The 138877-nt window shown below is 46.9% G+C and overlaps 6 protein-coding genes across 16 annotated transcripts in view; 2 read left to right on the top strand and 4 right to left on the bottom strand.

The window, feature by feature from the left end:
- BCL2L1 (BCL2 like 1) overlaps nucleotides 1-8684 on the bottom strand; it is a 50394-nt gene extending 41710 nt beyond the window's left edge. Inside the window, exons 1-2 of one of the 6 annotated variants that reach the window (XM_059406741.1) lie at nucleotides 8584-8684; nucleotides 6352-7045 (exon numbers count right to left, since the gene is read on the bottom strand). In XM_059406741.1, coding sequence (XP_059262724.1) covers nucleotides 6352-6915 — 564 coding nt within the window. In that variant the 5' untranslated portion in view covers nucleotides 6916-7045; nucleotides 8584-8684. The other 5 variants (XM_059406743.1, XM_059406740.1, XM_059406742.1 and 2 more) reach the window with 5 other exon arrangements.
- A 12826-nt stretch (nucleotides 8685-21510) lies between these two features.
- Nucleotides 21511-77519, top strand: TPX2 (TPX2 microtubule nucleation factor). Of its 5 annotated transcripts, none has more exons than XM_059406746.1 (17): nucleotides 21511-21592; nucleotides 38452-38628; nucleotides 40740-40862; nucleotides 43744-43867; nucleotides 50620-50748; nucleotides 51628-51756; nucleotides 54187-54308; nucleotides 55397-55548; nucleotides 56616-56784; nucleotides 58943-59084; nucleotides 60189-60405; nucleotides 69289-69384; nucleotides 70410-70586; nucleotides 70977-71123; nucleotides 73385-73496; nucleotides 74179-74366; nucleotides 76153-77519. In XM_059406746.1, the coding sequence occupies exons 2-17, from the start codon at nucleotides 38523-38525 to the stop codon at nucleotides 76261-76263; spliced, it is 2244 nt and encodes a 747-aa protein (XP_059262729.1). In that variant the 5' UTR covers nucleotides 21511-21592; nucleotides 38452-38522; the 3' UTR covers nucleotides 76264-77519. The 5 variants fall into 5 exon arrangements, with proteins under 5 accessions (XP_059262729.1, XP_059262730.1, XP_059262728.1 ...); XM_059406747.1 differs by having other exon boundaries at nucleotides 21518-21597; XM_059406745.1 differs by lacking the exon at nucleotides 21511-21592 and adding an exon at nucleotides 21604-21850.
- Nucleotides 77520-91890: 14371 nt separating this feature from the next.
- On the top strand, nucleotides 91891-104215 carry MYLK2 (myosin light chain kinase 2). The gene is made up of 13 exons (XM_059407950.1): nucleotides 91891-91942; nucleotides 92399-92476; nucleotides 92585-92912; nucleotides 94071-94372; nucleotides 95937-96042; nucleotides 96627-96720; nucleotides 98409-98518; nucleotides 98603-98744; nucleotides 100945-101015; nucleotides 101139-101267; nucleotides 101819-101971; nucleotides 102150-102282; nucleotides 103262-104215. Exons 1-13 carry the CDS (start codon nucleotides 91891-91893, stop codon nucleotides 103340-103342), a joined length of 1779 nt encoding a protein of 592 aa, XP_059263933.1. The 3' UTR covers nucleotides 103343-104215.
- Nucleotides 104216-113266: 9051 nt separating this feature from the next.
- On the bottom strand, nucleotides 113267-114683 carry FOXS1 (forkhead box S1). Its single transcript, XM_059406752.1, has one exon. It carries the CDS (start codon nucleotides 114522-114524, stop codon nucleotides 113529-113531), a length of 996 nt encoding a protein of 331 aa, XP_059262735.1. The 5' UTR covers nucleotides 114525-114683; the 3' UTR covers nucleotides 113267-113528.
- A 142-nt stretch (nucleotides 114684-114825) lies between these two features.
- On the bottom strand, nucleotides 114826-125621 carry LOC132021820 (interferon regulatory factor 4-like). Its single transcript, XM_059406750.1, is given in 9 exon segments — nucleotides 114826-117487; nucleotides 117717-117835; nucleotides 118409-118608; nucleotides 118610-118778; nucleotides 119669-119734; nucleotides 119854-119965; nucleotides 120909-121003; nucleotides 121282-121471; nucleotides 125359-125621. Coding segments are annotated over 9 exon segments (1218 nt in total). The 5' UTR covers nucleotides 125533-125621; the 3' UTR covers nucleotides 114826-117394.
- Nucleotides 125622-128053: 2432 nt separating this feature from the next.
- Nucleotides 128054-137372, bottom strand: DUSP15 (dual specificity phosphatase 15). 2 transcript variants are annotated; one of them, XM_059406753.1, is made up of 7 exons: nucleotides 137217-137372; nucleotides 136433-136466; nucleotides 134775-134857; nucleotides 131704-131753; nucleotides 130742-130816; nucleotides 129394-129565; nucleotides 128054-128642 (listed from the first exon to the last, which is right to left on the bottom strand). In XM_059406753.1, the coding sequence occupies exons 1-7, from the start codon at nucleotides 137235-137237 to the stop codon at nucleotides 128364-128366; spliced, it is 714 nt and encodes a 237-aa protein (XP_059262736.1). In that variant the 5' UTR covers nucleotides 137238-137372; the 3' UTR covers nucleotides 128054-128363. The 2 variants fall into 2 exon arrangements, with proteins under 2 accessions (XP_059262736.1, XP_059262737.1); XM_059406754.1 differs by lacking the exon at nucleotides 129394-129565 and having other exon boundaries at nucleotides 128059-128642; nucleotides 137217-137370.
- Nucleotides 137373-138877: the final 1505 nt, after the last annotated feature.

Consider the following 138877-nt stretch of genomic DNA (forward strand, 5'->3'; position numbering starts at 1 on the left):
TGTTCTGAAAGCCTTAAGACATGGATTAACTCACTGAGTCTTCAGAACAAGGCACTATTATGATGGTCATTTACAAGTTAAAAGACTTGCCCAAGGTCACACAGCAGAAAAGTGATCAAGTGCAGATCCGAAAATTCAAGTCCTGCATCTTCCCCCTGATGTGTGACCTTGGCAAGCCATTTCACCTTTCCCAGCCTGCCTTCCCTCCTGCTCACCTCCCTGGATGGCTGTAGGCATCAAAAAGGCATGATGGATATGAAAGCGCTTTCTGAGCTGTAAAGTACTACATAAATGTGGTTTATTATTATTGAAGGGTCCCTCAGAAACCACCCTACGTTTACACTGGGATTATTTAATTTTTGTAGTTAAAGTATAGCTGTTGATAGAAAAGAGACATTCTTAAATGTAACTAATGTGAAACTGGGCCTTAATGGAGGAACTGGCCTGGGGGTGAAGCGAGTCGGCTAAGGCAAGACAGCGAGTCTGAGCAGACTGACAGCAGAACAGGAATCCCAAAGCTTGTACCACTATGACATAGGAACACCAAGAGCTCCTGTCATGACGAACACTGCTAGGACCTGTCTGCCTTGAGGATGTGTTGGAGGGGCACGCAGTCCAAAAAAGAGAATGGATGTTGAATGGGTTTCTGATACGAGTTCTGTGATGAAGATGGTAAGAATTATGATACCAACATACGCCAGGCTCTACACATCACAGGCATGCCTCATTAGGTCTTTGCCATGACCTGATGAAGCAAGTATTATTTGCCCCAAGGTCACACAGCTTGATGTGGGTGAGCTAGGACCTAGGCCTGACAAGCTGCAGTTACTCAGACTGAACTACTGCTAGAATGGAGGACCATTCAGGATACCAAATTCAAAGATAATTATCCCTAAAGAACATTTAGCTTATTTAGACTTGATTTCATGACCTCTAGGTGGTTAAAAAATGTGGCTTCCATCAATACACCTTGTGTAAGCCTGGCTGTATTCTCTAGTCACTTCTTACTACTTCCACCTCAGCCTCCTGGTTAAACCACTCTTCTTTCTCACCTGGCAGGTGCACCAGCCTTGTCACTGGTTCCTCCTGGCTGCAGCCCTTGCAGAATTCAGATCACTTCACCCCTGCTGTAAACTCTCTCCAGGCCTCTCTCTCATTCATCCACAGCCAAGTCATCAGCATGGTCTATAACACCCGGCGCAATCTGGCCTTTGGCCACCTCTCCCCTCTCAGTCCCAACCACTTTTCCTCTTGCACATTCTTCAGGCCTTGGCTCAAACACTATCTTTCAGTGATACCGATCTCTGAAAACTGCAGTTCCACCTCCCTTGCAAGGCATGACCCTAACCCATTTTATTGTCTTCAGAGTGCTTACTATCACCTGATGTTTTATATATGTGATACATGCTTATTGTCTATTTCTCCCCACTGGACTGTGAGCTTCACAAGGACGGAATCTTAATTTTATTTAAGGCAATAGTACCCCTAATACCTAGGACAGCCTGGACATAGGAACTCAAAAAATATCGTCTGACTCAATGACTGAATGATCAGGTCAGTGAAAATTCCCATTACTGTTATTCTGGTTTGATAACTGTCTGTTTCTTCAGAAATTTGGTGGGCATTTCTTTCATTAGGTACCTGCTATGCCCAAGACCTCTGCTCTGTGCTGAGGAAGCAAGTGTGGACAAATGCGGACTCCACCTTCAGGAAATTCCTAAAATCTGGTAGAGATTTAATAGTGTGAAAAATGTCTTCTTTACACTAAGTTCATGCTACCAACGTTACTTTCACTTATCCAAGTTCTGTTGGGTACTCTACCAATAAAAAAGGCACAGCCCCTCTTCCTCCAGATATTTGGTGATCATAATCTCTCGAGTCTTCTCTTCCCCAGGCTGAACAAAAAGTCCCAGTGGATTGTCTGACTCAGGTAGCCAACTGGGAATGGGGAAGAAAGACTGGGACAGAACAGAAGCTGCTCCAGGAGCAGAGTGACTCCTTCAACAAGAAAGGAGGCATCCCTAGGGAGGACTCTCTGGAATTAGGTTGGGCGTGGGGGTAGGGACAGGGCCCTGCTAATTAAGACAGTAGTAGACTATACTTCTGTCAAAGAGCAGCTCATTGAGAATTACTCCTAAATCCATCCATGCCGAACCCAGACAAGACCACGGTTGCTGAATGAAAGCCCCATGATGGAAGGCTGAGGACGTTGGAAAATGCTGAAGCCCACTGGCCTCAAGACAGATACTTGCTGGGGAAAGGACAGCTGACAACCACTGCTTCCTGCAGCCCAAACAAATCTGGTGACTGCCCACACAAAAGTCAAGAAAACCCTCTGGGTTCTGTTGGGACCCCCTGAAAAAACACCTGGGTAATTTTCTACCAGAAGCTGAAGGGCTCTATGGGGCCACTGGGGAAATTAGTCCCAGGACGTTTGGAAAAACCTGTGATGGTGACAGAGTTCCAAGAGCAACCTCAAATGTACATGCAGAAGAACTGAGTGTTTTGAGGTGGAGTCCCTCACACATTTCTACCTCACTTTGGGACCTGAATGAGATTACTAAAAATTTCCACGTTTGGGGTTTCTAATGGGGTTTCCCCAAGATAACCGCAGAATTGCCAACAGCTGCTGAGATCTACAAAGGTCACTGAGGTGCTTCAGCTGACATATACCCATGACAAAGAAGCCAGAATAGGCAAGAAGAAACCTACAGGATCTAGAAGACCACAGAACCAGGCAGCCTGGGAAAGGCCAAATTATGTTTCCTCTCTCCACACAACAGTTCATTGCTCTCGACAATGGTTTTCCATCAAGCTAAGGGGTTTCCCAGGGGCTGCGATCCCAAAATGCCTTGCCACCTGGGTCCTCACCCTAAAATTGTCCACATTCCCATTGGAAAGCCCCCAAAACACTCTGTCCCTACAGAGAAGATCGTATCACATTTCATTCTAGATGAGTATCTCAGGAGTTGGCTTTGTTTCTTGAGAGACTCTGGGGCCAAAGTTCAGTTTTCTGAGGCAGATGGTCCACTCATTAAAACAAGTGCTTCCACCCTACAATTAAGGCCCAGGAAGGGCTTTTGTTCTAGATTCTTTATTAGAGTCAAGCTCTGGCAGGTGGCTGTCATTATTCTATTTTACAGGTAGGAGAGATGGATGGACGAGACACAAACAGGTTCAGCATCTTGCTAGGTGACTCCAGGCAGGCAGTGGTGTGGCCACATGTGGAATTCCAGTCCTTGGAGCTCACCCACAATCAAGAAGATATAACCAAAGCAGGCCACCTCGCCCCCAACACACACACACATGATTCTTATCTACTGGCCGGGCCTGAGAGGGTTTAACAACGAAAGAACTGACAAGAAGGTCACTCTGACTGGGCAAAAACCCTGATGCCTTTACCAACGCCAGAATCTGAGGCTACTACACACATACCTTGGGGAACCTGCTACTACCAACAAAGGAACTGTTCTACCTGTGGCTTCCTGAATCATGTCAGGATCACAGACCAGAGCGAGCTCCTCCATGGGCATGTCTGTGTGGCCCAACAGCATTTCTGCCCTTCTGTGCCAGGATATCTGGGTCACTTTACCACTCCTATGACAACCTGATGTGGATGGAAAAGACTTTAGGCTTCAGACTCAGGCCGACCTCGGTGTAAATTCCCACTCAAGTCACTTAACTGGCTGACGGCTACCTGGAGCCAGTCACCCGGAGCTTCACATATAAACTGGGAAGAAACGCACCTACCTTGAAAAGTTACTGTGTGGGATATATGAAACAGCACATCATTTCCATGAGGGAAGGTATCATGTGAGGCTTACTGCCAGCGCCTAGCACAGGGCCTGCCTCAGAGTAGATGCTCAGAAAATTTTGGTTGCGTGAGTAAAAGACCAACACAATGCCTCATACATGGGATGTACTCCATAAACGCTTATTTCCTTCCCCTTTTCTGCAGGGATGCTAAATTTAAAGCATTATCGCAGGGTAGTAATGGCCCACAAGTCCTACACTCGTGGATCTGCCACAGCCTCCAAGAGGGTTTTGAGATGCCACTCCAGGAGCCAGTCAGTGCAGCTCAAACAGGATGGTATTTGACAGGGACGTGTGTGGGTAGCTTCTATCCAAAGGATCTCTACTCTAATATTCTTTACCTCCTGGCCTCAAGGAGCAGGTGTGCCCCAAAATGGTGCTGATATAACTGGCTTCTGTACACATCCCCTCTGTTCACCAAGAGGAAGTAACATATGGTATATTGTCTAACGGGCTCTGAAAATTCTTGAGCAAAGATACAGAAGATGGAATTTCAATCCAGGGGTGATCTAATGAACTTGCCCAGTGTTGCTGTGTCTAAATTCTTTCTGTATATAATACTGGGCGACTGGCAATTCTCTGATCCAGGCAGCCCTCTGCAGGGGCTGCTGGACAGAACAGGCACCTTTACCAGACTGCCTTTTGTTAATACCTGGCAATAACCCACCTGGTATTAGCACCCCTACCCAAGGACAATAGTCAGGCAAGGTGGGCACAAGGCCCACATCTCTACTGGGAGATGCCTCAGAGGCTGGGTCTGAAGTGCTGGAATCCTGTCCCTCCTGTAATCAGCTGAACAAATATTTGCCCCCAAAGAGAATCAAAGCAGGAGGGAATAGGCGAGGTCATCACACAAACCAACAGGAACTATTTAATCATTTATCCCCCCAGGGAGTTCATTTACAGAACGGCTTTCAAGTCCGGTCAGCCTTAGCTCGAGAGCTCTCCACCTTTACCTCCCCCAACCCCACCCCAGTCATCTGACCTCCACTGACTTGACCCCTTTGTATTTTACAAGAACTGGCAGCAGGAATAGTTAATGGAGTTGCAAAGAAATGGGAAAAAAGACAGGGGGAAGGGCCAACTAGGCGGTGTCTGGCTCGGAGGTAAACTGAAGTGCCACGCCCTAGGCCCGCCTATGGATAATTTGCATTCTTGACATTCCTGAGTCCGTGGTGCAAGGACCCTTCCATCTTGGCTCCTTCAACAGATGACTTATTTTGCCCAGTCTGCTCAATTTTCTGGGTGTGCTGAGGGGACCGAATACGTCTCATAAACCCTGCATCTCCTCTAGGCAGGGAGATCAGCAAGGCAATTAGGACTGAGTTCATTGTAGAAGAGCAAAAACTGTCTACAATGACCACTGGTAAAGAACTCTCATCACTATCTGCTCCTAAGTTGGTGATGGGCGAGAGAATTCTCTCTCCCTGGGAAAGGAATGGGGGCGCGGCGTGACTCCTGCGTCTGGAACCAATAACAACTACTACAGAAACTTGCTGTTTCTGTAGTCAGTTGCTCGCATTAGCTCCCAGATTTACAATGTTCTGCAAGGCAAAGAGGGCTTGCCACCTTTTTTTTGCGGGGGGGGGGGGGGTGAGGCTCAGGGTAAACCGGCCTGTCCAAGGTCACACAGCTGGTTGGATGACAGGGCTGGCACTCACACCTCTATCGCTTGTTTCTGAAGTCTGTTGCTGAATCTCCATATTCCAAAGAGCCCAACAGACCAGGTTCTTGCTTTGCCAGCCAACAGTGCTCCCTGAAGAGGCCCTAGGGCCCTGGCCAGAAAGCAACAGGCAGAACAGCTGGAGCTCCCCAACCGACCCCAGGCAGTGAGGTGCAAAGTCCCCAGGCTTAATGCGTGACACAGCAAGAGCTCCACAAACAGGCCAACTGTGCAGAAAATTGCACCTTTAGAGCAAACGAACAGGGGGGTGCAGCACAAACACAACTGGCCCACTGGCACAGCTTACACTGCCCTAAAATCTGACAACCCTCAGCCATCCAAGCCAGAGGGAACTTCTGCCTGGCCGTACCCTGTTCTGAGATGAGAGGAACATGTATGCAAACTCTGAAATAAAGGGAACTTGATTTGTGGGAGGGAAGCCCACGACAAGACTGACATCCCCGGGGGAGTAAGAATGGAGGGGCTCAGAGGCATTACACTCATCAGCCCTTTCTGTGGTGAGCCATTTTGTCAGGGTGAGGGGGAGCCCTGGAATAACTTTCCACTTGCAAAGATTTGGGCCCAAATGAACACACAGGCTGTGTTTTCCTCGAGTGAGAAACTGGAACACAAGTATGAAAGAGTAGGGTCATGAGGGTGACCAGAATGAAAGATGCCTGGTCCTTCAAGAACTAGGTCATCTGTGTTTGAGAACAGTTAACCTCTTGTGGTGCAATGAGGCTGGTCACATCTCCTTAACAAACAGTCTCCAATAACCACCCAGCACAACAGAAAGAGATATGGGGGAGAGGCTGTTTGACATCTCCCGGATGGGAGGCCAAGAGAAAGGTACACACAAGGGGCGTGGTCCTTACCCAGCCGCCGTTCTCCTGGATCCAAGGCTCTAGGTGGTCGTTCAGGTAAGTGGCCATCCAAGTTGCGATCCGACTCACCAATGCCTGCATCTCCTTGTCTACGCTCTCCACACACAGAGCCCCACCGAAGGAGAAAAAGGCCACAATGCGACCCCAGTTCACCCCATCCCGGAAGAGTTCGTTCACCACCTGCTCAAAGCTCTGATACGCTGTCCCTGGGGTGATGTGAAGCTGAGATGTCAGGTCGCTGAATGCCCGCCGGTACCTCAGTTCAAACTCATCCCCAGCCTCCCTCAGCGCTTGCTTTACCGCTGCCATGGGGATCACCTCCCGGGCATCCAAGCTGCTGCTGTGGCCAGTGGCTCCATTCACCGCAGGGCTGTCCGCCAAGTGCCAGGATGGGTTGCCATTGATGGCACTGGGGGTCTCCATCTCTGATTCAGTCCCTTCTGGGGCCTCAGTTCTGTTCTCTTCTGCATCACTAAACTGACTCCAGCTGTATCCTTTCTGGGAAAGCTTGTAGGAGAGAAAGTCAACCACCAGCTCCCGGTTGCTCTGAGACATCTTTATAATAGGGATGGGCTCCACCAGTCCATTGTCCAAAACACCTGCTCACTCACTGAGTCTGGTCTCTGCTTAGTGCTTCTCTTCTGAGATCCGAAGCCAAGATAGGGTTCTGATGGGAGAGAAAGAGCTTCAGGGGAAAAAAAAAATTAATATGCGTGCCCTTTACCCTACAATATCCTATTCCCCTTTCAGATACCAGAACTGGTTTCTTTGTAGCTCTTAGGAAGGTCTGGGTCTAGCTTCCAAAAGACTTCAATGAAGTCAAATTGAAAGCACCCGTGGGCTGTTTCTGAATCACTATACCGGCTTTTTTTTTTTTTCACCCCAACCACCCCCTTTTCTCCGAAATGCTTTCCTCAGAAAGTCACCCCCACGGGTAATCTGCCCCTCCACCCCCACCTCCGCACCACCTACATTCAAATCCGTCTCAGGCAGCCGCAGGCAGGTGCAACCCCCGGAAGATCTTTTGTAACATAGGTCGGGAGAAGAGGTGGCAGCCGGGATGCCGGCAAGTCAGCCGGCCTCACGGCGGCTGGCAAAAAAAAAAAGGAGCTCCGGCTGGAAGGATCATGCGACCCGCCAGGCTGGGAGCCCAGAAGGCGACACAGGAATTACGAAGCTCAGGAACCGGCCCCCTCGCTTGCTTCCTCCTCCATCGCCTGGATCGAGGGCGGCCACTCGGCAGCGGCCTCCAGCCACCCGGGAGCCCAGCCCCCTCGCTCTTGCACGCCCCTTGGCTCTCCGCCTCCTGCTGGGAGCCAGAAGAACTCTCCCGGAGGTGGCTGGTTGTGGGGTTTAGGTTTTTTTTTGTTGTTGTTTCTATTTAAGTACCAGCTCAGGGTAAGGCTTCCGAAACCCTGAAGGGACTTCTCAATGGGGCTCAAGGTTTCGAGAAGGGACAGAGGGAGGGGGAAACTGCCTCGGATCTGCGGTCTGACTTCGGAAAGGCCATCCCGGGGCCTTTCCGGGAGGCTGACGGCCGGGGACCCCCCAGAAACACCGCTGATTTTCTTTGACTTCCCCAACGGCCCTGGACGTGGCGGTGGTGGGGGGGGATTGCCGGGTCCTCCATTCCCCGCACGGACACAATGGCCGCCGGCGCCCTGCACAAAGACGGGGTGAGGGTGAGGCGCCGGGCCTCTCCTCGGGTCAGGGAGAGGGACTGAGGCCTGTTCGAGCCTCCCCCCCACCCCGCCACCCACAACAGCTGAGACCACGTTTTCCTGAGGACAGGCCCAAGGCGGCTTCCTGGCGCCCCCGGGAGGGCTTGGGGGCCAGGGGCGGCACCTCTCCGGAGCCCGGAGCGGGTGGGCTGCGGCCTGGCGGCTTCTCCCGCGCGCTAGGCCGGGTACCCGCCGGGCCACCGCCCCGTTGCCAGGCAACCGCTCTCCCTCAGGGGCGCCCCCTAGTCCTTTCAGGGAGGAGGGGTCTCGCCCCCGGCGGCCCGCCCCGGCGTGGCCAATCAGCGAGCCCAGTCGGCATAGAAGCGGGACGGCGAGGGCTCCCATTGGGCGTAGCGCCTGCCACGCACAGGGGAGGCGGCGCTCTCACCTGCGAGCCCCGCGAGCCGTGGGGGGCCACATCCCCCCTTCATCGGCCAGGTCGTTTCCAGACGCGAGGGCTCTTCGTGGCCAAGTTCCGCGCCACGGACCCGGGCCGGCCTACCTGGCTGACGGCTCGCGCTGTCTCTTCCGAACGAGCCGGCCTCAGTTTCCCCTGAAGAGACCGGGGGAACTTGCAAGCTCAGTCACTTCCGGTGCCGCGGCAGCGCGCGCGAGCCCGAGACGCAAAGGGAGTGCGCGCCTTGAGGACTGGCGTCAAGACCTAGGAGAGAGCGCCCCCTTGCGGCAGATCTGGGGACTCTGGAGACGCAAAAAAAAAAAAGCAACGTTTATATTCATTTTCCCATGAGTTCGTTCATTTAATCAGTCAACTTCATCCATCTGTGAGTTTATATATCTAAAAAGCGTCGCGTTGTAGCTAAGAATCTTGTGTCTTGGATGCCAACTCTGTCAGTTGGTCAAGTTCCTCAACGGCTTGGTGCCTCAATTTTCCTTAACCAATCTCCCTCATTCAGTTATTGCGAGGACTGAAAGAGTTGTTATTTATGAAATTTGTAGCACAGTGTGTGGTCCATACTTTATGTTGCATAAATCTATCCCACAAATATTTATTATTTGGGTTGCTAAAGATAGAAACAAGACAAGACATGGCCCCTGCTTTTATGGAGACAAACCCTTGAGCTGGAGAAAGACAGTAAACAACTAAGAAGATACACAAGGTAATTTCAAATAATGGCTAGTGCTATGAAAGGAGTGAGTCAGGGTATTGTCATAAAGAGAGTGAAGGGAGGTACTTCTTTAGACTGGGTGATCAGGGATGTAAACCTGCCCTGCCTGCCCAGCAAGGTGGGGGGGCATTTATTCAACAAATTGTATATGTAGGATGGCCAGGGATGGCCTCTTTGAAGAGATGACACAGAATCCAAGACGGGAAATAAAAGAAAATGCTGACCCATGGTAAGAATCTAGAGAACAGCAACTTAGGAAGAAGGAACAGTTTATGCAGAATATCCCGAGGCGGGAAGATCTTGGCATTTTCCAGAAACTGAAGGAGAAGCAAGTTGACTGGAAGGTAGTGAGGGAGAGGAAATGTGGCATGGGAGGAGGTTAGAAAGTCAACTATGGAAGTGAGTTAGACTTGATCCTAAACACTGAGGGGTGTTTTATGTTCATTTAATTGATTAAAAATAGGTATACACAAACACCGAAAATTACAAATATGTAAAGAGCACAGAATGAAAAAGTTAAATCTTCCTCCCACCCCTGCTTTCCCTACAGCATTCATCACTTTCTTCTGAGGTCTTCAGAGATGGCTGGTGTATTCACAGGCTAATTACGTGGACAGATTTTTTTTATACAAATGATAGCTTGCTGAAAACACTTCTACATCTTGCTTATTTGACTGAGCTCCACATTTTCGGTCTGCCTCAGTTTTTAAAATTAACACACAGCTTATAAAGACATGCCATATAATTTCCTTGCCTAATATTTTATTTGTGAACACTTAGGTGGTTTCCATTTCTTATTACACGTAATGCTATAACTTGTCCATTTGTTATTTTGCATACATGGGAGTTTATCTGTTAGGTAAATTCCTGGAAGTAGAATACCAATAAATGAGTATATGAACTTGATTTTGTTTTGTTTTAATGGATATTGGCAAAGTACTCTCCCTAGCAATAGTTCCACTTTGCCTTCCCATCAGAAAAGTATGAGAGTGCTTCTTTCCTTACATCCTGAACTGCATGTGTTATCAAACCTTATTTTCCTTGCCAATCAGATGGATAAAAACCAAGAGGCACTTTTATTTTTCATTTCTTTTTATTAAGAGAGAAGTCAAGCAATTTTTTGAATTTATGAGACTTTTAGTGGGAGTGGGGCTCTCGTTCTTTATCAGGCTCCCCGCCAAGCAGGAGCTGGACACAGGGCTGGATCCCAGGATGCAGGGCTCGATCTCAGGAGGCTGTGATCATGACCTAAGCCAAAAGGCAGACACATTTAATGACTGAGCCACCCAGGTGCTCCTGGGGAGGGAGGCCGGTTCTAGTTCTGGTGAATTCTCTGTTCACTTCATTTGCCCTTTTTTCAGTTCTTCTTTCCATTGAGCTTTTGCTTGTTGATTTATAGGAATTTTTATCTTTTTCTAAACCTAAGATGTAAATATTTTTCCAGTTTATCATTTATTACTATGAACAAACTTTTATTTTATTTTTTTAATTTCTTTTTTTTTTTAAGATTTTATTTATTTGTCAGAGAGAGAGAGGGAGAGAGAGTGAGCACAGGCAGACAGAATGGCAGGCAGAGGCAGAGGGAGAAGCAGGCTCCCTGCCAAGCAAGGAGCCTGACGCGGAACTCGATCCCAGAACACTGGGATCATGACCTGAGCTGAAGGCAGCTGCCCAACCAACCGAGCCACCCAGGCATCCCCAAACTTTTATTTTTAATATATCTGAATTTATCAGTCTTTTCCTTTGTGGTTTCCAGGTTCTATGTCATTCTTATGAAAACCAACTCAATATTAGAAAACAAATTCTCTATTTTCTTCTGGTTTTTACAGGACTTCATATTTTACACTTCAATTTTGTGCCATCATAAGGTCACTTTGGTGTAAGGCAGGAATCTACAATTTTTTCCCAAATAACCACCCAGTTATCCTAATATTATCTTTTCCCAACTCCCGTTTGAAATGTCTCTATTATCATAATCTTCATTCCCAAGTGTATTGGGACCGATTTCTGAACTTTCTATTATGTTCCAAGGAAGAGATTAAAAAAAAAAAAATTTTTATTTATCTATTTGACAGAGAGTGAGAGAGCACAAGCAGGGGGAGCAGCCGAGGAAGAAGGAGATGCAGGCTCCCCACTGAGCAGGGAGCCTGATGTGGGGCTCCATCCCAGGACCCTAGGATTATAACGTAAGCCAAAGGCAGATGCTTAGCCAACTGAGCCACGCAGGCACCCCCCACCAATGGAAGAGTTTTAAACCAGGGCAGGATGTGATGATTTGTGTGAATCTGTGAAACCTCTGGCGTCAAAATTATTTCAATGTGAAAATTATCATTATGGAAGTCTATGATGTGCTCTGGGGGCCCAGCAGAGGGTAGATCATCCCTGCCCAAAGACATAAGCTTTATTGAACTGGTCCTTAAAAGGAGAATAGAATTTTGCCTGGAAGAGAAGGGAGGTAAGGGGCATTTTAGGTGGAGGGTGCTGCCTGAGCAAAGGCATGGGGGTCTAACGTGAGAGTCCATGGTGTTTCCTAGAAATAAATTGGGAAGACTGAGAGGAGAGAAGTGGTAGTGGAGACTGAATGTGTACCTGCATGTGCCTGACATTGCATGGACACCAAAGAAGCCAGCCAGGTGTCTTGAACAGAAAGGACGTGAAGAGATTTGTATTTTGGAGAGATGGAAAGAGTCTTGGGAAGGGAACTTTGCAATATTTACCAAAAGCCTTAAACAATGGTCTGGAAAGATCATTGAGAAATGATCTTTGATTCCATGCATCCAAAGATTTATCCTCAGAGATGTCTGTGCAAGGTTATTTATAACACAGGAAAGAAAATTAAAAATTAAGAAGGTCAATAAATAGGGTGACGGTTTACATGGGCTAAATTCTCACATTAAAATTGTAATTGAGGGGCGCCTGGGTGGCTCAGTGGGTTAAGCCGCTGCCTTCGGCTCAGGTCATGATCTCAGGGTCCTGGGATCGAGTCCCGCGTTGGGCTCTCTGCTCAGCAGGGAGCCTGCTTCCTTCTCTCTCTCTCTCTGCCTGCCTCTCAGTGTACTTGTAATTTCTCTCTGTCAAATAAATAAATAAAATCTTTAAAAAAAAATAAAAAAAAATAAAATTGTAATTGAGTAATATTTAATGAAGTGGAAAGATGCTCCAAGCATAACACTTTAAAAAAACAACAAATTGCAAAACTATACTGAGAATTACGATTTATAAAGAATGCACATCACACACAAAATATAGTAGAAGGAATTCTACCAGAATGCAAAAAGGTAGTTATTGTTGGGTAGTCAAATTATGGGTGATTTTCTTTTCTTTTTTGTACTTTTCTATGTTATCTAACATGACTATATTGTTTTAATTGGAAAACACTTTTTTAGATTATTTTAAAAAACACTGTATTTATCTATTTTAAAGAGAGAGCAAAGTAGGGGAGAGGGTCAGAGGGAGAGGGAGAAGCAGGCTCCCTGCTCATCAGGGAGCCCAGTATGGGGCTTGAACCCAGGACCATGGGATTATAACCTGAGCCAAATGCAGATGCTTAACCAACTGAACCACCCAGGCACCCCAGAAAACACTGTTTTAAAAATACATTTGCTGAGATTAGATGATGAGGAAATGCTTGTGGTGTAATGTTAAGTGAAAATAAAAGTATACAAAATTAGTTGTGCGACACAGTCTCAGCTCTAAATACCATGCATAGGAAAAAGGCCAGGAAATCAATATGATAAAGACAAAAGAAAGTGGAGAAAATCCTTGCATAGATGTTAAAGAGAAACAGAAACAGAGTTGTCAGTAAATCTGTAAAGATGCTCAACCTCATTAGCTATCAAGGAAAATGACAACTGAAACCTCAGTAAAATGCCACTTCACACCCACCAGACTGGGAAAAATGGGAAAATCTGATAAAGCCAAGAGTGGTTCAAGAATATGGAATAACTTTGGGAAAAAAATGTATTGTTATCTAGAAAAATTGATGATGCCCATAACCTATGACCCAGCAATTCTATTCTTTGATATATGCTCTCCAATAACTCTTACACATGTGCAAATGCACATATAAGAATGTTTATAGCAGCAGGGGGGCCTGACTGACTCAGTTGGAGGAGCATGCAACTCATGATCTTAGAGTAGTGAGTTCTAGCCCCACATTGGGTGTGTAGAGATTACTACTAAAAAATAAATAAATAAATAGGGGCACCTGGTGGTTCAGTGGGTTAAGCCTCTGCTTTCAGTTCAGGTCATGATCTCGGGGTCCTGGGATCGAGTCCTGCATCGGGCTCTCTTCTCAGAGGGGAGCTAAGCAGAGAGCCCCTCTCTCTCTGCCTGCCTCTCTGCCTACTTGTGATCTCTCTCTCTGCATTAAATAAATATAAAAAACCTTAATAAATAAATAAACAAATGTAAATAAACTTAAAATAAGATTTTTTTTTATTTGTCAGAGAAAGAGAGAGCACAAGTTGTGGGGAGCAGCAGGTGGAGGGAGAAGCAGGCTCCCTGCTAAGCAAGAAGCCCTGATGCGAGACTCAATCCCAGAACCCCAGGATCATGACCTGAGCTATAGGCGACACTGAACCAACTGAGCCATCCAGGCATCCCTATAGCAGCATTCCTTGTAGTAACAAAAATTTGGAAACTACTCCTGGATCCATGATAGCAAAACGTTTAAACAAACAGTAGTATATTTATACATAGTAATATGATACAGTGAGAAAAACGTGCATTTAGTTACACACATCATGAAAGAATCTTAGAAACATGTTGCATGAAAATATTGTAAGAGAATAATAACGTATGATTCCGTTTATATATAGTTTGAAAACAGAAAAAAACTAATCTACATACTGTGTAGGGTTTGTGGTAGCCAGCCTTATCCAAGATGGCCCCCAAAGATCGCTCCCTCCTGATATTCACACCCTGCCAATATACCAGAGTTGTCCTTATGTTACTGATGGCAAAGTTGCAGCAGTGATGGTATGCCACTTCCAAGACTAGGTTATCTCTTTCTCTGTCTCATTACTCTTTCTGGGGGTAGCCAGCTGCACTGTTATGAGCAGCCCTACAGAAAGACCCATTTGTGGTGAGGAACTGAAACCTGCGGACAGTCATGTGAAGATCCCCCTGGCCCAGCCAACCCTCCAGACGATTATAGCCAACAGCTTTACTACATCCCCATCTGCGACCCAGAGCCAGAACCACTGTTATTAACCGCTGAATTTCTGACTCTCAGAAGCTGTATAAAATAATATATATTTGTAACTTTAAACTGCTAAGTTTGGGGGTAATCTGTTTTGCCACAATGGATAACCAATACAGAGATATATACCTATGTGGTAAAATTATAAAGAAATGTAAAGAATAATAAATAAAAAATTCAAGATAGCCTTGGCTATCTTGTAACAGGAGTGCGTTCAGGATGAACTGGGGAACCAGGTAAAATTGAGAGTTTGAAAGACACTGCAAATGTTCTTATTAAATTGAATTGTACGTATGTATACAGAATTTGCTGCCTCATTCTTTATACAACCATAGGTTCTACATACATATATTTGTATTTGTACCTACTCAATATCTAATAAAATAAATTTTTAAACGTCTGGATGGAAATATACTAAGATGTTAATAATAGTGAAGATGTTGCTTCCCAAGTCTATGTAATAGTTATTTTTTTGTTTCTTGTTATTTCCTATATTTTAAGTAATACGAATATATTATATGTAAATAATAAGAAAGTACTACTTTCAAAGTGAGAAATTAAAAATATATAAACACACACATAAAAATTAAAAATGCCTAAATGGGGGCACCTGGGTGGCTCAGTGGGTTAAAGCCTCTGCCTTTGGCGTGGGTCATGATCCTGCTTGCTCTGTCCAGTGAATAAATAAAATACTTTAAAAAATACCTAAATGTGTGCAAGTATGAATATAGATGTATGAGGGCTTGTATTTTTATGAAAAGATCTCTGAAAGATACACACTCATTTTTAAATTTTTTTTTGTTTTTTTATAAACATATAATGTATTATTAGCCCCAGGGGTACAGGTCTGTGAATCGCCAGGTTACAAACTCATTTTTAAGACTAATTTTTTTAACACTAACTTTTTTTAACTGAGGGAGAGGGATTGGCAATGGGGTGTGGTAGGAGGTATAGGGATTTTTCACTTTTTTAAAAGATTTTATTTATTTATTTGACAGAGAGAGAAAGGTCACAAGTAGGCAGAGAGGCAGGCAGAGAGAGGGGGGAACAGGCTCCCAGCTGAGCAGAGAGCCCGATGTGGGGCCCAATCCCAGGACCTCAAGATCATGACCTGAGCTGAAGACAGAGGTTCAACCCACTGAGCCATTCAGGCACCCGGGCTTTTTCACTTTTTACTTTATATATGTTCATGAACCCAGATGGACCTGGCTGCAAATCTTAACTCTGCTATGTGACCTTGGGCAGTTCATGTCACTTCTCTTGAGCCTCAGGTTTTTTCATCTGGAAATTGGAAATAATTGCACCTACCTAGCAAGGGTGTTGCAAAGATTAAGTCAAGTCATGAATGTATAGCACCTAACATACCCTCCATTCTGTCATCAGCATGTATTATTTTTGTAACTTTAAAACATTCCAAATATTGAAGTACCTGGTTGATGTACTAAGCCAGTGCCCACTGCAAATGCAGAGGATGGGATTTCCAGAGATTCTCTTTCCTACTCCCTAAAGACAAAGGCCCCATTTGGGCCTGGCTAGCACTGATTTTACATGAGCTTGTTGAAAAGAAATCCCTGCATCAGCAGTCACTCTCCAACCCCCCATCCAGCTCCTAGCAAACATTAATCTACTTTCTGTCTCTATGGATTTGCCTCTTCCAGAAATTTCTTAAGTGGAATCATACAATATTTGTCATTCCTAGTCTGGCTCCTTTTATTTGTATCATGTTTCAGATTCATCTATGTTATAGTATGTAGTGATACTTAATTCACTTTATTAAAATATACTACTTCATTGCATGGATTTATCACCTTTTAAGGACCCATTCATCAGATGGTGGACATTCAGGTTGTGTCCTATGGCCTTTTGTTCTTAATCACAGTTTGCTAAGGTCTGTGTAAACCTTCCCCCAAAAGAATTCCACATAAGCCATGAAGAAAGAGACGAGGAAACAGATTTCCCTTTGCTTGACTGGGTGGGAACTATGGAAGGCAGAATGGTGTCCCCTTCTCAAGGGATCCTTTGATGGCTGTCTCCAATGGCTCATACTTGCACCTTCTCCAGGGGAGAATTCTTGGGTGATTGCAACCACCCAACCTAAAGATGTCTGAGAGTTAGTTGCCATCCAGAGCCAATGGGTGGTTGCTGTCCATTCTCCATGAAGTAGGAAGCCTCCACTGAACTGGAAGGCAAGTACAGATTTTTGGCTGGTGACTACTGGTTTAGATGGTAGAGGGATTGACAGACACAGAGTGAAGGAGCAGATTTGGAAGGGGCAAGGGTAGGAGCTGGTTCTTTCTTTCTCTCTCACTTTAAAAAAATGAGAGTTTGAAGAGCCAGAATAATTTTCTGATCTGCTGGCTCCTTCTCCTTTCTCCTTTGCAGGTTTCTCTCCCCTATCACACTTCCATTATAAAAAAAAAAAATAATAATAATAAATTCAAATCTCACAAATAATACATGGCTACCTTCTTTTCTAAAACAAAGATAAAACTCACATTATCTATCATTTCTGTCCACAATCCAGTTTAGTTCCTCTCCTCTGAAGTTCCCACACTTGTCAGTTTGTTGTAAATTCTTCCATACCTTTTGTCATATGTGTATATATATATATACATCTATCTATCTATCTGTTTAGGAGAGGCAATGTAGGGCAGTGGTTAAGGGTTTGGCCTCTGGAGCTGGACTTCCTATGTTCAAGTTCTGGCTCTGTCACATACAAACTGTGTGACCTTTGAGAAGTTGTCTACCCTCTCTGAGCCATAATTTCCTGAATCTATAAAGTGGAAATGATATTACCTCAAAGAGTTATTAGGATAAAATAAGTTATTATATGCAAAGCACTTCAAACAGTGCCTGGCATATGGTAAGTGCCAGATAAAGTGCTAGCTGACATTATTCATACACACCCACAGGAAAAGTGGGGTGTTGTTTTGCATATTTTTCAAAACCATAATGCCTTCCTGGGTGCCTGGCTGGCTTAATCTGTGAAGCATGAAACTCCTTTTTTTAAAAAATTTTATTTATTTGACAGGCAGAGATCACAAGTAGGCAGAGAGGCAGGCAGAGAGAGAGAGAGAGGGAAGCAGGCTCCCTGCTGAGCAGAGAGCCCGATATGGGACTCGATCCCAGGACCCCGAGATCACGACCTGAGCCAAAGGCAGTGGCTTAACCCACTGAGCCACACAGGCGTCCAGAGCATGCAACTCTTGATCACGGTGTTTTAAGTTCAAGCTCCGCATTGGGGATAGAGTTTACTTAAATTAAATTAAATTAAACTAAGTAAATAAAAACCATAATGGTTTCATAATGAATTTATATCAATCAGCGATTTGTTTTCTAACTAAAAACATGTCTCAAAGATACTGCCCCATCAGTCCAGATCAGTTGAACTTTTTTGAACTGAATTGATGTTTAATGTTCCATTCTTTAGACAGTTTATTAAAATACCCTCCTACTTATGGATATTTAGGTGGTTTCCAATGTCTCACAACTACAATGCAACAGCCTACTGATTGATTTCCCTTTTTCCATCCCTGTTCTCCTTCCCTCTGCTTTCAGCACAGCAGCCAGAATTTTCCCATTAATAGCAGAGAGCTAATCAATGCTCAACACCCTCCCAGGCCTTCTGCACCTCATTGAGAGTAAAAATCAAAGTCCTCACAATGGCCCAGTTGGTCTTCCAGAATATTTCCTGTATTCTTCTCCTTGTAGTTGATTCAGCCCCTGACTTGCTAGCTATTTCTAAAACATGTCTGCTATGCTCCTACCTTTACATTTGCTGCTCCCTCTGGACACTCTTCCCTCAGCTATCTATATGGCTCACTCATTACCTTCTGGAGGTCTTTGTCCAAATGTCCCTGAACTACCCTACTTAAAATTACAAACCCTCTTCCCACGGATAAGGCCAAAACCGTGATGGCTAAAATTGTGGAAAGAGTGGACCAGATGTGTCGGTTTTTCCTTTCAGCCCTAAAAGGCTGCTTTGGTGATTGCAGACTGCGCAGTCATCCATTCATGAAGAATGGGAACTTGAGCTTCAGCCTAGAATGTGATCAATGCAGAAGGAATGACAGGAGATGAATCCCTTGGGTCAGGCTTACCCATTGGAACGACTTGGGAAGTTCTTGCACATATCCTGGCCAGCAGGCACTGCCTCATTCACTCCCTTACCCACTGGGCACCTTCTGCCTTGTGGGCCCTGGGCATGGCACAGCTCTGATGCCCCTGTTTTCTTAATGTAAAGCAAACTAGCTTTACCTCCATCCCCACCCAGGCCTGGCTACCTGGTGGCCCTACAGGTCCCTAGTGTTTGGGTGATGTGTCTGCTGAAATTAAGCGGCCACAGTATAGGCAGTCCCTGGCCTTCCTTTGTCTCTGGGCAGCCCCTGCCTTCCTCCTCTCCTTGCCATCCTCGAGGCTTGGAGACCCAGTGACTTTGCATATATCACCTCCTAATACACTACATTTATTTACCTTGTTTAGAGTCTGTCTTCTCCCATAGAACACCAGGTTCCCAAGAACAGAGATTTTGTCTGTCTTTTCACAATTCTATCCCCGCATTTAGTACAGTGACTGACACATAGTAGGTGCTCAATTCATGCTGTGGTGACTGTGTCTTTGTGCCTCTATGTGAAAGTAGATGGGTGTGCCTCTTGGAACTAAACCTAGAAATAGAAGTCCTAGGTCACAGAGCATATGTGTTTGACATTTTAATAGATGTTGCTAATTTGCCCTCTAAAGTAGGCAAACCCATTTGTTCTCCTACCCTACAAATCCTTGATATCATTAAAATTTTAATTTGGGGCAATCTGGTGGGTGAACATGGTACCTTCTTGTTTAAATTTAATATAAATTGAATTTAAATTTCAGTATTACTAGTTGAGGCCAATGACCTTTGCATGCCTTTTTAAATTTTTTTTTTTTTTTTGAAGATCTAATTGGCTTTATTAAGGGATTCCTGAATGGGGCAGTATCCCGTCTAGCAAGTAGAAGGGAGTTCCCATTTGCATTATCTTTAATGGCCAATTTTGCTTCTTCTTCTAAGAACTAACTATTTTCCCCATTTCTTCCCCCCCCCCCCAGTTTTTGTCCTTTTCTTACTGATTTATTGACTTTTTTTTGTTTATTTATATATTGGGTTCTAATTCTTTGCTATATGTGTTGGAAATATTAAAAATTTCCTATCCCAACATTATAAACATAGTCTTTTAAAATTTCAAAAATTTTGATTTTTTTCCCCTATCTTTAAGTTTTTTTTTTTTTTAATATTTTATTTGTCAGAGATAATACACACAAGCAGGGAGAGCAGCAGGCAGAGGGAGAAGCAGGCTTCCTCTGAGCAAGAAGCCTTATGTGGGACTCCATCCCAGGACTCTAGGATCATGACCTGAGCCCAAAGGCAGGCACTTAATTGACTGAGCCACCCAGGCATCCCCTACCTTCAGGGTTTTAATTCAACTGAATTTTGTTTTTGTAAATGGTATGGGATAAATATCTAATATATTTTCCCCCAATGAAAAGCAAATGTCTTACCTTCATTTTTTGTTTGTTTCCATCTTATTTGAAATTCTAGTCAGCATTTACTAAATTCAGATACACATGGGTCTGTTTTGGGACTCTTAAACTTTTCTACCAGTCTTTCTTTGTTGTTTAAAAAAAAAATTCCTATGGCAATATCCTGGTTAAAAAAAACTTTGCGGAAAACTTCACAAACATATATGAACATATGTGTGTGTATATGTGTGTGTGTGTGTGTGTGTGTGTGTGTGTGTGATGAACCTGTCATTCAGTTTCAACTTATCAATTTGTGGCTAATCTTACTTCATCAATATTCCCCACCTACATTCCTCCCTGCACTTTCCCGATTATTCTGAAGCAAATTCTAGAGTCATTTTATCCCCACCATTTATATATGTATCTCTAAAAATAGGAAGGAGTATTAAAACAAAAACAAAACTACTCTTGCTGTTTATGTTTTGAAGAAATGAGATGTGTTGTTGTAGAGTTTTCCTGTCTGGATTTTGCTGATTGTATCCCCATGGGATCACTTAACTATACTTTAAAAATTACGATAATTTAAAAATATGTTAATGCCCATGAGAGCTGGTATGGCAATCACCCACCTCCCCCATTACTTTTCAAAATTCAGATGCCACATCTTGTGCTTTCCTCTTCTATATAAATTTTAGAATCAGTTTGGCAAGTTCCATGACAAAACCTATTGCGAATTTCATTGGAATTGCCTTGAGCTCTTCATATGGAAAATCAACCGCTTTACAATATTGGATCTCCCCATTCTTTAATAAAGTATATAATCTCCTTTACTTGTTTTTGTAGTTATATAACCAAGTTTCACAGTTTTTAATTTTCAGATAAAGATCTTAGGCTTATTTTCTACAAGGCAATCTTTTCTGCCTTGTAGCTGCTATTATTTTCTGACTGATTATTGATGATGTATAGGACCAGACATCCTTAATTCAAATTCCACCGCCTCCATTTTACTGATTTTAGACAATTCACTCAACTTCTCTGATCTTTTGTTTTTCTTTTTAAAGTAGGATGATAAAGAAAGGGACGTAAATGGAATTGAAAGGGAAGGAGCACCCAATTATAAACCGCGGCTTTATATCAGGGCATGGGCTCAATAAAGACTTGGAGAGACTCCTTCACAGTTGGGAGAGAAGCTGAGGGCGAGTCTATGCTGTATACAGGGGAGTCTATATTAAAACGAATGGAATTCTTATGAACATTTCAAGGCACCATGCACTACTATAGGAAGAATCATAAATTTTCTTTCATGAAAGTATTTCGGAGGTCCAGTCGCGCGCCGCTCTGTTACCTGAAGCGACTTCTTATCTCTTCAGTTGGTACCACCTCTCCCGAATAATCTGGAGTCGAGGGTTCTGGGCTTTGTAGTAATTTCCTCATTAGATTTGTTCCAAATGGTTCACGCAGCTGCATGAGACTACATTTCCCAGGAGCCTCCCGGGCCGGTTGTTTGCTAGTCCCTCATCCTGTCTTCCGGCGTCCTTGTGATCCTCTGGGCCAATCGGGAGGCTAAGGATTGCCGGTTCCCGCACTCTGATTGGTGCATTCGACTAGAGAGCCTGGGTTCAAATTTTCAACGGTACTGAATGAAGTCCCGCGTCGGATCTTCCGGACGCTCGGTTGTCAGAGCTGAGGTGAGGTGAGCTTTGGAGAGAAACGGGGACCAGCTGGGGTGCGGCCTGCCGTTTCCCTGATTTTCGAAAGGCTGGAGGCCGCCAAACCCGGAGCGCCTCCAAGCGCCTCTTGCCCCGGGCTTCAGAGGCGGTCGAATTGTGTGGGCGCCGCCCTGGCCAGGCGGGAAGGTAGTCGGGCTTCGGACGACCCTTCTCTTGGTGGCACAGGATTTTCCAGCGAAGTGTGTCCCGACCGAGACTAGCGGGCTGCATCTGGAGGTAGAGGCCGTGGCCGGCCCTGGGAAATACGGGGAAGTAGCGGTTGTGGGAGGCTGTAAGCTAGTAATGGTAACGACCATTGTTACCACGCACAAATGAAATAAGCTTTCACTTGGATTACGCACTCTGCGTGCGTTTTCTCACTTAATTGTCCCACGAAGCCAATGAAGCAGGTCCTATTCTTAGTCCCACTTTTTAGAGGAGGAAACTGAGGCCCACAATCCAGATTTCAAGAAATGGATGAAACCGTAGCCCCGCCCTCAAGAAGGGTGGCTTTGGTGGAGGAAAACAGATGTGGTCACAAGACGACTACATTTAAAAACTATTGTGTAAGAATAGGAAGGTAATTGCGGGAATTTCGTTCCAATTGGAGTTGTCTTTTTGTTTGGGATTTAAAATTCATCCTGTTTTATCTAGATCTGCAACGAATAACTAGGTATCACTGCCTTTCTAATTTCCTGTCCTAGAACATTTGTAGACTGAAGAGGAAAGGACAAGGGTGAACCAGACTATAATATGGTAGGACTGTTCTGCCCCCTTTCCCTTGATGTGTGGTGTCTTTGTCTCGCATACAGTTTTCCCATAGTTAAATCCGAAGGGCTTGCCCCAATCAGCCCTACTTAGAACCAGACAGCATTGAGGGCTCTGCTGATTTTGCTCGGAAGTCATTTATGTACTCCTAGGTTCATTCAGCTTTACCTTCTCTTGACATCCTAAGGCCTTTCTTATCTTATCCTTATTTCATCAGGATTTGAATTATTGACTGCTATAATAAGGATATTCTTGGGTTGTGGTCTCAATGTATCCTACCCCCTGTCAAGCCACCCCTATATCACCCTTGGTGGTTTTGGAGTATCACTGTTAGGTGTGTTAGCTCAGTATTAAGTTGCCACTCTCAGGATAAAAATTTCTGTGGCTCCCAGTGCACTTAGCTAATTAATTGATTTTTGAGGGTGTACTGTGTGCTCAGATTGATGTTAGATACTCTGGATATTCAGATGTATGATGTTCTCATGGGTTTTCTGGTATGCTTGAGGACAGAAGACTGATTCAAATTCACAAGTGACTATCTGAACAAGAAATGACAGCATTGGAGTACTGTAGTGTTATGTATTGTAGGTGCCGGCAAGGTAGAGGTGAGGGCGATCAGTGAGGCTTAAGACAGGCAAGGATGTCTTTGTGAAGCAGATGGGACCCCAACTGGCTCTTGATAAGCAGAGTTTGGTTAGATAAGAACTAGAACAGTCTTGGGCGCCTGGGTGGTTCAGTGGGTTAAGCCGCTGCCTTCGGCTCAAGTCATGATCTCAGAGTCCTGGGATCGAGTCCCGCATCGGGCTCTCTGCTCTGCGGGGAGCCTGCTTCCTCCTCTCTCTGCCTGCCTCTCCATCTACTTGTGATTTCTCTCTGTCAAATAAATAAATAAAATCTTTAAAAAAAAAAAAAAGAACTAGAACAGTCTTGGTGCAGAGAAATTGCCCACTTACTATCTGCTGAATTGGATAGGCAGGAGGGCATTATCTAAATTGACTACAAAATTGCAGGTATGAAAAACTGGATGTATTCAACTAGGTTGATAAATTTGTTTAGACTTTTGGGGCGCCTAGGTGACTCAGTCAGTTAAGGGTCTGCCTTCGGCTCAGGTTGTGATCCCAGGGTTCTGGGATCCTGTCCCACATCAGGCTCCGTGCTCATCAGGCTCATCAGGCTCCCTCTCCCTATGCTGCTTCCACTCTCTCACTCTCTCTGTCAAATAAATGAATGCAATCTTTAAAAAGCAACTTTATAACTTTTAATAAAATAGGGTGGTTTTGGCCAGCCTTATGCTTATGTCTGTATATTCCAAGCTTAATAAAATAAACTTATCCTACATTTGCAATTAGGCTTCTCCACGAGACAGGATTATGTGAGAAAGTCCTTCATTTTTTGTTTAGGTGCCAGATGTTCAAAGTTCTTCCATATTACTTACGTATTTTTTTCTTCAGCCTTACCTGGGTCTCTTCCCTCATTCTTTTTGAATTGCTGGGGAAGGAAAGAAAAAGGAGAGCTCTAAATGCCCTTTGGCAAACTGAATTGTCTTTGCAATGAGTAAAGTTAGGAAATAGAATTGACTACTAGGAGACTGAACAGCCCAAACAATTCTATGAATAGGTCTGTATTTGAGACAGATCTAGAGATCAGCGGTTGGAGGTACTTGGTGCAAAAAGAATGGATAGCTGGAGGGGGGTTTCTGGTTATGTTCATTTGCATAGAGAGATTTGATTGGGAGGAAATTACTGATTAGTGGGAAAGGAGCTTACTTTGGAAATGTTTAAAAAATACTATTAAAAAAGATAATAAAAGTTTTTTTTCTTTCCATATTACAAGTGTGCCTACTATCGGTCCTGATGTTTGAATAACACAGAAGTGTACACTATTACCCTTGGTGTCAGTGTTCCTAAATTGCGAATTTGGAAAGTTAGTTTTAAAAGTGTGAGTATATAATATTAAAGACACCACGAGACAGCAATGTATACTCAAAACGTAAGCTGAAACAACAATTAACTTTAGGGTAGATTTATACTATTCATTTATTTATTTAAGATTTTATCCATTTATTTGACACAGAGAGAGAGAGACACACACATACAGAGAAAAAGACACAGCGAGAGAGGTAATACAAGCAGAGGGAGTGGGAGAGAGAAAAGCAGGCTTCCCCAGGCAGGGAGCCTGAAGCTTGATCTCAGGACTCTGGGATCATGACCTGAGCTGAAGGCAGACGCTTAACCACTGAGCCACCCAGGTGCCCCAGATTTATGCTATTTAGACCTTAGCTCCTAGAGGCACTGTTTGGTTTTGAGAGGGGTAATCTTTGGTGTTTTATAGCCTTTTCCTAGTCTCTGTTAACCATTTTTACTACAGAGAACATGAACCCGTTCTATCACTTTTCTGTTTCTTCTAGGTTCTTTTTTAAAAAATTAATTAATTTTTATTTTTTAAAGAATTTTTTTAAGGTTTTATTTATTCATTTAACAGAGAGGGAGAATACAAACAGGGAGACCAGCAAACAGAGTGGGAGGGAGAAGCAAGCTCTCTGCTGAACCAGGAGCTGCATGTAGGACTTGATCCCAGGACCCTGGGATAACCACTTGAGCCAAAGGCAGCCGCTTAACAAACTGAGCCACCGAGCGTGCTATCCAGGTTCTTGATAAAAAGTACTTGTTAGACTTCAGCATTTCACAACGCAGAGTACTAACCACTATACGATCACGGCCAGACTTCAGCATTTCAGAAGAGATGTGAAAAGTATATTGCAACTCTGAATCAAGCCCGTAGGCAGGTGGACTGACGGATTAAACCACAGGTAAGGTGGTGTTCAAAGTGAGTTACATTAAAAAGGGATAAGAGGAACATTAATAATTACAATCAAAAGTGTTTAATATATCTTCAAAAGTAACATACTTTGGAAGAAAATTTATTTAATATGAAAAAGCAAAAGAAAGAACTATCCCTCACTATCGTACTTCTCAGATAAACTATTGCTAACATTTTGATAGATTTCTTTCCAAATTTTTCTGTGCCCATATTTGGTTTTAAAAAGTCCTACACTAGGGGCGCCTGGGTGGCTCAGTGGGTTAAGCCGCTGCCTTCGGCTCAGGTCATGATCTCAGAGTCCTGGGATCGAGTCCCGCATCGGGCTCTCAGCTCAGCGGAGAGCCTGCTTCCCTCTCTCTCTCTCTGCCTGCCTCTCCATCTACTTGTGATTTCTCTCTGTCAAATAAATAAATAAAATCTTTAAAATAAATAAATAAATAAATAAATAAAAAGTCCTACACTAAAAATTTTCATTATATTTTTCAATATAATAATTAGGTTATGAGCATTTTTTCATTTCGTTAAAATTTGCTACAACATTTTAAGATTTTTTTTGTCAGAGCGAGAGAATGAGAGAGCGTACACAAGCAGGGGGAGCAGCAGGCAGAGGGAGAAGCAGACTCTCTGCTGAGCAAGGAGCTCGGATGCAGGACTCTATCCCAAGACCCTGGGATCATGACCTGAGCGGAAGGCAGATGCTTAACCAGCTGAGCCACCCAAGCATCCCTCTACAACATAATTTTAATAGCTATGTGGTATTCCATTATATGGTTCTGCCACAGTATTTTATGCAGTGAAATCATTGGTCAAAGATTGCATATTTATTTATTTATTTATTTAACAGACAGAGATCACAAGTAGGCAGAGAGGTAGGCAGAGAGAGAGGAGGAAGCAGACTCTCTGCTCAGCCTGATGAGGGGCTCCATCCCAGGACCCTAGGATCATGACCTGAGCTGAAGGCAGAGGCTTTAACCCAGTGAGTCACCCAGGTGCCCCGAATGCATATATATATTTTTAAGATTGAATTTATTTATTTAACATAAATAGATTATGTCAAAATGTCAAAATTTATTTGACAGATAGATCACAAGTAGGCAGAGAGGCAGGCAGAGAGAGGAAGGGAAGCAGGCTCCCTGCTGAGCAGAGAGCCCGATGTGGGGCTCGATACCAGGACCCTGGGACCACGACCTGAGCCGAAGGCAGAGGCTTTAACCCACTGAGCCACCCAGGTGCCCCCTGAATGCATATTTTTAAGACACGGGTACATAACACCAAATTGCCTCATAAGAAAATAATGCTGATTTACATACCCACTTAATAGTGTATATTTTACACAGGCATAAATTTATATTTTAAAAGTATGTGATACAGTCACATGGTACAAAACTCAAAATAGTATAAAAAGTTTTATAGTTAAAAATCTTACAGCCTTGTCACTGACACTTGCTGGCATCCCGTAAGCAATTGCTTTCTGAGATTCTTGGGTACCTGTGTATCTACATCCCAAGAGGGATACCTTTTGTGTTTTTCTTTTTGGTTTGTTTTTTAAAGATTTTATTTATTTATTTGAGATGGTGAGAGAGGGAACACAGTATGGGGAGTGGGAGAGGGAGAAGCAGGTTTCCTGCTGATCAGGGAACCTGATGCGGGGGTCAATCCTAGGACCTGGGCATCACGACCTGAGCCGAAGGCAGACGCTTAACAACTGAGCCACCCAGGTGCCCTGCAAGAAGGATACCTTTTGAAGGATGTAAAAATCTCCTTAAGACTGTGTGATTGAGATTTCACTAGGAATGTATGCAGCCCCACTATCAACCCTTAAAAACTCTTTGGCTTCTTACTATTGAAACAGCAGAACACTTTGATATTCTGCAGAGATTTCCTAATATTCTTCAAAGATTTCCTTTTAGTATTCTACTTTGTGTCCTTATTTGGCTTGAAGGTAAATGGCATCATTGATTTTTATCCAGGTTTTATTAGTTGTTTAAGAGTAGGTTAGGGTTTGTAGAATTGTACAGATAAGTTAAATAAAGCAGAACTGAGTTCGTAAGCCATAACTCAAAAGTTCGGGAGAGAAATGATAAAAAGTATATGTGCTTGAGGTTTCTGGACAGTGATGAATTACAACAAGTGTCCATGTGTCCTGTGCTGACTTCTCAGTGCTTGGACAGTGAAGGATTGTCATTGGATTTTAAATTGACCCAATTTTGGAAGCTTCATGCATCTGTTTCTGTAAACAGATCCAATTTCAACATAGAAGTTAGCAAACATAAATGTGGAAACACAAAGTCCATTAACTTCCTTTAGACTTAGTTTGTGGCTTTGATTAACAGTTGAAATTGCATGCTGGATTATGTTGCCATTTACTGACTCCTGCTAATCCCTTATGTACAAAAAAAATGTAGGTGTTTTTTCGCTGCGTAAGATGAAAATAACTCTATTTAACTTGTGGTACGGTAACAGGATCTCTTATCCCTTGTGAAAGTAGGAGAGGGTGTGCCTGGGAAAATGGCACCATTTGGGATGGGACCATTTAACTAATAGACTTCTAATGAAGTCTTGACTTACTTTTACTCTATTATATTACCAGTTGTTTAACTCATGATTTTTCTCACAGTAGAAATAGGTACAGTGCAGCTCACAAAGTGGATAGGGAAGTGCTTGAGAGCATTTGTCACACCAAAGTCTTTGTTTTGTTTAGGAGCTGCTAGCTGCTATGTCAACCTTGCTTAGAATGCACCCTTTTGCAGATTTCCCCCACTTCCTCTGAATCTGCATCTTTTGATTTATAGAGGTTGTCAAGTCTAGTTATTTTGGGTTTGAGAGTGAAGAGGAATAGGACGTGATGGAGGTTAATTTCTAATGAATGTGGAAACAAGTTGCATTGCTTCTTTTGCAATCTTTCTCAATTATGTGCTTCTCCCACATTTGTTTCCCATTTCCATTTATCTCTTTCCTTAGAAAAAGTCAGTATGCATCCTTAGCTTGTAGAACTCTGCAGGATTGTCTGTATCTTTTTGTTGCTGTGTTCTTTGTGCATATCTTTTCTCCTTTTTAAAAAAATTTTTGACAAGTATAGTTGACACACAATGCTACATTAGTTTCAGTTTACAACAGTGATTCAACATCTCTGTAGCTTATGCTATGCTCACCACTGTCTATTTTTCTTTTTTTAAGATTTTTAAATTTATTTCTTTGACAGAGATCACAAGTAGGCAGAGAGGCAGGCAGAAATAGAGGGGGAAGCAGGCTCCCTGTTGAGCAGAGAGCCTGATGTGGGACCCTGGGACCATGACCTGAGCTGAAGGCAGAGGCTTAACCCACTGAGCCACCCAGGTGCCCCCACTGTCTGTATTTTTAAGCATCACTTCCACCAGCTCCCCTTCTCTGGACTTCCACAGTGATCTTGTTTTTTTTTCCCCTTTTTAGCAAAGATCACCCTGTATCACAATTGTCTGTAGTCTCCACTCAAATATGAATTTAAGATTTTATTTATTCATTTGAGAGACAAAGATCACAAGTAGGCAGAGAGGCAGGCAGAGAGAGAGGAAGGGAAGCAAGCTTCCCACCAAGCAGAGAGCTCGACTCGGGGCCGGATCCCAGGACCCTGAGATCATGACCTGAGTGGAAGGCGAGGCTTTAACCTACTGAGCCACCCAGGCGCCCCTCAAATATGAGTTTCTTAAGGGAAGAGATTATATATATCCTTTTATTTATTTATTTTTAAAAAATGATATTTATTTGACAGACAGCAAGTGAGGGGACACAAGCAAGGGGAGTGGGAGAGGGAGAAGCAAACCACTCTGAGCAGGGAGCCTGATGTGGGGCTTAATCCTGGGATGCTGGGATCATGACCTGAACTGAAGGTAGATGCTTAATGACTGAGTGACCCAGGAGCCCCTATATGTATTCTTTTAGTCTTTGTTCTCTGGAAACAAAAATGAGCTGTATGATACGATGATGGCTTTTAATAGGCAGTTCTAAAAGGAACCTAAGTAGTTCATAATATGGGAGAGCCTTTTTCCTCAGTTCTGTTGTAGGATTATTGGTCTGAAAGAGCTATTTCTTCACTCAGAATATTTCTAGTTTTGCAGGAGTCTAGAGCTGTGGTGGATTTAGATAATTTTGAAATGTGAAACTGGTTCTCTTGCTTGGCAGTCTTATTTGTTTGGGGGAATGTGGTTGACGCATGTGCCTTTTTTCTTTCCTTTTTTTTTTCAGTGAGACCTGTTGACAGAAATTCAATCTTGATTAAGGGGTGCAGGAAGGTATCCAGTTCCCATCATGCCTGGGGCTCTCTCATTTAAACAGTTGGCCCAGGCCCTGGGCTGTTCCTTTTCCCACCAGGCCTTGTGCTTTTTTAATTTTTGAAGGTTTCACATCTTAATTTTATTATTTGTGGGAGAAGCAGCTTGGTGAAACTGGCATAACCCAGTAGTTACTTTTGGTTTTGTTCATGTACTTGTGCTGTCACCTTTTATTGAAGAGTCAGACTTCTCAGTATATATACATTTTGTTTACTTGTTCCCTTTTTAGTAGGGTTGGTAGGGATGATCTCCTGAGTTGCTCATACTAGACCAAAAGATAGCTTAAAAGAAGCTTTTTAGGGGCACCTGGGTGGCTCAGTGGGTTAAAGCCTCTGCCTTCAGCTCAGGTCATGATCTCCGGGTCCTGGGCTCTGCTCAGTGGGGAGCCTGCTTCCCCCCCCAACCCCCGCCTGCCTCTCTGCCTACTTGTGATCTTTGTCTCAAATGAATAAATAAAATCTTTAAAAAAAAAAAAAAAAAGCTTTTTAAAAAAGAAGTAATGTTAGAAAAATAGTATTTTGGTTTTAAAGTTTTAGCTAAATAAAGATTAGGCATATTTAAGTTTGCGCCCCTTGCCTTTTGACCCCCATCAATCAAATGCACTCTTAGACCTCAAAAGATATCCCTCCATCTGATTAAATACCCTCCTCTTTGTCTCTTTTACTCTAGAATATCCACTGATAGGTTCAGACTAACTTCCATCTTATGCAAAGGAAAAACTTTATATGCAAGAATACAAACTAAGAAAAAGAGAAATTAAGGGGTGGTGTTTTACTAAGGGGATGATTCAGCTCAGAGCTTTCCCAGTGTATTTAGAATAGGATTCTTAATTTACCAGTATTCTTTTGTGAACAGTTTTTCAGGAATACTTATAGTTATATGTAAAGCAGAGTTAATATTTGCATTTGTCTGACAGATTAGTATGATTCGGTTACATACTTCATCTTTGAAGTAATGTTTTAGGAAAAATCTGTTCATTATAGCAACTCTAGATTTTTGGAATCTCACAGATCTGGTCTTAAAACTCAACACAGCTACATACTAGTTGGTAATCTTGGAGTAGGTTAATTACTGTGAACCTGTTTCCTTATTTGTAAAATGGTGATGATGATATCTACCTTGTATATTGTTGAAGTTTCAATGAGATGATTTATATCCAGTGCCTGGCACAGTGCTTGGCCTATAGTAAACAGTATTTGGAAGTTATTATCTACAAATGGTTTCATCCCTTGTTCCTTAACATTTCCTATTGAGCTACATAAATATCTATCTTTTAAATAAATATGAGAGTAAATAAATAAAAACAAACAAATAGATACATAAAAATACATACACACAAAGAGTTGTGCCTGACTGGCTCAGTTGATAGAGCACATGGCTCCTGATCTTGGGGTTGTGAATTTGAGCCACATGTTGGGCACAGAGATTATCTAAAGAAAAAAATCAGTAAATATGAGAGGTAGTAGATCTGAGTTCAAAGGCTGGCTCTGCTACTTCATAGCTGTGTGGCCATGAATAAGTAAGTAGTAAGTCTCTCCTTGCCTCAGTTTTCTTACCTGTAAAATGAAGATAATAATAGTACTTAAACTTCACAGGATTATTGGAGGATTTAGTTAGTTAATACATGTAAAACGCTGTGGAAACAGTGTCTGGCATGCCATAAGTACTCAATAATTAATAACTTATTATTTTTAACCTTTTTTGAAGTTTATATACTTTTTATTAAGTCAATACCCAGGAGCATATTTTTTTTTTTTTAAGATTTTTTATTTATTCATTTGACAGACAGAGATCACAAGTAGGCAGAGAGGCGAGCAGAGAGAGAGAGGAGGAATCAGGCTCCCTGCAGAGCAGAGAGCTCGATTTGGGGCTCGATCCCAGAATCCTGGGATCATGACCTGAGCTGAAGGCAGAGGCTTTAACCCACTGAGCCACCCAGGCGCCCCATCTAGGAGCATTTTGTTTTTATACAGAGACAATTAAAAAAAGAAAGGATGGATAACATTTGGATAAGTGAAGTTAGTAGCCAATTTATAGACCACATAAATGGGAAACGTTATTTCCAAAAATCAAGAGGTTTAGCAATTATTGCTGGATTACCAAAAGTACTTAATTAATAAAAAATTCCAGAAAGCCCAGTGACTTATGGACTGTATACATCAATTTAGGGGGAAATAAATACTGCTTAACTAGTTCTTTAAACTGAAAAGGTATATACATTTATAAAACATTCAAAGAGTATAAAAGTTCATATAGTGAAAAATCTTCCTCTGACCCAGAACTCCTAGCTCTCTTCTCAGACCCAAATACTGTTAACACTTTTATGTCTCCTTACACAATAGTCTTATGTGTGAACAAAGGTATATATGAGTCCCTCTGCTTCTTTTTAACATGAATAAGAGTATGCACTTTAATGTTTTGCTTTTCTTAATAGCTCTTGGAGCTCACTGTGTACACATATCATCACATATGCAAAGTTACCTAATATTAAAGTTACTTATTAGGGGCGCCTGGGTGGCTCAGTGGGTTAAAGCCTCTGCCTTCGGCTTGGGTCATGGTCCCGGGGTCCTGGGATGGAGCCCTTTGTCGGGCTCTCTGCTTGGCGGGAACCCTGCTTCCTACTCTCTCTCTGCCTGCTTCCCTGCCTACTTGTGATCCCTGTCTGTCAAATAAATAAATAAAATCGTTAAAAAAAAGATAAAGTTACTTAATATTTTATTATATGATTGTGCCTTAATTTATTCAACCAATCTTCTATTGGTGGAACTTTGGTTTTTAGTTTTTTGGCTTTTATGAACAATACTATAGTATGTTTACATTTGGCAAGCTCTGTCAAAAAGAAAAATACAGTTGTCCTCCAAAGAGCGTAGCTGTTTAGCTCCATAATTAAAAAAAGAAAGAAGAATGTGAGGGTTAAATTTGAATACTTTCCAGGTAGTTTTCAGTAGCATGCTTTGGTGGAAGTCATGATTTTTAGGAAGCTAATTAGGGTTGTTGCATATTACATTCCTGCCTCTTCCCTCCCCCAACTTTGGTAGTCTTCATTACATTCCTGCCTGGGAAGGGTTCCCAGTGACCTGGGTTAGGCATTAAGATCATGGGAATCCAAGATTTTCCCATGTCTTCCAGCATGTTTGTTCACAAGAACAGGAAAACTTACTCCTTGCAGCAGGGGAATTTTAACCACTGTCAGTCACTGGGGAATCTTTCAGTGAGGGTCCTTTGAATACAAATGTGGTCAAGGAGAGGAGAGGTATCAGGTCTAAAGGCAGTGATGATACTGTAAGAACAGTAATGTATTTTATAGCACTCGAAATGCTTTCTCGTTTGTTTATGGGAAGTAGGTAGGTAGAAAGGTGGAGTGACTTGCCTTTGTCGTATGTATCTAGAAAATGCCAGAGACAGGTCTAGAATTCCGGACTTCTATGTTAGTTGGGATTGTTTTGGGCTATAAATGACAGAAAATGTGACTATAATGACTTATACAAAAAGTATTATTGTCTGGAGGTTAGGTGGTTGCTGATATTTGATCAGTGGTCAGGTCAGTGGCTCAGCAATGTCAGGTCCAGTGTTATTTACTTGGCCATCCACTTGTTTTCATGAGCTGCTATATCTCTAGCCATTGCATTTGCAAGAAGAAAGGTGAAGGAAGAGGGCAGGAACAAGGCTGTGGTTGTATGAGCAAAGTAAGTTTTCCTGCGAATCCCTCAGCAAATTCCTGCTTTGTTCTCATTGGCCAGAACTGTCCATGGCCATTCCAAGCCTGGAAGGTAGTGATCAAGGTGGTGACTTTCATTATAATGGTAGGTACTTCCTACTATTTAGATGATGCTCAAAGAAAAATATTTAATCATAGCTTAAGCTATATTAATTTCTAATTCTCTTTATACTTATAGCTTATGCAGTGTAATTTAAGTATTTTTAAAAGTTGAATGAAAGTTTATTTTTTGTTTTATTTATATTTTTTAAAAACATTTTTAAAAAAGATTTTATTTATTTATTTATTTGACAGAGACAGTGAGAGAGATCACAAGCAGGGGGAGCAGCAGAGAGAGAGGAAGAAGCAGGCTCTCCACTGAGCAGGGGGCCTGATATGGGGCTTGATCCCATGACCTTGGGATTATGACCTAAGCCAAAGGCAGATGCTTAGCCAACTGAGCCACCCAGGCACCCCTAAAACCTTTTTTTAAAGATTTTATCCCCCTCCCCTCCAGCAACACTCAGTTTGTTTCCTATGATTAAGGGTCTCTTGGGGCGCCTGGGTGGCTCAGTGGGTTAAGCTGCTGCGTTCGGCTCAGGTCATGATCTCAGGGTCCTGGGATTGAGTCCCACATCGGGCTCTCTGCTCAGCAGGGAGCCTGCTTCCCTTCCTCTCTCTCTGCCTGCCTCTCTGCCTACTTGTGATCTCTCTCTCTCTCTCTCTCTGTCAAATAAATAAATAAATAAATCTTTAAAAAAAAAAAGGGGGTTTCTTATGGTTTGTCTCCCTCTCTGGTTTCATCTTGTTTTATTTTTTCCTCTCTTCCCCTATGATCCTCTGTTGTTGTTGTTGCTGTTGTTATTTTTCCAAAGATTTTATTTATTTGACATAGAGAGACATCACAAGCAGGCAGAGCAGCAGGCAGAGGGAGAGGGGGAAGCAGGCTCCCTACTGAGCAGAGAGCCCAACATGGGACTTGATCCCAGGACCCTGAGATAATGACCTGAGCCAAAGGCAGAGGCTTTAACCCACTGATCCACCCACTCTGTTTTGTTTCTTAAATTCCACTTATTAGTGAAATCATATGATAATTATCTTTCTCTGATTGACTTATTTTGTTTAGCATGATGTAATTTAAATATTACATACCATCTTATTTATTGGGTGTGCCAGGACCTTAGCTCCTATCTAGATTTAAGTTCCTTTGTATCTGAGACTATATCTACTTTGTATGAGACAGAGTCTTATCCTTGGGTATTAGTGAGAAAGGAGCTCCAGTATCGTCAAGCCCGTATCTTCAGGCCCCTGGTGAGTGTATAGTAAGAGTGGACTGCTAAAAATAGCTTATTGAGTTAAATTGAACAATGAAAGTAGAAATAGGGGAAAGTGAAAAATTTAGAATGAGAATAATAAGGACTCTCTATTCAGGGCAAAAGACAATGGAGAGGGACGCCTGGGTGGCTCAGTTGGTTAAGCAGCTGCCTTCGGCTCAGGTCATGATCCCAGCGTCCTGGGATCGAGTCCCATAACGGGCTCCTTGCTCCGCAGGGAGCCTGCTTCTCCGTCTGACTCTGCCTTCCACTCTGTCTGCCTGTGCTCGCTCTCGCTCGCTCTCTCTGACAAATAAATAAAATCTTTAAAAAAAAAAAAAAGACAATGGAGAATGGATCTACTAGGAAATACATTACTATTATGCAGTTAAAGGCCTTATGTTAATATGCTTCTCTAATTCACAGGGTGAGAGGGCAGAATCAAATGTGGAAAGAACATTGTAAAGGAGTTAGGAGCCTCTGTTCTAGATCTACTTCTGCCATTATAAAACTGTGTGATATTGGGCAAGTCATTTCTCTCTTCAGCTTCCTCTTGTAGGATGGGAATAATAATTGCTGTTTTACAGGATTGTTGAAAGTATTAGAAATAATATGAATTTAGTACTTCATGGCACCTGGTACATATAATAAGTACCATTGGTAACTGTTTTTACCATGATTGTTAGTATTTCTGTCATGTGACCTTGAAAGAGCCTTTTTTGCTTTAATCCTTATCTATAAACTGCAAAAGTTAGGTGTTGTTTAAGATTCCTCCCAATTCCAAAATAATCGTATTTCTACCTAAGTACCTCAACTGGGGCATTGTTATAAAGGTGTCCGTGGAGTTCTGACTGCAATGAGTTAATAGGAGAGACCATGGGAAGATGAAGTTCTCTGGTATATAGATTGATATCATTAAGTAAACCAAGTATTTAGTAGAACAAATATTTCTGAGGCACTGAAGTACCTTCTGAATTGCCCCAGTCCACTGAGAGAAGCTAATGAAATATTGGCCAAACCACTGAGCAGTGAAGTTGGGTGTAACTAAGCTCACAATTTATCTCAGAGAATAGGGATGGTGGTATAATATAAAGAAAATGAGCACTGAGAGTTATTAGTGCCCAGAACTGGTGATGGTTTGGGGAACTGGCATACCTCTCTGGTAATACAAATAACTATTGCTCTTTAGAGGAACATTTCCACATAAATGAAGCCATTACATATTTTTTTTTTAAGGTTTTACTTGTTTATTTGAGAGAGAGAACAAGCTGGTGGGGGGTAGGTAAAGGATCTGAGGGAGAGGGAGAAACAGACTCCCTGCTGAGCAGGGAGCCTGATACAGGGCTCCATCCCAGGACCCTGGGACCATGACCTGAGCCTAAGACAAGACACTCAACTGACTGAGCCACCCAGGCACCCCAGATAGTCTTCTAGTAGTGTCTTTAAAGCGAAAATATTGGGAAATACCTAAAAATATGGGATAAGTAAATTACGGCACAGTCATCAATTGATAAAATACCCGTATGTATTGACATGAAAAACATTAAAAATATGTGAAGCAGATTCATATATATGTGTGTATATGTATAGAAAGAGAATGAGAGAGAGAGATAGGTTGAAATAGTGTGGCATTGTAGATTATTATTTTAATAAAAGGTGTTTTTGTGATCTAATTTCTTTAATGAGCATGCATTTTTATAATAAAATAAAAGCTTAAAGAAGATACTTAATAAATGTATATTCAAGGGGCACCTGGGTGGCTCAGTGGGTTAAAGCCTCTGCCTTTGGCTCGGGTCATGGTCTCAGGGTCCTGGGGTCGAGCCCCACGTCGGGGTCCTGGGGTTGAGCCCCACGTCGGCCTCTCTGCTTGACGGGGAGCCTGCTTCCTCCTTCTCTTTCTCTCTGCCTGCCTCTCTGCCTGCTTGTGATCTCTGTCAAATAAATAAAATCTTAAAAAAAAGTTTATAAATATAAATTCAAGTGATTACTGGTATCTACTTCTCTTCCAAGATACAGAATACTTTAAGTACATGTTGTTCCCTGGATGAAGACAAATGGCTCACTGAGTTTCATAGGGAAATTATTTGCCAATGAGTGTGCCCTTCAGGCTGTTTTTCACACTACTTTCAGATATTTTCTTAACCACAGAGGGCTAGAGTGGGGATTGACTTTAAACCCACACAGGTTTCTACAGGGCAGTGTAGAACTTTGTATATAGGAGTATGGATGGGACCCATCTTTGATCCTTTGATCTAATCGGCATGTGCCTTTTTTTTTTTTTTTTTTTAAAGATTTTATTTTTAGCAGTCTCTACACCCAATGTAGGGCGTGAACCTATAACCCCGAGATCAAGAGTCACATTCTCTACCTACTTAGACAGCCAGGCATCTCCTTTTATGTATTTCTTAAAGTTTTTCTTTTCATGCTCAGGAATAGTATTTTTATGAATATATTTCTAAGGAAAGAAAGCCTGTAGTTGGCAAAATGTATTGAGCTCTTACTATATATAAGATCCTGTTCTAAGTACCTTGATGGATGAGGTATATACAAGTGAGTAAAATCCATCCTTGTTCTCAGGAACTTACAGTCTTCTATGAGAGGCATTTGTATAGTTAACTAACATAAAATTGGATGGTAAACAAAGCACTATGGTTTTGGAGAGGCAACAGTTCGTATGATAGGTGAAGCGTGGGAAAGTTTGTAGAGAATTAAATTGAACTTTGAATGATGAGTAAGATTTTATCATTTATTTATTTAATATTTTTATGTATTTATGACAGAGATAGTGAGAGAAGGAACACAAGCAGGGGGAGCTAGATGGGGAGAAACAGGCTCCCTGTTGAGCAGGGGAGCCTGATATGGGGCTTAATCCCAGGACCCTGGGATCATGACCTGAGCCGAAGGCAGATGCTTACCGGCTGAGCTTCCCAGGTGCCCCGATGAGTAAGATTTTAGTTGGTAGGTATAAAATTTAATGGCGTGTTTTAGAAATTTAATTATTCAGGACAGAAATTGGATTATTCAGGGCTGAGAGAGAGAAAGAGAGTAAATTGAATATTGGAGAGGCTAGAAGTGAGAAAATGGTAGATTGAGGGAAAATAAAATAATTAATGTAAAACACCCAATATGGTGCTTGCCTGGCATGTTGTAGGTACTCATCAAACTTTGCCTCTTTCTAATTCCAACATATTTATCTCAAGGGGTGTCTTCAAGTTCCCAAAAAAGAAAAGTTGTCTTTGGGGTGCCTGACTGACCCCGTCAGTAGAGAATGCGACTTTTCGTCTTGGGATTTGAGCCTCACGTTGGGTGTAGACATTGCTAAAAAAACAAAACAAAAAAAACAACAAAAAAAACTTTAAAAAAGAAGAAAAAGAGGAGCGCCTGGGTGGCTCAGTGGGTTAAAACCTCTGCCTTCAGCTCAGGTGGTGATCCCAGGGTCCTGGGATCAAGCCCCACATCGGGCTTTCTGCTGAGCAGGGAGCCTGCTTCCCGACTCTCTCTGCCTGTCTCTCTGCCTACTTGTGATCTCTGTCAAATAAATAAATAAAATCTTTAAAAAAAAAAAGAAAAGAAAAAGAAGTTAACTTTTATTTATTTGCTTGTTTATTTATTTATTTGACAGAGATCACAAGTAGGCAGAGAGGCAGGCAGAGAGAGAGGGGTCAGGAAGCAAGCTCCCTGCTGAGCAGAGAGCCCAACAAGGGGCTGGATCTGAGGTCCCTGAGACCATGACCTGAGCCAAAGGCAGAGGCTTAACCCACTGAGCCACTCAGGTGCCCCAGAAGTTAACTTTTAGTTTGGTTTGCAAAGTTAGGCAACTTGTCCAGATCATTTTCAGAATTGCACATGTAGTAGTAAAGGCAAAGTACCTGCTGGGGAATCAGTGCCTTAGATTAATGTACAACTGAGTTTCTGAACCATTTCTTTCATTAGAAGGTGATCTGTTGAAAGAAGTGACACAAGTACTGGGGAAAATCTGCTCTTCGGTGCCAAGACAGGGGACAATGTCACAAGTTAAAACTTCCTATTCCTATGACGCTCCCACGGACTTCATCAATTTTACCTCTTTGAATGATGAGGAAGATACCCAAAACATAGATTCTTGGTTTGGTAAGTGTTGACTTTCTCTGGCCATTCTAAGGGTTAGTGGCTTGCTTTGTTCTGAGTACCTTTCAAAAATTAGAAGGAATTGCAAGAAAATAACTAAAATATAAATTCTTGTTTACACCAAGATACTTTATCATCCATGATATATGATAGAAATAATTGAAATGCCCAGTATTTTGGAAATGGACTGTCAGTACAAATTAATGTAATTTTGCAGTTAAGAATGTTAAGTGTTTAATCTTTAGGGATATATGGGAAAATCCAGATGAAACAAAGTTCAGTGAAACTCTAGCATTCAAAACATTCTGTCGCAATGGCAGCCACATAAAAACTTGCTCTACTATCATTGGGCACAGAATATAATATTATAGCTAGGATATTGACATTTATAGAATCTACCTATCTTACTCAGATTTCCTTAATTTCACTTGTATTCATATTCATTTATGTAGTAAGTTCTATGCAATTTTTTTTTTTAAGATTTTATTTATTTATTTATTTGACAGAGAGAGATCACAAGTAGGCAGAGAGGCCACAAGTAGGCAGAGAGGCAGGCAGAGAGAGAGGGGGAAGCAGGCTCCCTGCTGAGCAGAGAGCCTGATGCGGGACTCGATCCCAGGACCCTGAGATCATGACCTGAGCTGAAGGCAGCGGCTTAATCCACTGAGCCACCCAGGCGCCCCAGTTCTATGCAATTTTTAATCATCTGTGTAGGTTTGTGTATCTACTGCCACTGTCAAGATATTGAACAGTTCTAACCGATCTAATATCACAAGGATTCTTGTGTTACTTTTTTGCAACTGCAGTTACCGCCCTCTTACTTCGCTTTACCAATTCTTTTTTGGCTGGGGGGATTATGCTACTTAGAACCCAATCCCCAAGCAGATGGGATCACTTGATGTTGGATAATGTGATTTGACACAAACTCTGACACCAGTCCAACAATAAATAAAGATAAGGTTATATTTTCATATTACCCTGTAATAATATGGTGAGATAACTGATATGTCAGGTTAGTAGTTCCTAGAATCTCTTCGTTTTTCTCTTTCTCATGTCTTTATCCTCCATATTAAAAGAAAATCAGTATGTAATGGGAGAAAAAAATGATTCTCTTGCAGCTGCACTTATTACGTATAATGCAGTATCCAAATGTGATGGCACATACCATTCTTTTTAATAGTATGCCGGGGGGATCCTGAGAGGAGGAATCTGTTGAAAGTGGTGTTGAGGAAGGGTGGAGAAGAGGGCCAGCTACCCTATAGGGGTGTTCTCTGTGTCTCTCTGCTTTACTGAAACCCCAAGGAGAAGTCTGGGTTGTCTATTCCTTTATCTAAGTTTCTTTAAAAAAAAAAAAAAAAAGGAAATATTAGTACAAGACACTATCAAATATAATGTAGAAGAAAAATTAACCCTACTATTCTTTCAAAACCACTTTAGTTCTAATATATTATTTTCTAATTCTCTTCCAAATAATCGTATCTCTTTACATATTTGCAGTCAGGGTATGCATGCTCGGTGTTATTTGCTGGGCATCACCACATTCCTGAAGCTTCTGTCTGTTGATAGGCTTTTGGTAGAAGAGACGTTTCACTGCTTTGGGTTAACTTTTGGGCACAGCAGAACCTAAGATAAAATTCCTGAGAGAGCCTAGGTCTGTTCCATCCTTACACACCCACCTCTTGCCACTGTGGGTGAGGAACCTCAACTCAAATAGACCATAGTACTTCCCTTGTAAGCCCTGCAGATCTTAATAGCTACAGTTTTCTTTGAGAGGAACACGATGTATTAGGCCGGTTCATGCTTGTATGGTCCAAATGTGTATCAAGTAAAAGTAAGTAGCTATTCACAATGCAGAGTCTGCACTTCTTTTCTATGATACATTGTTCAATGTTGCCAGTGTTTTAGTGGTAGTTTTGATAGTTTTTACAGTCTCTATCTCTGACGTATAATGTGTATTCATTTCTTTTTGATCACTAGAGCTTTGTACTTGCCAAATGAATTACAAGTATACCAGTAGAAGGGTTTAGGCCCCATTTTAAAAAAATGTGCAGGGTACTGATTTATTTTACTTCCTTGCTGATTGTTTAAATGATGACACTCTTACCTTTTCACAGAGGAGAAGGCCAATTTGGAGAATAAGTTTCCTGGAAAGAATGGCATAGCAGGGCTTTTTCAGGGCAAAACCCCTCTGAGGAAGCCTAATCCTCAGCAAGCTATTGTCACGCCTTTGAGACCAGGTAAGAAAGATCATCTTAGAAAAAAGGTGCTTGGTAGAATGGTGAAACACTGTATTAAGAGCCAGAGGGATCTGGGGAATTACCTAAATGTTGTATCCTTTGGTTTATTATTGGTGAAGTGGGCTAATTCATTTCATGGTGAATGTGACACTAATGATGCACTATACTGTTTTGTTTTTTTTTTTTAATCTCTTAGAACTTAAGCTAACATTGACTTTTACTGCCAGATATATAACTCTTTTCTTTTTATGACAAGATTTAACCTAACCTGAGTCTGACTGGGAACAAAACAGCAGGAGAGAAGAACGTACTGTTTGCCATTGTACAAGGATTCTTTGAGTCATGCATCTGATTTTAAAAGATAATTGACATTTAGACTGGTGGTTACTAAGTCTGCAGAATATTGTCTGTTTGATCAGAACAAAAGAAGCATTTTTTAAAAGAACAAAAGCATTTTTAAAGAGATCATAAATACTTAAAAATTATTCTTTTTTTTGAAGTAATAGCTATATTTAGATATAATTCACCTGTACAAATTACCTAAAGTTACATTTCCGTGAGTTTTTTTTTCTTTTTAAGATTTTTTTTTTTTTTTTTTTTAATTTATTTGACAGAGATCACAAGTAGGCAGAGAGGCAGGCAGAAAGAGAGAGAGGAGGAAGCAGGCTATCCGCGGAGTGGACAGCCCGATGCGGGGCTTGATCCCAGGACCCTGGGATCATGACCTGAGCCGAAGGCAGAGGCTTTAACCCACGAGCCACCCAGGCTCCCCTACAAATTCAATTTCTTTTTTTTTTTTTTTTTAAAGATTTTATTTATTTGTCAGAGAGAGAGAGGGAGAGAGAGCGAGCACAGACATACAGAATGGCAGGCAGAGGCAGAGGGAGAAGCAGGCTCCCCGCCGAGCAAGGAGCCCAATGTGGGACTCGATCCCAGGACGCTGGAATCATGACCCGAGCCAAAGGCAGCCGCTCAATCAACTGAGCCACCCAGGCGTCCCCAAATTCAATTTCTTTAACAGATATAGGTTATCTCTTCTTGAGTGAGTGTTGGTAGTTTGTGTTTCTACTAGTTCCAAATTACTTGTTATTTAGAAGTATGTTTTTAAATTTCCAAATATATGGAGGGGGGATTGGTTCTAGAAATTGTCTCTGTTACTGATTTCTTGAGGGATTTAATTCCATTGTGGTTAATGAACATTACTTGTGTGACTTGAATCCTTTTAAGTGTTTTGTTTCATGGCCCAGAATATGGTCTGTCTTGGTAAATATTCTGTATGCACTTCAAAAGAATGTGTATTCTGCTGTCATTGAGTGGAGAGTTACATCAATGTCAATTTGGATCAAGCTGGTTGATAGTATTGCTCAAATCTTCTATTTCCTTATTGATCTTCTATCTAACTGTACTGTTATTGAAAATAGAGATAATGAAATCTTCAACTATACTGTTGAATTGTCTATTTCTCCCTTTAATTTTTTCAGTTTTTCCTTTATGTATCTGGGGCTTTGTTATTTTGTATATATATGTTTGCTATTGTTATTTCCTCCTGATGAGTTGACTGCAACATATTTTTGTTAATGAAGTTTTATTGAATACAGCCTTACACAATTGCTCATATGAGTTAGATTCTTACTGATTTTTTCTGTCAATTTGTTCCATAAATTAGAGGGAGAGATTGAAATTTCAGGCTATACTCATGGTTTTTTCTATTTCTTCTTCTATTTTTTGCTTTGTGTGTTTTGAAGGTCTCTTATTCAGTACATAAATATTTAGGTTGTTTTGGCATCTTGAGGAATTGATCATTTTATCATTTTGAAATGGTCATCTTTATCTCTGGTGATATTTTTTGCTCTGAAATCTGCATTGATGTTATATCCATTCCAGCTTTCTTTTGATTAGTGCTAGCATGATGTATCTCTATATTTTAAGTGCATTTTTATAGGCAACATATATTTATTTTTTAAAATTTTATTTTTAAGTAATCTCTGCACCTAATATGGAGCTTGAATTTATAACCCTGAGATCAAGAATCATATGTCTACTGACTGAGCCAGCCAGGTGCCCTATAAAAATTTTATATCAAATTTTTTACATTAATTTTAAAAAATTTAATAATCTCTGCTTTTAAATGGGGTAAGTGCCTCTATTGTAGCCTTGATATAATGCACTATCATTTTTTTGTTTGTTTGTTTCTTTTTCTCCCTTCCAGAAAAAAATTTCTTTAGAGAATGAGCCAAATGATTGTTTTCTGGAATAAATAATGCATGAAGTGTGTTTTCATAGCCTAACTTTTCTTCCATTTATTTGGTTAGGGTTTTTTCTTTTGTCAAGGCTCAGTTCATAAGCTATACCAGCAAATGCTATTTCTTCCCCTTTACTTGACTGTTCTTTTTCCTTATTATTTTTTTTTCTCTCCTTATTCTTATAGTACGTTTTTGTTTCTATTCCATTATGGCCATGGTAACATAAGAATATTTTATGATAAAGTAACTCCTTCCCCTTCATGCCCTTATCTCCCCTTTCTCAGATGCTATATCTTTTAACTTTCAGTGTTTTTAATTTCTGTAGGGGAGAAAAGCTGATGGGTATACCCATAATGCCAGATAATCTGATTGTATCAGCATTTAAAGACAGAGCTGCTTTTTTCTGAGTTGGTGACTTGGGCTGGCAGATAGGCCTTAGATCCTACATTTCTGCTTCAATCAAAGTAGATTTTATAAATTGGACTTCCGTATAAGATGTCACCGGAACTAATGGTTCCACTACTTAGAAGGGATACACACACACACACACACACACAAATAGATATGTATGTATCTACATGTCTCTCCAACGTTTTCCTTGGGATTCTGAGTACTGACTAGTTTTTGCTCTCCCACAGTTGACAATACTTATTACAAAGAGGCAGAAAAAGAAAATCTGGCGGAACAGTCCATTCCATCAAATGCTTGTTCTTTGGAAGTCAAGGGAACCACCTCAAAATATACTCCAGTGCAGCCTCAGAGGTAAGACTGTTTCAGGACTCAAAGTGGTGGTTATATTAATGATGTTCAAAGAATAATTATTGTCAGAATACCTACTATTCTAGACTATACTACCTACTATAATACCTACTATACTAGACTCTTTATATTACCTCATTTAATCTTCATAATGTTTATGAGTTGTAGATAAGTATCCTTAATTTATTGATAAACAAGTTAGAGGTACTAAGTTGCTTGAAGTTTGTATCAGAGCCAGAATTCAGACTGATCAGTTCATTTCCAGAGCCCTTGCTGTTTGCACCATCAATATGGATTGTAATTTACTTGTGTAAATTGTGTAAATATGGCAGATTTTTTTCCCGATTATAGGTTGTAAGTACATTTCATAAGGGCAAACATTATGTATTATTACTGTCCCTGACAGTGTCTGGCAGGAGCAGAAGGTGAATAAATACTTGAATGAATGAAAGGATGGGTGGATGGGTTAAGCTGCAGTCTTGACACTAGTGATCTAAAAACATTTCATGTCTTTGAATGTTGTATTTGTATCAGTATCCTTTTTTTTTTTTTTTTTTTAAAGAGAGGGAGTGAGTGTGGGGTGGGGGACAGAGAGAGAATCTTAAGCAGGCTCCAAGCCCAGCATGGAGACCGATGCGGAGCTCAGTCTCCCAACCCTCAGATCTGACCTGACCTGAAATCAGGAGTTGGATGCCCAACCACCTGAACCACCCAGACACCCCTATTGCTTTATACCTTGATGTTACCTAGAATATCCTCAAGGAAGAGGAATGGCAAATGATATTATTTATATATAGATAATATGTATGGTTGCTCAGAAGTGATGAAGTTACAGTTTGCAAAGCTTCATGTTGTAATAAGGATATTGCCTTTTGAGGATAGCATCATATAAGCTTATCCTAATCTTTTTTGATAAAGAAGCCCATTTTATTGTTTTTTTAATTTTATTATTTATTATTATTTTTAAAAAGATTTTATTTATTTATTTATTTGAGAGAAAGAGTATGTGAGTGGGGGAAGAGGTAGAGGGAGAGGATCTCAAGCAGACTCAGTGCTGAGTGTGGAGCCAGATGTGGGGCTTGATCTCACACCGTAAAATCATGATCTTCACCAAAATCAAGAGTCAGGTGCTTAATTGACTGAGTCTCCCAGGTGTCCCGAATAAAGAAGCCTGTTTTAATCAAAGAATTCTGTGAAATCTCAGTCAACCATAAATCACAAGAGATCTTAAGAGATTGCTACTGGGTGATTCTGTGGTTTCTGTTCAATGTTTAGGTTGTGAATGAGTCCTACAGAAAAGGGACCCAGTGTCTTATTAGAGATTTCTTCAGAATTCAGGAAAGTGTTAGTGTCTTCACTAGTGTATGATTTGTGTATGGTTGCTAAAATTATCTTTCATGACTGAATTCTGAATGCTTTTTGGAAGTGATGGTGTGACAGGAATCCAGCTACTCTCAGAGTTAGAAGACCTGAGTGGTTTTTGTTTTTGTTTTTTTTAAGATTTTATTTATTTGTCAGAGAGAGAGAGAATGAGAGGGAGCGAATGCTTAAGGAGGCAGAACGGCAGGTAGAGGTGGAGAGAGAAGCAGGCTCCCTGCCAAGCAAGGAGCCTGATGCGGGACTCAGTCCCAGGACCCTGGGATCATGACCTGAGCTGAGGGCAGTGGCTTAACCGACTGAGCCACCCAGGCGTCCCTGTTTTGTTTTGTTTTTAAGGCAGGTACCTCTACCACTCAAAATCTCAGTTTACTGAGAATAACCATATCCCTCAGTCTTCTTGTCAGAAAGGGCCAGATAAGATAGTATGTGACAGTACTTCGTAAATGATACCACATTATCAAAATGCATAATAAGAGGTAAAACATTAGTGCCGTTAATCTCAAATCTCAGATTTTTCTGACTCCAGAGTTGCCTAATCTGGAAAGACATGGCAGCTGGGATAGGAAGGTATAGACAGTCAGGCAAATTCCCTATTATTTTATTTTCACATGGTTTCAGTAGGCTAAAAGATCGCCAAAACTTCTTCAACACAGAATAGTTAAGAATCAATAAGGCCTTAGTGTGTCATAATAATTTTTCCATGAAGGGGTTGCTTTACCACAAATAAATGTTTTAATTTTGGTATCTCATCCCTTAGCCATTTCTCCCTAAAGACACCCAGCAATTCTTCTCTTGACTTTATAGTATCACTGTATGTTGAATTTAAGTAATGGTCTAAATGGTTCTGTATGGATGTGCTTTGTCTTTCTTTCTAGATTTTATGATTCTCAACCCATTTTTAAAAATTAACTAATTTAGGGTGCCTGGGTGGCTCAGTGGGTTAAGCTGCTGCCTTCGGCTCAGGTCATGATCTCAGGGTCCTGGGATCGAGTCCCGAATCGGGCTCTCTGCTCAGCAGGGAGTCTGCTTCCTCCTCTCTCTCTCTCTCTCTCTCTGCCTGCCTCTCTGCCTACTTGTGATCTCTCTCTGTCAAATAAATAAATAAATAAATAACTAATTAAAAAAATTAACTAATTTTGCTGGGTAATAATTTGCATATAGTAAAATATATAGTCTTGATTGTATGGTCTGATTAATTTTTTTTTAAGATTTTATTTATTTATTTGACAGACAGAGATAGTCAGTCTTTTCAGTGATATTTCATTGTTTTTAATTTGCATTTTTCTGATGGCTAATGATGTTGATCCACATTTTCATGGGATTATTGGTTATTCATGTATTTGCATATGTAGCTGCTGCTTTTTTAGTCTGGCTCCCTGTGGTCTCCCCTGGGTCTGCAAAGGTTAGAGGTCAGCCAAGACTCTGAGTAGAGTTTATACTTAGGTTTAAGTGTTCATCCTCTGTGGTTGTCTTGCTTCTGAAGTTCTAAATTTTCAGCCTTTCTGCCTGCTCTGATGTTTGTCTACTGACACCTCAAGCTAGTGAGATGTTATCTTTGTGCCATCCTTCTATATACACAGTGGGGAATCTACTTCAAAAAAAGCAGCAAACTCACCAATCTTATCTAGACAGTTATGACTTTAAAGGATGGACTCCTCATCAGTTTCTGCTTGCCTTTTTGCTGGGCTTCCTAGGTCTTCCCTAAAATACAAATGGTTTAGCTGTCAGGCAGGAATTATACAGAGTTTTTGAATGACATCTTTTCTGTAGCTCTTTTGCTTTTAGGATTTTCCTCTAAATTTCCAGCTGTTATACTGGCCTTGAATTCTTCTGCTATCTCTAGCCAGTGAGACTGGAATTTTCTGCTCCTGGAGCTGCTATGTTTGGGGAGTACCTCAGGCCAAAAAGCTACTAACTCATAATACTTACCTTTTGCAGTTGCTGTTTTTCATGAATAAATGTTCCTGTTTTCTGCCTGCTTTTGGTCACTTTCCAGTGCCTTCACATAGTTGTAGTTTTGTGTTTTGTCTGTTTTTTATAATATACACTCTTTATTACTCATTAAATACATCCATTACTTCATTCCTTAATTGAATAAATTTGCTCTTTATTATTCCATGTATTATTATTATTATTATTTTTTTTTTTTTAAAGATTTTATTTGACAGACAGAGATCACAAGTAGGCAGAGAGAGAGAGAAAGGGAAGCAGGCTCCCTGTGGAGCAGAGAGCCTGATGCGGGACTCGATCCCAGGACCCTGAGATCATGACCTGAGCCGAAGGCAGCGGCTTAACCCACTGAGCCACCCAGGCGCCCCCATGTATTATTTTTTTTAAAAGATTTTTATTTGAGAGAGAGTGAGAGAGATCACAGAGGGAGAGGGAGAAACAGACTCACTGCTGAGCAGGGAGCCAAGTGGGGCTCTATTTCAGAACTCTGAGATCATGACCTGAGCCAAAGGCTAAACAGCTGAGCCACCCACCCAGATGCCCCTCCATATATTTTTTTATGAGTACTTTCTTTTAGTGATTAATATGAAATATTTGCAGATGAAAGATAGACCGTTAGTAGGAATTGCTTGAAAATCCAGGAGAATGGATGGAGGGAAAACTGATACATGATTGGCTATGAGTTGATAATTTCTGAAACTGAATGATGAGTACTTAGTAGTTTACTATATTATTCTCTTTGTATTTAAAATATGCTTGATATTCTCCATGATAAAGATTTTAAAAATTGTGACTCTATGTAGTAGCATAAAATTCTGAATATGTAATAATGTCTTTATAATTAAGGACTTTTATAAAGAAAGTGCTTCGAAAAAGAAAAGAGAAATTAAATAAGATCTAAACAAATGGCAGGGCATACCATATTTATGGATTGGGAGACTCAGTATTGTAAAGATGTTAATTCTCCCTAAGTTATCTATAGATTCAATGCAATATCCGTTAAAATCCCAATGGTTTTCACTTTGGACTTTGATAAATTGATGCTAAAAATTTTTGAGAAATGCAAAGGTCTGAGAATAGCTAGATACTTTTGAAGTGTGTCTAGTACATAGAAAGGCATATTATTATGAAGCTTCAATAATTAAAACTTTATGATAATACTCAAGGATTAGTGAGCCCAGTGGAATCAAACAAAAATTCACCTTCCCATATATGAACATGATATATGACAAAGATGTTACCACAGATCTGTGGGAAGTAGTGCTCCCTCCCCCCCTTAACAAACAATGCTTGACTAGTGGATATCCAGATAGATAGAATGAAACTTGGTCCCTACCTCACTCCATATAAAAGTTAATTCTTTCAAGTTTATTTCTTTATTTAAGTAAACTCTAGACCCAATATGATGCCCAAACCCACAACCCCCTGAATCAAGAGTTTCATGTTCCTGACTGAGCCAGCCAGGTACCCCAAAACAGTCAATTCTATGTGGAATTGTAGATCTAAATATGAAAGCTAAAGCTCCTATAAGGAAGTAAAGGAGAATATCTTTATGATCTTGGAATAAGGGAAGGTTTTTTTTTTTTTTAAATAGTATACAGAAAAGCACTGAGCATAATGGGGAGGGCTATTGATGTACTTGAGATATTTATCTAATCAAATGATACCATAAAGAGAGTGAAAAGCCATCCTCCAGAGTGGGAGAAGATACATCTAACACATAAAACCTACCAAAGAGCTTATATTCATAGTATGTAAAGAATTCCTACTGATCAGGAAAGGATTGACAACCCAGTGGAAAACAAAGAAGAGACTTGAACTAGCACTTTATCAAAGAGGATATCCAAATGGCCAGTAAACATATGAAAAGTTGCTCTATCTCATTGGTAATCAGAGAAAAGCAAATTAAAACCACAATGAGGGGCACCTGGGTGGCTCAGTTGGTTAAGTGTGTGCTTTTGGCTCAGGTCATGATCCCGGGGTCCTGGAATGGAGCCCCGCATGGAACCCTGATAAGCTGTGAGTCTGCTTCTCCCTCTCCCCTTGCTTTTCCCCTCTGCTCATTCTCACTTACACTCTCTCTCTGTCAAATAAAATCTTTAAAAAAAAAAAAAAAACACCCTCACAATGAGATTTTACTCAATACCAGCTAAATTAACTCATCTGAAAATACCAAGTGTTCAGGAGTGTGTAGAGCAGTGCAGACTATAATATAGACTTGCTAAGGTAAGCATAGATTGGTACAAGCACTTTGGAAAACAGCTTTAGTTGATATAACCAATGCCCTCTGGCCTAACAATCTTACAACTTACATCCAACAGCAACATGTGCACATGGAGACATATATGAAACTTGGCAGTAAGCTGGATAAATAGTGGTACATTACTGCAGTGACTGTTATATAAGCATTGAAAATCACTGAATTAAAGCTATATAAATTATAGTGGTTGATTGTCACAAACATAATGTTGAGTGAAACAAACCAGACAGAAATAAATACATGTAGTAGTCTGATTCTATTATCTAAAGGGGTTTTCTTTGTTGTTGTTATTCTTTGTATTTTGTTTTCTTTCCAAACTAATGTGCCATGTTTATGGAAATGCATACTAAATGGCAAAACAATAAAGAAAAAGTAATGATAACTATAAAACAAGTCAGATAGTAGCTGCTGCCAGTGTTCTGTTTCTTTTTTTTCTTTATTTTATTTTATTTTATTTTATTTATTTATTTGAGACAGAAATCACAAGTAGAGAGGCAGGCAGAGAGAGAGAGGGGAAGCAGGCTCCCCGCTGAGCAGAGAGCCCGATGCGGGGCTCGATCCCACGACCCTGGGATCATGACCTGAGCCAAAGGCAGAGGCTTCAACCCACTGAGCCACCCAGGCGCCCCCAGTGTTCTGTTTCTTAACCTGGGTGGTGATTTCATGAGTCTTCACTTTGTAACCTTTTTTTTTTCCACTTTGTAATCATTTAACTTAATTTTTGTTTTGTGCTCTTTTTTGGTATATGGTATATTTTACCAGAAAGGGGGAGTGTGGCTAAAAAAAAAAAGAGGAGAAAATATTCACCTTAGTCAATTACCAGGATACCTGACCTCAAATGTCAGGTCTGACAGCAATTAGCTATGTAGCAGGGTCAAGTCACCTAATCTTTGTTGACTTTTACCTATAAAAGGACAGAATGGTACTAGGTGATTACCAGTACCTTAAAAAAAATTGGCTACATATAAGTACCAATATTTTATGATGAAATTTCAAAAGCTATCAGTAAGACAAGAAGAGATTAGGTTTTTAGAGTGGAAATAATACCATTAAACTCTCTGTAGCCCTCGGCAATTTGACATACTTTCACATTTGTGGGGCATAATTGCATATCTGTAGTAGATGTATTCATTTCAGATAAATTTTGTCAATTCCTATATCATAGAAGATCTACTAGACTCTCTGCTCAGAAAGATCTGGAACAGAAAGAAAAACATCATGCAAAAATGAAAGCCAAGAGATGTGCTACTCCTGTAATCATCAGTGAAATTCCACCTTCCAAAAAAATGAAAGTGTAAGTAGCCACAGCTTCTCTCAGTTGGCATCGGTTTTACTCCTGCTTGCTTCCATGGTTCATAGCAATGGTGCTTATTCTTATTTTTTATCAGTTAGGAATGTATTTTGCTCTAAGTAATAGCCTATTCAGCTAGAGTAGTTTAAGGACTAGTGATTTATTTGTTTCAGAGAAGTTGCTGTTGGCTTTGGTTTAGTGACTGAACAATGCCAGACAACATCTCTGCGTTAGCTTTTTTCATACTTGTTACTCAAGATGGCAGCTCTGTTTCTTAGCTTCTGCCTTGTGCTTGTTGCGGCATTGTCATAAGATAGCTGCTATGTTTCTAAGTATAACATCCACGTTCAAGAGAAGAAGGAGGGTATGGCAAAGGAAGAAGGGCAGCACCTATATCACAGAAGTGAAAAATTTCCAGAAACCCTGCTTATACTTCAGTTATCTTACTGGATCACTTGGATTCTTCCTCATTGCAAGAGAGGCTGTTGAAACAAATATAGTGCTTTTGCCTTTGGATATTGCTGCCCCAAACAAAATTGGAGTTCTGTTAATAAGAAAGAAAGTAGAGTAGGTATTGGGAAGGCAATTAGCTATTTGCCATTTGTGCATTTGATAATGAGCCATTGGAATCCCTCCCCACGCTCCTGAACCATCATCAGACAATTCTCACCTTGACTTCTATTGGTGTTCTCAAAGTTTACCCATTGTATCCATTGGTACATAGGATCAATGGTGCTATTGGAAGAATCTTGCGGGTGAGACATGCTTGTTGTCCTAAAGAATGAGAAAATTTAAGCCGTTTGTGGTAGTTTTGGGGAGGAGGGTACAGCAGGGCATGCTTTAGTGAATTGAGAGGTTTTTTTTTGTCCTTTTAAACTAAAGTTCTAACAACAAAAAGAAGCCAGAAGAAGAGGAAGAAGGCAGTGCTCACCAAGATACATCAGAAAAACACGAGTCTTCCCCAGAGAAAGCCAAGGGCAGACATACTGTGTCTTGTATACAACCTGTGAGGTATGCTTCTTTCCTGAATTTAAACTTTAAGAGTCAATAGAGTAAAATTGTAAGTAGGTATATCTGCGGTCTGGAGCACATTGAACTTGGGAAATTCATAAAGCTATAACTATGGTGAGGTGAATTGTTTTATATCTTGGGGATGCTCATCTTAAAAGTTGAGAAAAATATACTTTAAAAGCAAATTAATCTGGGAAACAAACTGAACGTTATGGAAAGGGAAGTGGGTGGGGGGATGGGGTAACTGAGTGATGGGGATTAAGGAGGGCACGTGATGTGATGAACACTGGATGTTTATATGTAACAGTGAATCACTGGACATTACATCAAAAATTAACGATGCACTATATATTGACTAATTGAATTAAATTTTAAAAAAGAATATTTTTTTAAAAAGCAAATTAAAATAAATATAAAAGGAAAAATTAAAGGTCCTTACTACCTGAATTGAACAGTTCTAATTTTGCCAAGCTCCCTTCTGGTCTTTACTCAAGCAAAAAATATATTTTCACAATCAGTGTACAGGAGCACCTGAGTGGCTCAGTGGGTTAAGCCTCTGCCTTCAGCTCAGGTCATGGTCTCAGGGTCTTGGGATCAAGCCCTGGCCTCGGGCTCTCTGCCCAGCAGGGAGCCTGCTTCCCCCTCTCTGCCTGCCTGCTTCTCTGCCTACTTGTGATCTCTCTCTCTGTCAAATAAATAAATAAAATCTTTAAAAAAAAATTAGTGTACATACAACTTTGGATTCTATTTTCCTTGCTTGCCATGAGACTATTTCATTTTTTTTCCTGTACTACCATAAATTCTTCACATTTATCCTTTTTTAATAGTTAATAGTCTATCAAATTATATTTAACTATTTCCTGTTGAAAATGCAGTTACCAGTTTTTCACATTATAAATAATCAGCAAACATCTTTAGTGGCAGGGACTTTTCTTTGAGTAGTCTCTTTAGGCTAAAGAAAGAGAAATTCCTTGATTATAGGGTATGACTAGTATTATGGCTATTGATATTAATTACCAATTTGGTTTCTTTTTTTTTAATTTTTTTTATTTTAAAGACTTTATTTATTTATTTGACAGAGATCACAAGTAGATGGAGAGAGAGGCAGGCAGAGAGAGAGAGAGAAGCAGGCTCCCTGCTGAGCAGAGAGCCCGATATGGGACTTGATCCCAGGACCCTGAGATCGCGACCCGAGCGGAAGGCAGCGGCTTAACCCGCTGAGCCACCCAGGCGCCCTGGTTTCTTTTTTTAATTTTGACTTTATTTTTTAATACATATATATATTTTAGAGGGAGGAGGGTTTGAGGAAGCGGGGGAGATAGAGAATCTTAAGCAGACTCCCTGCCCCGGCACAGAGCCTGTTGCGGGCTTGATCTCACAACACTGATATGAACTGAGCCAAAGTCGAGAATCAGACATCCAACTGACTGAGCCACCCAGGTGGCCCACAAATTTTATTTCGAAACAGATATGTATGAATTTACAGTGCCATCAGCTCTGGATGAATATTTTTGTTTCCTTGTACTCTCATCCACATCGAACTTGTTTTTTTACATTTAAAATTGTTTCAAATTTAATTGATATAATGTTGATGGCATGAACTTATTTTAATTTTTATTTGATTACTGACAGGATTGTATTACTGTTATTATAAACATATTTTCTCTTATGTGATATGTAAATGTATTTTGCATATTTCCTCTTGGGTAAATTGTCTGTTTCCTTTTCTGTTTATCTATAAGTGGTCTTAGTGATACTTTCATTGCTTAGAATGGCTACTCTAAATTGAATTTCTACTATGTGTTAGGTACTTCAGAAATATCCGATTTAATAGTCACAAATATTCTATGAGGATAAATAATTATATTCTTCATTTTACAGTAGAGGTAACTGAGGCTCAGAGGGATTAAATAATTTTCTAAAGATCACATGGGCAGAAAATGAAATGACAGGGTAGGGATTTGAGCTCTGGTTGGTTTTTCTCCTAAGTCTGTCCTCTCTTAATCACAGTGTGTATTTTATGTAGACTTTTGTCATATTTCTTGCAAATACTTCCCAATTCTACTGGTATTTTATTTTTTTAAATTTTTTTATTTTTTATTTTTCTACTGGTATTTTAATCTTGCCTTTTCTTGTGGCCTAAAAGCTAATCACTGTATAGTCAAATTTATGAGTCCTTTGTATTATCTTCTATAGTCTATTTTAGCTGTTGTTTTGAGAAATTTTCAATATTTTGATATAAATTGTGAATCAGGTTTTCTTTCATAGTGTTGCATAATTAAGTCAATATCAATTTATGAGAATACTTTTTAGTTTTGCTGATTATCTTATCACAGGTTAAAAATCAAATCTATGTAATACCTTTATACGATTTTGAATCATGAGCCTCTTTCTTCTCTCCTTTTATTTCTATTACTGATTTGCCCTTAGGCAGAAGATTCTAAAAAGTACTGAGGAGCAAGAGTTGGAGAAGAGAATGAAAATGCAACAGGAAGTGGTGGAGATGCGGAAAAAGAATGAAGAATTCAAGAAACTTGCTCTTGCCGGAATAGGTCAGCTTGGCTCTTGTTCAGTCTGATTTATGAGGGGTGCTTCTCATTATCTTCGTAGGGTTTTTGAAGTTTCTAAAGGCAAAAAGGTGTCCTTGGTTAGTAGTCAGTAGAAAAAGATAATGTTTATTAGAAAGCTGGTTTCCTTTATATCCCCATGACCATTCCCTAGAATGTTCTATATACATTGGACCAGGGCCCTGGCTCAGTCAATAGGGCATGTGATTCTTGGTCTTGGGGTCATAAGTTCAACCCCCAAGTTGGGCAAAGCGTTTACTTAAAAAAAAAAAAAAAAGTATTACATACACCGGGCCTTTCTTAGAGTGCACTCTTCTTCTCTGCCTCTAATTAATTACAGGACTCACAGCCATCATTTGAGGCCTTTTTCCATGAGACCTTCCCTCATTTCTTTAAGTAAAATTAATTCCTCCCTCCTTTTTCTTCCTAATTCTTTTTCTTTGTATTAGAAAAAGAAGGGATTAGGACTGAGACAGAAGATAAAGCCATTGGGCAGGCCAGTTTTTTGTTGTTGTGTTCCCATTTTAATCCTAGACAGGAAAAGAAAGCTGAGTGAATCCAATTGTAGCTACAGAGGGAAAGCAGGACTGAGGGATCCAAGGGGTCAGAGCTCTGCTTTGCTTTTAAATAGAGTTATTATTGGTGGAGGTCAAAGCTATAAAGCCCTGCTTACGGGGTTGAAAAAGCACCCCTGGAGTTTATAGGGTTTCCCTCTTAGATAGGTTTAGTTAAGTATGCTTTTCTAGTCAATCTATAGCTTTTCCTGTCAAAAGAATTCCAGTTACTGTGCATCTCCAGAGCTATGACCACACCTGGGGGTTGGGATTCTTTTCCCCTTGTGCCACCTTTTTGCAATCTGCATCCGACCCGAGGTCCTCAAATCAAGAGTACTCCGTGAATGAGGCACATACAGTAGTGTCTCTGAGGACTGTTTCAAGGTTTGGGTGATGTGTAGAGAGCAAACAAAGTTAGATCCATGGTGATAGAAATACCAAAGGGACTAGATAAAGGAGATTTACTGATACTCTCTATTCTTAGTGTTACCTGTGTGTTTTACTCTGCTTTTCACTCAGGGCAACCTGTGAAGAAATCAGTGAGCCAAGTAACCAAATCAGTTGACTTCCACTTCCGCACAGATGAGCGAATCAAACAACATCCTAAGAATCAAGAGGAATATAAGGAAGTGAATTTTACATCCGAACTGCGAAAACATCCTCCTTCTCCTGTAAGTTGATGGGCTCAGTGGATATTCTTATACTAACTTAGCAAGGATTTCAGGTGTAGTAGTTGGGTCACTACTTCTAATAATATAATTGAGAGAAGCATGTTTTTGAGTTAAGATAGATCTAAATCCTCACTTTGCCCTGTTTGCTATGTATGATCTTAGAGAAATCGCTCTGTTTTTCTGGGAAGCATCTTAGGAAGTTGCTGTGAAAATTGAATTGAGAATGTACATAAAGCACATAAAATAATTATGTGTGGCAAATTATAGGTCCCAGCTTGTTGCAGTTTGTGCTTTATAAAATTCTTGGGGGAAAAAAAAACACAAAACTTAAATCTACAGAGTTGTGTAGAATATATGACAGGGCTTATGGGGAAAAATGGTGTTGGGGCAGATCACTCATACCTAACAGAAGCAGTAAGAATCCTAAGTGAAAAAGAATAAGTGAAAAGTAATAAGAATTTCTACATCCATTTGCGGTGGGCATTATTGCTTGTTGAAATCAGTCCTTTGCAGTCTCAGACTCTGGGATTATGCTTCTTCCTTTGAGATATCAATCCTTAAAGAGTTTTATTTCCAATCAGAGATCAGTTTTATGAAAATCAGTCACCCAAGGACTAGGCTTCTTCATCTCTTAGTTTTGGGGAAGATATCTGCAGAGATTCTGATTCAGGCAGCTCTCTAGCCTGATAAAGACCCAGAACCCAAATCAGCTTTTTCTTAACGAGATTGGGGATGAGGACAATACTTTTGCAGCTTTTTTTTTTCCTTCTAATTCTTAGAAGACTTGTTCTTGCTGGCTTTAAAACATTGACATGCTTGGGAAAAATCACTTTATTTACTATTGCAGAACAGATCATTTGTTAAGCGCTACGTCCTTTCTCCCTTTTTTAAAAGATGGGAATGGACTAGTTTTAACTCTTGCTCAAGAACTGACAAATTTAAGAATAATAATCTTGGCTTCACCACAGGCCTTTTTTCTTTTGATCCTCTGAGCTAAATATGCGGCTTGTGGGAGATTTGAGCTTTTCTATAACACTTCATTGGGAGAATAACTTCTTTCTTTACAGGCCAGAGTAACAAAGGGATGCACCATTATTAAGCCTTTCAACCTGTCCCAAGGAAAGAAAAGAACATTTGACGAAACAGCTTCTACGTACGTGCCCCTTGCACAGCAGGTCGAAGCCTTTCATAAACGAACCCCTAACAGATATCACTTGAGGAGCAGGAAGGATGATAGTAAGTTTTATACCAATGTTATAGCCTCCCCTAGAATTCCCTTTGCTTATACAAATTTGCCTTTTGTTGAAATCCTAGCTTTCAAACTACAGTATGGCATGTGCCTATATGCTGCCAACACATGTACCATTGAGCATCTCTGCACTCTTGCGCCCTACCCTGGCTATCTGTTACTTATACCCATCAACCACCTTGATCCTCCTGATCAGTAATTGGCCAGGGATTATACCTTCGCCATGTGTCAGTGTCACAGTACAGCTAGTGATCTATAGAAAATGAAAGTATCCCATTCATTCAGGATTGCGTGGTTACCACTACAAACCAGACATTGTTGGGTGTAGGGGGTACAGCAGTGAATAAAATGGACTTGGTGACTCAGTGAGAGAGATAAATAGATCATTACATTACACATGTATATTATGTTATCTATTCGTCTATTGATGGACACTTGGGCTGCTTCCATAATTTGGCTATTGTAAATAATGCTACAGTAAACATAGGGTGCACATATCTTTTTGAATTAGTGTTTTTGTATTCTTTGGGTAAATACCCAGTAGTGGAATTACTGGATCATGTGGTAGTTCTATTTTTAATTTTCTGAGGAAGCTCCTTACTATTTTTCACAGTGGCTGCACTAGTTTGCACTCCCACCAACAGTGTGGGAGTGTTCCTTTTTCTTCACATCCTTGCCAGCACATGTTTCTTTTGTGTTGTTTTTCGTTTTGTTTTGTTTTTTTAAGATTTATTTATCAGAGAGAGAGAGGTAGATAGAGAGAACATGAGTAGACGTAGGGGCAGAGGAAGAGGGAGATGAGCAGACTCCCCACTGAGCAGGGAGCCTGATGTGGGGCTCAATCCCAGAACCCTGGCATCATGATCTGAGCCAAATGCAGACGCTGAACCAACTGAGCCACCCAGGTGCCCCATCTTATGTTGTTGATTCTAGCAATTCTGATAGGTTTGAGGTAATCTCATTGTGGTTTTGATTTGCATTTTCCTGATGATGAGTAATGTTGAACATCTTTTCATGTGTCTGTTGGCCATTTTTATGTCTTCTTTGGAGAAATGTCTGTTCATGTCTTCTGCCCATTTCTAAATTAGATTATTTGGGGTTTTCTGGTGTTGAGTTGTATAAGTTCTTTATATATTTTGGATACTAACCCTTTGTTGGATATGTTGTTTGCAAATATCTTATCCCTTTCCTAGGTCGTCTTTTAGTTTTGTTGTTTCCTTTACTGTCCAAAATCTTTTTACTGTGATGTAGTCCCAGTAGTTTATTTTTGCTCTTATTTCCTTGACGCAGGTGACATATCTAGAAAAATGTTGCTGCGGCCAATGTCAGAGAAATTACTGCCTATGCTCTCTTCTTGGATATTTATGATTTCAGATCTGACATTTAGGTCCTTAATCAATTTTGAGTTTATTTTTGTGTTTGGTGTATTTTCTGCAATTTTTATTTAAAGCTTTATATAGTTAGAAATAATGGCTGTATATATACTTGAAGACTGGCTTATTTCTAAAATAAATAGATTTGGTTTGTATCTCCTGCCATTAGGTGATCAGATCTAAAGTAAAGGATTCATTCTACATAATTATGAAAATTGACAAGTTTGCCCTGGTCAGGCGAATCAGTGTTTTCTATGAATGATAGTGACGGTCTTAAGATTGATGCTTTGACATATTTTTTTTTTTTTTTTTTTACTTTCTCTATTTGACTTTCTGTGAGAGGTGTTCTTGGTTTTTTGATATAGTTGCTTTAAGGGAATTGACAAAATTGGGAGTTAATACTTGATCTTTAGAAAGGCTTTATTTTAAAGCTGGAATGAGCAAAAATCTTATGTGTTGATAAGAACCAAAGTATTGGCATTATCAATAGAAAACTGGTACATGTGTAGGCAGTGATGAGTCCATCAGACACAAGTGGATTTTAAGTTCAGAAAATGATAGAGTTTACCCAAAGACGGCCTTCATCATACCCCTCAGTAAAAAGTGACAGGCAAGAAGGTGCTGCATGTTTGTCAGGTTGACTGACATGAGCTGAGCTGAGTGTGGAGGGCCGCCGCTCTGATCTGGCATTACGTGCTGCCTAACTGAGTCAGCACCTACAGAAAACACAGTCTCATAGAGCTAGATGAATGTCTATGATCTTGCTTTACAGTTCTGTTACCCTCCAAATCTGCTGCGGTCAAGCTATCCAGAGACCCACAGACTCCTGTGCTGCAAACCAAACAGCGCACAAGGCCTGTGACCTGCAAAAGTGCAGCAGATCAGGAGGCAGAGGAACTCGAGAAACTGCAACAGTAAGTCCCATCGGCAGTATTTGAGGAAGAGTTCTAAGTATCTGCTTTCTTTTCGGTTCTATAATGGGGATAGTTGCTGATTTTCTTGCCATTGGATTTTTTTTTTTTTTTTTTTAATGGCATTTGAGTTACAGGCTCTCTACAGTCTGTGCTCCTGCCTCAATAATTAAAAAATTAGAAGCGGGAATATAGAGATATCCTGGAGTATAAGCTGGTTAAAAAAACAAATGCAGAGGTTGGGGTGGGAGAACTTACTCAGGATTCCAATTAAGAAGTGTCCTCTGAGCTTCATTTAAGCAAATCTCACCCTTTATGGCTACCCAAGGGCTCATTAGAGCTATTGTTGGTGGAGAAAACTAGAACATAATGTGGTTAGCACTGGAGTTTGTCTCCTGTCTTCTGCTTTCATTCCTTTTTGTACTTTGAGGAGGGGCAGCTTCCTCTGGGTAGAGAAACCCCAATCTTTTTTTTTTTTTTTAAGATTTTATTTATTTATTTGACAGAGAGAGAGATCACAAGTAGGCAGAGAGGCCACAAGTAGGCAGAGAGGCAGGCAGAGAGAGAGGGGGAAGCAGGCTCCCTGCTGAGCAGACAGCCTGATATGGAGCTCGATCCCAGGACCCTGAGATCATGACCTGAGCTGAAGGCAGAGGCTTTAACCCACTGAGCCACCAGGCGCCCCAAGATTTTATTTTTTTATTTGACAGAGAGAGTGCACAAGTAGGCAGAGGCAGGCAGAAAGAAGGAAGCAGACTCCCTGCCGAGCAGAGAGCCGGATTCAGGGCTTGATCCCAGGACTGCTTGATCCTAAGACTCTGGGATCATGACCTGAACCAAAGGCAGAGGCTTTAACCCACTGAGCCACCTAGGCGCCCTGAGAAACCCCAATCTTTAAAGCAGAGGGAATGTTAGGACTGGTTCCTTTATTCTTTGCTCTGGAGGTAGAGACAATGGCTATGGAGAGAGTCGAATTTTGCTGTGCTTGAATAATCATCATAATTACTATTTTTTTGTTTTGGCCTACTTTGTTGTTTGTGTAGCTTTTATTAACAGTGTGTGTGTGTGTGTGTGTGTGTGTTTGTCATTTAAACTCTCATCTTACAGATACAAATTCAAAGCACGGGAACTCGATCCCAGAATTCTTGAAGGTGGGCCCATCTTGCCCAAGAAACCTCCTGTGAAGCCACCCACTCAGCCTGTTGGCTTTGATTTGGAAATTGAGAAAAGAATCCAGGAACGGGAGTCAAAGAAGAAATCGGAAGATGAACACTTTGAATTTCATTCCAGACCTTGCCCTACTAAAATTTTGGAAGATGTTGTGGTAAGAATGGTTGGGGTTCTGCACACTGGCAGAAACGTCCTGCTCGGGGCCAGATTATCTATCTACATGTTCACAAATGTTTGAGCAGATGCTACGATCAGGGCATTGTATTAGGAGCTATAGGTGATAGAGACAGATCAGAAGTGGATTTTACTCTCAGGAAACTTAAAGTCAAGTAAGGGAGACAACATATGTATAAATAATATAAAATTAGAAGTGTTCTAAGAGAGGTGACAGTTAAAAGTACTGTAGGAATTCAAGGGAGATAATGATTTCTTCCAGACAGAAGGTTCAGGGAATGCTTTGTGGAGGAGGGAACATATGACATAAGCCACTTAGGCGTCCCTCTTTTTTTTTTTAAGATTTTATTTATTCAGCAGCACCTGGGTGACCCAGTCGATTAAGCGGCTGCCTTTGGCTCAGGTCATGATCCCAGGGTCCTGGAATTGAGCCCCGCATGGGCATCCCTGCTCGTTGGGGAGCCTGCTTCTGCCTCTCCACCCCCCAACTCCTCTTCTTTTTTTTTTTTTTTTTTTTTTTTAAAGATTTTTTTTTTTTTTTAGAGAGAGCGAGCGAGAGCGAGCACAGGCAGACAGAGTGGAAGGCAGAGTCAGAGGGAGAAGCAGGCTCCCTGCAGAGCAAGGAGCCCGATGTGGGACTCGATCCCAGGACGCTGGGATCATGACCTGAGCCGAAGGCAGCTGCTTAACCAACTGAGCCACCCAGGCGTCCCCCCAACTCCTCTTCTTGTGCTCTCTCTCTCTCAAATAAATAAAATCTTTAAGAAAAAAAAATATTTTATTTATTCATTTGAAAGAAAGAGCAGAGTGCAAGAGCAGGGGTGGGAGGGAAGAGAGGGGGAGGGAGAAGCAAACTCCCTGCTGAGCAGGGAGCCCAGTGCAGGGCTCAGTCCCAGGAGGCTGGGATCATGATCTGAGCTGAAGGCAGATGATTAACTGACGGAGCCACCTAGGTGCCCCTGACTATGTATTAAAAAGAACTCATTTTTAAAGTAATTTAAAGGGAACATTAAATCACTATGTAAATGGAAAACCAGTATTTTTTGCCATGAATAACAATAGTAATAGCTAATAGATAAAGCTTATTACGTGCCAAGGTTTAGTTTAGTTTTTGTTTTTTTTAAAGATTTTATTTATTTATTTGACAGAGAGAGAGAAATCACAAGTAGGCAGAGAGGCAGGCAGAGAGAGGGGGGGAAGCTGGCTCCCTGCTGAGCAGAGAGCCCGATGCGGGGCTCGATCCCAGGACCCTGAGATCATGACCTGAACTGAAGGCAGAGGATTTAACCCACTGAGCCATGCAGGCGCCCCCCAAGTTTTAGTCTTAAGTTCTTCAATTTGTATAATAACTTAATTAATTTTCATAATAACCCTATGAGGTAAACACTATAGGTCTTATTATTAATCTATTTTATAGTTAGGAAATACAGAGATTAAATAACTTGCCCAAGATCGTAAACTAACCAATGGCAGATGTGGGATAAATACTAGGTAGTATGGTTTCAGGATCTGTGCTCTTATATTAAAATAGAAGGTACCTTTTTAAATGGAAATGTCTTAGGAAATATGTGAGCATTAAAAAAGTAGGGTGCATCCCACCTAACATCCTCTTCCATATTATCTGTCTTAATTTTTAGAAATGCTGATTTAGGAAATCAGGCTGGCAGTTTGTTTTCCTTTGGACATGCTAGGGTGAAGTGGTACATGTGGAGGGGTGCCTAGAGTTCAGTAAGAGTTCAGTGAGATCTTAGAGGACCCTTGTACCAGGTTATGCGTTGTTGAGAGTTCTGGATAAGCAGATCAGCAACGCACTAGGCAAGTAAGTAAGATGCAACCGAATTGATGTGGTGTGTTCCAGGGAAGTGTTTGCCAAATCCCGCTGGTTCTCAGAATCCTCTGGGGATCTTATTACATAAACAGATTCCTGGGCCCCACCCCTGGAGTTTTGATTTGTTATGTGCAGCATAGATTAGAGAGAGCCCCAGTGAGAACTTCGTGTCTGACACACAGTAAGCAGTCATGTTGTTAATAGTAATAACTGTCATTTTATCGCATGCTTACCTCATACCGAGTGTTCTATGTAGATTATCGTACTTATTTCTTGAAACAATTCTTAAGAGATAGGTTTTATTTTTAGCCCTGTTTTTTAGATGAGGAAGAGACATTAGGAGGTATCTAGTATGCAGAGCCAGGATTTGAACCTGTCATCTCCTCGAGCACTATATTCTTCCACAGTGCTGACTTACCATTGTTTATTTTAGCAATCTCAGTTTTTGAGTTTGACACTGGCTGTTTGTAGTTCTCCCTTTAAAAATTTCTGGTGATTTTACTTCAAGTGTTGGTTTCTAGAGAAGCAAAGTGTAGGAGACATTAGGTGCATTCTCTCTTACCCTCCTCATTTTTTTAGAAAGGGAGGCTTTGAAAGGGGAATGTGGCTTGTTCATGTATTTAAAAGTTGGTGGCAGAATTGAGATTAGGTCCCATAACTTCTAGTTCTTGACTCTTCTAGCAGAACAGAGGAGCCTGCTTGTCTGTTTGTCACTGTTTTTTTTTTTCATCCATGTCCTTCTGGTACTGAAGTTCCTTCCGCATGTCCTTATGGTATTTCTTGTGCTCTTAAACTTGTAGTTGGTAGGTGGCAAGGAGACAACGGGGCTGATGAGAGATGGGCTTGCATAGCAGTGGGCCATGAGGCAGAGATGAAAAAAGCACTCTTGGGGCAGAGGTGGAGTGATGAAAACTTTGAGCTCTAGGGTGTGAAATGTGAACTTGGTGCCGACATCTAGTGGGGAGCTGGGGCACCACAGAGGTGGATGTGGTGTCGGTGAGGCCAGTGAGTAATTTTAGCAGCAGTATTTCAGGGATGACTTGGGGAGACCAGCAGGCTTTTTTTTTTTTTTTTTTTTTTTCCCCATGCTCCCGAGATAACATTGCTTTACAGTAATTTCCTAACTGCTCTTGTCCCAGGGCATTTGGGGGCCTATCCTGCCGTAGGGAGAAATGCTCACCCCTAATACCCCCCTCCCCCATCCTGGGCTGCTTTCCCTAAATCCGCCATCTGTCCACCACATTACCCACTTCTAACCACCCATCACTTCTTTAGAGCTGTCTTCCTGGAAATTCCCATTAGGAGTCCCCCGACCCCAAACCCAGCCCCCATTATTCTTTAGCTGGGCATTCTGCTAGGTTTCTTCAGAGCACTTTTGAAAATCAGGGAATACCTGATTTGTTACCTTTTCATTATCTCTTTTCCTCCACTAGAATGTGAGCTCCCTGAAAGCAGGGACTGTGTACATTTGTCTCACTCAGTTTTGTATCCCCTGCACCTGATGTCGCTGCAGAAGCACTCCACTAGTGGGTAACTGAGTGAGTGATAGTACCAGCTGAAATGCACAGGCCCTGGCTGTGTGAGGTACTGGGAATTCAGAGATGGGGAAATCACAGCACTCATCCTCACAGTTTTCATAGTTTGGTAGAGCAGATTGATATATAGACACATAAGAACAGTACTGTCAATCAACATGGGTTCATCGAACTAATTATTACTTTTTGTAGGTCCTGTGGAGAATGCAAAGGAATGTAAATGGCAACATCCCTGCCCTCAAGTAGCTTACAACTAGGAAAATTTAAAATAGTAAACAAGAAGTCTTCTGTTTTTAAAAACCCAGTATTCAGCCTGGGTACCCCTGTTTTTTAAAAATTTCTGATTTGAGTCCCTAAGTTAGCGTTGAAGGCAATAGAGATGGGGTGTAGGTGGGTCACTGCTACAGAGTTGGTATTTATCAATCACCTTTTCCTCTCCTCCAATCAGTGAGGAGTGAGCCTATTCATAGATAGCTCTTTTGTGACTTATTTGTTAGAGGTTTCTATTGCTATTTTAAAATGTACATCTCTGTCAGGTGAATGCAGAGAGGGGAAGAAAGGAAAAGAGGGATTATTTTGGAACTAAATGAATCCTTAGGTATTTATTTCTATTATTTTATGAAAAGAAATTTATTTATGAAAAGAAATGAGCAGCATGGCTCAGTCGGTTAAGTGTCTTGACTTTGGCATAGATCATGATTTCAGAGTCCTGGGACAGACTCTGCACTGGGCTCCACACTCAGCAGGGAGTCTGCTTCTCCCTCTCTCCTGCTCCTCCCCCACTCACACACACACACACACACACACACACACACACACACACACACACTCTCTCCCCTGCCCTGCCCCAAAATAAATCTTAAATAAACAAACAAACTGGGGTATGGGGGTGGCTCATTTAGTTAAGCATCTGTCTTTGGCTCAGGTCATGATGTCAGGGTCCTAAAATTGAACCCCATATTGGGGGGGGGGTTCCTGCTCAGCAGGAAGTCTGCTTCTCTCCTTCTGCTGCTCCCCCTGTTTCTGCTCTTTCAGTTACACTCTCTCTCTAATAAATAAATAAAATCCTAAAAACATAAGGAAACAGCCAAAAACCCAAGGCCTAGAAGGCTCTCTAATGAGCTCCAGGTTACGCAGATTAGAATCAGAGAAGGACTAGAACCAACCTCTGAGCCTTGCTTCATGTTCTTCCCACTCCCACATGCTCTGAGTGTTCTCTCAAGAGGCTGGTAGCTACCTGTAGAACAACAGGCTCTTGCTTGTTTTATGGTTAGCATTGAAAACCCATTTCATGGGCTTTTGTCACTTTCATTTTAATTTCTGCTCTATGGGATTTCACTATTCCTAGTGATCCTGGCTTTCTTTAGAAAACAGCTTCTGCAGCAGAATGAGCATTTTCTTTACAGTGGTTACCTTGGCAGTGTATAAATTCTTTTAAAGATTAATTTTCCTTTAAGAGCTAATCTGAATCATTTGCAACTAAAACTAAGTAGTCCAGGATAAAAGAGCTGAAAATAATTTTGCTTAATTAAAAGTAAATATTGACCGACTGCCTTGCATTGCTTAAAAATGAGCTTTGAAGGCCACTCCAAGAAAGACATTCCAAACATGTTTTAAGCAGTTAGAGCATTGTAGGGATTAAAGAGAACTCTCTCTCCCAAGGTATAAATTGGGAGCTCAAGAGTCCAAGGTACAAATTCTGTTATTCATTTTTACTATATTCAATGAACATATACTGAATGCTTTATACTTGCCAAAGTCTTTGTTAGGTACTAAGATTAATGGAATAACAGTCCCCACTCTTGAAGGCTGGCAGGCGTTGAACATCTGAATGCACAGTGCTGTGAAGTTTTTTATGTACTGTCCTGGAACTACATACAGGGAAAGAGGGGTTATTTCATAGGTTCTGGGAGTGGAGAGATCAGTTGAAAGCCTTTATTAAAAAAAGAGATGCTTCAATAGAGGCTTAAAAAGAAGGTTTAGGAGCTTCCAAGCAGCTGGGATAAATGGCTAAGAAAGATTTCAAAGAGAACACAAATAAAGGTATGGAGAGAACCAGCGTTAACATTTTGGCAACTGCCAGTAGTTCGTAGTGGTTGGAAGGTGAGCTGTAGAAAGGGACAAGAAAAAGGCTGAATAGTCAGGCAGGGCACTGTATTATGAGGTACCTTGTACTTCATGGCAAGGAATTTGTTATACTATTGTAGGTAGCAGAGGAGCAATGAAAGAACTTTTTAAGTCAGGAAGTTATGTGATCCAATGTGTCTTAGACAAGTAATTCTGACTATATATAGAAGATGAATTGGAGGAGTGAGATGAGAAGCTGGAGGACTATTATAAGGCTAGTGGAATGGTAGAGGTAATCAGTGGTGTGGCCTGTGTATGGTGGTGAAGAGTGAAGAGAAGGAAGAATAGAGGGCAGATGGACACAGCATACACATGCAAATATAACACATAAAGGTTTGAATTTTATCATTTTATTTTATTTTTTCATCATGATAAGTATACTCTTTAACCCCCATCCCCTATTTCTCCCATCCCCCCACCCCCTCACTTCCTGTCCAGGAACCATCAGTATGTTCTCTATAGTGGAGAATCTGTTTCTTAGTTTCTCTTTGTCTCTCTTTTTTCCCTTTGCTCATTTGATTTTTAAATAATGCATATGAGTGAAATCATATGGTATTTGTCTTTCTCTGACGGACTTATTTTGTTTCGCACTCTACTCTCTGGTTCCATCTGTATTGTTATAAATGGCAAGATTTCATTTGTTTTGTAATGGCTGAATAATATGCCATTGGTATTGGGGTGTGTGTGTGTGCACATGTGTGCACACACACACGCCCCATCTTTCTTAGCCACTTATCTAGCAGTGGATATTTGGGCTGCTTCCATGGTTTGGCTGTTGTAAATAATGCTGCAGTTTTTATTTTTATTTATTTTTTTTAAGATTTTATTTATTTATTTGTCAGAGAGAGAGAGAGCAAGTGAGCACAGGCAGACAGAGTGGCAGGCAGAGGCACAGGGGGAAGCAGGCTCCTTGCTGAGCAAGGAGCTGAGGGACTTGATGTGGGACTCAATCCCAGGACCCTGGGATCATGACCTGAGCCGAAGGCAGCCGCTTAACCAATTGAGCCACCCAGGCGTCCCTATTTTTATTTTTTTTTAAATTGATCTGGTCATAATACTTCATTCAAAAAAGCCCAAGAGATACCCCTTTTTAGTTAGGATTAATTGGCAGATTTGTGATAGAGTATGAATTCTACGAGAATCAGAAAGTGCTTATGGAACAACTTTGTAAAATGTGTTAGTCCTGAATGATATGCACAGTATGGTACATGTAACTCAGCCTGCAAGGATTTAAAATGTTGGCAGTGTTTTGGAATCATGACGGGAAAAATCTTCAGAGTAGTTGAATGTATGAGAATTATGGAATATAGAAAATTCATCTCTTCCCTTAATCTACTCTCAAAGAGGTATAAAAGTTAACCCAGATTTTATTTTCTATGCTTAATTATATATATTTTTAAAACAAAAAATTAATATTCTCTATTTTAGCAACTTGTCCCTCTCCCTTCAATATTATAAACACTGTAGTATGTCAGTAATAAAGATATATTTAATTGTTCTTTATAGCTGTATAATATTCTTTTGTATGGATGCACCAAAATTTAAAAAAGGAGTTAACCAATACTTTTTGATAAACAATTGAGCTATTTGTAATTTTTTATTCTTTTAAAAAGTATATTGAAATAATGCCTAAAAACAAAAACTAAACTAGAGATCCAATACTAGAGGTGGAATATTGGCTGAAAGAGTATGACCATTTAAAAATTTAATAGGTAGGGGCACCTGGGTGGCTCGTCATTGAGCATCTGCCTTTGGCTCAGGTTATGATTCCAGGGTCGGGATCCGGCCCCACATCAGGCTCCCTGCTCAGCAGGAAGTCTGCTTCTCCCTCTCCCACTCCCCCTGCATGTATTCCCTCTTTTGCTGTCTCTATCTCTGTCAAATAAATAAATCTTTAAAAAAAAAAAAAAAGTGGGGGTGGGCCTGGGTGGCTCAGTCAGTTAAGCATCTGTCTTTGGCTCAGGTTGTGATCCCAGGGTCCCAAGCAGAAAGCTTGCTTCTCCCTCTCCTGCTCCCCCCACCTCCCCCTGCTTGTGCATATCCTTTCTCGCTCTCTTGTGCTCTCTCTCTCCCTGTCAAATAAATAAAATCTTAAAAAAAAAAATTGAACAGGTAATTCCCCAATGTGTACCAATTTATGACCCAACTGTATGTGAGTGCTGACTTCTCTTTCATATGTGGCAACACTGGTATCAATCAGTCCTTCAAATATTACTCAGTCTTATAAGTGAAGAATAACCTGATTTAATTTATATTTTTAAAAATTATTGAGATCGAGTCTCTTGTGTATCTTTGTGAACTGTTTGTTTTTGTTGTTTGTTTGGCAGAAGAAAATTTAGCTCTTGCCCATACTTTTTCCCATTTCCCTATTTTTTAAAAGATTTTCTTTTCTTTTTTTAAAGATTTTATTTATTTATTTGACAGAGCAAGCATGAGAGAGGAGAGGTCAGAGGGAGAAGCAGACTCCCTGCTGAGCAGAGAGCCCAATGTGGGACTTGATCCTAGGACTCCAGGATCATGACCTAAGCCAAAGGCATTTGCTTAACCAACTGAACCACCTAGACACCCCTCAGATTTTATTTTAAGTAATCTCTACACCCAGCATGGGGCTCAGACTGGAAATTAGGAGTCACGTGTTCTACCAACTGAGCCAGCCAGGCAGCCTGAGGGTGATGTTTTTGAACATAAGTTCTCATTGTAGAGTTGTGTGAGGAATAGGTTTAAGAAAGTGGACAGTATCTATTCTGATCCTAAATGCATTTGGAAGTCTTTTTTTATTTTTTATTTTTTTGGTTTTGAGGGATTAGAGTATAGAAAGGGAGAGAAACAATAAAATAAAATAAAATAAAATAATAAAATTAATTGACATTAATTTGTTTTCTGTTTTTCATAAGCACCAAAAAAGATTGTGATGAATCCTATTTTTACAAGCCATGCCCTTGTTATTCGCTGCTCTTCTGTATGGTAATCTACAGTTAGAATGCTACTGTGTTTCATTAGGCGGGTAAACAGCAATATACTAAATAAAGTACTAGACTTTTTTTGGTTCCTGGTATATGAACTCCCCTTTAATTAAATCCCTTTAATAGAGGGATTTGATCTTTTTTTTTTTTTTTTTAGGATTTTTATTTATTTGACAGAGAGAGCACAAGCAGGGGGAGTGTCAGGCAGAGGGAGAGGGAGAAGGAGACGCCCCACTGAGCAGAGAGCCCAACATGGGACTTGATCCCAGGACCCTGGGATCATGCCCTTAGCCAAAGGCCAATGCTTAACCAACTGAGCCACCCAGGGTCCCCGAGAGGGATTTGATCTTATCACACAGCATAGTAGAGATTGTCCTGGGATGTCTAATTGAATTGCTTACTCCTTGTAGGGTGTTCCTGAGAAGAAAGTACTTCCAATCACTGTCCCCAAGTCACCGGCCTTTGCACTGAAGAACAGAATCCGAATGCCCACCAAAGAAGATGAGGTGATTCCCTGGGATAGAGGGAGTTTTCTTCCTTCTACTTTATCAATTTAATTTAAGCTTTCTTCTTTCTTAAGCTTAATGGAATTCAAAGGCAGTCACTCTCATCTGGAGCTGTCTTTAACAGCGGGTATATGAACATTTGGTCATCTTTTTTGCTCCCCCAAGAACAAAGTAGTTGGTAAGGGTATGAATCTTCTGGTCTTCAGTAGTGACTGGTTATACAACTAATTGGATGCTTATCCATTTCGGTAGCTTTGAAAATCAACCTGTCATAACTTGGATCAAAAGTTGATAAGCCCTATATTTTATTTTGCCTAAGCTATTGTCACCATTCAGTGAGGGACTTTTAAAATTCACACTGAGCAGTTATATCCACCCTGTCTGATCTCCACTAACCCGAGGGTTGCTAAGGTTACTGTGTGGTGATAGTTCATGAAATTGGAATACATAAACTGTCATTGATCAGGCTAGTTTCTTGTTACATCTCCCATTTTATCTATAAATATCCAGAGTTAGGGTAATTCTATAGCAGATCTCAAGCATAAACCTTTTTATAGGTTCATTTGAAACTAAAATACACCGTAATCTTATGTTACCAGCTTGAACCCAAACAACTTACTTGGTCCTATTCTGGGTTTGGCAACCATTAACTCCCAGTCACATGTTTTAGTGGAGTCTGGAGGCTGGGTCAAAGAAGAGGCCAAGGTATATGCTTAGGTAGTACCTCTCCTCTGTTCTTTATTTTGTTCACATTGTTTGATCTCATTTCGGTTTTACAGCCTCCCTTTAGATCCTTCCAGAGTAATTGTGTTAGTCCTTTATCAAATGCTTTCACACTGGTCTCACTCCTATGAAGTGGTAGATGACTTAGGTATTATCCCTCTTTGGTAGAAAAGGAAGCAAAGACACCTAGAAGGTTGAGTGACTTGCCTTAATTAATGATTTCTCTCAAGTACTGTCTTTGGACACCCACATTCTGAAGAGGTGAGATAGAGCTTATGTCTAAACTATGGTTTTTCCTTTAGGAAGAGGAGGAGCCGGTAGTGATAAGAGCGCAACCTGTGCCACATTACGGGGTGCCTTTTAAGCCCCAAATCCCAGAGGCAAGAACTGTGGAAATATGCCCTTTCTCTTTTGATTCTCGAGACAAAGAACGTCAGTTACAGAAGGAGAAGAAAATAAAAGAACTGCAGAAAGGGGAGGTAGGTGTTTCCATTTCTACAAGTACATAATACTATTCTTTGATCTGTCACAGATAATCTTTTATGTTACACTTCTAGCTATAAAATCACTGACTTCCTTTGATCCCTCTAAGAACCTTATGAAGTATAAATAGGGCAAGTTTTTAATAACCCTTCTGGCACAAGGAGATTAAGTGACTTGCCTGTGATCATGTTGCTAGCTATTGGCAATATTGGGAGGATAACCTAGATTTCCTTTTGAAACGCTTACTCTTTCTGCTATACATACCATACTGCTTTAAAAACTGGCCTTTTCTATATTTCGGATTCATCCACATACTCTGGAGTAACTCTTGCTTTCTGGCTAGAGAGACCTTAGGATCTTAAATCTTGTGTTTTCTTTTCTGTTAGGTGCCTAAGTTTAAGGCACTTCCTTTGCCTCATTTTGACACCGTTAACCTGCCAGAGAAGAAGGTGAAGACCACAACTCAGATTGAGCCTTTCTGCCTGGAGACTGACAGAAGAGGTGCTCTGAAGGCACAGACTTGGAAGCACCAGGTGGGGGATGGGGAGAGCAGCTAACATTTTCATTGCATCATTGTTGGTTTGTTAGAATAGGTAGACCCACTACACAGAAATTTATCTGAAAACTAACATACTGGATTATTTCAGGGACTCTCACTCTAAATCAGGGGTCAGCAGACTTTCTGTAAAAGACCAGATAGTGGGGCAACTTGGGGTGGCTCAGTCAGTTTAGTGTCAAACTCCTGATTTCAGCTCAGGTCATGATCTCAGGGTCCTGGAATCAAGCCCCACATCAGGCTCCTCACTCAGCAGGGAGTCTGCTTATTTCCCTCTCCCATTGCCCCTTCCCCTGCTCATGTTCTCTCTCTCTCTCTCTCTCCTTCTCATAAATAAATATTTAATAAAAATAATAAAAAATGAAAGACCAGGTAGTAAATATTTTAAATTTTTATGTGACATATAGTCTCTGTCACATACTGTGTGTGTGTGTGTGTGTGTGTGTGTGTATTTTCAACCCTTTGAAACTGTGAAAACCAGACTTAGCTCAAGGTCTATACAAAGAGGGATTGCAAGCTGGATTTGGCCCACAGACTGAAGTTTGCTGACCTCTGCTCCAAGTGATCCATCTGGGGAATGTGAGAACTAAAAGGCTCTTTTTGCATCAGGACTCTAAGATCTCATCTGTTCCATCTATTAGATTTCTTCCCTACGTGTTTACTCCTTTCTGTTAGTACTTTGATAAGAAATAGTATGGTGAGAATAGATCCTCAGTATGGAGTGCTGTTTTCTCAACATAGTATCCTCCTTTGCTCTTTGTAGATGACAGGTGATTAAGAACAATTGGTTGTTGGTTGGTATAATTGGGATCTAATAATGTGCTATTTGGAAAAAAATTACCCTGAATCCCTAAGTTTGTAAGTGTTTTTATATCATCACTTACCCTGGATTGTTCAAAAGGAGCTCTGAGCTGATCTTTCTAGGAAGTCAAAAGGTTTGATTGCTTACATGACTACATATAAGTCCCTTGGTGGTGGTGTTCCCTAGGAAAACTTAGGACTGTTGTTTTGGAAGTGATAGTGAATCTGTCTTTCCAGGACCATGACATAAAATGTCTGTGGGATATTTCCTATAATAAGAAAAAAAAAGATTTTAAGTTTTTCAAGCATACACAAGAGGATAGTATAATGGTAAGAGGTAGAGAGGATAGTATGATCTTCTTCCATGAACCTGTCACTTGGTTCTATAGTGATCAAAACATGGAAAATCTTATTTTATCTGCATTTCTACCTACCTCTACACTGGATATTTCTACCAACAAAAGATAACTTTGAAGCGAATTCTAAGTATCATTTTAATATCAAGTAAAGATATGTATCTTTTTATCTTCAGTATGTATCTTTAAAAATATAAGTATAAAAACCTCCATAATACTATCACACATAAAAAGATTAATAGTAATCTCTTAATAGTGACAAATAGTGTTCTTACATCTCCAAATCTCTCATTGAATTATTCAAATCAGAATCCAAATAAAGTCCACATATTGCATTTGTTTGATAAATCTCTAAGTCCCCTTTTCTCTGTAGGCTCCTCTACTTACATATTACTTGTGGAATAAACTGGCTTGTTTGTCCTATAAATTTTCCACAATCCCAGTTTTGGTCATTGTATTCCCATGGTGTTATTTAATATATTCCTGTTCCTTCTGTATTTCCTGTAAATGAGTGGTTAAACCTAAAGGCTTGATTAAATTCTGGTTAGATTTGGGGCACCTGAGTGGGTTCTGTTGGTTAAGCATTTGCCTTTGGCTCAGGTCGTGGTCTCAGGGTCCTGGGATTGAGCCCCGTGTTATGCTCCCTGCTTATCGGAAGTCTGCCTCTCCCTCTCCCCCTGCCTCTCCACCCTCCCCCACCTCTGCACCCTGCTCATGCTTTTCTCTCTCTCTCAAATAAATAAATATAATCTTTAGAGAATATTCTGGTTAGATTTTTGGGGGGGTTGGGAGGGAGAATACTTTATAGATGATCACATCCAAGGGTACATAATGTCCACACATTTATTTTTATGTTCGGATACGCCTTAAAAGTACCTAAAGATATTTTCTAGTTCTCCGTGGATTCCAAGGTTATCAGTCTGATCTATTTAGTGTAAAGGGGGTTTTAACTGGGGTTTAAATGAAGTCATCTCCTGCCTTTATTGATGAAGCCATTTAGAAACGTTAGTTCTTAAGCCACTGAGGCAGCAGTTCTGGAAAGTTGTACTGTTGCTTATCTAACAGACATTCTTTCTAACAGCTGGAGGAAGAACTGAAACAGCAGAGAGAAGCAGCTTGCTTCAAGGCTCGTCCAAACACCGTCATCTCCCAGGAGCCCTTTGTTCCCAAGAAAGAGAAGAAATCCATTGCAGGTAGTATTATATGTATTCTTGGGGGATCAGGGCAGAATTGTCAGACTTCCCGGGGAGGATGCTAGGACTCCGTTGTGTCAGTATCAGCTGTGTCAACCAGAAGCATTTGCCTTTAGAGGATCTAGTTGTTCTCTTCTTGGACCAGGTTTTTGGTCTTTGTTGAACCATGCACCTGTGCTGAATTTGCAGCCTATGTTGGGGCCAGATTCAGAGAACAAGAGCCTAGGCAAAGGCAGCTGGCATTTCCACAGCAGTCATGGACTTTACTCACCCAAAGAGTAGTAAGTAAGGGAGGAAGAGCCATGACTTCTTTCTGGAGTCTTCTTTTCCATGAAGCAAGCCTTAGGTATAAAACGCTTGATTCTTTAAAGCACTAGGTAAGGTGTCAGAAAATGGATTCTTCTCCTACATCTGTCTCAGAATCACCGTGTAGTTTTGAGCAAGATATTTCATCTGTATGGGTCTTGCTTTTCTCTGAATTAGATGGTTTCCAGGAGCCCTTCCAACTGTTAAAATCCTAGGACTTTTTCTTTGTGGTATGTTCCTCCTTTCTGCTGACAGGGCTTCCCTAGAATTTAGCCTTTCTGTTGCCGGGTGTGTCTGTGCTACTTGCTGCATGCAGGGGGCTGGGTTTATGCAGGTCGTGCTTGTGCACCAATATTGTCTCTGTTTCTGTACTCAGAGGGCCTTTCTGGTTCTCTAGTTCAGGAACCTTTCCAGCTGGCCACTGAGAAGAGAGCCAAGGAGCGGCAGGAGCTGGAGAAGAGAATGGCTGAGGTAGAAGCTCAGAAAATCCAGCAGCTGGAGGAGGCCAGGCACCAGGAGGAAGAGCAGCAGAGGGAGGAGCTGGCCAGGCTACGGAAAGAACTGGTAACTGGGCAGCATTAACACTGACTAACCTAGAGTTGTCTCTGTTTTATCTGTACCTTGCCTTGTCCCAGAAAGGATCTATGGTGGCCTACCAGGACATATCAAAGATGAGTGAAGGTGGAAAATCACACAAACCAAGAACGGTGGCAAAATTGTGATGTGAACAATGTTAAAGATGTGCACATTGTGATCCATGTGTCCGCTATGTTTGAGCCTTAATTTTGGCTCTTTTTAGAAACCAACCTGTTGGTTACAAAACTCACAGTGTTCATGAGATACAAACAAGCTAATAGTTAAAAACAACAACAACAACAACAACAAAAACTAGTCTTGATACTGAATTCAGACAGAATTTCTTCTGGGGGGTCTTCATAAGGAGGATATCATGTGGTATAACATGCACAGTGATGCATTCCTAGGATTTCTTTATTTATCTCATTTTATTTCCTTTACACTTAAGAAAACCGATGTGGTTTTGCAATTAGACAAGAATATGTAGGTAGGGAAGGACATGGGAATTACATTGCAACTGCATTTTCATTTTTCTCTTAATAATTTACTCAAATTTCTTGGGGTTATAGCACCTATTGGTCCATGTGACCTTCAATGCTAACACTAGAAAAATGATTTAGATATTAAGTTATCCAGAAAGAAAGCTTAATTTGCAGTTAGGACTTTTTCACTCAGAGGGCAGCAAGGTGCATTCACTGCATTAATGAGCAAAGAGACAGTTTCAGATGGAACTTCATGAGACTGATAAAAGGAAGATTATATAAATACATAAGTTGTTGCAGTTTTGTCTCAAAAGCCTAGGCCAGCTGCTGTTAGAGCTGTTGGCAGAGATGACTGTGGCCTTGGGAAGGTTTTAGGGACAAACTTAAAGGGACTAACTTGTTGGAAAAACCCAAGCTGCCCTTTGCTGATTGGATGAAAAAAATGATACAGTTCCCACTCTAGATATGCTCACAGAACCAGCCTTTTTTCCAGCCTGAAGTTCTTTGATTTTTCTTCAACACTCGGTACTGCTTCTTGTATTTGTCCCCATCTTCGAGGTGTTACTTAACAATGATTCTCAGTGTAGGCTGGTACTGGTGTCAGGGTCCTAAAGCACAGTTCAGTCGATGCTAGTTAGCTCTCACTAACCTGACTTAATTCAGGATTGTTTTAGACTGCCCAGAAGGAAGGCTGGCTTTCTCCCAGCAGCCCTTCCTGGTTATGGTTTTTCTTTATTTGTTTGTCCATGGTTTGGGTGACTATTAAGACTTGATAAGTTTAAGATTGTACTCTGGGAGGTTTTGTTTGTTTGTTTGTTTAAACATACAGTGTATTGTTAGTTTCAGTGGTAGAGTTCAGTGATTCATCAGTCTTATGGCACCCAGTGTTCATTACATCCCATGCCCTTCTTAATGTCCATCACCATTTATCCCAGCCCCCCCACTCCCCAGGCTGATGGGTTCTTAACATGTATCTCTTTTCTGCTGCAGTTGTGTACAGCTCGGTTAGCCCTAATAAAAAAAACAATCAAGCTCAAGCTGGAGTTAGGCTTGATGTTCTTTGGTGCAGACTGAGGGACCCCCAAGACCTGAACAGAAACCTACTTGGGCGCAAAAGCTCACGTGCTTTTCCTTTATGCTGTGTTGCATTTTTTACCCCCTCTTGGATAGTGATTTGGATCTCTTAAGACTATATAAACATTTTCTCAAGAAGAAAAAAATAAATGAAAACAACTATATGCATAGTTCTCTAACATCCTGATCAGTGGTAATTCTCTGTCCTTACTCTGCAGGTGCACAAGGCAAATCCAATACGCAAGTACCAGGGTGTGGAAGTAAAGTCAAGTGACCAGCCTCTGACTGTGCCCGTTTCTCCCAAGTTCTCCACTCGATTCCACTGCTAACCTGAGCCGTGAGCTGCAGGCACCACCTGAGAACAGGAGCTGCTCTTTTCATCAAACCAGGAGCCTTCTTTCCTTGTCACCAGGGCATGGAGAGAACCCATTTCTCAAGACTTTTACCTGCCCATGCCCAACAGAGTGTACCTGACAAGTGTGGACTCCAATTTTGTTGAGAGTTGTTTTCCTACGTTATTGAGACTAAGAATGAGACCCAACTGATGCATGTCTTGCTCTGACTCCATGTGATGATTTCTTTGAACCATCAGTCAACCTTTAATATGAGTCTTAACTCTGACTAAGTTTGAAGTTTCTGTATCAGCACAGTAGATACTCTCTGTTGCCTCTTCACTCCCCTCTCCCTTTTTTTCTTTTTAACCAGAAAATAAAGATAGTTAAATACTAAGATAGGATTTAAGTCATGGCTTTCCTGAGGAACAGTCAGTGTATCAGATTCTTTCCTCATTTCTGCCCCAAATGAATTTAGAGTCAAGTAGACTGTCTCTACAAGGGCGGAAGTCTCATTAATTGCACAGCCACGAGGAAGACCATGGACCGACATGGAGCCTCATGGCATCCATCGGCAAGTTTTGGGGCAGAGTTGCTGTTAAGGCACGTTCTTCCTTGTCAATGCTGATAATAGGGGATGCTGTCCAGTACACATTTTAAGTCCTCTGATAAACTGGAGAGGAATAAATATGTTTGTCTTCCCTTCCCTGATTTTGTTACTTCATGTTTTTAATTCTGTCAAGCCCCCTTGGAGGTCACATCTTATTGGAGAAATGGGTACTTTGAGAGGAGGAGGGTCCAGGAACTTTTTAAAGCACAGGCTCTGTCCTTAGAGGAATGTGCTTTGTGCAGTCAAATGCTCTACCCCTGAGCTATACCCCCAGGAATGTGCTTTGTAACGCTTTTCTGGCCTTCCTTATTTTGTTAACTCCCTTCCCGGAAATACTCTGGAAGGCAATCCACGTGTGTTATGCCTTCACACAGACCTGTGCCTTCTTTCCTAAATGTGTTTTTTCTCATCTGGAAAATTCCTTATAAGGCTAAAGTAAAATCTTTTTCATAAATCCTTCCTTGAACCCCGACCTCTGCAGGCAAGAGTGATCACTTCCTTCTGTGTGCCTCTCAAATGTTTCCTGTATATATCTCTAGTAGAACAGTTATACTGCTGAATTACTTGTTCACAAACTGGTAGAGACCCAGATATCTAAAATTTTCTTAGTCCTTGAAAATAAAAATTATCTTAGTCATCTCTGTATTTTTGTAGCTGGCACAGAATTTGCTAGATCCATGTTAAATACTGTATTTTCTCTTACACTTGTCCTTATTTATGAACTGTACTCTTCACTAGTCCTCTACTTCTGAGCTAAAGGATATAAGAGCATCCATATTCAGCCCACGCCAGTCCTAGGCACTCTAGAAGATAGTAAACTTATTTTACATTCCTTTCATTTATTCATTCAATGAGCATTATGAACAGGCTGTTGTAGATTCGGTGACGGATGATAAAGCGAGACATGATTTGCAGATCCCTGAGCCTCCTGAAGACCACTGACCGATGCAAGATATAATTCCCTTATTCATTCCCATAAGTGTAGATTACAGGGCCATACTTACTCATGCAATTCATTTAACAACTATTTACTTGGCGCTAAGTGTATATACCTTGGGACCACTTAGTCTCTGGGAGTAGAACAATGAACAGAAGAACTTGCCTTCATGGAGCTTACCTTTTAGGAGGGAAGACACCATAAGCAAGCAGCTGTCCTCTCTCCTGTCATGTAGAAAATGTTTCTCTGACTACCATGTGGAGAATAGACTGGAATGGGTTGGGGCATGTCGGTGAGAGTTAATAGGAGCTTGGGCTGGGGTAGCAGCAGTGGAGTTGGTGAGAAATGGTTGGGTTCTGAGTGTATCCTGAAGTTGTAACTGGCAAGACTTGATATATTGGACGTGGTGTGCGAGAAAGAGGGTAATTGAGGAAGGTACATAGATTATCTGTCCTGTTTTTGACAGTTTTTGGCAGTTTTTGACAGTTCATGGTCATTCATATATTTCCATCTGGTATCAAATGTTTTATGTATTTCACCCATTTTTTAAATTTTTAGTCATTGCAGGGAAGAAAATAAATCCAACCCTCAAAATGAGGGTCCTAGAAAGAGCATTACTGAGAATTATGGACCTACTGGATCCTTCTGGATTGCCCTCCAGACAGGCCCATGTCGGGGTGGTAATGTGTGACAGTCTTGGAGAGGCAACAGAATGGGATTACATTACTTCAGAGCAAAGACCTTAAAACTGAGATGCAGACATCCATTGCCTCCTGCTCCCCAGAATTCCTCAGTTTCCCAGCAGCAGGCTGTTTCTCCTCAGCTCCGTCTGTCTAGTACCCCATTCTCTTTCTTCATGATCCTCGTTTCTAATAGTCTCCCATTTCCTCCAAAGCTCAAAATTTCCACTTCTATCTTACAGAGGAAGTCAGGTTCTTTATCCCTTCCAGCCATATTCTAGTGGGAGCTGCACTTTCAACACCCAGAATTTGCTCTGAAATTTTCCTAAGCAAAGAACCTGCCCTCTGATAGGAATTTACTGAATTTTACTGAGAAATCTGGCTGTCACTCTATGCTTGGCAATCTTACAAGGCTTCTAGCTCATGCGCACATGCCGATGGTTAGCATTCCCACAGTTTCTGGGAAGGACTTTGTTTTCAGCGTTGTTTTGACTTGGCCATGGTTTCCCATTGCTAATAGTCTCGTGCTCATTAACATACATGTGAGCTTACTGTTCACTCTTACTGTGGTCGGTCGTTTTGTCCTTGTGTGATTGCTCTGTTGCCATCTTGACTGCTGTTTTATGCCTTGCCGGTTCTTTTCCACAGAGCTGTGTCCCTGGAAAGTGGAGCTTGGGCAGTAGGAGCTACCGTGGCAGCCACTCCAGAGTTTAACGGAGAGAACACCCGTATACAAGGCATTGGAACAAGACGAGATGTGACTGAGTAATGTGAGACACTAAAAGTACTGAGGGAGTTCAGAGATTGTTTTTGGAGATGAGGCTGCCGTGCTTAAAGATGTTCCTTTTTTTTTTTTTTTAAGTAAAAATTGCCAAAGGAGTATAGTATGTCTTTTGGAAACCATTAAAATAATTCAGACCATATAGAATAAACCATGCAAGTCTCTTTATTTCCCTGCTCCCATTTCCCAGGGGTACCCCATTGCTAACAATTGCATATTCTTCCGGAAGGTTTTTATGTAACACGCAGATTTCAAGGGCATTTTTCTTTTCTTGTAATAATAAGATTGTAGCATTCCGCATTTGTTTTTAATTTGCTCCTTGAAACGTACATTCACATGGTTCAGAATTCACAAGTTACAAAGGCGAAGTCCTCCACCTTTTCTCCCAACTGTTCAGTTCCCGTCATCAGAGATAGTGCTGTCAGGCGTGTTCCTTTGCAGGGACAGTCACCATAGATGTATTTCTATCTCCTCTCTCCTTTAACTTTTATACAAATAGTATCATGCTTTACAGTCTGTACCTTGCTCTTTTCATATGTGTTCTGGATTGAATGATGTTCAGGCACTACCTTGGGCCTGTTCTGACTTCCCCCGACTGAAGTATGAAGCCTCTTAGGAGAACCTAGTGACAAGGAGGCAGACTTGGAGAAGAGTCTAGATCCTCTGCAGATATCCTAGGCTAGTGACCTGAGGTTCCAAGGACTCGAGGACAGGTCAGCAACACCTGGTCTCCCACCTCCTCCTGGCCTAGCTGAGCCTTGGGGGCTTGTTGGCCTGGGTATCTGGTGAAGCCTGTGCATCTCCTTGGATAAATCTCGACATTGCTTCCTTTTCAGTTCCCTTCTGAATCTTATCTGCTGAGAAAGTTCTTCATTGCTGAGAGTAGCAGTTAAAAAAGCTGTTAGCCACGTGGCTGGGCTCCGATTTCTGCAGAAGCAGGCTGAGTTACAGCGTGGTGGTGCGGATCCAGGTAGGAATCAGTCAACATTTTGAGTCCTGAGCTGCCATCTGCCTTGCAGCCTGCTGGGATGCTCAGTTTAGACAACATATAAAGTTTCCTGGATACGGGACAAACCCAGGCCTATGGAAAGAGCAGGAAGGTTAAAGTGTGTGGTACTTTGAGTGGTGACGAAGGCGTAACCAGGGAGCTGACATGTTTGCACCAACGCCAAGAATTCCAGGACAATTTGTTATCCAGCTGAAGCCAGTGTAGTTGCTACAAAAAAAAAAAAAAAAAGCCTGGGGACAAACATACTTTTTGCCTTGTTTCCTTTGTCTTCTTGCATACCCACTGTATTTTCTAGTGCTGCCGTGAAGGATACGGACATTGAAAATGTCTCATGGTATTTGTTATTTTCGTTCTTGCAATAGAATAACAGACAGAGCTCGGGTCAAAGCAGGGCTCTTATGTGCTGAGGGTATCAGCTTCCTGAAACGGTTTGGCAGATGCTGACATTCCACCCAGAGAAACCATGGTTGGAGGGGTAGGAGAAACAGCTTAGAAAACTCTGGGTTTTATCAGAAAATATTTCACCAGACTTAATTAACCTTGACCTGAAGACATCAATTACCTTCTGCCTTGTCCTTAAAATTTTGTTAGCCAGAAAGGAATAAAAACCTGGCCTCTCTGATGTGCTGAGACCCATGTAGTTACGGGACTAGTATCCTAGAACATCCCAGACAAGCATGTGGATGTGTTAAGAATTGTAGCCAAGTGTTGTTTCTCTGCTTGTTTTGGCACCAAAGCTATTCCCAGGTTTTCTTTCAGGAGCAAGGGTGGGAGACGTAGTTTTCAGTGGGTCAAGATACAAAATGGAGTCAATGGTCTTAAGCAGTAATCTGAAAAACAGTTTGGGGCAGCATTTTTCAAGCTTGCTTGGTGGTAAGGAGAATTGAAAAGTCTCTAGCCTGACACTGACATGCTCCTACCCAGGAGCATGTGCACACAGTCACGTCCTAGAGACATGCTGCTAAGTGACTAGAAAGTGACAGAATTCACTCTATGCAAAAATATTGGGTGGGTTCTACAACTTTTTTTTTTTTCAGTTTTTAAGGTAGGGTTTATTGTTAATCAAATACCATTCTGACAATACCTGGTAATAGGAACAAAGAGAAAAAAATACATCACTCACCTTGATCATGGTACACTTTGTATGATCTGTTTTTTTCTTGTATGAAGCTTTAGTCTGTTTCTTGACACTGAAGGGTTTTCTCTACCACTGAAGAGTTTTTCTTACCACATTTATATACTTGCCTGGGATGTTCTGGTGTGTGTGTATATATATGTGTGTGTGTGTGTGTGTTTCACTTAGCATAGTAGCAACTCAAATATATTTCCATATTACTGCATAAATGCCAATTTTAACAGCAACATACTGTTCCATTGTTTTGAGTTTGCTTCTCCCCACTGAAAATGCTTGTTTTGCAAAGAATTTTTCTAGACTCAGCGTATCATGCTTAGCGAAATAAGTCAAGCAGAGAAAGACAACTATCATATGATCTCCCTGATATGAGGAAGTGGTGATGCAACATGGAGGCTTAAGTGGGTAGAAGAATAAATGAAACAAGATGGGATTGGGAGGGAGACAAACCATAAGTGACTCTTAATCTCACAAAACAAACTGAGGGTTGCCGGGGGGAGGGGGTTTGGGAGAAGGGGGTGGGATTATGGACATTGGGGAGGGTATGTGATTTGGTGAGTGCTGTGAAGTGTGTAAACCTGGTGATTCACAGACCTGTACCCCTGGGGATAAAAATATATGTTTATAAAAATAAAAAAATTAAAAAAAAAAAAAAAAGAATTTTTCTAGACTCTATTTATAGGACAGATTTTTTCATGCCTCTTTTGTATCATGTCTGTCTCTAAACAAAATGTTTCAAACCATTTTCAAGCTTTGTAATTAAAATTTTAAAAGAAAATATAAACTCCTCCCAAAAGTATAGTTAATGACATGATCCTGGCATACACATTTGCAAAATGGAAAGCTCCTTTTAGCTGCCGTGATGTCCATGTTACCGGCCTCATGCCTAGAGAAAGCGTTTACTGGCCTTTGGCAAAGCCTTTCTGGAGACAACTCTCATTATGTTATTTAAAGTCTTAGAACTCTGCGTTTTCAGACAGACTTACATAGTTGATTGTTGTCTCCAAGCCTTCAGATCAGATTTGAAAAGAAGACACCCTTTGTCTTTTTTAGAGTTAAGACCAAGACTGATGTGTCTTTGGGAAGAGTAGGGGCAGGGAATCCAATCTGACTTCCGTCACTGACACACTGCGTGATTTGTAACAAGTCACTCTCCTTTTCTGGACTTGAGTTTCCACTTCTGTCAAATGAGGAGAGTTGGAAAGATCAGTAAGGCTATTTCAACTTGAGTATTTTCAGAATTTTTAACAGACCTTTTGTTCTAACCACACCAAGCCTACTTTCATATTTATATTTTTCTGTAGCCACCTGCTCCACCATTGCAAGAGGGCACCTCTAGGGAGCTCTCCTGCCCCTGGATTACCATTTGAACTTCAGTGAAGTATGTTGGAGACCAGTGTGCTGTCTTGTTGAGGACTTTCCAACGGTTGTTCTGGAAGCGGAAATCTAGCCCAGATCACTCCAGGGGACTAATCCCCGAATAATGTCCTCTGACACACACACATATTTTCTGATGTTTCTCTTGACCTTGGAACTGGTTAAAGACTGCACAGAATGTTCAGTGAATTCTTACTACTGCAAGGAAGTCCCTCCCATCCTTGGCTTTTCCAAGATGTGAGAATATCTAGTAGTGGTTTTTCTCTTGTTGGAGGCAGTTTAAGGACATCACGGTAAAATGGATATCTTGCCTTGTTGCTCTTCTGTTTCTCTCCACTGCAGTTTTCAGTGTTCATGGTCAAGGGGACTCGGATTGCTTTGGGTTAATTGTCACAAGGTTCAGGAAGAACACAGCAGTCTTTAGTGGATAAAACCCCAGATTAGGAATTGGGAGAGTGGCTTCAGGCTTTCTGACCTTGAGCATGTCATTTTGAATTCTCTGCGTTCAATTTCCTCACCGTAGAAGTTAGAACGATGTCTCTAGAAAGGACCTTTCCTCCTGCTCTTTGGAGGACAGTTTGCTCCCAGCTTTAACATGACCCAAAGGCACTCTGAGCAGCAACGGTGACTGTCACATTGGGCTCTTATTCTCGTTGGCTAGTGTGACTTAGTGTGACCACACTTGAGTCATATGCTCAGTATTAATTATCAGAGGGTATGTGTCACCGGGGGTTGCCAGAAGCCCCTGCTGTTTGCCCAAAGCTAACAACCTGACAGGACGGGGCCAGCAGCTGCGAGTTAACCACCAGCAAGAGGAGCAGAGAGACCTCTCAGAGACTCCATGGGAGTTTGTGCAGGCAAGAAAGGAGAGATTTGAGTTGAGCCTATAGAAATCACCCTTACTGGCTGGAGGTTGATGTCTACACTGGAGGCTCACTGATTCTGACGGCTCATTAGCCTTTTTCTTTCCCTTGTGGTAATTTGTTACAGCAGCAGTAGGGACAAACACGGGAAGCCACCCAGCGCAGGCGCTCAGAAAGGAGTGGGAAGGGGCTGCCTGTACCCACTGCCCTTCGCGGCTTCAGTTTTTGTGCAGCTTCTTGAAATACTAGCTGTAGTGACAACTGAGCGTTTCTGCATTTTCCTCACCACATATAGAACATTCCTATTACTCAGAAGCCTTAGGAAAATGGGTAGGAATTAGGCTGCAAGCTCAGCAGCAGGGGCTGGGGAGAATGTTCCCTGGGACAGCAGTCCTCTGGGGGCGTTCTGTGGATCCGCAGACCAGCCTCATGAGTTCCAGAAATGTGAATTCTCCAGCCCCATTGCAGACCTCCTGAGTTGGACCCTCTGGATGTGGGGCCCAACGATGGGTGTTCGAACAAGCCCTCAAGGGGACCGATGCATTCCCAAGTGTGAGGACCACCGTGCCAGGAAAGAGAAGTGCATGCAGGTCCTGAGAGACAACAGGTTTCCCAACTCGGAGGCTCTCTGGGCTGGGGAGCCAGCAGCCATTCTCTCCCACGGAGGCCAAACAACAGGGGGTCTGGGGGGCCAGAACACCCTTCTCTGCAGCTCCCTGGGGTGTCACCTTTGTGAGGTCTGCCCGTGTGACACGGGAGAGCTGCCGATTCGTTGAGTAGGTATTTACCTCCCTAGCCAACGCTCCATTACCAGAATAAAGGAGAGCAGAAGGCTTTTCCATGGGGCCTTCCAACTAGTCATATGACAGATGAGGAAACTGAGGCTCCATGTTTAAATGACTGTTCCCAAAGTCACATTGCTGGGAGGTGGCAGAGTGCGGATCCAGGTCTGTCTGCCCTCGGGTGCCCTCTGCCCCGCACCAGGTGCATCCCTTAAGCAGAGCCCCACCACCACCACATCGGGTGAAAAAGAAATTGTTTCTCTCTACTTCCAAGACCAGCAACTCAGGACCTGGGAGCAAGTACCCTGTGAAGGTTGCATTTGGAGCTGGAGCCCTCACTCAGCTCTTAGCCTTGCAATGGGAAGCCTCCAGCAAAGCGTCCCAGGGGCTGGGAGGCAGGTCGTCTCTCCCCACTTTCACCCAGCAGGCATGTCCTCAGACCGTGCTGGAGGCTTGGGTTCCTGTCAGGGAGGTGGCAGCTGCCAGTCAATAAAGTCACAAGTCTTGGCAGGACTGAATGCTCGCCAGGGTAGGTCAAAGGGCCAGAATGTGCTTTGCCCCAGCCCCCTCCTGGTTTGGACGCCCCTGGCCATCCCAGGCACGGCCGCTCCTCGCACCCCCCGGTTCTTATGGGGACCCAGTTTAGCAAATGGACCTCAAGTTTTATAAATAGCTCAATGGCAGCCAGGGAAGCCATCCTGTGCAGCAGGACAGAACATGCATTCCCCACTTTTTGAGCCATTTCCTGGGCTCGCGTGACAGGTATAACTCGTTGTGCGAAGTTGAATTCCTTTCGACTCCCAGGTCTCTACTCGGGACTTGGGTCTTGCTTTTACTCTTCCATGTGTCTGTGTTTGTCCCCTGCCCCCACTGGCCCTGCCCTCCTGAAGTGGTGCTTCCAAGTCTGCTCCTGGGACGTTTCCTGTTCTTGGAACAGCTGCAGCAGCCTGGGGTACCCTCCTGCTACTTGATCCTATAGGGAGGTGTCCAGTGGCCCTGGGTAATTTTCAGATGACCTTGTTCCTCTGACGTCATTACCTGGCTATTTTTGGCTTTGCTGTTTATGCTGCAGAGTTGGGCTGAGACAGGGGAGAGGCAGAAAGGGGAGGTTTCCCATTGTCCCGGGGCCCCTCCAAAGTGGGAGTCCTTGCTCTTCAGCACTTACAGAGCACCTGCTGAATGTCAGGCCCTGGGCTACCAACCTGATGACGAGGTCTCAGTCTTTTTCACTCACTCGATTTCACTCTCCAGTGGGCATTTAGTGGTACGGAGTTGTAATTAAGCAGGAGAGCTCGGGAGCTGAACTCGTGGAACTCATGAGGCTGGTCTGCGGGTCCACAGAACGCCCCCAGAGGACTGCTGTCCCAGGGAACAATTCCCCCGGCTGGGGTTTACATTCCGATGCCCCTGGAACCCTCTCTTGGAAACCTTGAGCAAATTATTCCTCCATGCCTCGGTTTTCCCTTGGAAATGGGAGTGAAAGCAGTATCTACTTCATCAAGTTGTTCTGAAGATTAAGGGAGTTAGTATGGCACATGGTAAACACACAATAAGTATTCGTGACCATTACTTCATGATGGCACCCCTTTTTGCACTAGGTCCTTGGGATACAAAGTTGATGGACACGATCCCTGTCCTGAGCTGGATCTGGATCTAGATCCCCAGAGCCCCAGATACTAAGACCGGATATACCGTCCGCATAACACGTCAGAAGAGAACACCCATCATGTGTGCCATTGTACCCTAGCTTGTAGGGGCATTTCAAAGAAATGAGGTGATGTTCTTGTCCTGGGAGAGCCGCAGAGCAGTGGTTCTCAACCCCAACTGCACATCAGAATCTTCTGGGAAGATTCAAAATATACCAGCATTCTGGGCTGCACCTCCTAAAGATTATGCTTCCAGTAGCCTGAAGTCAGGAGGGGTTCAAGCTTCAGGGGTTGTAGAAGCTCTCCAGACATTTCCAAGGTGCCGGGGTCGTGGGAGAAGCACAGCCCAGGCTCTAGAGGCTGGAAGAGCTTACCTGCTGCACCAGCGGACTCTCTCAGGAGGGCCCCGAAGCTGACCCTCTGACTTGGGGGTTCTCAAACTTGGGTGTGCATGACAGCCACCTGAATGTTGGTTAGAAAGAGAGGCCTGGGGTTCCCTTCTAAAGAGGCTTCATTGAAAACAAACTCGGGGTTCTGGGCACTGAGAAAGTTGGCCAGAGCCATGCCTTCATCCAAGAAGTCATCACTGACCTGCAGTCCCAATTCATGCTGTTTTTTTTTAATTTAAATTTTTTTTTTAAGATTTTATTTATTTATCAGAGAGAGGGGGAGAGAGTGAGCACAGGCAGACAGAATGGCAGGCAGAGGGAGAAGCAGGCTCCCTGCTGAGCAAGAAGCCCGATGTGGGACTCGATCCCAGGACACTGGGATCATGACCTGAGCTGAAGGCAGCTGCTTAACCAACTGAGCCACACAGGCGTCCCATTCATGCTGTTTTTATATCTCTTGTAGGGTGTGCCACTTTCTTGAAGTAAAGAAATCTGTGCGCTTATTGATACGTTTCCAATTTTTAATCCACTTAGAGTCACAAATGGTCATTTCAAAAAAATTGGAAGAGCCAAAGAATAAAAACCATCTCTACTCCCCAACTTATTAATATGTGCATTTATATCCCTCCAGACATTCTCTCATTTTCTTAATAAATGTTTTTTTAAAAAATGTTATGTATTTGAGTGAGAAGTGAGTGAGAAAGCAGAAGCAGGGGGAACAACAGAGGGAGAGAGGGAGAAGCAGGCTCCTCTCCGAGCAGAGAGCCCAATGTGGGGCTCAATTCCAGGATCCTGGGATCATGACCTGAGCCGAAGGCAGATGCCTAACCAACTGAGCCATCCAGGCACCCCGTTAATAAATGTTTTTAACAGCAAAAAAGGATCCCACTTCATGAATGACTTTACATTTTTCACCAAAAATGTACCATGTGATGATTCTATCGTTATCCTTCCTCATCTCCATGTCTCCGAAGTGACCACATTAGCCCTTGCCACAGATTAGAGCATCCAGTAAACAATCCATGATTTCAAGATGGATCAGGTGTTGTTTGAATTTCCAGAGGGATCTTTGTTCAGTTTGCCACACAGAGTGTCCATAGGCTTACCAGCCTTGGAAGGAAGGTCCGGGTCTTCCCTAGGCCTTACCCAGAGGATTGAGAGGTACTGCCCCAGCCCCAGGCTTAGTGGCCGGAGGTGGGAGTGGGCAGGAGAAAACAGTCCTGAGTGGCTCCCATGTCAGGACCACAGGAAAGATGTGAGGGCAATTGGCAGCTCTCTTTGGAGTCAGAAAGGTTATTCAACTCCCTGGATTTTCCATCACAGCCGAGCAGGGAGAAGGTTAGGCCAGGAAATGTCTTCTCTGAGCAGGGCCTTTTAAAGCCTCTTGGCTGGGTCAATTTCCTTCCAGGAGCCAGGGAAGCAGTGCCCGGGGTGAAGTTAACCCCTCCACTCCCAATTAATTCTCCCAGGGATGGGTGAGCCTGAGAAGCCAGGCTTCTGGAATGCAGAGCCATCCAGGGCATGAGGCCTAAGGAGCCGTGAACTCTGGCTGGAGAAACCTTCCTTCTGGCCTTGTTAAATCCAACAGGCATAATTGCGTCCTGCTGACCTTAATTCCCCTGGCGGGTTTAATTGGTCCTGGCATTGCCCCACTTCCTGCCCTGCCCCTGTGGAGGCAAAGAGGGCAGTTGCACAGCTGGTCCAGGGCGGGAGAGCCCCGTTTGAGGGGTGGGCAGGGTCTCTGGCAGCCCCTGGCTGGGAGGAGGAGGTTTCCCCATGCCCCTCCCCTGTGCCTCCAAGAGAGCGCTGAGAAGAAGCCCGGGGACTCCCAGGGAGCAGCTGGCCCGGCTGAGCTTAACCCGGGGCGGGGGAGCAAGCTGCAGGCAATCCCGTGGATCCGGAACCAGGCCAGCCTCTCATCCCAGCGGGAGGGACCGCAGAGGAGCCTGCCGGGACAACTGAGCGCTCTACCTGGGATGTCCACCACATTATCTATTACAGTATGGACTGTGCCAAGCACTGTCCATACCGTGTGCTGGCTGAGTGCTCCCAGCCACCCTGGGAGGGGCAGAGTGGTTCTGAGCTGAGCTTCAAAACCCAGCTCTGTGAGTTTGCCCCGTGACTCAGTTTTCCTGTCACATCTGTGAAATGGGGAGAAAACAGCTGCCATGTCTACAACACTTACTGTGCTAAATGCTTTATATACCTCCCCTATGAGGAAGGTGCTCATCCCACAGATAAGGCAAGCGTTTGTCCCAGCCTTGGTTACTAGTCTCAGAGCTCTTTAACCACTACTCGGTAGGTGTGTTGCCACAAATGCCATGAAATTGCTTACCCCCCGGGCCTGCCCCACTTAGTAAGAGCTTAAGAAACGTTACTTAGGGGCGCCTGGGTGGCTCAGTGGTTTGGGCTGCTGCCTTCGGCTCGGGTCATGATCTCGGGGTCCTGGGATCGAGCCCTGCATCGGGCTCTCTGCTCCGCGGGAAGCCTGCTTCCCCCTCTCTCTCTCTCTGCCTGCCTCTCTGCCTGCTTGTGATCTCTCTCTGTCAAATAAATGAATAAAATCTTTAAAAAATTTAAAAAAAAGAAAGAAAGAAACGTTACTTAATGTGGGAACCATAAAATTCCCTTTTCTCAGCATTAGCTTCCGCACTTTAAAGTGGCCTAATCCTTGGCCCTAAAGTCCTCTGTGAGGTTCCAGAGAGCTGGGTAAAGCCCTTGGCAGAGTCAGGCCTGGCCCCAAGGGCGCACTCCCTAAATACAGGCCGACAACCGTGGTTAATAACAGGGGAATGTCAGCGAGGGCCATCGTACCAGAGTAATCCCACAAACTCAGGCCAAAGCCTTGCTAGTCAGTCGCTTACTCCCCAAACACTGCCTGGCAAGTACATTTTGTGCTGGGGACACACGCCTGCGAGCATCACAAAGCCCCTGCCCTCCAGGAGGTCCTGGAACCCATCAGTGGTGGGATCAGCCTGGAGGAGGGCGCAACATCTCACCCGAAACCAGAACGTGCTGCAGGAATGAACAGATAGAGGGCCAGGGGCTCCCCTGAACAGGCACGAGAAGAAGCATTTCAACCCTCAGAACGCTGTCAGACCCTTTAGGGGGCACTAGGTGGGGAGAGAGGGTGAGACACAGGCTGGGAGATTTTAGGGAAGAAAGAGGACATTGGGCTTTGAAGAAGGACATTTCTAGCTCAACTCCGTTGTGGAGTGACTTTGCACACGTTACTCTCTTGATCCCCCGTCTTCATCTAGGAAATAGGATGGAAGCTCCCCACAGAGTTATTATCAAGATGAAGTTTTCAGACAACGTGCGTCGAGCTAACAGCAGAGCCTCCAAAAAAAAAAACAAAAAAAAACAAATGGGAGCTCCCTTCCCTTAGGAGAGCTGGGGTTCATTCAGATCCTAGTTCAGTCCCTGACAATCCATATGGCTTTGGATAAGTTACGGAACTGCTCTGTGCCTCAGTCTCCCCATCTGTAGTAGAACCTACCTCAATGGGTTGTTCTGAAATTCACATGAGTGAATCTACCTAAGAACACTTGGAGCAAATACTAGACTGGCGTTCATTGGTATTTTTGCTCCCCAGGAGAGGCAGACTGTCACCTGGACCCAGAAGGAGAGAACCAGAGGTGAGGAAGGCCAAGAAGGGCATCAAGATTGGGGAAGGGACCCCGGCTCAGGTCATGATCTCAGGGTCCTGGGATCGAGTCCCGTATCGGGCTCTCTGCTCAGCAGGTAGCCTGCTTCTCTCTCTCTCTCTGCTTGCCTCTCCATCTGCTTGTGATCTCTCTCTGTCAAATAAATAAATAAAATCTTAAAAAAAAAAAAAAATCCAAAAAAAAAAAAAAAAAAAGATTGGGGAAGGGACCCTAACATTGATTTTTACTAGCCTCTAACACCGACAAGCTCAACATTTGCTCACTTACAAAAAAACCTCATTCATTTCAAACAGTATTCCATTCACATACTTCATGGTGCAAATTTAAAAAAAGGAAAAGGGTGTGCCGTGACAGCTCGCTCCCACCCCCGTTCCTCAGTCTCTTGCTTATCATCTGAAAGAAATTCTTATGTGTGTAAGGTACAAGTTTATGTATTATTGTACCTACTACCCCCTTTTGCCCAATGAAATAGCATATTCTACTTGCTGCTCTGCACATGGCTTACCCCCCCCCCCCCCCTTTTGCAGGTTGCCTTGTATCCTTTCACTCCCGGCATCCTCAGTCTTGTTCACAGCTACGTAATTTTCCTTTGCTCAGACTCGCTGCTTTCTCCGGTCATTTCTGCCTCCCTCCCTCTGGGGGCAGGGGTGGTGGGCTCCACATGAGAGGTAGAGTTCCCGTGGAGGCCCTGAACCCAGACGCTCCCTGCAGAGCTGTTTCCAGAGCACTCAGCCAAAGCCAGTTCTCAAGGCCTCCCTCAGAGACAGGCTCTGGGCTGGCAGCACCTGCAGGATGGAAGGCTCTTTGGCTCACACCTCTCCCCATCCCACCTCAGCTTGATCACCTCGGGCTTGCGTAGCCCCCAGGTCCCCACTATGGTGGAGGATTCTCGGAAAAGACTTTCCACCAGCACCCTCCCCTTCAAAGCAGGCCAGCCTCTGTCTCCCCAGGAGCCCAACAAAAATTCATTTTTAAAAGAAAAGGCTTTCAGGTCCATGGATATGTTGAGCAAATGCCCCTGGGACAAAGATGCCCCCAAGCAGGTCCGGAGGTCAAGAGCAGGGATCACGGGCACAGAGCTGGGCAGTGGGGTCAGAGGGATTATCCCTGGGGCCTGCGTGGCTCTCACCAGCTTCTGGGCAACCCCAGGAGTCATGGCGCGCAGGTGGGCAGAGCCGGCGTCCAGACTAAGCATGCTCTTGTCCTCTGGCCCTGCCGGGGAGCTCCTCTTGGGCCAGGCCCCCTGCCCGATCCCGTCCAAGCCAGTGATACCGGGGGAGGCCTGGGGATAGGCTGCTCCCTCGGGGGCCCAGTGGCCCCCTCCCTTTTCTCTTCCTGCTTGTTCTAACACTACTCTCCCCCCTCCATCAGTCTGTGGGAAGAATGCCGTGTCCTCTGAACGGGGGCCAAGAGTGACAGGTGGTGGCAGTCCGAGCTGCATGGCCCCTGGTGTAAGAGATCCTCTCCTCCGTCCCCGCCTCCCCTGCCCGCACCCCTGCCCCCGCCTCTGCCCACCCAGGCCAATCCCTTACAACTGCCCCAGGAGTGCTCCTGGGCAGCCGCTGCAAGTCAGGCGGCCACCAGGTTGCCCCTCGCTGCTCCAGGTACCTCTCTCTCCCCTCAATCAGCTGGGCCCTGGCTCCGCTCAGCCAGACAAGAAGAGAATCTGACAGCCTGACACACCTCACTCTTCTTTCTGCAGCTAGAAAGACCTGAGTTAGACAAACAGCAGCACACGCCTCCCTACCTCATGGCGACAGAAAACGGAGCAGTGGAGCTGGGACTCCAGAGCCCACCAACAGGTGCCAAGCTGGGGCAGGAGGCAGAGGGAGGAGCCTGGGAAGGGGTGTTTGACTCAGGGCCGGGCCCATTCCTCAGCGGGAGTTCTGTGCCCCAGGCCTTTTTGTATGGCACACGAAGGACTCAGAAATGAGGATGATCTCTGGGTAAAGTTGGGCTGGGTCGAGGGCCGACATGAAGCCCTCCCCGGAGAGACTGGGGAAATGAGGAGCCTTGTGCAGGGCACTCACACACTTAGGGCAAGCGATGGTGGGGGCATCAAGGTGCATTTGAGGACCCGGAGCCTCCCACGAGGGCGTCCAAGACCCTCAGCAGCCCATGGAATGGCCCCAGAGCCTCAGTGGGATAAACATTCACAAGCTGCTGCCTAGGTGGGGACTTGGGCCCAGAGCTGGTCTCTGGTCAGCCTGGCTGGGGGAGGAGGGAGAATCCTGATTGGGGTCCCACTTCCTTTGCAGACGAGACACCTAAAGGTACAGCAGGTGAAGGACCTCCGGCTACAGAGAAAGAGTCTGGCCCACCCGATCCAAAGAAAGGTCCTGGGCCCCCAGATGAAAAGAAAGAAACTGGCACCTCAGACCCAAAGGGAGAAGCTGGCCCCCCAGATGCAAAGAAAGAACCTGGGACCCCACATCCAAAGAAAGAGCCTGATCCACCCACCACGAAGAAAGACGACAAAGCCGCTGCCCTAAAGAAAGAGGATGGTGCGGTGGGCCAACCCTCAAGCAGCAGCCCGGGGCCCGAGGGAGAAGGCAACCTGGGTGCGGGGCCTGCGGAGGGCAGTGCTGGGCAGCCAGCAGCCCTGCCCCAGCAGACGGCGACAGCCGAGGCCAGCGTCGAGAAGCCCGATGCCAAGCAGGAGGGCCCCAGAGAGCCCAAGGTACACAAGAAGGCAGTGGAGGGCCAAGCAGGGGCCAGGAGGGGCTCGCCCGCTTTTCTGCACAGTCCCAGCTGCCCTGCCGTCATCTCCAGGTGAATGTCTCCCGTCGGGCGGTGGGGAGGGGTCTGAGGCTCTGTCTGCAGCAGATGCATTTAGCTGCTCTGTCTCGACCTCATTGCCACTGTGTTCCGTGCTAGATTGGGTAGTTCTGATGTTTAGCATCTGTCCTGGGCATTGGCTCTCCTACGTTGTGCCCCTGCAGAAACCAGGACTTGGTGATAGTTGACAGACACCTGGAATGTCAAAACAGAGAGGTCCTTGAAGATCTCTTCATGAAGCATCTGGAGGCGAAAGTCTCCCTTACACTTTGAACTTGGTTCTAGCCGAGGGCAGGACTGAGATTTCGGGAGGAAAAGATCTCCGTTCTTCTTACTATAATATGAAACATGGCTAATCATCAGATTGATAGAACATTACTAATGCTTTCCTAACCATAATATAGCACCAGTCTTATGAGGCAATCTGTTAGACGTACCTGAATGCTAATCATGTGAGTGATATTAGCGATATATTGTAAACCATGATACTAGACCTGTATCAGGCTGAATTATGTATTAATATCAATTAATACATTGGTATCACTGATTAATCAGTTGCATTCCCAGTTTGTATGAATCAAGAGCTCCATAATCTAACTGTAGCCACCTCATGATTAACCAAAACAACAATCCTATTAGTAGATATTAATGATGTATTAATGCATCGATTGTCAAGAGAATGACCACAGACATGCCTGGTATTTTTTAAAATTTTAAAATTTTTATTTTTTATAAACATATAATGTATTTTTATCCCCAGGGGTACAGGTCTGTGAATCGCCAGGTTTACACACTTCACAGCACTCACCATAGCACATACCCTCCCCAATGTCCATAACCCCACCCCCCTCTCCCAACCCCCCTCCCCAGCAACCCTCAGTTTGTTTTGTGAGATTAAGAGTCACTTATGGTTTGTCTCCCTCCCAATCCCATCTTGTTTCATTTATTCTTCTCCTACCCCCATAACCCCCCCCATGTCATGCATGTTATTATTAACATCCCTTGATTTCGTATGAAGTGCATTTGGGGTGGCAGTAGGGACAGGGTTTGGGGGGGTGGTTGTATCAGCTCCAGATTGCAGAAGAGGCTTCCCGGAAGCAGAAACAATGCTGTGGTCATTGAAGGCATCACCTCTGGGTTCTCACATTCTAGGCCTGAGGATCTGCCTGCTAAGAAGCCCCTGAGTGATGCATCGGAGCTCATCTTTGAAGGGGTGCCTGTGACCCCCGGCCCCACGGATCCCGGGCCAGCCAAGGTAGCAGAAGGAGGGAAGAACGTCCTGGCAGACAGCCAGAAGGAAGCAGGAGAGAAGGCTCCAGGCCAGGCTGGCCAGGCTAAGGTGCAAGGGGACACCTCGAGGGGGATCGAGTTCCAGGCTGTTCCCTCGGAGAAATCGGAGGTGGGGCAGGCCCTCTGTCTCACAGCCAGGGAGGAGGACTGCTTCCAGATTTTGGGTAGGCCAGGGGCAGGTGGGAGCTGGGGAGGGAAGGGGGCTCCCCAGGTATCCCCATGTCTCCCTGTTTAGAGGACTGTGCTGGCTCTGAGCCATGCACAACTCTAAGAAGTATAAGTTCCTAGTCCCTTTTGATAGATGGGGAAATGGAGGCTCAGGGAAAGAGAAATGGAGTGAGTTCCCCAAATCCACAGCTAGGACAGGATTTGAACCTGTCCAAATAGACCCACTTCAGAGTTCACTGTTGACTTACTTCTACTTTGCCTATAAAGGGGTTTTGAAAAAAAAAAAATCAGACAGGTTTTGGAGGAGCACTAACTCTCTAGACAGTGGAATTTGAAGTCAGTCTGTAGAAGGGCTCAAAGGCCAGGCTTTGGTAGTTAAAGGGCATCCTGGAGTGGGTGGCGAGCCATAGAAGGTTCATGAGCTGAGGAGCACAGGTGCCTGTATGGGAGCAGTGACAAAGGAAGCCGGGCACGTGAGATGGGGCAGGACCGTGGAGTGGCCTTAACTGGTGATCAGACAAGGGGCTGGGTGGTTTGGTGATTTATCCAGCGGGCAGCAGGAGCCACCAAGCATGAGAAAGCTTGGGGATCAAGTGCATAGGGAAAAGGTCTGGGTGGGGGTGCGGCAGGGCTGGGGGTGGGGTGAGATGGGGTCAGAAGAGCCCAGAGTGTCCTGACACCCCCCTCCTCCAGACTGAGGTGCCCTGGAAGCCCAGCCAGCCTGCCCGGTCAGCGGCACAGTGCCACCCAGACAGGGTGGGAGGGCCTGGCGGCTGGGCGGCAGCCAGGAGCCTTGCCTCCTCCCCCAGGCAGCAGCAGAGACTTTTGCCCCGCCCCCTCCAGAAATCACATCCTTGGGGTGACGGGACCTGAACAACCTCCGAGGGCTGTCAGATTTATCACCAGCCCTGCTTCCCTGCTGCCTCTTGCTATTTATAAAGAGGTTTCCATTCCCGATGACTCAGCCTGCGAGCCGCCAGGGCCCGCTGTTCCCCGTGGTTGCCGCTAGGTGGCAGCCTCTCCCTACCAAACATCTCGGGTCCCGGTCTCCTCCCCTGCCCCCCCCCCCCGCCCCCGCCCTTGGGCCTTGCCCAGGTTGGGCAGCCATTCCAGAGAACAGGCCAGCTTGTGGTGTAATTGGAGGGGATGGTAGGCAGATCCTGTCACCTACCCCATCATTCAGGCATCACATTCCACCATTATCCTGCCCCCCTCCCCTCCTTTTTTTTTTTTCTTTAATGGAAATGCAGAAAGCTTGGGATGGAGACTTCACATGTATCATGTGGGAGGGTCTGAGAAGTCCAATCAGCTGTCCCCATTGTTGTGCCAGGAGACGCTGAGCCCCCTCTGACAGAGTCCCAAGGCCATTTTGTGTGTTGGTGGCAGAGCTGGAACTGGAAACTGGGCCCCCTAGCCCCTATCCTGGAGCCAGCTGTCCCCCAGGTATCACTTGGTGAACTTCCCTGGATGGGCCCCCGGCCAGGCAGGAGGGCGTGGTGCTGGGGCGCCTCGTCCCCTGCCCCTGGCACTGACTGTGATGGCCCTGCTCTCTCTTCACAGATGACTGTCCGCCTCCCCCAGCCCCCTTTCCCCACCGCATCGTGGAGCTGAGGCCCGGGAATGTCAACAGTCAATTCAGCCTGAACTCCAAGGAGGCTCTGGGCGGGTGAGATCTGGGACCCGAGCCCCTGGCGTGTAGGCAGGACAGCGTCAAGCCCCAGGGCCTCACCTCTTTCTTGTGCAAGGCCCAGACACACCCCAACTGGACACCATCTACGTGGACACAATTACTTCTGCATGGTTACTTACTCCCTTGTACGCAAGCTGTCACACGGGATGATTCGCACTCATGACTCTGTCTCTCACACAGACGCACCGCTCATCGTTCAGTATTTCCCGTAGGAAACCAACAGCATTTTCCCATCTGTTTCAGTTTCATGCACCACCCAGATCCCCTCAAAGTGTTTCAAAAAAGCCCTCCAGGTGCCTTCCCCTGGGACCCAGAGCCCTAAGGCCCATGCTTACTACAAGGCTGTGAGCTGTCAGGGGCCTGCCTGTGGATGAGTCTACCCGTCCTGTGGCCATGGTTGGTGTGGTTCAGCCACTGTTCCTGCCATAGAGCTCCTGACTTAGACCGGAGCAGGTGTCCCAGCTCACAGAGGGGGACCCAGACAGGAGCAGACTACAGGCCCCCTACTTCAGCCCTGGGCCCCTGGGAACCCCCTCACTCCCAAACTCTTCTCTCCTCAGTGGCAAGTTTGGAGCAGTCTGTACCTGCACAGAGAAAGCCACAGGCCTCAAGTTGGCAGCCAAGGTCATCAAGAAGCAGACACCCAAAGACAAGGTAGTAGGGGCTGGGGGGCAGTAGGGTTACACGGGAAGGAGAGGGAGTTCTTTGAGTGGGTACCTCTTACCTCCCTCTGCCCATATGTCTGCACCAGGGGCTTGGTGTGTGAACCTTGATGCTCTGAGGATGTCACTCAGATAGACAGATGGACAGACGGACAACCCTGTCACAGGGACCTGAAGCCCCCACCCATAAACAAGACACCTCAGTTGGTGAACTTATCCTTGGAAATTCCCCTTCTAGGCTCAGGACGTTCCTGCCTTCTGTTTGGTTCAATCCAGAAAACACTGATGAGCACAGGCTCTGGGCCAGGCAGGCCCTGCGCTGGGCACAGTGTGTAGGGGTTGGGCAGGTGTCCCAAAATGAAGTGAATATGGTTTCTGCCCTCAGGGGGTGCCCAGGTAATCAGGCCTGGTCTAGAGCTGTGCCTCCACACTTGGCCTGGGCCTAGTTCAGAGGAGGCCGAGGGCAGTGCTTGTTCAAGGTGCGGTGACCCAGGTGCCCCTGGAGTCAGCTCTTGATGAATGAATTAGTGAGTACTTTTTCTGGGCCGTTCGCTGCCCTAGGGGCTCGTGAAGGGGCAGTGAATTGTCGGAGTCCCTGCCTGCCCGGGGCCGACACGCTCAAGACGGGGGCAGAGAGCTCAGCACGACGCACACAGGAAGGGTGACGTCAGGACCTGAGCCGTGCCAGGAAGCAGAATAGAGCCAGGGAGGGTACAGAGAGCATGGGGGCCGATGGGAGCCTCGAGGATAGGGTGGTGAGGTCAGCCCTGTCTGAGGAAGTGAGATGTGAATGAAGGAGCAGCATCATGGGCAAAATGGAAAAATTGGTGCAGTGATGTGATGCTCGGCGCTAAGGGGATGGGCAGGGGTGAGAGGCCCGATCTGTAGCATTTGGCAATTCCCCTGGTATCCACATTCCTACCACGGCTGACTTCAAGCTACCGCTGTGACAGCTGGCATTCACCCTTTCTCAAAATGACAAATAAAGGCAGCTCAGGTCAGGAAGACAGTGGTGGTGGAGCTGGTGAGAAGTTCCTGGATTTGAACTCTACAGGGATTTCCCAAGCCTGGATATGGGAATGGGAGGAATCTGGGACGGCTCCTGGCTTGGGGTCCTACACACCTGGGCGAGGGGGCAGGCCCTCTTGCCAACAGGCAAGCTGAGGACAGCTCAGCGGTGGGGTGGAAGCCGTGGCAAGGGTTTCATGTGGACCTGAGAGATGCAGGAAGTGTCTTAGCCGTCCGAGGGGAATGGCCAATAGGCCATGGGAGCTGTGGGTGCCTGCAGTTCAAGGGTGTGCTCAGAGGTGGACATGTGTATTTGGGAATCAGTCACCTTCGCAGGGATCGGCCACGTCCTGGGACTTGAGGAGAAAGCCCAGGGAGAGAGTGCAGTCGGGAGAGCAGTGAGTGGAGGACTGGCCCTCGGGCACCCCAGTATCCAGTCGGGAAGAGAAGGGAAGAACTGGCCAAGGAACAGTGTCCTGGCCAGAATGACCAGGGTACAAGGACACGGGCTCCAGGTGGGGAGAGATGGGAGACAGAGAGGCCGGCAAGGAGGGGGCCCAGCGGGGGGGTCCTGGCCGGGCCTGACGGGTCCGATCCAGGGCAGAGGTACAGAGGGGGCAGGGCAGGGAGCAGGGACACTCAGCTGGTGGCCCTGGCTTCCCCGGTGCCCAGGAAATGGTGATGCTCGAGATCGAGGTGATGAACCAGCTAAACCACCGCAACCTGATTCAGTTGTACGCGGCCATCGAGACGTCGCACGAGATAGTCCTGTTCATGGAGTAGTGAGTGCTGGCCGTGGGGCAGGGGGCCGGGTGGGGGTGCCAGCCAGCCCGGAAGCAAGCCTGCAGAGGGGTCTGTGCACACAGCATCGAGGGCGGCGAGCTCTTCGAAAGGATCGTGGATGAGGACTATCATCTGACCGAGGTGGACACCATGGTCTTTGTCAGGCAGATCTGCGACGGCATTCTCTTCATGCACAAGATGCGGGTCCTGCACCTGGACCTCAAGGTACTGGGGCCTCCCGGGGGGGCTCAGGAGTGGTCCCGCCTCCCTCCCATCCGGCCTCTCCCTCCCTCTATCCTTCTAGCTGCAGATCCCAAAGGGTATATTGAGACTTCCCGAAGTACCAGGAGCCAGGGATCCAACAGAGAGGAAACAAGACTTGGTCCCAGCTCTCAGGGACTTGTAGCGGAGTCCTGAGCACATGCCCTCTGTCCTGGGAGCCCCAAGCCCGGCATCTCACGCCTACAGCTCGCTAAGGGTTGCTTAAGTGGGGCTGGCCCCTCCCAGGCGCTCTGAGCGTTGGTTCCTGTGTCCCGCAAGGAGCTGTCGGGGGCCTACTTCACGTCAGGCAGTGCTCGAGGTGCTGGAGACCCAGCAATGAGCAAAGTAGACGAAGATGCCTGCCCTTGAGGAACTTAGGTTCTAGAAGAGGAGTCTGGAAAACAAAGCCGTGTGATATAGCAGCAACCTACGTGAGCTAGGCACTAGGAAAATCGTTCCATGAAAGAGTATTTCTGTCCCTCCTCTGACCTTGCTCGGTGCCTTGCACGGAGCCCGTCAGGGAGAGCCCGAAGGCCTTACACATTCGGTCCATCTTACGCATAAGGTGGCAGCTGCCTGGGGTGGGCAGCCAGCCGCCCTATGGGGTAGGTGGGAGCAGCGGCAGTGTGGGGGGCTCATGCCTCCAGGACGGTGGCCGGGCCAGTGGTGAAGCCGCAGTCTGGACACTGAGGGGGGGGTTACCACCCACTGGCCTCCTGGCTAGTACTTGGGTTCATTCCTCTGATAAATGGGTATCACACTCCTCTGCTGTGCTCAGCCACCCCCTCTGTGGCTGCACGCTGTGCTGGGCACGGGTGTCACTGTAGGGATGACGAAGGACACACCCTGTCCCCTGGAGCCTCCAGGTCAGTGGCAGAAACAGGCATTCCTACAATAGGTCCTCTTAAACCACGATGAGTGTGATGAGAAGCCCGTGAGAGGAATGGGGAGACAGACAAGGTGAACTTGAAGAAGTGGGCAAGGGCTGGAACCTTGGGGCGGAAGCAGGCCCCGGGGCTGGCCCACGCCGGCTCTGTGCTGGCTCCGGGTCGGAGCTGTTCGGGGCGTATGCCTTCTGACGGCCCACGGGCCAGGTGTGCAGGTAGCATCCCCACGGACACATGAGGAAGCCAGGAGGGTAAAGAGAGGGGTTTCCATGGGACAGCTTCACGGCAGGGAATCTAGGAGTCCGTTGTCATGACCAAGGGCAGAGGCGGTGGGGGCTGGCACCAGTGGCCACGGCAGAGGGAAGGGAGGTGGCCAGACGATGGGTACGTTCTGAAAATGGGGCCAACCTGATTTGCTGATGTGGGAGGGGGTAGGAGACAGGGAAAGGAAAGTGTAGGGTGACTCCAGAGATTCTAGACGGAGCTGGTATCTGCCCACAGTGTTGGAAGCTTGCCATTGGCCTGTGAAAGCCAGAGCAGGGTCCCCAGTTAAAACACAGCGTCCTGGGTAGAAGCTGTCTTAAGCCTCTTTATTCTAAAATGTGTTTTTTCAGGATAGCAATACATTTCTCAACAAAAAAGGTCTTATGGTCAAGGAAGTTGGGTGAACTATGGCCGTAAGACCCTTCCCAGGGCTCCTCAGGAAGTCTTGTGTCCTCCAGAAGGAGGCCTGAGTCTGTCTCGTTCCCCCAGAGGGACCTTTCTGGGGCCCAGCACCCGGCTCAGGGGACAGTAGCGACACACACCAGGTGCCGTGTGGCCACGTAGCTAGGGTTTCTGGGGTTTTGGGAGGTGCTGAAGATTAGGAAGGCAGGCTTGTTGTGCAAAGTCTCCTGCCTTTTAACCATGGTTAACTACTTAAAATGCTTCTGCCTTGCAACATCAGATTAGTCCTGTGTCCCTGTGTTACCTGGAGGCCCAAAGCAGGAAGGGACTGGCCTCTCAGGAACGTCATTCTCAAACTGACCTGTGACTCCTGGATTCCCAGGAGTCTGGACTGAGTCCTTACTCAGTTAGACACCAGTGGGAGGAACAAGGAGCCAGGAGAGGACGATTCCTACCCTCTCAGGGCGTCAGGGTCCTCGTCTGTGCCTGGAGCAGGCAGGTCTGGGGGTCTCTGAAAGGCTGCCCAGAGAGCCTGGGACTTGGGTGGACCTGGGTGGGGAGGCAGAGTGAGTTGGGTCAGAGGTCAATCTGGGCCACCCCCTTCTCCTCAGCCAGAGAACATCCTGTGCGTCAACACCACGGGCCATTTGGTGAAGATCATTGATTTTGGCCTGGCACGGAGGTACCCTGTCGGTGGGTGGGGAGGGCAGGGCAAGCCTCTGAGGTGGGCGGGGGACAGGGGAGGTGCAGAGGGTGTGGTGAACGGGCTGGGGGTTGCGCTCTGAGCTCTTGCTCTCGCCCTCAGGTATAATCCCAATGAGAAGCTAAAGGTGAATTTTGGGACCCCAGAGTTTCTGTCACCTGAGGTGGTGAATTATGACCAAATCTCTGATAAGACAGACATGTGGAGTATGGGGGTCATCACCTATATGCTGTGAGTCCTGAGGGAATATGGCATCTCTGTGGTGGGGACACATGGGGGGGGCAGCCGAGACCAAAATTGGACTTGGGGTCCTGGTGAGGTGGGTTCCATGCCCCTGCTCCCTCAATCAGGGTTTTGCTGGGAGAGGGCATGCTGAGGAGAGCCAGGAAAGGGGAACTTTGTACCCATTTTGTAGATGGAGAAGTGAAGGGCCCTGAAGGCATAGTGTCCTAGTCAGTGTTCCTAGACAGCAGATCCTTGATGATCTGGTTGGGGGCAGAGGAGCAGCAGACATTTTTGTTCCCTTTTCATCCCTCTTCTTCACTGTAACCCTGGGAAGCTGCCCATTTTACAGATGAGAAGAGTGAGGCTCAGATAGGGGAAGTGACTTGCCTAAGGTCACCCAACCAGAATCAAACCCAGGTCTGTCCCACTCAAGAGCCTGGGGGTCTTTTCAGCACATGGTGCTGCCTCCTAGAATCTGCCTCCATCCCTTGAAGCCCCAGAGGTGACACAGTGTCTCTAATCTCACCTCCCTGCCTCCTGACATCCTCCCTCTCCAGGCTGAGCGGCCTCTCCCCCTTCCTGGGAGACGATGACACAGAGACCCTAAACAATGTTCTCTCTGCCAACTGGTACTTTGATGAGGAAACCTTTGAGGCCGTGTCTGATGAGGCCAAAGACTTTGTCTCCAACCTCATTGTCAAGGACCAGAGGTGAGGCTCACTTGAGGACACAGACCCCATGTGTGCAACTCCAGTGTGTGTGTGTGTGTGTGTGTGTGTGTGATTGTGCAGGTGTGTGCTGGCAGGGCAGGAAGAAGGCCGGGGCCCTCTGCGTTCTGGTGCTTCCCAGGCATGCTGCCCGCCCTCACCACACTGCCCCCTCCCACAGGGCCCGGATGAGCGCTGCCCAGTGCCTCGCCCACCCCTGGCTCAACAATCTGGCAGAGAAAGCCAAGCGCTGTAACCGACGCCTTAAGTCCCAGATCTTGCTTAAGAAATACCTCATGAAGAGGCGCTGGAAGGTACCACTGGATGGGGTGGGGTGGCGGGAGGGGCTGCCGGCAGGAAGAGCTCCTGGCAGATCCCAGGCCCCACTAGCCCTGCATTGGCAGTTCCTATGGACCAGGCCTAGCCCTGTCTGGAAAACAGGGTTGGCTTTTCTCTTTGTCCTGGGCTGGTTCCTGTCCTGGATCGGTGACCCTCCACCCTGGGGAGGGGTGTCCGTTTGAGGCTCAGGCACAGGGAAAGATCTCTGACCCCATCACTGGCCCTTTCCCTTCATTTTACAAATATTTATTGAGCATCTATTCCTCCTAGGCACTGGGAGTGTACAAAAGAGACAAGGATTTTAGTCTTTGTGGACTTACTTTGGATAGAGGGTAGGGAGTTATGGAAAAGGGTTAAGGAAGTGCTCTGGAAAGAAATAAGCATGGTCAGGAGTGCCAGGAGAGAGGTTGCACTTCTAAATAGGGTGGTCAGGAAGGGCCCACTGAGAAAGAACATGTGAACAAAAAACCTGAAGGAGATGAGGAGTGAGCCATGCTGGTAGTGGAGGGAGAGTGTTCCAGGAAGAGGCAACAGCCTGTGCAAAGGCCCTGAGGCACAAGCACGGTTGGCCAAATATGACGAAAAAGTAGGAGGCCAGTAAGGCTGGAGTGGGATGGGCAAGGGGTGAAGGGAGATGAAGTCAGAGAGGAATGGGAGGCAGGGGGTGGAGGGACTTGTTGGCCAGGGCAAGGGGCTTGCGTTTTAGTTGGAGCGAAATAGGAACCATTGGAGCATCTAGAGCAGAGAGGTGCTCAGGTCTGGCTGCCCTACCTGTGGAATGAAGGAAGGAGTCCTGAAGCCATGGTGTCATAGCACCTCCTGTGGCCATTTTGGGCACTGCACCCTCCCCAGCATCTGGCCCTTGGAGAATGAAGGAGAGCTTAGGAGGCGCTCAGCTGCGCCAGTTTTTCTGCGCCCCGAGGCTGACCGGGATCCTTCTTCCTCCTTCCTCAGAAAAACTTCATTGCTGTCAGTGCTGCGAACCGCTTCAAGAAGATCAGCAGCTCAGGAGCACTCATGGCTCTGGGGGTCTGAGCCCCAGGAGCGGCTGAAGCCTGGACGCAGCCGCACAGCGGCCAGGGCTGAGGCCACACAGCCCAGAAGGCCAGAGCAGACGTGCCAGATCCCCAGGGTGGGCTGGCTAGGACAAGGCTGCGCCAGGCTGGGAGGCTCGGGGCTCCCCATGACCCCGCACAGCGACTGCTTCCCCGACATGAGCCGCCTCAGATGTGGCCTGAATCGATCCTGCTAATGCCTCCCCAGACAGAGCTCCCGGCCCATCAGCCACAGCCCAGATGCCACAGGCCCTTGTTCCCTCCCCGGCTCCCCCTTTTGGAAATTGCTGCCCTGGTGACTCCTGCTTGGCCTCACCTGGGGCATCCCTGGCTTGGGCTTGCTCCTAGCTGGAACGGGAAGACTGGGGGTCCCAGCATGTGGGGCTTCTGCGGTTGTGGATGGGAGGCCCTTGCTGGGGCAGGAAGGCAGCAAGGCCAGTTCCTGAGGCCCAGCTGCCAGGGGAGACAGAGCAGGCTTTGTGAAAGAGGACCTCCATGCCCCCGCCCGCCTCCCCACTCCCAACAGATAAGGCCTAGCACACACCAGCTGGCCCGGCCGGCCCCCCCGCCCACCTTCCTGACGACCACCAACACACAGGAACTCGGTGTGAGAGAAGGACGCCCAGCCCAGGCCTGGCGGAGGGGGCGGGGAGAGGCCTGGGGGACAAGGAGACCACCCCCGAGCTTGCCTGAGGGCCAGGCGGGCCCAGCCCAGCCACAGTGGGCCCTCATCCTCAGGGTCACTCATGGCCTCAAATCATGGGGTCAGCAGACCCCGGAGGAGTGGGAAAGCCATCGTCCCCCACCTGCTCTCAGCTTGTGCCTTGTAAATAAATGTACAGGTTGGATGTGGCTTTCTTTCGCTTATGTGCATGTGGACTTGGATGAGGTCAGAGGAAACCACTGTTCCCCTGAGCACTGCTGGGGGCTGGACGCTCCGGGGGGGAGCTGAACTTCAGGGTGCAGCATGGTAGCTCCCGGTGTGGCCTAAGGAGCCAGGCTGCCCAGCCCAGGATCTGGGCAAATGGCTTCCCCGCTTTGAGCCTCAGTTTATTCATCCGTCACAGCACCTTCCAACATGCATAGGGTGCTTACCGGGTAGAAGGTTCCCTTTAAGTGCCTTTGTGGGTATTAACTCATTTTTCTCTAGCAGCCAGCTTATGAGGTGGACGTTATTATTATTTCTATTTTTTAAAAGATTTTATTTATTTATTTATTTGACAGACAGAGATCACAAGTAGGCAGAGAGGCAGGCAGAGAGAGAGAGGAGGAAGCAGGCTCCCTGCTGAGCAGAGAGCCCCATGTGGAGCTCCATCCCAGGACCCTGGGATCATGACCTGAGCAGAAGGCAGAGGCTTTAATCCACTGAACCATTCAGGTGCCCCTGTTATTCCTATTTTACAGGGGGGAAAACTGAGGCTTAGAGAGGGGAAGGAACTTGAAGGCTATTCAACCAGGCAGAAGCTGGAGCTTGAACTCTTGTCTCCCAGGGCAAGGCCCTGCGCACGAGCCCACCTGGCTTCTCAGCAGAACAAGGTGTCGGCAAGATGGCAGAGCCCCCAGGTAGAGCCAGGGGTTCGGGCAGGCCTGTGGCACCTTTGCCGGACCTGCAGGGATGGGGAGGGTCTCCCCCAGAGGCCTTGGGGAGAGAGCTGTTCTCCCCTCTTTCACACGGGCCACAGCGGGCTCTGGCCCAGACTCCATCTGCTGGAGACGTCAGCCAGAGGGTGGGAAAGCCTGACCGGAGAGGGCACAGCCTTTCTGGCTATGAGGACAACTGAGTCAGAATCGGGACTGGCCTCAGTGGGGCAGCTGGTTGGCCTGCTTGGGGAGAAGGGGTTCTAGCGGCCGTGACAGCAGTCGCATGCATTGAGGGCAGCTGGGTACCAGCCCCGCTCCGGCTCCTCGTGGTCACGATCACCGGGGCTGCTCACGGTGATCCTGCCCGACAGATGGGCTGTTAGGTCCATTTCTCAGATGGGGAAATCAAGCTTCAGGGAGGTTAAGCCACTTGCTTAGGCACGTACAGCTAGTTACTGGCAGAGCCAGGACCGGTACCCAGACAGTATGGGTCCAGAGCCCCCGCTCTTGACTGCTGCACTGCCTGCCTCTTGAGAAATCCTGGACCTGACCACAGACCAAGACACTGATCATCCCTACCTCCCCTGACTCCATGAATATAGGCCTGGAGGGTAAGGCCAGGGTTGTCACTCCTGCCTGTGTCCCGTACCTGCAGATGGGTTCAGCCTCCCACTGCAGCAGGTGCCACGTGGGGTGGGGGGGGGGCTGGCTTTGGGGTCTAAGCCTGGGAGGGGGTGTTTTACACTCCTGGGGAACCTGACTGGGGTTCTTCATGGGACATGTGCTTGCAGAACAGACCCCCGGGGCTGTGGATCCCTGCCTGCCCGCCCGCTCGCCACCTGCCAGCTGGGCCAGGCCTGTGGTTTCCTCTGAGTTCTCTCAGTGTTGCTGGCCCCCACCCAGGCTAAGCCTCGGCCACACAGCGTGATGATGAGGGATGAGTCACAGCCGTGGGGCGGGGTGGGGGGTGGTGAGGAAATGAGGTCCAGCCGCAGCAGAGATCCAGGGCCTGGATCCAGCTGGGGAAACCGAGGCCAAAACCAAGAAGGTCCCTCAGCAGAGAACAACAGCTGGGACTAGAACCCAGGACCCCTGACTCTCAGCACAGGTCTCAGTTTCCTGCTCTATAATATGCAAATGACAATCTGGGCTCTGCTCTCCACTGGCACTCCTAGGCCATCGTGACAGTCACAAGATGGGACAGGGTGCGCATTCACCCTATTTCACAGATGAGGAAACAGGTTCAGAAAGGGAAGGGAATCTGCCCGAGGCCACACAGCAAATTAACATTTCCTAGGAAGGAAGGCCACCCAGAACCATGGAACAGGGCTGATCATTGCTTCAGTCCTTATTACCTCCCTGGAGCACAGCTTGGAAAGCTCTTTTTGATTTTTCAGGGGCCTCCTCTGGCCTCCCCTGGTCCCTGGAGGTAAAGGATATAGACTCAACAATATGGGTGAGGTGGAGGTTCAGAGAGATTTTTGTTCCCTTCAAGAGCCACAGAGCACACGCAGGAAAAAGTCACGGCCACAACCCCCCAAGGTGGGGTTGAGTTTCTGCCTCTCCGCAAGCCTGAGTCCCAGCCCCATTACCATCATTCCTAGAACAGCCATCCCTGGTGACCTCGCAGGATAAACCTTTTCACCCTAGGAGCCATCCTGATGGAGGGAGTGAATCCATGGCCCTTTGGGGCCTGCCAGCTGGGGCCGGAGCCAGGCCCAAGGCTCTGGGCTGTGGTTCTTCAAGTCCCGGGTACCAGGCTGGGAATATCCCCCATCCCTTGCCCACCACAGTGTTGCCTGCCCACCACAGTGCCTGCTTGTGGGCCCCTTCTGCATGGTGCGCATTACAATGATGACCCTGCCACCTTGCCTACAAGGTGCACTGCATCTCACGGGGCTGGCTCCACCAGCTTCCCCTGCCCGGTGTCCTGGGTAACCCCTTGTGGGCTAAGAAGGGTTAACGCCCTCAATGGGACAGCTCCTCCCGGCTGATTCCAGCCCAGAAAGCGTTCCTCCAAGACTATTTCCTGCCTCTGGGCCTTGGCCAGGCTCGCAGTGACCACCCCCAGGGGTCTGAGGCCGCATCTGGTTTGGATTACACCAGGCTTGGTGACGCTGCCTCTTCCTGTCTGTGTCCAGTGGCCTTGAATTCCACTGGCCACCTTGGACCCAACAGAGCAGTGGTGGGAAGAGATTCAGCCAGGGACGGGGCTGCCCGAGGGTGTCCAGCAGCCAGGGCTGTCCTGAAGGATGGGTCTACCCACACCTAGCTCCTGTTCGCGCGGCTGTCCACGCACCTGTTCTTTTCCGCACGTTAATAGCTGTTGTTTACCGAGCACGGGGCATTGTAGCAAGTGATTTCCACTTATGAACTCATTTTATCCCCACCCTAAGAGTGGTTATTTTTGTTAGGTATTTCATTAAGCTGAGGAAGCTGAGGCTCAGGGGGTTTATGGACAAGTCCCGGAGTCCCCAGCCAGCAAATGGCGGAGTCACAACTCAAAGCAGGTGCTGTGACTCTGGACACCACCAATCATGGCACAGCTATTTGTCGAGTTCCTCCTGCTCTGGGCCTGGCCCGAAGCTAGGACCCAGAGGTGAATGAGTCATGGTCCCCGCCCTCAAGGAGCTCATACCCTCTGGAACCCCACTGGCTGGGAGCTTGGGGGTTAGGGTGAAGCTGGAGGGACTGGGAAGGAGACTCGAACTCCGTAATCTCTTTTCTCTGGTGGCAGGAAGTGACGTCGAAGCTGAGAGCCATGAGGGGCGGGCCTTTTCCAGATGGAGTGAGGATGGCGGTCCAGACAGAGGGGATAGTATGTCCAAAGGCTGGTAGCTAAGAGCAAAGTTGACTTGGAGTCTCCATGATGAAGTAGGAAATAAGTCTGGCAAAGTTGGCAGGGGCCTCAAATGCCAGCCTGAATCGGAGCAGTAGGGAGACATGGAGGGGTTTTGAGCAAAGGAGGCATATGGCCAGATCTGTGGTTCACGAGGAGCGGTTGAAAGAAGTGGGGGGAACAGGAGGGAGATGCAGGTCTCATGTGTCTCTAGGGGGACAGGCTGATGACAGAGACTGGGATCAGGTTACACAGAATGGGGTTCAAATCTACTTATTTGCCCTCTCTGAGCCTCAGTTTCCTGCCTGTAAAATGGGGGGTTAATAATCCTACCTGCCTCCTGGGAACCATGCATCACATGAGGGATGTGGACAGAGCAGCTGTTTCTTCCACAACTATGTCTCCAGACCCTACTGTGTTCCAGACAGTGTTCTAGGTGCTGGGGGGCAAGCAGCCAGGAGACAAAAGTCTCTGGCCTTGTGGAGCTTTCTTTGAGGTGGGAGAACTTTGACCTGGGCAGCAGTGAATTTAGAATGCGTTGGTGGGGTGGGTGGGGGCAGAGTCTGGGAGGGTTTCTCCCAGGACAGATTTTGAACAGAGATCAAAGGGTTCCCTGGGGATTATTAGTAGAAGGTTGTTCTAGGAGGAAGGAAGCACAGTGCAAAGGCGATTTGGAGTGAGGCTAGGGTTAGCAGGGACGTAGCCTGACAGTCCAGGCTCCTAACTTGGTCTTTTGCTCTGAGTGGGCTGCTGCTGAGCCCCTGGTGGCTTCTCTGAGATTTCCTCCATGGTGAAGGGATGAACGGGAGGCTGACCATCAGTCCTGATGTCCACTCAGCAAACCTTTATCAAGGGCCTTCTGTGTGCTAGTCGCTGGATTAGGGAAGCAGATACAATGAAAAAGGCAGACCAGCCTCTGTTCCCTGAAGCTTATAGTCTAAGGCAGAAACACAATAAAAAGTGAACACACCTAGGAAATCATAATCCCACATTGCAACAGGTACCTGGTGGAGAAGACAAATCTGAAAGCATCTAATCAGATAAGGGGCTGAGGGGAGGCTCTCTGAGCAGGCAATATTTAACTTGGCCTCTTCGTGTTGTGAAGTCAGCCAGTGGGGAGGGAGCATTCCGGGTGGAGGGGAGAGCAAGTGCAAAGACCCAGAGGTAGAAACAGCACTCACCAGGGAATTGGCTGTCTTTGAGGGCCTCTCATTTGTATCCAAGACAGATCAGGGCTCCTTGTGGGCAGTGGTCAGGAGGAGGCAGCCGTGGCCTTTCCAGAGGCCACCGGGAAGGATTTGGGCTGTATAACTAAATGGGCCTCCCCCACCTGTTTTTAGCCTGGAACCACTTCCTTTGGCTTTACCAGCTGCCTCCCCATCACCACCCAGTTACCAGTGGGGGAGGAACAGAGATCAGGCACCTCCTGCTGTGTGAGGACAGAGGTTTACCACATGCAAAGGAAGGGGCAGAGGGATGGGGCTGAGGGTCCCAGGCCCCCCAGTGGGGCTGTCTTATGTTCTGATTTCTTTCTTGTTGGCTGACTTGGACACACTGTGTGTGGGATTAGGTTTCCCACACATGGGTCCTGGGGGTTGAAAATATTACTCCCCATTTTATAGATGAAGAAAGTGATCCTCAGAGAGGTGAGTCTACTTGCTCAAAGTCACACAGCAAAGAAGTGGAGATGCTGGTAATTGAGCCCCAAGCCTGTCTCTGTAACAGTCTTCCCTTCCCCTCTATCCTCCCCTCCCCCAACCTCCGACCTCCGCAAGAGCCGGACCTTCCCCTGGGGGGTAGATCAGACTAAGGCGACCTGCCCCTGGGACCCAACTTTTTAAAAAATTTAAACAAATTGTGGTTTCCTTGTGCCAGCCTGGGTTCTAAGCACTTTGCAAATAGTAACTCCTGTCATCCTCCCAACAGCCCCAAAGGAGTGTGAACTATTAGTGTCCATATGTTATAATGAGGAAAACCAGAGAGGGGAAGCAACTTGCCCAAGACTGCACAGCTGGGGAGGGACGGAGCTAGGATCCCAACCTAGGCAGTTAAGCTCCAGAGCTCCTCAGTTTAGTCCTGTACCTACTGCCTCTGGCAGCCTGGCCCTTGGGGGTGATGGGAATCATCCAGGTGTCGTGGGGACAGGATGTTTTGGCTGAGGACTGGATTGCTAGGTTCTATTTACTCCCTGCAGGCAGACATGGGAGGCTGGCTGACCCAACCTTCTTCTTCATCATCGCTGTGGCCGCCTCAGAGTGGCCCACCCTCATCAGGACAGGGTCTCCAGGCCCTGGGCTGAGACACTGTCTGGGTGTGGGGAGTGTCCAGAGCTCTGGGCGGTGGAATGCCATAAACTGGGGAAGGAAGCGGGTGGGCGGGAGAGTCGTGTTGGGAGATAAGATGTGGAGGGTGGGGGAGTCTGAGGAAGGCCCAGCCCTGTGGGTGGGGGAGGCCTCCCTGGGGGCAGGGAGAGCAGAGACCAGAGGACCAGCAGGTGAAGAACTTCCTGACTGTACTTCAGAGCTGCCAGGCTTGGGCGGGAAGGGGCCTCCTCTGGAGGCAGCGGGCTCCCCTTTCCGGGAACCTCGTATGACTTGGTACTTGGTGTAGAGGGGATTCAGAAATCAGGCAGGAGACGCCCTTTCAGTGCTAATATTCCAAGAATCTAAGCTGCTGTGATTAAAAATTCTGGAATATTCTTTAATACTCCTGATTCTACCATGTTAGAATTTGATTGAGCCTAACTCTGAAAGGCAACTTGGCACCCTTTTCCACTCTAACCTGCTGGGGACAAAGTGGAGGGGCTGTAATCCCCTCCTGGAGACAGACAAGCCTCCAGGGAGGAGGATCCCTGAGGCAGAGTCAGATGGGGCAGCCCCAGTCCTGGAAGAGCTGTACAGTTAAGGCGGTAGAGCGGTTACCTGCTCCTGCTTTGCTGTGTGACCTTGGACACCTCGCTTGCCTTCTCTGGCCTCGGTCTGTCAATCTGTGCTGAGGTACTCTCTCTGGGTCAGCCCACGTTAGGCATTCTGAATCTCTGCTAAGCACTGTCCACCCCAGGTGGGGGTGGATGGGCAGGAGCCACAGGGCGTCTGTTGGTCATGGAAAGAATGTGAGGGCAGGAGGCCCAGTGGGTGGGGTCCCCTGGCTGGGCAGCAAGCAGAGGGCAACATGAGATCATGGTGTCTGGGCCTCCTGGTCCAGCACCCCCGGGAATGGGATCCCCTCCAGGCAGTCCCCCATGTCAGACCCTCCCCTGGGACCCAGACTCAGAGTCAGGCTGCCCTTTTCCCAACCCCTGCTGGGCAAAGGGAGTGAAATCAGGGCCCAGAGAGATGGGCCGCAGCCAGGCTCATTCAGCGAGTCCAAGGCCGGCGCCGAGCCCAGGGTCCTGCTTGGGAATTGAGGCAAGGGGACTTGTCTTCACTTCTTGACTATGCTGGGGGGTCAGAGAGGGACATGGAGAGAGGGCTCCAGTCCTGTTGCTGAGTCTGTGCACCAGCTGTGATTAACCCCTTTTTGCATGATGCGGATGTGGCTTTCTTTTCCTCAAGCCCCCACCCCAGTTCAGATGCTAAACTCCTTAGAGGATGGCTGGAACAGGATGGGAGGGGCGGGGGGGGGACGGGGAGGGGGCTCAGTGCGTCCAGCCTCCCCATCCTCCTACTAGCTCAGGACACAGGCTGGGAGGGGACTGGGGTCACCAGGTCTCCACAGGAATGCGCCACAGGGAACAGTGCCCGGCAGAGAGGCCTCTTTCCCTGACTGGACTGAGAAAGAACACTTACCCCTCGAATGTGTTTGTCCCTGTCTCTGTGACTGTTTGTCTCTGTGCCTCTCTCTCTCTCTTTCTCTCTCAATCTGTCTGTCTGTCTCTCTCTCTCTCTCTCTCACACACACACACACACACACACACATACACACACACCTTGGAACAAACCCACATAAGCATCTCCTTCGCCTCTCCTTCCTTATGCCCCGTGCACACAGAGCTTCCCCCTACTCTTCGCCCATGAGGCTTCCTGGGTGTGATGGGACAGGACAGACCCTCTCTTCTTCTCCCCATTGCTAGATGGATTTCCGGGTTGGGGTCCTGCGTGCGCGGTGGGGAAGGGCCCCACAGCTGGCCAGGCATTTTCCCAACCCCTTCCGGCCACAGTGAGCCCCCACCCTGCAGGTCCCTCCTCCCCCCTGGCCGGCTCTAGAGTCTGTGGGAACCAGACAGTGGGGACTGTCCAGCCGGGCTCGCTTCCGCCCAGGCCCCAGGGGACCTGCTGAGAGAGGAAGGAGCAGCAGAGACTGAAATCAGCATGGCTGCCTGCCTGAGTGAGGGCCTCTGGAGGGACTGGGCTATCTGCCCCACCAAGGGGTCTCCAGCCGCCGGGGTGTCACCTCATGGGACAGAAGACCCATCAGGCCCCTACACCAAATGCCAGAAAGGGGCTTCCCCCAGTATCCCTGGCCTCTTTCTTTTCTCCCTCGACCCAGGATCCAGATGGACGTACCAAGGCTCCAGAAGGAAGCCCTTTGCCTCAGCGACTCTGGTATTGAAAGGTGTGGGGACGGGGAGGTTTCAGGTCCCTGAGTCTGTTCCTCTGATAGGGGCCATGAGTATACCCATTTCTCCTGCTTCTGCCCAAGGGGGAGGCTAGAAGAGGCCAAAGGTCAGGGCTCCGTCACTTCTGATCTATACACAGGACAGCCACCCACTCCCCTCATGACAGAAATGCTTTCTTAAAGAGTCATCAGGAGGCCTTTGGAGAACTGAGGGCTCAGAACTGGGGGCTCCACATTCCCATTCATGTGGGGGAATGCAGACAAGAGGACTGGTGCCTGCCTTTTGAGCCTCACTTTCCTTGTCTGTGCAAGGGGTCAGGGTGCCTTTTTCGTACTGGTCTTCCAGGATTTCATAAAAGCCCCTCCCGCTCTGGACGTCACCCCCAGCTCTGCTCCTACCCTGTGCACCACCCCTGTGTCCTCACTCAGACTGCGGGCCAGGGGCTGGGCGTATAGCCACTCATTTGCCATCTGGAGTCAGATCTAGTGAGCCTCAAATTTTCTGAGCCTCAGTTTCCCCCACTGTAAAAGTGGGGATAACATTCCAAGTTGCACAGGGCTCGGTGAAAGGATACAGAGAAGCTCAGGACAGAATAAATGCCGCACATGGTCACAGTGATTCTGACGACTCAAAATTGGGGGGGGCGGTGCAGAGTGACAGAGCCTGGGACTGGAGAATTAACCCCTCAGGCCAGCCCAGCGCCACCCTCTGCTGGGTGTTTCTTGGCCATACTTTCCTCTCTTCCTTATTCCCTGCTCCCCCTTCCTCCACCTTCCTGGGAAACTCCCTGAGAAAGTCCCCAGCAGGAGAAAGAAGTCTCACAAGGGACATTTCCATCCAGGGTCCCCGCAATCCCACAACCACAGCCACTGCACACAGAACCAGGCGCCCCGGCCCTCAGCCCCCAACCATCCATGAAGCTGACCTTCACCGTCACACTGGTTTTATTGGCCCTGAGAGCCACAGAGTAAATCCCAAGAGGGCCCTGCCTCCCCTCTCCCTCAAGTCTGTCCAGAGGCCCCGGGAGCTGGCTGAGTGTTCACTACTCCAATCTTGGCTTCCTGTCCCGCTCGTTGGCTTGCCAGGCCTGGGTCCCTTGAAAGCTCCCCAGATCCTTGAGTCAGGCTCAGCCTGGAGGGTGTAGTTGGCAGGGGGGCCCCGCAGGGACTGCCCGAGGCCAGGTTGGCTTCACTCAAAGAAGAACATTCCTGGTGTCCGGTATAGGCAGGGGGTCAGCCCCAGTGGGTAGCTGGAGCCTCCCTGGACAGGGAAACTGCCTGCAACCCAAGGTTCCTTGGGGTCAGCTGGCAGGGGCAGTGGGGCCCGCAGTGAGGCTGGAGGGGTGGGTGGTGCCGGAGAGGGGGCTGCTGAGGCCAAGAGGTGCTCAAGGCCTGGATCGGTCCCCATGCAGAAATTCAGTGCCTGCAGCCGGCACTGGTAGCTGCCTCCAATGCCTGCCTCTGGGGTCAAGATGGGTGTGGGGGCCTTGCTAAAACCCTCGGCCTCAGAGAAGCCCACAGAAAAACCAAATGCTGGGCAGGGGGAAGACGAGGGGGCCACAGGGAGCTCCCCCAGGCCTGCAGGCTTAGGTGTGGGCATCTCTTTGAGCTCCGTGGGTGGCCGGGGCCCGGCATCCAGGGTTGTAGAGCACATGCTAGCTGGCAAGGCCCCTAGTAGACCCCCAAAGCTTAGGCCCTTGGGTTCTGGCAGCTCTGGCGGGAATGGGCACTGCCTTCCAGTCAAGGCGTCGGGGGCTCCTGGATCCTGGCTGCCCACTCGGTGGGGTCCGCGGCGTGCCTTGGCAGGGCCCTTGGTTCCCTCGGCACCTGCTCGCCGGGTGAAGCGTCGGCGTCGGCGCAGGAAGCTGCCGTGCTCAAACATGTCGTGACAGTCGGGGTCCAGCGTCCAGTAGCTGCCCTTACCCGGCTTGCGGTCATCGCGGGGCACCTTGACGAAGCACTCATTGAGCGACAGGTTGTGGCGGATGCTATTCTGCCAGCCGGGCCGGTTGTGGCGGTAGAAGGCGAAGCGGCCCATGATGTAGCGGTAAATGCCACTGAGTGTGGCCCGCTGACCGGGGGAGCTCTGGATGGCCATGGCGATCAGAGCTATGTAGCTGTAGGGGGGCTTGGTCGGCTCGGCTGCGGGGGCCAAGGGCCCGGGTAGGGGCTGTTGCTGCTGCATGCTGGGCTGGGCTGGCCGGTCTGGTGGCTGCTGGGACCACGGAGGGGCCAGGCACCGAAGTCTGGAGCTGGTGTCTGCCCAGCACAGCCTCCCCGGTGCCTGTTAAAAGGCCCACTGGCCCAGCCTCCCAGCCTGGAAAGGCAAAAAGGGGTGGGCCCACCAGGCTGCCCTCCCTTCCTCCCTCGCCCCCCCCCCCCCCCCAGGCCTGAGAGGGGCGGGCAGGGAGGCCAGAACTGGGAAGCTTGTGAGCCTGCTGCCTGGGGAGAGGAGATAGGAGGAAAGGGACCGAGATCCAGAGCCCCCATGTGCTGGGCGGTGGTGGCTGCGAGGGACAGGACAGGCAACTGAGCGAGACAGAGACAGAGAAACAAAAAGAGACAGTGGCCGTGAAAACCAGAGAGAAAGACACAGAGAGGGAGAGACATAACAAGACGAACTGTGAAGGCAGAGACATACTCAGAGAGACAAAGCCGAGGCAGAAAGAACAGAGACACACCGAGCCAGACACGCACACACTGCACAGAGAAAGAATCACGGAGAGAAATCAGTGTACGGAGAGAGAGTGAGAGAGGAAGATGCAGAGAGACACAGAACAGACACAAGAGATCGAGGGCAGACAGATAGACAGACGCACGCTGAGGAGAGAGACTAGACAGGTAGATTCAAAGGGTGAGCTGGAGAATGGGCCCCCCTCTCAGTGGGAAAAGCCCCAGGGGTCCTCAAGCCCCCACCTTCAGCTCCCCTTTTCTCCTCTCTTTCTTTCAGGCCTGGGGGTCTACTTTCTACTCCCAGCAGGGTGCAGCACCCCGGGGTCAGACAATTCTTACCCTCTTAGCTCCAGGGCATTTGACGGCCGCTGCTGGAAGGCGGTGAGAACCGTCAAACTGTTTATGGTGAGCATCAGCGCCCTCTAGTGACTGGTGTGGGAAGGACAGCCATCTGGGCAGAGCCATTCCCCCAATACTCCCCCAGGAGATGTTTCAAGCAAGTCCCTGACTTTGGCTGAGCCTCAGTTTCCCACTTCTAAACTGGAGCTGGCGACCCTTCAGCTGTCCGTACTGTGGTGAGGAGGCCACAGGCCCCCTTACACAGCATCCAGCACCCTCCAAGAGTTTAGCGCAGAGTAAGGGTTTGGACATGATTCAGGATTATCACTCTGAACTGAGGCTCCCCATCAGCCGCAGCCTTGGGCCAGCGAAGCCTAGGACCGTCAGGTCTTCTGGAGGCTGGGGTAGCCTACTGCATGTTCTTCCACCCATACGATCCCAAGTGAGAGGACACCTACTGTGTGCCACTCTCCATGTCAGCTGCCCGACAACTAGCCTTCTCTCTCTGCATTTGACTCCTTGGAGCAACCCTGCTTTGCAGGCCTTCATGGCTTCTTTTTTGTTTTTTTGTTTTTTTAAGATTTTATTTATTTATTTGACAGACAGAGATCACAAGTAGGCAGAGAGGCAGGCAGAGAGAGAGGAAGGGAAGCAGGCTCCCTGCCGAGCAGAGAGCCAGATGTGGGGCTCAATCCCAGGACGCTGGTGTCATGACCTGAGCCAAAGCGAGAGGCTTTAACCCACTGAGCCACCCAGGCGCCCTTTCATGGCTTCTTTTGAATAGATGGAGAATCTACGCCTCAGAAAGGTTAAGTGACTTGCCCAAGGTCACACAGCTAGTCAATGACAAAGCTGGAATTTGAATCCAGTATTCTCTAACTCCTTAACACCACACCTTCTACAGAAGAGAAGCAGGGATAGGGACAGTCACTGGACCCCCACTGGAGCACAGGCTATGAACCCCAAGAGAGCAGGGGCTTGCTGTTTTGTCCAGCACTGGCCTGGAAACTGAGTGGGTGCTCAGTCAACATTTGCTGAATAAGAAACAGTGATCTGATTGACTTCTGCCCTTCGTCGAAGCATACGCCCCCCCCCACCATAAAAGCATATTAATGTATCACTAGAAGAGATTCATTATGTTGCCATCTGTAGGAGAAACCTTATTTAAAAAGTCAGAAATCAGAACCAGAAACAAGGTCTGATATCTGGGGCAGGACACAGTGACTTTTCCGCCAAGGCAGGGTCAACTGGCTTCACCGTGGTTGAAGAGGCGCCCTCCCAATTCTCAAGGACTCCCTACAGCTTGCAGTTTACAATGATCAGTGGAGCCTGGGGAGGGTCTGGACCCCTGCTTCTGCCCTTAGCTTCTGCCCTATGGCTGTGTTTGGGGGTCAGCCTCAGTTCCTCCAAACACAGTATCCACTGGTATTGGTGGTTCAGTTATCAACCCCCCAAGTCCCCAGTTCAGGCCAAATTTCTGCTTTGAGATCCCTTCCTGCCCACATAAGAACAGAGACTAGTGGCAGGTGGGAGGAAGGGTCTGGAAACTCAGAGCCCCTCAGAAGCCAGGCATTTCTGTTACTGTCTGGCTTCACTCTAATCCCTGAGGATCTAATTATCGGTAAACCCAGCTTTAAGCAAACCTTATAATGCATCAGTTGCAGGTAAGTGGGCTCTCAAGTATACCACCACAGACCTGCTGGGTTCTCCCCGAGCTATGAGGTTTTGTTTCTGTCCTAATTGCTGTTTCCAGAACCTCAAGGTCAAGTTTGGTTTCCTCCTGACTTCCCGGCCCAGCTGCAAGGCCTCCGCCCACGCGCTGTGCTAGGGGGTAGGGGTGGGGGGCTGCATCTCTGCCCCTGCGAGGTTGAAGGGCGTGGATCCGCTTCCACTGTTCCCACTGACCGGCCGATGGGTAGGCGGCAGCCCCAAGACCACTGGCAATTTGGGCAGGTTTGCAGTAGGGTCCGCACCCACGGGAGGAAGGCTGACTTGGGACGACAGGAGAGGAGCAAGTGACTCTTCACTGCTGACTCAGCTGTGTCAGCAGGTGAGGGACACCGTCGGTGCTGCTGGGACACCACTGTAGTGGCGCTTCCAGTGCAGGAAGAGCTCCCTGGCGAAGACTGGCTCCACCTGTGGGGGTGGGGGTAGGGCAATGAGCTAACTCTCTCAGTTAGCGCCCCCTATGTTCTGGTGGGCAGTCACCACTTGGTGACAGTCCCACCCCACAGGCACTTTATGTGCAGGGTCCTACAGACGAGAGGGTCATCGGGTCAGGAGCTGAGAACTGGAGCTAGTCAGTAAGGGGCTGCTAGTGGTGACTGGAAGGTGTGACTCTTCACTGGAGTGGGAGGTGACTCACATGGGCCATGATGAGCCGCTCCTCCGGCTGGTCTGGCGGCCCTGGGTACTCCTCACCAAAGCACAGACGGATTTGGTACTCGGGCTCCTGGTGACCGTCCTGAAGGTGGGCGCGCAATTCTATGGGCACCAAGATTGGGGGCTTGGGAATCCTAGCTGGTGCCCACCTTGTGCTTCTATCCCATGCCCATGTCCGATAAGGCCACATCCCCATTGTGTGTCCATGCCCTATGCCCGCTTCCACATCCCTATGCCTGTCTCATGTCTCACATCTGTGTCTACTTCCAGGGTGCATCCCCTGTGCCTGGTGCTCCTGTGCTCACCGCCACATATTTATTCCTACCTCAAGCCCATTGCCATTCACCTATACTTATTGAGTGCCCAGTGCCCTAATGCCCAGCTTATGCTTAGCATCCCAAGTTTTATGCCCCAACCCTGCCCCATGCCTACCCTCCACATAAGTCTGTCTATATCGTGCCCAGGTCCCCTGACGCCCGTATTCGTTCCCTCTCCTGGGGCTCGTGTGTCACATCTTTTGTTTCAACGTCCACCCCAAACCCAGAATCCATAAGCCCGTTCCCTGGCGCTCACATCTCATGGACCCCACTTCTCTGTTCCCGTGCCTTTGCCCACGCCCCTCGCGCCCAGCCACTCTGTCCCACGCTGCCAGCGGCCCCACCGTCGTGCTCTTACCCTCGAGGAAGAGTAGCGTGTCCAGCAGCTGGCAGGTGTGCTCACGCTCCAGTTTGTTGGGCTGCGCGCGATGCGGGGCGAGCGGGCCGCGCCAGTACACGCGGCCCCGGCACAGGCGCTTGGCGAACACGCCCTCGGGAGCCACCCACAGCAGCACGCCCCGCTCCAGGTGCCGCAGCAAGCGCTCCAGCACGCGGGCGCCGGGGGGGCGGCTCCGGGAAGCACACCTGCGCCATGCATCTTGGCGGTCCCAGCAGGCCTTCCGCCGCGGTGACCTCCTGGGGGCTCAGGCGGCAGCCCTCGGCCACGCGCGTGGTGGTTTCGCGCACCAGCTTCCCGCGGTAGAACAGCCGCACGTGCAGCCAGCAATCTGCGGGGCGGGGAGAGGGGGGTGCGCCCGGGGATGGCAGCCCCAGCACTGACCTCTCCCCACCCAGGTCCTGCCTGCCCCCGACTCAGGAGTTTTGGGGGCTTCCTTCGGATGAACAATAATTCTCTAATTCTCGTAGTAGCGCCAATGCCAGTAGTAAATAGCAGCAGCTTCCGGTATAAATGAACTGGTAGCTGAGCTCTGTGGTCAAAAGCATAGGGTCTGGGACCACCCTTAGGGCCTGTCCTAACCTCTGGGATTCTAGGGGCTCCTTCCCAGCGAATATTTTTTTAAAAAAGATTTTATCTATTTATTTGTCAGAGGGAGAGCGCCCACACAAGCAGGAAGAGTGGCAGAAAGAAGCAGGCTCCCTGCAAGGAGCCCAATGCAGGACTCCATCCCAGGAGCCGAAGGCAGCAGCTTAACCAACTGAGCCACCCAGGTGTCCCTGCTTCCCAGCAAATATTTTAATGCTGATGTTAACAACAACACAGTACGGTCCATGTGAAGGGCAAGCAGGACACTCAGCAGTTAGAGCTGGGGGCTCTGCAGCCAGGCCCTTGGAGACTGATGTCTCACTGCCAGTTAGGAGCTGTGACCCACTAGTAACTTTCCCAGGGCTACCAACTGTGTGATTTGGGGCCAGGTTCTTAACCTCTGTGCCGGGTTTCTGTAAGTACGAAGTGGGTATGATGGCAGTATCTATCTCACAGGGCAGCAGGGAGAGCTTTGAAAGATACCTGACATAATCTAAGTCCTCGATAAATGTTAGCTGCTGTTGTTATTGGGGCTGGGTACTTTTGGGGAAAGACACAGGGTAGCTGGCCCTGACCTCTGGCTCTCCCAAGTTCTGCACACTGGTCAGAGGGGAGGGCCTTGAGATTTTTTACCAGGGTTGCTGAAGTCCTCAGAGAGCAAGGGGCTCCAGTGGTGTGTAGGGTCCTGTGCCTGGTACCCTAGGGAAGAAGGGGAAGATGTCAGGCACCACCTCACCCTGAGTCTCTTGATCCCCAGCTCAAGGTCCTGCAGGAGGACAGAGAGGAGGCAGGATTGGTTGAGGAGATCCGCTCCTTACTGTGGTCAGCCAGAGGGGCTGGGAGCCGAGCCGCTGGTGGCAGGGAGCCCTGCTGGGTCTGCCTGGGGGCTTGCTTGGTGTCCTTATCCTCTGTGGTTGATCTGGAATCATCCTGGCCATTGGAAGAGAGGGTTATGAGGGTGGGAGGGTTATGACTGTGGGCCACAGGTGTTCCCAGACTGTCCTCACTAAGGCAGAGGGAAGTCTGGGCAGACTGCAGGCCAGTTGGGATCGATAGAAACTTTGAGGTTTCAGAGCTCAAGACCCTGTTCCTCATAGAGGTAAAGGGTTGATGGAGTTGTTGGAGGTTATGGGGTCGGAGATGAAGCTCACTGTGCTGGGGGAGAAGCGTTAAGGAGCAAATGAGCAGATGGGGGCCAGAGGAGATAGAGTTGGGGAACAGAGGTGATAGAATGGTGACAGAAGTGATAGAGATGATAGACATGGGACAGAGGTGATAGAGGTGGGGGGGATAGAAGTGACAGAGATGGGAGACATTACATGGAATGCATGGTGAAGAAGACACTAGGGACAGTGGATTGGACCAGGCTGGTGGGGGAGTGGGGACACAGCAATGAAGCACAGATGGTAGGGGGGTTGGTGATAATGGGGGTGATCCAGACAGAGTGATGGGGTGATGGCAACAGCAAGAGGGCTGGAAGGGTTGAAGGGGAGGGAAATGCAGAGCCGGAACTGCATCTGATGGGGACAGAGTGGTGGACCCGATGATGACAGGGGCCAGGGGTGAATGTCAGGGAAGAGATTGCAGAGGGTGATGGAGCTGAAGACGGTGGAGGACGAGAGAACAGGGGGACCCAGAGATGATGGAGGCAAAGGGAACAGGAGGCGGAGCTGAAGATGGTGGGGCAGGTGGGGCCCAGGTAAGAAGAGGTGGAGCTGGCGGGAGGGACATGGCTGGAGGAAGGGGCAGATAGGGAAGGAGCGCAGCTGGGGGAGAGGACAGGCCACATGACAGTGCCAGAGAACACCGAGGGCAGTTCAGGGGAGAGGTGACAGAGCTGGCAAGACTGCAGAGGGCTTGAAGGACAACTGACCTGGTCTGTCCCGCAGGCCAGCTCAGTCACTTCTCCAGGGGGCTCCTGCTGCTTCCGTGGAATGTTCTTTTTAGGGGGAGCACAAGCTCTGGCACCTGGATGGAGCAAGAGGCAGGCTGTTGTTTCCTGAGCCCCCCAACAGAGGTGATCCCACACGAGGACCACGGCATGATCTCAGGCGGGGCCCACCTCTCTCCCGGCCTCAGTTTCCTCTTTTTCTACTGGGAAGATAAACTGAATGTCTGCAGGTCCTTCTGTGTTTTCCAGCCCATGAGTTTAAGCTTACTAAGCCCCCCATTACAGATGGGCAACGTGAGGTCCTTATTGCCCAGAGAGCCATCCTCAGCCACTACCGCCAGGGGCAGGATGGTACCTGGGCCATGGGCACCGTGGGCCACGATCCTGTAGACCTTGTAGGGGCTGGAGCTGTCCCGATGGCTGCGCTCACGCACCTCACAGAAGTCAGCACTTTTGTTGAGAGCACAGCGGAGTCTGGTCTTCCAGGTGGGGGGGTCCTCCTTGTCGATGCCCTCTAGGTGTTTGCCCTTGTGTATGGCCCAGGCCTGGGGATGAGCAGGGGCACTTGGGGAGGGGTACCCTGGGAGAGGGGCTGGTGCCATCCAGAGGAAGGGGGGCCTACCTTGCCTCTCACTCTTCTCTCTCTCCCTCCAGGCCTCTGTCCCTCTGCCCCTTCAGCCTTTTCTCTGTTCTTCCCTCCCTCCATCCAACCATATTCCTCGAGCTCCTACTGTGTGCCAGGCCCCAGGCAGGGGCAGGGGACCAAATGGGGAATAAGACAGACATGGTCCCTGCTCTCCCGAAACTCAAATCTAATGAGAGAAAACAGCTGGGAACAGCTAACTGGAAATAATTATATTTCAAGTTGTGAATTATGATCAATTTTTTAAAAATAGGATGATGGGGCGCACTTGGGTGGCTCAGTGGGTTAAAGCCCCTGCCTTCAGCTCAGGTCATGATCCCAGGGTCCTGGGATCCAGCCCCGCATCGGGCTTTCTGCTCAGCGGGGAGCCTGCTTCCCCTTTTCTCTCTGCCTGCCTCTCTGCCTACTTGTGATCTTTGACTGTCAAATAAATAAATAAAATCTTTAAAAAAAATAATTTTTTTTAAATTTTAAAAAACTAAAAAAAAATAGGATGATGGGATGGAAAATAATGGCATGATTTTCTATCTGGAGAACTAAAAAATTAAATCCTGACCTATTGCCCCATACAAAGTGGACTCCATATGATTTCAAAGCCAAAGGTGAGAGATAAAAGTGGAAGCTAATGGGAGATAAGGAGGGGAAACACCTCCAGGGGGACAGAATGCCTTCCTGACCACCCCCAAGGACAAAGCAAAATAATGACAGTGTCTGAAATCAGCAAGGGGCTAATTTTAGAACATACACGGAACTTTGCAAACCAACAGGAAACAGAGAGCATCCTCTAAAGAAAAAATTCTTATCGGGGTGCCTGGGGATCCCAGGATCCTAGGATCGAGCCCCACGTCGGGCTCCCTGCTCAGCTGGGGAGCCTGCTTCTCCCTCGCCCTCTACCTGCTGCTCCCCCTGCTTGTGCTCTCTCTCTGTCAAGTAAATAAATAAAATCTTTTAAAAAAATTCTTTTTTTAAAAAAGATTTTATTTATTAATTTGACAGAGATCACAAGTAGGCAGAGAAACAGGCAGAGAGAGAGGAAGGGAAGCAGGCTCCCTGCTGAGCAGAGAGCCTGATGCAGGGCTCGATCCCAGGACCCTGGGATCATGACCCGAGCTGAAGGCAGAGGCTTTAACCCACTGAGCCACCCAGGCGCCCCTAAAAAAAAAATTCTTATCAAAGGGCAAGAACAGGTGGTTTAGGCAGGAGGAAGCCAGAAGGCCACAAACATATGAGAATGTACTTAAACTCATTAGTGTCAGAATAAAAATGTGAGCTATTGGGGCGCTTGGGTGGCTTGGTCAGTTAGGTGTCTGACTCTTGATCTTAGCTCAGGTCTTGATCTCAGGGTTGTGAATTCAAACCCCATGTATGGAACCTACTTAGATTTAAAAAGAAAAAGTGAGCTATCACCTTTAAGCCAACAAAATATTTTGTGAGTTGGATAATGCTGGGAGGTGGTGGGGTGTGGCCACAGTTGGTGGGCATGGGATGGTACAGAGATTTTGGGTGGTAATCAGGCATGTCTTGTCAAAATAAGTCTAAATATACCCTGTGAGCAGAAGTTCCAATTCCAAAGGAATTCTCACGAAGGCTCATTGGGGGCGTGGGCAGGGCAAGGCAAGATATTTACTCTAACATTGCTTTTGGTGCTGGAGAGCAAACCTGTGTCCATCCCTGTGAAAGTGGATAGGGATGTGTGTGTGTCATGGATGCCCACTATAGAGTCTATGCAGCATCTAGAAGCATCCAGGAGCAACAGATTAGATGTTACAGAGAACACTCCCAGCGGGATGCCTGGGTGGCTCAGTCAGTTGAGCGGCTGCCTTCGGCACAGGGTCCTGGGATCAAGTCCTGCTTTGGGCTCCTTGCTCAGCAGGGAGTCTGCTTCTCCTTCTCTGCATTCTGCATTCTCTCCTTCCTCTGAACAGCTCACCATCCTAAGGGACAGGCCATGTAACCCCCTGTTCAACACTCACTGAGTGTCTTCTGTGTGCCTTGCCCTGAGCTCAGTGTCACGACCCTCGACACTTGGGTAGCCGGAGGCAGTGTGTTGTGGGGGAAGTTGTTCCAATGGAGGAAACAGAAGGAATCAGGGATGGCCTAGGAAAAGCACCGAGTTGGAGCTTAATAAATGCATTCGACCAATGAATGCATTAAGGAAGGCTCCCTAGGAGACATTTCACCTGAGCATGATGGCAGTTGGCCAGGTCAAGGTGAAGAGGAGAGGATATCCAGGCAGGGGGACAGCAAGTGCAAAGGTCTAACAGTGAGAGAGATGTGAAGCATTTAGAAACTGAAAGAACTGTCAGGTCCGGTCTAAAGCCAGGGAAGGGAAGGGTGGGGAGAGATGAGGCCAGGGAGGAGCAGTTCACACACTGCTCTGACGTCTTGGTAAAAAGTTGTAACTTTTTCACAAGGGCAAGGGGGAGCCAAAGAAGGATTCTGAGTAGGGAAGTGTGAAGGCAAGATTTACATTTAGGAAGATCTCTCTGGAAGACCGAAGCAGGGGAGTAAGGGGCATGGGGAAGCGTGGCGCTCTGTGAGGTCACTGGGATTGTCCTGGTGAGAGATGGTGGGAATGGGTCCAAGCAGATGGACTGTAGAAAAGCTTCCATAGGGAGATCCTGCAGGCCTTGGGGACAGAGTGGAACAAGACTGGAAGTCAGGGAAGAGGCCAGGGTTCAGGAGCTTGGCCCCTGGGGTCTGGGTGACAATCGGTGCCATCCTCCATTTGGGGACACACACAAGTTTGTCAAGGGGAGATGTTAAGTGTGGTACTGACAAGGTACTGAGTTGGAGAGTTCTGGGGCCTTTAGACCAGCAGGCTTGGGGCCTGGAGGGGAGGCTGGGAACTGTGGGGCTCATGCGGAGGCCCTGGAAGATGGAGTAAGCTATGGGGGGCGGGATCCTGGAGCAGTGCTGAGAGCACCCAAAGAGGAGGGGAGGAGGGGGCAAGCTGAGAAAGGGAGGGGCAGCAGGGTAGGAGGAAAATGGAGCTGGAGTGCTGGTGGGGGAAGATTCTGGAAACCAAGTAAGAGTGTTTCGAGAAGGAAGGGTCCACCAGGCCCAGACCCATCCAGGGGTCAAGGATGACAGTGATGGGATCTTTGGATCTGGCAACTAGTGATGTTAGCAGGAAGGACAGAAGCCAGAGGAGGGCTGGGGCGGGGGGGGGGGGGGGGGGGGGGGGGGGGGTGGGGGTGGTGGTGGTCAGGAACTGGGGGCTAGGAGTGACAGAGCTGATGACCAGGCCCTTCCGCCTGTGAAAGGAGAGGGGAGGCCCGAGAAGTGGGAGCTGGGGGGCGCTGTGGTGTTTGCGGTGGGGGGGGGGGGGAGGGGGGAGAGGGCTGATGGCAGTTGGTTGCTTATTACTCAGGGGAGAGATTCCAGCATTTCAGTGTTGAAGAGAAGGAGTTTGAAGTCAATGAGGACTGAGTCAAGGGAGGGCATCCCCAGAGGAGGAGGTCCCTGAAAAGGGCTGGTGTGGGGAAGCACAGAACACGTTCCCAGGCCGCTGGGGTGGGCGCTTTCGGGGTAGGGGGGAGGTTGTGGGAATCCTGTCATTGGCGTCCAGTTTCCGGGGGAGGGGGAGGGGAGGAGGGAGGAGAGGCCCCGGGAGTCCAGATGGTGCTCCTATCGCACCTTTGGCTGGTTGTTCCCCGTATATGTCTCCCGTATATGCACAACACGCTCCGCAACCTAGAGACCGCTGGGGCTAAGGGGCGAGCGGGTGGCCCCAGGTCACACAGCGCGCGGGTCAGCCCCGGCGTCCCGCCGCTCCCGCCCCCTTACCCTGAAGAGCGCCGCGTCCTGCTGCGCCCGGTAGCCCTGCCGGGCCGCGTGCTTCCAGGGGATACGGAAGAGGGTCTTGTCTGCGTCCTCCCAGCACAACCCCGCGTAGCGCCCACTCTCGATCTGCGCCACCAGCCAGTCGCGGAGGCGCAGGGGACCCCCGGCCCCCGCCATCGGTCTCCTGCCGTCGGGGACCTTCCCTGCCTCCCTCCGCCAGGGGTCGCCGGCCGTCCGGAATGCAGGGCGCCTGCGGCCAGGTCTGGGGCGCGCGGCGGCTGGGACCCCGGCGCGACAGGGAATCTCGAAGCCGCCTGGATGGTGCGCGGAAGCGGCGAAAGCGAAAGTTCTGGATGCGCGAGTTTCGCTTTCTTTTCTGTCCCCCTGACTTGGGAGGCCCTATCCCTTCGCTCTTTGTGGTATCCTGGCCCGGAGGGTGTCGCGCCGCACAGAGGGGCCAGTTAAAGGCACGGTGGGACTCCATGACCCATTGGAGGGTACCCATTGGACTGTACGGGGAGGGTAGCCAGGGATCTGTCCGTCCCTGTAGAGGGGCCCCGGCGGTCACCCAGAAGCGTCCCTTGCGCCACCGGTGCACCTGTTCTCTGTGCTTCCCAGCCTATGGGGAAGTCACAGTTCTCTCTTCAGCGCCTGGACTGTACAGGTAAAAGCCATAGTGCTTCTTAGACTAACTCCCATCAGAATTGGGAGGCAGAGACTAGTTTAAACTGTACACTCTTCGCTTCCATACCAGACCTGCAAGAAACCAGTAATCTGTATTTAACCAGTTCTCCCGTGGGATTCTGATCCAGGTGGTCCATGAGCCACACTTGAAGAAATACTTCCTTAAATATTGGGAGTCCTCATCCATTGATGGCTCACTAGGGTGTGGGCGTGGCCAAAGCCTTTCCTGCAGGGTGTCAGTGGGTTCTCATCACAACATGTGAGAAGAGTCTACCCCTTTTATTAGTAAGAAGAATAAGGCTCAGAGAGGTTAAAGCCCTGTAACAAGGTCATAGAGCTAGTACTTGGAGGCAGTCAGAACCTGAACCTATGTCTCTCTGTCCCCAAAGCCCAGGACACTACACAGTGCCCCCCACTATCTCCCAACAGCTTACATCTGGGGTTTAGGGACACCTACTCCCCACAGAAAGTATATACAAATTTTTTTCATGTCTATACATTTTTCTATGGTTTGTATCTTTCATTTAACTGTCAAAGAGAGTTTGCAGTTTGAAAGAGGTCAAGTAGCTCAGACTGCTCTACCCTTTGTTGTGTACATGGGGAAACTAAAACTCCGAATGAGCACAGAGCTGGATGCCTGGTCAGCGTTGACCAGAAGCTGGAAGTACTGTCCTCCTTGTGCATGTGTCGGGGGCATCTTCTTCATGCTCTCCACCCTCTGTTCTCCCAACCCAGCAGCCACTAAGTTCTGACCCCTCTACAGTTATAGACATAATTCAGACCCAATTGTAGGGCTCGGGGGTGGGGTGTGGGGGTGTGGGAGGCAAAGCATTTCATAGGATCAAATCCAAGTGTAATAATTACATCAAAGTGGGATTGTTAAGTGTGTCAGATAATCTTTTCATTTTTCTGGGTGGCAGAGTCATAGTGATTAGGAGGATGGGGTTCCCTTGACTTTCCAGCCAGACTGCCTGGATTAGAATCCCAGCCCCACCACTTGCCAGCTGGTGACCTCGGACATCAACCTCAGTTTCCTGAGGAGGCTGGGCAGCAGATGAGGATTATTTCATCCATCCTCTCACCCCCAATACTGGAATCTGGGCTTCCCCCACAGCCCTGAACATGGTACTTGGTGCATAACAGGGACCCCAGCCAGGTGGCTATTAGATTGGAGTTTTTTCAGACCCCTCTCAACTCCCAAGTTACTTTTAGTTCAGAAAACTCAGCTCGGATGACCTCTGTTCAACTCGAGTCCATTTGCTGCTTGCTGGGGTTGCCCCGAGGCCTTCCTTCCCTCCTCAGTGGCTGCCCCCTGGCCTTTAAGCTCTAGGTGAAAAGGGTCTTGAGTGGGAGAAGGTATTTGCAAATGAAACATCCAATAAGGAGTTAATATGCAAAATATATAAAGAACTTTATAATAAAGTCACCACCAAAAGGCCCGTAATAATCCGATTAAACGGTCACCAAGGAACTACTTCTTAACAGCCACCATGGGACACAGACTGCCTAGGTTCAAATCCAGCCTCCCCTACTCTAGCTGTCCTCAGGCAAGCTGCCTACCTTTCTGAGCCTCAGTTTCCTCCCAGAGATGAAGTGAATTCATGCATTTAAAAAGTCAGGCATGAAGGAGGCACTATTTGGACAGCTTACTACCTAGTATTTGTGAGTAGAGAAGAGGAGGGAGCTGGTGACATGGAGAAGAGCTTAGAGGGCAAAAGGGTTCAGAGAGAAGGAGGGATTCAGAGGCCTTTTCAGGAGACCAGGGCTTCAGGGAGAGACTGGGTGGGGGTGGTCAGGCAGTGAACCGGAGTCCAGGAATTCAGCCCTGCCCAGAGCGATTTTGAGGAGGTGGTGGGCTCCTCCAGACCCTTGGGGATGCCGGCCCCCTCCCATCCCTGTGTCCTGCAGGCTCCAGCCCCACGCAGTCCTGCATCCAGGCCCCTTGCTGAATGACTAGGAGGAGCTCAGACAGACAGCTTCTGTGTCTCTTTAATATCCTCCAGGCCCATCCAACCCCCCCACCCCCACCCACTCCCACTCCCGCTGCCTTTAAGGGTGGAGGCCTGGGTGCCCCCTCCCCCCAGCCCAAGGACTAAGGCACCAAGTGGCTGCAGCAGGCCGGCTTAGACACAGAGACGCACGGATGGAGGACACACAGACTGCAGACGCAGACAAGCAGGGCGGGTATCAGGGGCAGGGGCAGGGCTCGGGGCTCCGCGGGGCTCCCACAGGCTCTGGGCCCGTTCTGGAGGCCGCGGGAGGCCCAAACAGCCCCGAAGGGGACCGGTCGTTAGGAAGAGGGGCGCCAGGGCGAGCTGGGATCCTCACTTGCCGCCTTTCCGGGACAGACACCGCGGGAGGCAAGAGAAAGTCTGCTTGACGCGTGCCAGCAGGGGCAGCGGCCGGTGGGCCTCCCGGGGCGGCCGCGGTACCAGGCGCTGCAGGGTTCCCTCGGAGGCTGCCGAGTGCGGCGCGGGGGCCACGGGCGCGGGCGCGGGCGCGGGGCCCTGGCGGCAGCGCGCGCACAGCGGCAGCAGCGCGCGCACCTCCTCCTCGTCGCGGAAAGGGCTCTCTCCGAAGCGCTCCTCCAGCTGCCGGCGGAGCTGGGGGGTGGGGGGGAGGAAGAGGGAGCCGGGGTCGGTCGGTGCCGGGCTGCCGGCCAGTCCCCTCCCCGGTCCTCGTCGCTTCCGCGGGTCTGCGAGCTCCGGACCCCTCGCTAGGCCCCTCCCCTTCCTGAGCATCCTCTCCCCTTCTCCTCTGAGTTTCCCTCGCCCGCATCGAGCCCCCTCCTCCTCTAAGTCTCTTCCCTCTCCTGGACCACACTTCCCCTCGGACACTCCATCTTCCAGACCTGCTAAAGCGACGCCCGCCCCTGGGCCCAGTGGGGACCACCTGAGTCCTCTTCCCAGAGCAGCAACCCCCTCCACACTGGCCTCTTGGCTATCCGCCCAGTGGGTATAAAAGAAAGAGAGGTTTTGGCTTTATCAGAGACCCAGGGGCGGAGAAAGGGAATGGACATCTCTCCCCAAAGGGGTCGAGCATTCAAATGCCTCCAGGTTCCAGGCAGATAGAGAAGGCAGTGCTGGGACCTGGTCAAACTGAAGGGTCCATAGTCTAGCCCAAAGGCATCCAAATACTAAACTAAAAAGGCAAAGAAAACATCTGGCTGACCAAACAAAATACACCTAGAGGCTAGATTAGCTCAGGGGTCGCGAGTTCGAGACCCCAGAAAATCTCCTGTCAGGTCTGAAGCACAGGCTAACTTCTTTCCCATCAGTGCTCCGCTCAAGCGGGAAGCAGTCTCCCAGCCCTGCCCAGCTTCTGCCCAGCTCCTGCCTCTGCCCCAGCCCCTACCTTCCGGGAACTGCCCCAGCCAAACTCTTCGAGCTGCTGCCTAAAGCCTGGGTTGGGGTTGGCGATAGGCCGGGTGGCCTTGATGGCTTCAAGCACGTCCCGCCAGCCTAGCCCCGTCACAGTCATCACATAGGCCGTCACGATGGTGGTGCTGCGGGAGATGCCTGCAAAGCTGGGATACCCACCCCCCACCCCCAGGCTTCAGGTAAGGCCCAATCTCTTCCATGTCCTGCTCCCAGCCACCCCCTCCCCACCTCAGCTCTCCCACCCACCCTCATTCTCACCCTTGCCTCTGAGCTCCCATCCCAAAGAGCCTGCCAGGACCTGTTTTCCCACTTCCTTTGCCCATGCTGTTCCTTCTGCCTGGAGTATCCCCTGGGCACTCCCCCACATCAGAGGCCTGAGTGGTGAAATCACTTCCTTCATTCATTCAGCAAATGTTTCCTGACCATCTGTTATTTGTCAGGTACCGTGGATATGGTGGGGAATAAAACAAACACGGTCTGTCCCGGGGCTTACAGGAGGGTTGGGAGAGAAGGCCACTAACCAGGGAAACAATTTCAGGTAGGGATAACTGCTCCAATGAGGAGTCCAGGGGCTAAGGGATCAGATAGGAAAAGGTTTTAATGTAGTGGAGGGGTTGGGGAGGGATTAGGGAAGGGGTTTCCGAAGAAGTGACATCAAGCTGAGTCCTAAAAGGTGGGTAAGGGCCAGTTAAGAATGTTCTGGGCAGTGTATGAAGCCCACGAGGTGGGAGTTGGACGATTTGAAGTGTGGGGAGGTGGTCAGTGCAGCTGGAGTGGGGCAAGCAGGGGCAGAGGGTGACAGGCTGGAGGAGCTGTTCTTAGGGCAAGGGCTCTGAGAGAGAGCCGCCCTGAACCCAGCATAGGCTAGGTGCTCAGTGAGAAGTTATGGGATGAATGATATCAACTGGGATGAGTCCCTGTCTCCCAGCCGGGGGGCCCCCACTGCTCAGCCCTATTTCCTCAAAAGCATGGAGGGGAGGAGAGGGAGCAAGAGCACTCAGAGGATGCTGGACCACCTGCGTGACCTCACCTACTCCCTCCAGTTAGCCCATGTGGTAACAGTCTTTTCTCCATTTTACAGACGAGCAAGTGAGAGTCTGGGGAGAAACAGCACTTTGGCCTTGGCCACACAGCTGGTGAGGGACAGAGCCCTGATTGGAGCCCCTCCCCGACCAGCCTCCATCAGATGAATGGTGGACGGTCATGCGTGACAACAGGCTGGAGAAGGTCTACCCCAGGTTCCTAATTCCCCATAGTGTGAGTGCTTGGGTGTGATGGAGGACAGTCCCTTACTTGCTCCCCTCATCCCTCTCGTAACTCACCAGTGCACAAGGCAGTTCCCCCCATTGAGGCGGCAACAGTGGATGAAGTTGATACATTCTTTGAAGTGCTTTTTGCTAGAGAAGAAAGCAATAGGGTAGCAAGCATTGGGGGGCAGGTCTCCTAGGAGTCGTCCCCCACTGCACTGATGGGATGTCAAGAGCCCAGGGTCCTCAGGACGCCCGGCCCAGGCAGCGAACAGGGCCTGTATGATAGTGCAAGTGCAAGGCTGTGGGAAGCCACAATGGGGACATTTCAGGTAGTGAAAGCGGCCAATGATGAGAAATCCCATCACAGAGGCAGGAGCACCTCTCCTGTGGGTCCCCTGGATCCTGTTTTCATGGAGGCTTTATCTTGGTCTTTCAAGGACATGTGGGAGGAGACAGAGGAGTCCCACTCCTCTGGGGTCTGCAAGCAGAGCACCTGGGGACAAGGGTGGTCAGCCATGGGTTGGGAGGAGTGTCTGTCTGGGTCACTCTCAGCCTGGGAAGGCACTATAGCTCATAACACACACAAAAAATCCTGCTTTCTGAGTCCCTATTACAGGCCAGGCCCTGTCTTGGATCCTCAGCCTGCACCATCTGATCTCAGAGAGGGAAAGCGATTGGTGCAAGGTCACACAGCAAAAAAATGGCAAAGTCTGGCTGGAGCCCAGATGTCTTAAACTCCAGGGCCAGGAACTGGCTGAGCCTGACCCCTTCCAGTCTGCTGGGTGTCTCGTCCTTAAGCAGAGTACTCTCCCCATCTCACAGCTAAAGACACTGAGGTCTGGGAGGTTAAGGGTCTTGGCCTAGGGCATAGGCAAGGGTGTAGCTGGGACAGAGGCAAAGAGAGGTGTGAGTGAGCACTTGTGCTAGGCTCTCCAGGACAGCTTTCTGGCATGAGTCCGCTCTGTCCTCCCCCAGACCACCCCCCACCCTCCAACCACCACCACCACCTCTCTCGGTGTCTCCAGAGAACTTACATGGGTACCTCAGGGGTGTCTGCCACAGGGATGCGAAGGTAGGTTATGTCCTGCAAGTACAAAACACACTTGGGCAGTAGGGGGCCCTCGGCTGTGCCGCTGGCCTTGGCCTGGGCCACCCAAGCACCTCATGACCCCAGCCCAGGTCCTGTTCCTTTCTGAACCACTGTTGCCCTCTCTATCCAAAGAGGCTAGATATCACCTGAGTGCCTGCCAGCTCTATCTGTCTGCGGTTCCAGAACCTTCTGAGAATTTGGTATCCTAACCTCATAGGTGATTTGGGCATAAGGACTTGATAAAAAGAATTCAGGGATCTTTTATTTAATAGGTAGGAAGGGGCCACTAACAGTGACTCTCCTCCAAATGAGGATTACAAAATTACACCAAAAAAAGGGCAAAACAGGGGCACCTGGCTGGCTCGGTTGATAGAGCATGCACTTCTTGATCTCAGGATTGTGAGTTCGAACCCCCATGTGAGTTTGGAGATAGATTACTTATTGAAAAAGGTGTGGTTTTTTTTTTTCGTTTTAAGATTTTACTTATTTATTTGTCATAGAGACAGAGTGAGAGAGCATGCACAAGCAGGGGCAGCAGGAGGCAGAGGGAGAGGGAGAAGCAGGCTCCCTGCTGAACAAGGAGTCCCAAGTGGGACTTGATCCCAGGACCCTGGGATCATGACCTGAGCCAAAGGCCGACTCTTTTTTTTTTTTTTCTTTTGAAGTTTTCTATTTTTTCTTTTCTTTTCTTTTTTTAAAAAATATTTTATTTATTTACTTGACAGAGAGAGAGAGAGGGAAAGGCCACACAAGCGGGGGGGGGGGAGCAGCAGAGCGCGCGCGAGAGAGAAGCAGGCTCTCTGTTGAGCAGGGAACCCAAAGGTGGGCTCAATCCCAGGATGCTGGGATCATGACCTGAGCCAAAGGCAGCTGCTTAACCTACTAAGCCACCCAGGCATCCCCCCAAAAAGGTTTTTTAAAGGTCTTATCAAAAAAATAGGGGCACCTGGGTGGCTCAGTGGGTTAAGCCTCTGTCTTCGGCTCAGGTCATGATCTCAGGGTCCTGGGATCGAGTCCCGATTCGGGCTCTCTGCTCAGTGGAGAGTGTGCTTCCTCCTCTCTCTGTCTCTCTCTCTGCCTGCCTCTCTGCTTACTTGTGATCTCTCTCTGTCAAATAAATAAATAAATTCTTTAAAAAAATAAATTTCATTATCTTGAAAAGAAACAAAAACCATGAAAATAAGTTTCTACTTCATTAATTGTGACTATAAAACTGTGTGCTAATTATTAAAATAATCAAGGGATGAATTATTTCTCCCACAAACTGGCTATGACATCCTTTACTTGGTGCTTAACCTTCACACAAGATCTTAGGATGCTTTGGGCTCCTGTTTCAAGAATCACTTTTCTCAAGGACCTCTTTTAATCCTTTGATATTCAAATGACTCTTTTCCAGTGTCAGGCCTGCCACCAGCCCTAGGGCCAGGGACCCTGGGCCAGGTCCTCATTTGCTAATAATGGCTTTAGCCCTTCTCTGGCTCACTTTTCCCAAGGTCACACCATCCTGCCTCTTTTGCAAGGTTTGCAGTTTCACTTTGCAACACATTTGGCCTTGGGATTGTTTGGCATTATCAAACCCTGACTGGTAAATTCACTGATAGATGGGGAGGCAGGGCTGCCCGTGGGAAGAAGGGAAGGTTGTTGGAGTAGGGACTTATCTGGCAAGCAGTCATTTCATTAGTCAATCTATTCATGACTTGAAAGCCTTCCCTGTGCAATCTAGTGACTGCATACTCCAAATCCTCCAAAACAAGCCTGCAAAAATCAGGCTCCATTGACCTGGAAATTTCTTGTTTGAATGGCACTGAGAATCCCAGATTATTGGAGGTTGCTCTTAGAGACCATCAACACTGACAGTGGAGAAACTAAGGCCCAGAGAGCGGAAGGAACCTATCTGAGGTCACACAGCAAATCTGGTGTGGATTTCAGACCTCCAGAGCCTTTTTCCACCTGCAGTTATTCCCGTTTAGTGGGTGACACACACTCTAATAGATAAGGAGGAAGGGGCTCTATTTATGGGATAAGAATATGATTAACTTTGCTAGATCAGCTGTAATTTGTTGGCCTTTATGTGGAGCTCAACAACTCAGTAAGGTAGGTGTTGTTATAAAATCACCATCTTAGGGGCGGCTGGGTAATGTAGTTGGTTGAGTGTCTGACTCTTGGTTTCTGCTCGGGTCGTGATCTCGGGGTTGTGAGATTGAGTCCCACATTAGGCTCCACACTCAAGGCAGAATCTACTTGAGATTCTCTCTCCCACTACCCTCCTGCTCGTTCCCTCTCTCTCTTTCTCAAATAAATATTTATAAAATTCCTATTTTACAAATCAGGCAACTGAGGCTCAGAATGGTGAAGTCCTGTGCCCATGATTACAAAAGCGTTCTGGATTTACTACTTTCCTTTTCTGGGTTAGAACAACCTTACTCCCACCACCACCAAAAAAGAACAACCTTACCCCCTCTTTTCCAGGATTCCCATAAAACCAGCACCAACCCTTCTGGTGGGGGCCATGCTTTACTGTGTGCAAAGCGTCTTCACCATCCTACAGTCTCTTTGCATCCTCACAGCAGCCCCTCTAGGGGCAGACGGACTGAGGGATCAGAGGCCCAGACAGGTAAAGTCACAGCCCAAGATTACACAACAAGACACAGAACACAGAACTATCCATTTGTAGTAATCAGTTCATCTGGGCAATGGAAAGCCCGTGAAGGGGCCTTTTTAAAGTTCAGGGTGAGGCCTCTGGGCTCAGACCGTCAAATCCTAGCTCCTTAGCTTCCTGGCTGTGTGACCTTAGGCAAGTTACTTTACCTTTCTGGACCTCGGTTGCCAAATAGGGATCAAATGAGGATGCTGATGTAAAACAAGGCAGTTTTTAACAGGATGGCCAAGTATGGGTCAGGGAGGCAGTATAGAGCCTGGCACAAAGTAAGTACCTGAGAAATGGGTGCGGGGGGGGGGGCAGCTGAAGCTCCCCTCTGCACTTGTACACCACCAGAGGATAGGGGTAAGGAGTACCTGCAGCAGAGGCTGGGGTGACTCGTGGATAGAGATGATGTGTGTGATCTTGTTCCGGCCCAGCTGGTCCGGGTCTTTGGCATCTGAAAGAAACGAAATGCCTGAGCCTGTCTGGTTGGTGCGACTCACATGTTCCTGATGGCCAAGAGAGGTGGGAGCTCACTGCCCAGCTCCCCTCCCCACCTCTCCCTCTCCACTTTGTCCCACCTTCTGCCAGCCCCCTGCTACTTGGCCCCCTCCTGCTCCTGGTCTGACAGGTCCCACCGCACCCCTAGGCTTCAGTCTTGTTGCTGGGGCACCTACTTATGGGTGCCCACAGCCTCTTCCCAGCCTTGCGCCTGGAGTTCCTTCCATAGCAAACACCCTTTCCTGGCATATCCTTGATGGAGCCGGGAATCCTGTCTGCAGAAAGGTTTGCTCACCCAGAAGCTGTGTGTAGAAGATGTTCTCTGCAGTACTGCTCATAACAGTAAACACACGAGAAATTGTTAAAAAGCGGGAACAACCTACACATCTACCCTGAGAAAGCTACATAAATAATGGTGTATCCATACTTGAATACTGTGCAGCCGATGGCTAGAAAAGACCTCTCTGTGCTGATGTGCGAGCATGTCCACAGTGCATTATTACATAGGAAACAGGTGACTGAACAGCGTGCAGAGTAGACTTCCATTTTTGTTTTAAATGTTACATCTGCATCCACGAAGATATATGGAAACCGACCAAAGGCTAAACCTCACATTGTATCAGTGGCTGTCTCTAGGGGCTGGAATTCCAGTGTATGGGGGTCTTTTAGAATCAGAATAAATAACACATATCCCCTTTCTCTCCATAAGTCTACTTCATTCAACACATTTCCTGAGTGTTTACTATGTGCAGCCTTGGCTAGGCATGGGGGGTTCATGGGCAACTTCATGGCCCCTGCCCTCATGGGGCTACAGACTTCAAGAGAGTCCAGAGTTTCCTTAGCTCAATACTCAGAAATGAACAGCGGAGGTGGCTCCCAGGGAGGAGGAGATCAGATTCATGAGAGTGGGGCATCAATGCCAGAGCAGGGGGGAGGCAGGCAGGGATGGATGGGGAAAGCCCTGCCCTGGTGCAGATGCCCCTTCCTCTCTGAAGCTTTCTCTGACTCCACGTGGAAAAGTGTGGAGTCTCAGAATTAGCCTGTCTCTTAGCACATGCCTGTGACAGGGAGAGGGCCATGGCTTTGGGATGGAATGGGCAGTGCTCACTAACAAGTTTCTGGGTACAATCCAGTCTCTGGAAACCTCCCCTCTGTGTAGAAGGTTGTAGGGGTAAGGTTCCTGGTTTCCCAGCTAGAAGCAGCACCCCGAACAGACCTCAACCCGGAACCTCAGGGCTGTAAGAGCCTGGAGAGGTGAGTGGGTCATGTGCTGGGAGAGAGGCTGGGGCTCAGAGCAGGTGCAGACTTGCCTGACATCTGGCAGGTGTTTTGAGCCCTGTGCACTAGGGACACTTATCCCACATACCCTTAGTCCTCATGAGCTCCTTCTCACTCCCAGCCTGGCATTGTTTCCCTGCCCCCGGCCCCATTCCTGAGTGCTTCCAAGGTGCGTGGGCCACAGCATGAATGGTGGACACGGGCCTGGACAGGCAGAGTGCCACAGCCTTGGGACAGAGTGGGCAGTGCTCACCAATGAAGTTCCCGAGGTAGAGTCCAGGAAGTACCTACAGGAGAGACAGGCTGGGGTCAGTGGCATAGGGGTGCACAACTTCCCATCACCTAGTTGGGGGCCCACAGCCCATTTCCATCCCATGTCCAGGTGTCTAGACCTCAGGACTCAGGCAGCAATCTCCTCCCCCTCCTGGACCTGGACTCTGTGAGTGGGACTAGGGAGGACAGGAGGGGGGCACCAGGGGAGGCCAGCTTGGGTAGGGGTGAGAGCTTGAAGCAGGGAGGGGAGAGGAACACACTGTGGGGGGGGGGGGCAGGGAGAGAGATGGACTGGCCAGGTGAGTGGTGGGGAGTTCCGAGGGAGGTGGGAAGGCTGGGACAGAAGGAGGGTCATGCAGAGGCAGAGGGGAAAGGATGGAGAAACAGCACCAGAGAGAGTCCAAGCAATCAGAGACCAGGAAGACAGAGACACCTGGAGACAGGGAAAGGGACTCAGAGACATAAGAGTGTGGGAGTGACAGAGAACCACAAAAAGACCCAACAAGAAATACAGAGTCATAGAAACAGGCAGAGACAGAGACACAGGGAAAGCGAGGCCAGAGATACCCAGAGAAACAGAGACGTGAGCAGAGCGACACAGGGATGCAGGGTCAGAGAGTCACCCGGAGACAGAGATCTAGACACACAGAGCCTCAGGGCGAGGGCCAGAAGGTCAGAGGCGGGCAAAGCGACCCAGGCGGAGCCTGAGCCCCGGCGGGGCTGGGGGCGGCCAGGTGCGGGCTGCGCGATCCCCGCCCCCCTACCTTGGTCATGCCATTCCCCATGATCCCGGGGGCGGGGGTCCGGGCGCACCCCCAGTTCGCCGCCCGGAGAGCGCTTGGGTCGCAGCTGCCCTGCTGGCCCAGGCCGGGCGCCTGCAGCCTGGCGGGGAACAGGGGCCCCTGCCCGGCCGCCGCCGCCGCCGCCGCCGCCGCCACCACCGCCCGCCGACCCCCGGCCAGGGAGGGAAATGGTGGTGGAGGAGCCGCCGCCGCCGCCGCCGCCGCCGCCGCCACCGCCGCCGCAGGCTCCTCCTACCCCCTCGGTCATGTGGGGCCCCCCCACCGTGGGTCGCGGCGGGGGGCTGGACAAAGCCCCAGTGTGCCGGGCCCGGGGCCCGCGGGACAACGGCAGCTTGTTGGGCCGCGTGGGGCCGCCACCTCCGGAGGTGGGGGCGGGGACACTCCCCCACCTGGCACCGTCTGGCGCGGGGGGGTGGGGTGGGCGCAGGGGCGGGAAGAGCCCCCGGCCGGCCGCGCAGCCACTCGGATCCCAGCTCCGGCGCTGCCCCTGACCGCCTTGCGGGCCCTGGGGCCGAGCGCCCGGCTCCCTCGGCCTGGCCGCGGTTTCCTAGCAGAAACGTGACGGGAGCTGGACTTGGATCGCTATGGGTCCCCCTGTTTTCAGATACTGTGTGGGTAATTCCTTCCTTCGGTACATCCTTACTCCTGCTCACCCCCCCCCCCCCCCCCCCCCCCCCGCGCCCCGTCCCCATGCGGGCGTCCTACCAGCCAGCCGTCCTCCTCCCCCACTCATGCGGCCATCTGCCCTCCCATCCTCCAGTCCACCCATTCATCCCTACCTCGGTCCATCCATTCATCCATCCATCCATCCTCCCTCCCTCCCAGCCATTCGTACCATCCGCGTTGGCGTCTATGCGGATGGCGCCATTTGGGTCAGCTCTGGGGAGACCTGGCATTAGTGCCCTCAAGGGACCTCAAGAGATCGGAGGTCAAATGTGAGGAGAGGGAGGCAAGGGGGAAGATTCCAGACACCTGAGTCCCTTGGAATAAGGGAGACTACAACAGGATGTAGTTAGAGGCCAGAGTCCTGGACCTGAAAAGGTTCCAGGTCCTGTTCACCTCTGACCTGCTGGTGACCCTGGACAGCTTTCCTTGGCTCCCAGCTGCCATGTGTGTCCCAGTAATGTGGAGGTGAGCCCTTTCTAGCTGCTAGGACCCAAGCTGAAGATCATAAAATACTTGAGAAGGGGCATCTTCTATGGGTTTGAAATGGAAGCAGCAGCTCCAGCTCTGGTCCTCCAGCCACCCGCCATCTGGCATCTACAGTAGTAGGTGACCATGGGAGGAATGTTGGTACAGAGCAGGACAGAGCGTTGACAGAACTGGTTTGAAATGCAGGAACTGGAGAGAGAAAAAAAACTGTTGTTGGCATTTCTTTCTTCCTCAAATTCACAGCATCCTTGGGGCTGCCTGTCTCATCTCTCCCTGTGCATAGGATTCTCTACAACAAAGCTTACTGAGGGCGCCTTGGTGGCTCAGTGGGTTAAGCCGCTGCCTTCGGCTCAGGTCATGATCTCAGGGTCCTGGGATCCAGTCCCGCATCGGGCTCTCTGCTCAGCAGGGAGCCTGCTTCCTCCTCTCTCTCTCTGCCTGCCTCTCTGCCTACTTGTGATCTCTCACTC

The sequence above is a fragment of the Mustela nigripes genome, chromosome 7 (genome assembly GCF_022355385.1).
Source record: "Mustela nigripes isolate SB6536 chromosome 7, MUSNIG.SB6536, whole genome shotgun sequence".
NCBI lineage: Eukaryota > Metazoa > Chordata > Mammalia > Carnivora > Mustelidae > Mustela > Mustela nigripes.

Bases quoted from the DNA above. Each gene is read 5' to 3' on its own strand.
- TPX2 (XM_059406746.1), top strand. From the start codon at position 38,523: ATGTCACAAGTTAAAACTTCCTATTCCTATGACGCTCCCACGGACTTC. The intron at 40,863-43,743 runs GTAAGAAAGATC...GCTCTCCCACAG, and splicing joins TGTCACGCCTTTGAGACCAG to TTGACAATACTTATTACAAA. The intron at 69,385-70,409 runs GTGATTCCCTGG...TTTTTCCTTTAG, and splicing joins TGCCCACCAAAGAAGATGAG to GAAGAGGAGGAGCCGGTAGT.
- MYLK2 (XM_059407950.1), top strand. From the start codon at position 91,891: ATGGCGACAGAAAACGGAGCAGTGGAGCTGGGACTCCAGAGCCCACCA. The intron at 101,268-101,818 runs GTGAGTCCTGAG...CTCCCTCTCCAG, and splicing joins GGGGTCATCACCTATATGCT to GCTGAGCGGCCTCTCCCCCT. The intron at 101,972-102,149 runs GTGAGGCTCACT...CCCCTCCCACAG, and splicing joins CTCATTGTCAAGGACCAGAG to GGCCCGGATGAGCGCTGCCC.
- FOXS1 (XM_059406752.1), bottom strand. From the start codon at position 114,524: ATGCAGCAGCAACAGCCCCTACCCGGGCCCTTGGCCCCCGCAGCCGAG.
- DUSP15 (XM_059406753.1), bottom strand. From the start codon at position 137,237: ATGGGGAATGGCATGACCAAG. The intron at 131,754-134,774 runs GTACTCCTTACC...TTGTACTTGCAG, and splicing joins CACCCCAGCCTCTGCTGCAG to GACATAACCTACCTTCGCAT. The intron at 129,566-130,741 runs GTGAGTTACGAG...TGGGTATCCCAG, and splicing joins GGGAACTGCCTTGTGCACTG to CTTTGCAGGCATCTCCCGCA.